This window comes from Heloderma suspectum, chromosome 2 (genome assembly GCF_057233095.1).
Source record: "Heloderma suspectum isolate Gila_16-S chromosome 2, 16-S_ref, whole genome shotgun sequence".
NCBI classification, from domain to species: Eukaryota; Metazoa; Chordata; class Lepidosauria; order Squamata; family Helodermatidae; genus Heloderma; species Heloderma suspectum.
In genome coordinates, this window is record NC_139459.1 from 362,576,246 (window position 1) to 362,693,341 (window position 117,096).

Here is a 117,096-nt window from a genome sequence, read left to right on the forward strand (position 1 = left end):
GCTTTCTGCCATTAGGGTGGTATCGTCTGCATATCGGAGGTTGTTGATAATTCTCCCGGCAATCTTAATTCTGACCTCTGATTCATCCAACCCAGCATTTCTCATGATGTACTCTGCATATAAGTTAAATAAGCAGGGTGACAATATGCAGCCCTGTTGTACTCCTTTCCCAATTTTGAACCACTCGGTTGTTCCATGTCTGGTTCTTACTGTTGCTTCTTGACCCTCGTACAGGTTTCTCAGGAGACAGGTAAGGTGGTCTGGTATTCCCATCACTTTAAGAATTTGCCACATTTTGTTGTGATCCACACAATCAAAGGCTTTAGCGTAGTCAATGAAGCAGAAATAGATGTTTTTCTGGAATTCTCTTGCTTTCTCCATGATCCAGCGAACGTTGGCGATTTGATCTCTAGTTCCTCTGCCTCTTCGAAACCCAGCTTGTACTTCCGGTAGTTCTCGGTTCACATACTGCTGATGCCTCGATTGTAGGATTTTGAGCATCACCTTGCTGGCATGTGAAATGAGCGCAATTGTGCGGTAGTTTGAACACTCTTTGGCGTTGCCCTTCTTTGGAATTGGAATGTAAACTGACCCTTTCCAGTCTTGCGGCCATTGTTGAGTGTTCCGAATTTGTTGGCATATTGAATGCAGCACTTTAACAGCATCATCTTTTAGGATTTTAAATAGCTCGGCTGGAATACTGTCATCTCCGCTAGCTTTGTTGTTACTAATGCTTCCTAAGGCCCACTTGACTTCACTCTCGAGGATGTCCGGCTCAAGTTCAGTGACCGCACTATCATGGCTATCAGGGACATTCAGATCTTTCCTGTATAGTTCTTCTATTCTTTCCACCTCTTCTTAATCTCATCTGCTTCTGTTAGGTCCCTGCCTTCTTTGTCCTTTATCATGCCCGTCTTTGCACAAAACGTTCCCTTGAGATCTCCAATTTTCTTGAAGAGATCTCTAGTCTTTCCCATTCTGTTGTTTTCCTCGATTTCTTTGCATTGTTCATTTAAGAAGGCCTTCTTGTCTCTCCTTGCTATTTTCTGGAACTCTGCATTCAGTTGCTCACATAGGGACTTGCTTAGGAGATTCCTAATCTTGAATCTGTAAAATGAGGAAATTGGGCCTCTTTGCATATAGATTTTGTTTAGAATGTCACAGCAGCCTCCCTGAGTAGCAAACAATGGAAGAGGATGTTTTTGGTACGTTTGTTCAGCCTTTTGGAATATTTACTGCTTGTGGAAGTCTGGGTGGGAAGACAGGCAAAGGAAACAGAAACCAGAATTGAGGGTGACAATGGTGGGAGCCATTATCCATGCGAGACCCTTTTGGAGTTCTCCCTCACTTTGCTTAGAACAGACAATATTATTAAGATGATTACTGGGTTACTTGCCTTTAATAAAGCTACAGAGGAAAGAGGAAACTTGGCAAGAGGGAGGGAAAAGGCCAGTTCCTTTATAATTAGTTCTGGTGAGTGACTTGAAGCCTGTGTAAGCTTTTACAGAGCTGTCAAAGGATAAATACCCTGTATTTTATTCCGTTAGTGATCATCCTGGTCTAGACAGTGAGAGCAGGAAGGTTTGCGAGGTAGATCTGAGTGAAGGATGGAGTTGTTGTTGTTCAGTCGTGTCCGACTCTTCGTGGCCCCATGGACCATAGCACACCAGACCTTCCTGTCCTGCGCTCTCTCCCGGAGCGTGCTCAAGTCCATATTCATTCCATCAGTGATGCTATCTAGCCATTTCATCCTCTGCCGTCCCCTTCTCCTTTTGCTTTCGGTCTTTCCCAGCATCAGGGTCTTTTCCAGAGAGTTTTCTCTTCACATTAGGTGGCCAAAATATTGGAGCTTCAGCTTCAGTATCTGTCCTTCCAATGAGCACTCAGGGTTGATTTCCTTTCGGATGGACTGATTGGACCTCCTTGCAGTCCAGGGGACTCGTAAGAGTCTTCTCCAGCACCACAGTTCGAAAGCATCAATTCTTCGGCGCTCAGCCTTCCTTATAGTCCAGCTCTCACAGCCATACGTTACTACTGGGAAAACCATAGCTTTGATTAGACGGACCTTTGTCGGCAAGGTGATGTCTCTGCTTCTTACTATGCTGTCTAGGTTTGCCATAGCTTTCCTCCCAAGGAGCAAGCGTCTTTTAATTTCATGGCTACAGTCAAGAGACTGATGCAAATAGAAACAGGGTGGTGATGGAGGTATTTGACTTAAGGGGTTGCGGAACCCTCCCCCATCCCCCATTCTTGTCTCTGGAGTGAAAGTGGATTGAAGCATGGGGGAGGGGCAACAGGAATGCTCCCCCCGCTCCCGTGCACACACACGCATTTGACATGATTATCTATTTAAATGTTTTATCAGGTGCTCTAATAATTGTTTTTAATAACTTTTTTGCCTTTTTAAAAGCACTTTCAAATTGACTCACAGGGCAGGAGGCCGACTCCTGACTGACACAAGGGACAGCCAATCTGTACTGATCAAATGTGGCCTCTCCTGAAATAGATTGGTGTGTGGGGGGGGGGGGTCCACCTGAGCTCAGTTCTGGGGAGGAGAATGAATGTGTGTCAGAACTGCAGAGGGTTTCTGTTCGTCTGTCCCCACACTTTGACAACCTTAAGAACAGAGTGACATGTGGGCTTTCCCCGACAGCCTAAAGAAGGGTAGAAGGGCCTCTCCAGAGAATGGTACTGCTGAGTAAGCGAATATCAGGGCCGCTGTATCAGCATCGTGAAAGGTCAGTCGCCCCCCATCATAGTTCAGACTCACTCGGACCCTCTTGGGCTCCTCACTCAGGAACGGAGGAGAGCCATCAGAGTAGTTCGAGGTCATGTACTCTCCACTCCATTTCCCCAGATCCCAGATCCCTGCCTGGGGACCACAGCTGATATCACCCTTCCTTCTCACAGACTTTCTGGTGACCCCCAGAGACCATTCTCCCCCACTCCCCACAACAATGTCCCAGAAATGTCTGCCTGCTGTGAATCCCTCACATCCCAGCACAAACTCCCACCTGTCAAATTTCTCAGGGTTGTTGGGCAGATCTTGACATTTCTCTCCAACACTTGCACTTTTATGATCCTCAGACAGGATGAGCTGGGGATTCGCTGTGTCTGGATCCAGAGATACGTTTGCTGTTGCAGGTGGGGCAGGGGAGAGAGATGAGGAAAGATGAATAGAATATTCCAGAATGTTACATCCTCAGCCTAGAGACACATGACAGGAATTACCTTTTCCCTTAAAAAAAAGAGGCAGGCTAATTACTTTCCAACCTTTTGTAGCTTTAAAGGGGAATTAAACACATTGATAGGACTAACAAGAGCTCCGATAGCCAAGTCTCTCTCTAGCTGGTAGGTCCAATATTCTTCTCAGCAGATTTGCAGGCAACCAAGTCCACGAATGTTACTATCCCAGAAATGCCCCATCAGCCAACAGGCGGCCATAACCTGACGATGATTTGATGAATGAGAGAGCAATCGCATGGGCCCTGGGCAAGCATCCCAGGGACCATAGGATGGCTCGGGAAATCCCTCCAAAGTCAGAGACAGAGCTCCAATCTTGGAAGCAGGAGTTGGAGATCTGACCCCAGACCCCTCGCCTTCACAGCCAGTACAGAAAGAACCACATAGGCTGCTTCTCCAAGGTTGGAGACCTCAGAGCTGGAGGAAAGGGGCATTCCAGTAGGCAGAGTTGGGAGGAGACCAGAGAGGCCAGGATACAACTTATCCTGAGCCTCCTCCAACCTCTTTCCCTCCCCCTCCAAAGCTAGATGGGCTGAAAAGCCCATCTAGCGAAAATACAGGAGACTGGAGGATGGGGAGGCAAAGATCACCTCTGCTGCTCCTCCTGCCCTGCTGGCTTCAGCCCAGCAGGACATCCAAATCTTGGACGCCCCTGAATGCTGGTGCTGTAGTATAGCAGAATTGTGCACACTAGGGGGCCATCTACACAACAACGGAAGGAGAAGTGCATCAGGGTATTCTCCGCATTTTCAGGAAATCGGCTTTAGTCTGTCAGGGACACACGAAGCCAGAAAACTGAAGTATACCATACCTAAAACTCTGCTTTTCATGGGTCACACAGCGCTTGGAATCAACATACTTCTGGGTTGGGTGGACGAAGTAGAACTGAACATCATCGACCTGGCAAGTGATGCTCAACCAATGAGAGAGGCTTGTGTCCTGTCCCTGTCCAGACTCCCCCAACTACTACGTTGTTATGAATGGGAAAGTAACTACTTCACAGTTATGAAGTGTTATGCACACTTTCCCATGAAGAAGCCAAAATCCCCAATTATCCCTGACGGCGTCTGAAGTTTCCCTATAAGAGCACCTCACCACCCCAATTTCGCCCCATTCCAGCAAGCTGTCATGGAGTTATGGCTTCCAACCCATTTTTACTGCAAGCATCAGAGAAGTGAAGTAACACAAACATGTGCATAATCATGACTGTCAATGGGGAAATGGAGGCTAGTTACCCCCACTGGAAGTGCAGTGCAATTCTGAAGGCTCGAAAGAGCACTCTAGCGCTTTGATAAGTTGGAAAGGCAGGCTAGTTACTCTAGTTACTCTCCCTGGGGACAGTAGTGCCAGTGGGGGCACTGAAGGGGGGGGAGGGCCAGCCCTACCCCTTGACGACATCACTGCCAGGCCACAGCCAGGTCACACAGGCATGCCCAGGAGTTAATGCAAAGGAATGCGGCATGCTGCACCAGAACCACCTGGGAGCCACTTTAACTGGGGGAAAACTCGGAGTAAAATGACTTTTCGATAATGCGGCTTTTCAAGACAGAAGCTGCTGGTTGCCAGCGCACTGGCCACAACGTCATGTGCTGCAAATGACCTCAAAATGCTCCCAATCTACAAGAAATCCCCCATGAAGACAGCCCCTAGGTTTCAGGCCACCGTTCTCCAATATACCTTGTGAGAAAAAAAAAATGCTAAAATGGTTGCAAACTATGGGAGAGGCCCTGGAGGATATCAACAGTGCCTGCAAACTACCATGAGTGAGGAATCACGAATGCACAATAATTCCTCATGTAGAAAGTCGCATAGCTCCAGTTCCCAGGGTAGAACTGGGGAAATGCAATGAAATACAAGCGGACAACTTTCTAACAAGGCCCAAATCCCTCCACCCCTGCCCTTCATTAATTCTGTTGCTCTGGCGTATCCCACATTTTACCTTTCTTCAGCTGAAGTCCAGATATCAAAGTGTCTGAGGAAGAAGGGAACAGAGACAAAACATCACACCATTCTGCTTATAATGAATCTTGGAACAACGCCCCCCCCCCCCCGCCCCAAATCATTCAATGTCATTATTTTCTCTTTTTTCCCCTTATTTCAAGTAAAGGTTTCAGTGAATTCTGATATGAATCTGAGAGAGGTGAGAGTGGGTGGAATCCTCCCTGCACAAATATTCATGTTTGTCTTGTCCTAAGGGGAATTTTCTCGACGTTCCCAATTAGGCATGTTAGTGGAGTTTGAATACATACAAATACATGTCCTAAGTTTGCAGGAGCAGTTTTAACCAGAGCCTTTTCTACAATGAACTCATTGAGCCTCTTTGCACATCATGACATCACACCATGGCTTAATTTACCTGTGGGGGCTGCTGCATTTTACTGGCACCAGTTTTGCATAGTACCCAGCTTGCTGTGGCTTGTTGTGTGAACCCAGGCAGCAGGGGTTAAACAACCCTCAAATATCTGTAAAACAAGTTATGGGTTATTTGAGAGTTGTCTAATCCTCAAACAACCCCTGCTGCCTGTGTTTGCACAATATGATAAGCCACGGCAAGCCGGGAACCTGTGGGCGCCATGGTGTTTGCAGGCAACTGGCATGATGTAACAGATCTCAGGGTAAATTAAGCCACAGTCAGCTGTTGTATTGTGCAAGCCAGGTCAATTTGTCTTCTCAGCTGGAACACTAAGTTCCCCATTTCCTAACCCTGCCAACATTACAAGTGACCTTTGCCACCAACGTCTGGACCAATTCAATACACAGCATGAAATCTTTTGCGGCCACTCTTTTGTACCTTTGAACTGCTTCAGGAAACCCTCCAGAAAGGGATTGATATCACAGAAGTCCCAGATCCTCCACTTAAGTGCAGGGGGGAAAGCCACAGATTTCTCAAACTTATTCTCCTCACACCTAGAGGAAATAAACAAATGTTGACCCAGCCTCTGTCAAATCTAGAATTCCCCCAATCCATCATTGTCGCTGGAGGCCCAAGTGGTCGTGGCAGCTCGGAGTGCCTTTTACCAGCTTCAGCTGGTTCACAAGCTATGGCCTCTCCTGGACAGGGATAGCCTGGCCACGGTGGTACAGGTGCTAGTAACCTCAAGACTGGATTACTGCAATGTCCTCTAGGTGGGGCTGCCCTTGAGGCTGCTCTGGAAGCTGGAGCTAGTGCAGAATGCAGCAGCTCCGCTGTTATCGGGACCTGCCCCTTCTCAGCATGTAACTCCATTGCTGAGGGAACTGCACTGGCTGCCTATTCACTCCCGGGCCAGGTTTAAGGTTTTGGTACTAATGTCCGAAGCCCTAAACAACTTGGGACCAGGATACCTGAGAGAGGGCCTTCTCCCTTACCAACCTGCCTAGGCACTGAGGTCATCGGAGGGCATGAGCCTGGTGGTTCTGCCTGGACCCATGGCCCAATTGGAGTCTACCAGAAGAGGCTTCAATGTGGTGCCCCCCTTTCTTTGGAATTCCCTGCCCCTGGAGGTCAGCAGGGAGCAAACACTGTGCTGCTTTCAGCACCTCCTGACCAGCCACAGTTTTTATGGGTATTCTGTTTTTAAAAGAACAATTTTAAAATGATTCTTTTTATCATTTTACCTTTTACATTCACTGCTCCGGAATCTGTTTTAAGTGTGGAGCGGTATACAAATGTAAGTAAGTAAATAAATAATTTTCAAGCACTTGTGATTGTCCCTTTGGGGATTCTTTTTCTAAACTGAATACTTAGTACAACAAACGGAGACGATTCCTTTGTGTAATGTAAAGATCCTTTGTGTGAGAACAGGGGTATTGTTAGTCCAAAAGGATATTGTTATTTTCATCCGTGGTATGTTGGACTACAACCCATGCTCCCCCCACCCCAAGCAGCCTGGAGGACAAAGCTCTCTTCATTCCATCCTGAGCCTTCTCAGTGTCATGAAATATGAAGGGAAATGAGTGGGATCCCCTTACCTCTGCAAGGTGCTTCTTATATCCTAGAGGGAAAGGAAAGAAAGAAAACGGGAACTCAGCACTTCCCACTCTGTGTAGGAAATCATTCACAAAATGAGTTCCACAGGCAAAGTGGGGTCATTTCAGTGCAATGCAAAGCAATCGATTTAAAACCCTTCGAAACTAAAGCAGATAAATATATATTGGACAAGAATTTTGAAAATGAGTAAATGAGTATCCATCTCATCCAGCAAGAGCTACAAGGATACTCTGAATTAAAGGCACAGGCTCTCTTCACACCTTGGTTTTTTAGCAGGATCGTTCTTCTTTAATCACCGGTTTTCATGGGAGCTTTAAACAACGCCGCTGCTCTCCTGCTGCTATCTAACAATTTCCCCTCCCTCTTCCCATGTTATCTGAGAACAGGGAAAACCTGGCATGTTCTGTGCTTGTGACTGAAATCGACATTTCCTCCCTGTGTATTCCGCCTTCAGCGCTTTGTCCCACTTTGTGTGGGTGTGTGCTAGGGGGAGTTGTTGGGCGGTGTTGACTAACATTGTCATGACAACAAATCGGTGGGAGGGTGGGGGCCGTGCCGTTTCTGCCTCTCTCCCATTCCACTACAGGCTCTTGAACTGTAAAGGGGTTAACCATCCCAAATGCTTCTCTGAGATCCCTCTGAACACAGCAGTGCTTACTCCTGAGTAAACTCATTGGCTGTAAGGCTTTCCTTTCCTGGGAGTAAGTGCCACTGAAATCTGTGAAATCTTCTGAGTAGGCATGCATAGGAGTGCATTGTAAGTCTTCTTAGAGTAGCAGTCTTAAGGTCTCCCATCCCCTTCAATGAATTTACTTGGAACCTCCCCCTCCCATTGACTTCACTGACTGCTTCATCTCGCTTTTGCTCATCAGTTTGATGGGCTTTTTTCCTCCCAGGGTGGATGTGGGAATCTCCCTTCTCAGCCACGCAGGAGAAAGGCTTGACAGTTCGGATTTCAATGGGTATTAAAAGTGCCTTTTCGCCTCCCCTGAATAAATTCATCATGCAGAGCTTGCAATGACTGTTTTTAATGGTGTGTGTGTGTGTGTGTGTGTGTAGTTTTTAGATAAGGCAGTAATGCTGAGGTGGTTTTCTCCATGTCTTGTGTAAGTGAAAAAAGCACACAAAACAGGTTCAGAACCAGCATTCCCGTGATGAGAGAAACCTTGGCTGTTTTCGCTATCTTACCTGCAGGGGTTCTCTCACTGACTGTTGATGCTTCTCATCCATTTCCTGCATCAACCTTTCCAGAGAAGAGAGATCCTCTGAGATTTTGGCCAGGTGCTCATCCCTTTTCCTTGCAATCTCCTTCTCCACCTCTTCCATCTGGGCCAGCAGAAGCTTCTCTTGTTCTTCCAGAAAGTGGTGCAGTTGTTGGAACTGAACCACTGTCTTTTCCTTCTCTGCTTCCATTTGCTCCTGTGACAAGCAGGTGAAAAGATGTCAGGAATATAATATGTTTCTGCAGTGTTAAAAGGTAGGTGAAGAGAACGACAAAAGAAGGACACTTGCAGACTTTTCAAAGAGAGTCTATCGATATTATTTATTTATTTGTCACTTTTATATACTGTCTTATCTGCTAAAAAGACATCAAGGCAGTGTACAACAATTTTAAACAATAAAAATTTGCAACACTAAAAACCAAAACAGTAAAAGCATTAGAAACTACACATTTTAAAAGGCTAAATTGAAAAGTGCACCTTTACACCATTTCCAGAGTCCAAAAGAGTGGGGTCCAATCATAGTATTTGAGGAAGCACAGTCAGCGCCCAGCCTCTGCAGGTTCTGGTGCTCTCAAAAAGGCTTTTTCTGCATTAGTCAGGGAAAGAGTTTTCAAAAGACTTACAAGGGCCCACCCTTAGCATGGCCTTTCATGAACAGTTTATGGGAATTTGGATCAGTTCATTCCAAATCATAAAGGTTCTGAACAGCAAGTCTGCCTTGGGGCTTCATACCCTTCTGTATATTTCATTTTCCCCAGAAATTCTTTCTTGTCCATGTTAACTTCCCAGCAATAATGGCACTCACAAGCAGGTTATGGCTTTCCATTTTTGTGTGTGCTTTGCGTGCCAGAATTTTCTCTCTCTCCTTCCTCAGAGTCTCCAGGCAGCTACAGATCCGATCCTGGAGAGAAGACAAAAGTGCCAGTTTGTTCCTCTGTAGAGATTTAGGGTGCAATCCTATTGAGATTCCTGTCAGCCTCCAAATTCAGAGGCTGACGGGAATCCTCCACAGAGGAGGAATGTCCAGGCGATCTTTGCCTCGGCACTCCTGCCTCTGTATTTTAGCTACGGCATTTTCACCCATCTAGCTGAAGTGGGGTGGGGTGGGGATGAGGGACGGAGGCTGGGGAAGGCTGGGGATAGCATGGGACCCTGCTTCCCAGGGTCCTCTTCCTCCCCCTTTCCCGCCCACGTTCCCTTTCCCTTCCCTCCGAGGTCGCCTTTCCCAGCACGGTTCTGTCTGTGCCAGCTGAGAGGGGGAGGGGGAGGGGTGGGGAGCTCAGACTCCTGGGTCCGAGGTCAGAGCGCTGGTTCTGACCTTGGATACTGGATTCTGACCTATCCTATGCCCCCCCCCCCTGTCTAGGGGCCCTAGGATTGTTCTCTCCATCAATATAAATATATTTAAAATGCTGCCAAGAAACAAAGGCAGGGAAGTTTTAAAATATTTTTCCGTCTGCCTTCCAGTGCTGGGTGTGTGTGCAGGGGTCTCCCAGCTGCCCCCGTCTTTATCCCAGTAAAGCATAATAGACTGAATAGGTTACTACATCCACTTGGGGTCTGGTTTTATCACACCCTGAGATGGAGAAGGGAGGCACATTGCAGTCCATGGAATTGGGAGTCCTATCCCCTGTAAAAATCATATGAAATCAACAGCATCTGTTGTTAATATTGTGGATCTGACATTTATCCAGTCCTGTCTCTTAGGTCTCCCCTTCGGGTGGGGCAGGGGGCTGTTCACCCACCCCCCACCCTCAGCGGTCACTCCTCTGCCCTTGTTGTTGTTGTTGTTGTTGTTGTTCAGTCGTTCAGTCGTGTCCGACTCTTCGTGACCCCATGGACCAGAGCACGCCAGGCCTTCCTGCCCTGCGCTCTCTCCCGAAGTGTGCTCAAGTTCATATTCATTGCATCGGTGATGCTATCTAGCCATCTCATCCTCTGCCGTCCCCTTCTCCTTTTGCCTTCAGTCTTTCCCAGCATCAGGGTCTTTTCCAGAGAGTTTTCTCCTCGAATTAGGTGGCCAAAATATTGGAGCTTCAGCTTCAGTATCTGTCCTTCCAATGAGCAGTCAGGGTTGATTTCCTTTAGGATGGACTGATTGGACCTCCTTGCAGTCCAGGGGACTCGTAAGAGTCTTCTCCAGCACCACAGTTCAAAAGCATCAATTCTTTGGCGCTCAGCCTTCCTTATAGTCCAGCTCTCACAGCCATACATTACTACTGGGAAAACCATAGCTTTGATTAGACGGACCTTTGTCGGCAAGGTGATGTCTCTGCTTCTTACTATGCTGTCTAGGTTTGCCATAGCTTTCCTCCCAAGGAGCAAGCGTCTTTGAATTTCATGGCTACAGTCACCGTCTGCAGTGATCTTGGAGCCCAAGAAAGTAAAATCTGTCACTGCTTCCATTTCTTCCCCTTCTATATGCCAGGAAGTGATGGGGCCAGATGCCATGATCTTCTTTTTTTTAATGTTGAGTTTCAAACCAGCTTTTGCACTCTCCTCTTTCACCCTCAACAAGAGGCTCTTGAGATCCTCTTCGCTTTCTGCCATTAGGGTGGTATCGTCTGCATATCAGAGGTTGTTGATAATTCTCCCGGCAATCTTAATTCCGACCTCTGATTCATCCAACCCAGTGTTTCTCATGATGTACTCTGCATATAAGTTAAATAAGCAGGGTGACAATATGCAGCCTTGTCGTACTCCTTTCCCAATTTGGAACCACTCGGTTGTTCCATGTCTGGTTCTTACTGTTGCTTCTTGACCCTCGTACAGGTTTCTCAGGAGACAGGTAAGGTGGTCTGGTACTCCCATCACTTTCAGAATTTGCCACAGTTTGTTGTGATCCACACAATCAAAGGCTTTAGCGTAGTCAATGAAGCAGAAATAGACGTTTTTCTGGAATTCTCTTGCTTTCTCCATGATCCAGCGAATGTTGGCGATTTGATCTCTAGTTCCTCTGCCTCTTCGAAACCCAGCTTGTACTTCCGATAGTTCTCGTTTCGCATACTGCTGAAGCCTAGCTTGTAGGATTTTGAGCATCACCTTGCTGGCATGTGAAATGAGCGCAATTGTGCGGTAGTTTGAGCACTCTTTGGCGTTGCCCTTCTTTGGAATTGGAATGTAAACTGACCTTTTCCAGTCTTGCGGCCATTGTTGAGTGTTCCAAATTTGTTGGCATATTGAATGCAGCACTTTAACAGCATCATCTTTTAGGATTTTAAATAGCTCGGCTGGAATACTGTCATCTCCGCTAGCTTTGTTGTTAGTAATGCTTCCTAAGGCCCACTTGACTTCACTTTGTAGGATGTCCGGCTCAAGTTCAGTGACTGCACTATCATGGCTATCAGGGACATTCAGATCTTTCCTGTATAGTTCTTCTGTGTATTCTTTCCACCTCATCTTAATCTCATCTGCTTCTGTTAGGTCCCTGCCTTCTTTGTCCTTTATCATGCCAGTCTTTGCACAAAACGTTCCATTGAGATCTCCGATTTTCTTGAAGAGATCTCTAGTCTTTCCCATTCTGTTGTTTTCCTCGATTTCTTTGCATTGTTCAGTTAAGAAGACCTTCTTGTCTCTCCTTGCTATTCTCTGGAACTCTGCATTCAATTGGATATATCTTCCCCTTTCTCCCTTGCTTTTCGCTTCCCTTCTTTCCTCAGCTACTTGTAAAGCTTCATCAGACAGCCACTTGGCTTTCTTGCATTTCTTTTTCTTTGGGATGGATTTCGTTGCTGCCTCCTGAACAATGTTACGGACCTCCGTCCATAGTTCCTCAGGCACTCTGTCTATCAGGTCTAATCCCTGAAATCTATTCCTCACCTCCACTCTGTATTCATAAGGGATATGATTGAGGTCATACCTGAGTGGTTTAGTGGTTTTCCCTACGTTCTTCAATTTAAGCCAAAATTTTGCAAGAAGCAGCTCATGATCTGAGCCACAGTCAGCTCCAGGTCTTGTTTTTACTGACTGTATAGAGCTTCTCCATCTTTGGCTGCAAAGGACATAATCAATCTGATTTCGATATTGACCATCTGGTGATGTCCATGTGTAGAGTCGTCTCCTGTGCTGTTGGAAAAGAGTGTTTGGTATGATCAGCGTGTTCTCTTGGCAAAACTCTATTAGCCTTTGTCCTGCTTCATTTTGTACACTAAGGCCATGCTTGCCTGTTATCCCGGTGATTTCTTGACTTCCTACTTTAGCATTCCAATCCCCTATGATGAAGAGGACATCTTTTTTTGGTGTTAGTTCTAGAAGGTGTTGTAGGTCTTCATAGAACCGATCAACCTCAGCTTCTTCGGCATCAGTGGTTGGGGCATAGACTTGAATTACTGTGATGTTGAATGGTTTGCCTTGGATTCGTACTGAGATCATTCTATCATTTTTAAGATTGTACCCCAGTACTGCTTTTCCCACCCTTTTGTTGACTATGAGTGCTACTCCATTTCTTCTCAGGGATTCTTGCCCACAGTAGTAGATATGATGGTCACCTGAATTACATTCGCCCATGCCTGTCCATTTTAGTTCGCTGATTCCCAAGATGTCGATGTTCAATCTTGCCATCTCATGTTTGACCACCTCCAACTTACCTTGATTCATTGATCTGACATTCCAGGTTCCTAAACAATATTGTTCTTTACAGCATCGGATTTTCTTTTCACCACCAGACACATCCACAGCTAAGTGTTCTTTCGGCTTTGTCCCTGCCGCTTCACTCTTTCTGGCGCTACTTGGAAATACCCTCTGCTCTTCCCCAGTAGCATATTGGACACCTTCCGACCTGAGGGGCTCATCTTCCGGCGTCATCTCTTTTAGCCTTGTGATACGTTCCATGGGGTTTTCTTGGCAAGAATACTGGAGTGGGTTGCCATTTCCTTCTCCAGTGGACCATATTTTGTCAGAACTCTCTGCCATGACCTGTCCGTCTTGGGTGGCCCTGCACGGCATAGCTTATGGCTTCACTGAGTTACGCAAGCCCCTTTGCCACAACAAGGCAGTGATCCATGAAGGGGTCTTCTGCCCTGGCACCTCTCAAAATATGCCTCAGCCCATAAAATCAGGAGCTGTCTTTACCTGGTACTCCTGGGTGGCCCCCTGCAAGGGAACCACCTTGTGAGCTTGGTGCCCCTTGGATCTTGTCGCACATCAGTCCCCACATCCCTACGCCGCCACCCCCCTCAGCAGTCGCTCCCCCCTCCCCTGGCACCTCTCAAAACATTCCCCCTTCCATGCGATGGGGAGAACCTCCTTACCTTGAACTCCTGGGCAACCTCCTGCACGGGAACCATGTGGTGGGCTCGGTGCTCCTTGGCCCTGTCGCACACCACGCAGATGGGGACTTCGTCGTCCTTGCCGAAGAGCTTCAGCGGCTCCTGGTGCCGCTCGCAGACTCTCCGTCCTGCTCCCTCCGGCTTCAGCAATTTGACAATCTCAACCACATTGGCCAGCTGCCGGTTGGGCTTCAGGCTCCGCTGCTCCGCTCTCTCTCGGCACTGAGGACAGGCCGCCTCTGTGGGCGAATTCCTCCAGCACTTCTCGGTGCAGGCCTGGCAAAAGTTGTGCCTGCAGTCTAACATCACCGGATCCGTGAAAAAGTCCAGACAAACAGAGCAAGTCGCTTCGTCTTCAAGCCTCTTCCTGGAGCTTTCAGCAGCCATGACTCCAAGCAAACACCAGGATGACGCAGTCAGCTTGAGTTTCATTTTTGCTGCCTCTCCTCCTCCCCACCCAGGCGGCACTTAGCTGCAGACAGGATGGGGCGTTCCTCCTTCTACAAATGGAGACGGAATTGGAGGAGGGACTATTGTCCTCTCCTCCAGGGGGTTCCCTTAAAATGTCTGGAGTTAGAAACATAGCAACAAAGGAAGCTGCCTTATACACACTCTGCCCATTGGTCCATTGGTCTTTTAGGGTGGCCATGTGACCTACGTTACAGAGGGAAGCCCTCTATTTGAAGGGCTGCCAAAAAGCCTTTATTTCATTGAAGGAGTCTCCCATTTGAAAGGCTCTTCGGGTCTATGTCTGGTTTAAAGAACTGTAAGAACGGAGAGCAGCAGGGGCCTTGAGGTCGCCCATGAGCAGTGAGCACCTGCTGGGCAGCTGAACTGCAAGCTGGGCAGATGCACAAGTCACTTGGTAACACCCATCCCCACTATGGTGACATGAATTGTATTGCTATCTAAATTTATGGTGATTATGTCTAAAGTTGCATCTCTGTCTATGAATTCGTACATGCAAAGCTACAAGGGCACCACAAGCAACAGAAGAAATAAAGTGCATGCAGAACTGATCGTGTCAGAGGAACAAAAAATGGGGGAAGCCACATCACAAGTCAAAGGGCTTAAGACAGATGTTTACAGTACTTTGATACTGATCAAGCAAGCATACCATTTCGAATCCAAAACACTGAAGTCTCTTATTTTGGTACCATGTGACAGATTCAAAAGACTGAGAGAAGCTACATGCCCAAGACCAAATAATGCTATAGGCAGAACACTCTTAATGTATACAAGCTTGAAATGAACAATGTACAAGAGAACAATCCCTTGTACTCCCGAGTTGAAGGTTTCTGTTCTGAAATGGAGTGTGGGGTTGGTCTGAATGACATTTCAGGAATCCCTTACAGCCCCAGTGCCTATGATTGCAAAGAGTTTCAGGATCCCTTCCGGTTTTGTAATCCTTGAATATAAGATTTCTGAAAGTAGTTTGATCAGTGTGGGTTCCTTGGGGCAATGCCCCTTAGACGTGGCAAAGGAGGGTGGATAGCCAATGACATCTTGGTGATGTGTTTCAGTGGAAGCTGGGATTGCCCAAGAAGGCATTAGTCAGATGGAGGCAACTTCTACGACTCCGAGACCCACATGTGGTGTGTGAGAGCCAGGCTCATGCACAGGAGTGCACGCATGCACAAAGCTGTCCCCAGCCTGGTATGCCCCAGATGTCTTGGACTCAGGCCTACAGTTCCCAGCACTCCTGATAATTGGCCATGCTGCCAGGAAGTGATGGGAATTGAAGTCCAAAACATCTGGGGGCCTCCAGGTTCAGCAAGGCTGCCTTAGACACTGAAAAAGATCTGGGGGCAGGGCTGCACATTAAACCCTTGTATGCCCCTCCGAATTCATCCAAAAAAGGATGGTGTGGCATGAAGGTATCTGAAGGACCATCTTCTCCCAAGTCAACCTGCCTTGCAATCACAATCGCTTTCTGAGTCCCCTCTCAAGATTACTTTAGCTTCAGAAGTCAGCTTGGTTCTTAAAATAAATCAATGAGATCAGTGTGCTTTTTAAGATATATCTTTAATACAAGAACACTGTAAGCTCGGCCAAAACATATTCATCAACATACATTCAGTTCAACAATTAAGCTCTGGTTCTGCAACAGAGTAAAATGGGAGCATCCCCCCACACCCTTTAGAACAACGTTCCCTTTGCCCATCCTACTCCCCCAAATCAGGATCTGTTCCTCACATTGGACTTGCATAGGATTCATTTGAATCTGTTAAACAAGTAAATTAGGCCTCTTTGCATATAGGTTTTGCCTAGAATGTCACAACAGTCTCCCTGAGTAATAACAATGAATGAGGGTATTTTTGGTGGGCTCATTTGGCTTTTTGGAATATTATGGCTTGTGGAGATCTGGGTGGGAAGATGGGCAAGGGAAACAGAAACCAGAATTGAGGGTGACAATGGTGGAAGCCATTGCCTGTGGGACACCTATTTGGAGTTCTCCCTTTGCTTAGAACAAACAAGGGTGTTAAGACAATTAGGGAACAATCCTATGGCTTCTAGACAGCATCTGGGCAGCCGTAGGAGATTTCGGAGCCCCAGATCTGAAGTCGAAAACAGCACTCCGACCTTGGAGCCAGGCAAACGCAGCCTGGCCCCCTCCCAACCAGCACAGAGAGAACCGCGCCGACTGCCTCTCCAAGGTCGCAAAAGTGATGTTGGAGAGGGGGTAAAGGGGGAATTTCTGTGGGTGGGGAGGGAACTGGGGAGGCCAGGTTACACAGTATCCCCAGCCCTCTGCAGCCTCCTTCCCTCCCACTCCAAGACTCCCTAATAATGCGATTACTTGAAGCCAACATGGATTTGTCAAGAACAAATCCTGCCAAATGAATCTGATCTCATTTTTTGATCAGATAACCTCCCTTGTGGACTGCGGGAATGTTGTGGACATAATATACCTCGAATTCAGCAAAGCTTTCGACAAAGTGCCCCATGATATCCTGATGAGCAAACTAGCTCAAAGTGGGCTAGATGAAACAACGATCCGATGGATCCACAGTTGGCTACAGAATCGGACTCAAAGAGTGCTTGTCAATGGGACTTTCTCAAACTGGGGAGAGATAACAAGTGGGGTAACGCAGGGCTCAGTCCTGGGCCCAGTGCTCTTCAACATTTTTATTAATGACTTGGAGGAGGAGGTGCAGGGAATGCTGATCAAATTTGCAGATGACACAAAATTGGGCGGGATAGCTAATACTTTGGAAGACAGAAACAAAATTCAAAGTGATCTGGATAGACTGGAGCGCTGGGCAGAAAACAGAATGACATTTAACAGGGATAAATGCCAAGTCCTGCACCTAGGGAAAAGAAACCAAATGCACATTTACAAGATGGGGGATACGTGGCCCAACAACACTACAAGCGAGAAAGATCTTGGAATTGTTGTCGATCACAAGCTGAATATGAGCCAACAATGTGATGTGGCTGCAAAAAAGGCAAATGCTATTTTGGGCTGCATTAATAGAAGCATAGCTTCCAAATCTCGGGAAGTACTTGTTCCCCTCTACTCAGCACTGGTTAGGCCTCATCTTGAGTACCGTGTCCAGTTCTGGGCACCACACTTGAAGAAGGATGCAGACAAACTAGAGAGGGTTCAGAGGCGGGCAACAAAGATGATCAGGGGACTGGAAACAAAGCCCTATGAGGAGAGACTGAAAGAACTGGCCATGTTTCGCCTTGAGAAGACTGAGGGGAGATATGATAGCGCTCTTCAAGTACTTGAAAGGTTGTCACAGAGAGGAAGGCCAGGATCTCTTCTCGATCATCCCAGAGTGCAGGACACGGAATAATGGGCTCAAGTGACAGGAAGCCAGATTCCGGCTGAACATCAGGAAAAACTTCCTGACTGTTAGAGCAATATGACAATGGAACTAATTCCCTAGGGAGGTGGTGGGCTCTCCCACACTGGAGGCCTTCAAGTCGAGGCTGGACAGCCACTTTTCAGGGTTGCTTTGACTTGGATTCCTGCATTGAGCAGGGGGTTGGACTCAATGGCCTTGTAGGCCCTTCCAACCCTACTATTCTATGATTCTATGAGCAAAAAAAGCCCACAGCGCCTCCCACTCAGAGTTCGGAAGCTTACAAGCATCAATTGCTCTGTTAATGGGTTACTGCCTCTTTAAGAAAACTACAGAGGAAGTAGGAACTTTGCAAGAGGAAGGGCCGGGTTCCTTTTAATTGGATCTGGTGAGTGACCTGAAGACTGTGTAAGCATTTGCAGAACTGTCAATTGGTCAATACACTGTATTTTATTTCATTATTAATTTTCCAGGCCTGGAGAGTGACAGCAGGAAGGTTCGCAAGGTATATCTGACTGCCTTAGTGAAGGATGCAGAGACTGATGCACATAGAAACAGGGGTGGCAATGGATGTTTTTGGCTTAAGGGGTTGAGCATGCCTTCCCATTGCCTTCCCCCCATTCTTGTCTCTCAAGTGAAAGGTTGAAGCATGGGGAAGGGGCAACAAAAAGCTTTCCATTTTGTTAGGTCCTCCCCCCCCCCCCCCGTGCACACACATGCATTTGACATGATTTACTACTTAATGTTTTATCCAGTTTTTATTTTTTAAATTGCCTTTTAAAATCCACTTTGAAATTGACTCATGGGCAGGAGGTGGACTCCTGACAGACACAAGGCCCAGGCAATCTCTCCTGATCAAAACTGGCCTCCTTAAATAGATTGCGAGGGATGGGGGATACCTGAGCTCTGTCCTGGGGAGGCTGAATGTGTGTGGTTTATGGACATCTGTCCCCACCCTTTGACCACCTTAAGGAGAGAGTGTCAGGTGGGCGTTTTCTGACACCCAAAAGAAGGGGAGCAGGGTCTCCCCAGAGAATGGGGCTGCTGGGTACGCAAAGATCAGGGCCGCTGTATCAGCATCGTGAAAGGCCACCCGTCCCCCATCATAGTTCAGACTCACTCGGATCCTCTTGAGTTCTCCCCTCACTGACAGAGGAGACTCACAAGAGGGCTCTGAGGCATGGTAAGTATTATCCCACTTCCCCAGATCCCAGATCCCTTCCTCAGGACCACCGGTGATGTCGCCCTTCCTTCTCACAGACTTTCTGGCAACCCCCAGAGACCATTCTCCCTCACTCCCCACAACAACTTCCCAGAAATGTCTGCCTGCTGTGAATCCCTCACATCCCAACACAAACTCCCATTTGTCAAATCTCTCAGGACCGTTGGGCAGGTCTTGACATTTCTCTCCATTTCTCACACTTTGATGATCCTCAGACAGGATGAGGCAGGGATGCGCTGTGTCTGGATCCAGAGATACGTTTGCTGTTGGAGGTGGGAGAGGGGAAGGAGACAAGGAAAGAAAAGATAAATAGAATTTAACAGACTGTTACGTGCTCAGACTGGAAATACATCCCAGGTATCACCTCCCCACCCCCCGACTGCCAAAAAAAGGGGGACGATGACTTCCCCACCTTTGGTGGCTTTAAAGGTTAGGTCTAACACGAGCTACAATAGTTATTCTCTCTCTCTAGCTAGAAGCTCCAGTATTCATCTCTGCAGATCTGCAGTCATCCAAGTCCTCACGTGTGCACACACAACCTGACAATGATTTCATGACTGAGAGAAAGGGAAGGAGATCCCCCTGTCTGGTCACCTGGAGGAGATCCCTCTCCACCTCAGACATCCAGTTGAGTGGCTACTGCCTTCATCTGTAGCCTGCAGCCTGGCCACTGCTGGGAACATAATGCTGTACTTGACAGAGTGTTTCCCCAAGTCGACAGTTCTTCTGTCAAATGACTAAGTACATGTGTCTGTGTGTGTGTGTGTAAGATATATGGAGATAGGCATAGAACTGCGCGATCGTCCTTTCCCTATTTATTTCATTTGTAGTTCAAATGAAGGGGAAAACTGAATGAAATACAAGCAGACAGCTTTCTAATGTGGCCCAAATTATTCCACCCCTGCCCTTCGTTTATTATTATTATTATTATTATTATTATTATTATTATTAATTTCATTTCTATACCGCCCAATAGCCGAAGCTCTCTGGGCGGGTCACAAAAATTAAAACCAAACAACACACAATAAAACAATTTAAAATATACAGAACATTAAAACCACAATATAATAATACAACCACAATAAAACCTAGCAGCAGTGCAGGAGTTTAAAATACAGATTTAAAACAGCAAAGATAAAAATTTAGAAAGCTAAAATGCTAAAATGCCTGGTTTATTCTGTTTATTCTGTTGCTCCATCATATCCCACAGTTTACCTTTCTTCAGCTGAATTCCAGATATCAGAGTGTCTGGGGAAAGGGAAGAGAGACAAAATATCACACAAGTCTGCTTACAGCAATCTCGGAACAAGGCCCCCCCCCATCATTTTATGTCATTATTTTGTCATTATTTTCCTTATTTCAAGTGAGCTTTAAGTGAATTCTGACATGAATCTTGGTGGAAGTGAGGGGAATCCCATCCCCACAAATAATTAAGTTTGTCTTCTCCTAATGGGAGAAGTTTGAATACGTCAGAATACATGTGCTAAGTTTGCGAGAGCCCTTTCTACAATGAACTCATTGGGCATCTTCGCATGTCACAACAGCCCACCATGGCTTAATTTACCTATGGGGGCTGTTTCATTGTGTCGGGGGCCTGCTGGCACCGGTTTTCACGGCACCTGGCTTGCGGTGGATTGTCATGTTGTGCAAACCCAGGCGGCACGGGTCGTTTCAGGGTCAGACAACCCTCAAATATCCCTACAACAAGCTTTGGGTTATTTGAGGGTTGTTTAACCCTCAAACAACCCCTGCCACCTGGGTTCACATGACATGATAAGCCATGGCAAGCTAGCTGCCCATGGGAGCCATGCGAAAATGGTGCTCACAGGCACCTGGCAAGAAGCAACAGCCCCACGGGTAAATAAAGCCACAGTTGGTTGCCATCTTGCGCAAAAGGTCATTTTGGCTTCTCAACTGGAACATTAAGTTCCCCATTTTTGCAACCCTGCCAACATTACAATGACCTTTGCCACCGACATCTGGACCAGTTCAATACACAGCATGAAATCCTTTGCAGCCGCTCTTTGGTACCTTTGAACTGCTTCATGAAACCCTCCAGAGAGAGATTTATATCACACAAGTCCCAGATCCTCCATTTCAGCTCTGGGGGAAAAACCACGGGATTCTCAAACTTATTCTCCTCACACCTGGAGGAGAGAAACAAATGTTGACCCAACCTCTGTCGAACCTAGAATTTTCCAAAGAAAGGAAGAGGGAAAGAATGGCAGAAAGCCAAGGGATGGAGGCAACTGCAGAAAGGCAAAGGCGATGGAGGTGCTTTGTGGAGGAGAATCTCCCTCACTATGGCTCCAAAACCCCAAAGCCCAACTAGACATCATGAGGAATGTGTGGCTGCTGCCAAGCAGTGGTGCAGCTAGGCTTGGACCTTGGGGAAGGTGCATAGTGCTGGGGGTCACCAAATGACCACCCAGAGAGCAGTAGATGATCAGGGCAGTGACAAACATGTCAACGCCTGAGTTGGCAAACCCAAGTTTGTTCGTGTAGTCATGATGGTGCTATGATTTAAGTGAGTTTAAATTGCGAAACTGCACATATTCAGAAAGATAGACAGACAGATGGACAGACAATTTGGACTGGCACATATCTCTGTAATTTAATGATCCTTTCTGTGAGAACAGGGGTATTATAAGTCCAAAAAGATGTTGTTATTTTCATCCGTGGTATGTTGGACTACAACCCATGCTCCCCCCACCCCAAGCAGCCTGGAGGACAAAGCTCTCTTCATTCCATCCTGAGCCTTCTCAGTGTCATGAAATATGAAGGGAAATGAGTGGGATCCCCTTACCTCTGCAAGGTGCTTCTTACATCCTAGAGGGAAAGGAAAGAAAGAAAACGGGAACTCAGCACTTCCCACTCTGTGTAGGAAATCATTCACAAAATGAGTTCCACAGGCAAAGTGGGGTCATTTCAGTGCAATGCAAAGCAATCGATTTAAAACCCTTCGAAATGAAAGCAGATAAATATATATTGGACAAGAATTTTGAAAATGAGTAAATGACTATCCATCTAGTCCAGCAAGAGCTACAAGGATACCCTTAATTAAAGGCACAGGCTCTCTTCACACCTTGGTTTTTTAGCAGGATCGTTCTTCTTTAATCACCGGTTTTCATGGGAGCTTTAAACAACGCCGCTGCTCTCCTGCTGCTATCTAACAATTTCCCCTCCCTCTTCCCATGTTATCTGAGAACAGGGAAAACCTGGCATGTTCTGTGCTTGTGACTGAAATCGACATTTCCTCCCTGTGTATTCCGCCTTCAGCGCTTTGTCCCACTTTGTGTGGGTGTGTGCTAGGGGGAGTTGTTGGGCGGTGTTGACTAACATTGTCATGACAACAAATCAGTGGGAGGGTGGGGGCCGTGCCATTTCTGCCTCTCTCCCATTCCACTACAGGCGCTTGAACTGTAAAGGGGTTAACCATCCCAAATGCTTCTCTGAGATCCCTCTGAACACAGCAATGCTTACTCCTGAGTAAACTCAATGGCTGTAAGGCTTTCCTTTCCTGGGAGTAAGTGCCATTGAAATCTGTGAAATCTTCTGAGTAGGCACGCATAGGACTGCATTGTAAGTCTACTTAGAGTAGCAGTCTTAAGGTCTCCCATCCCCTTCAATGCAATTACTTGGAACCTCCCCCTCCCATTGACTTGTGTGTGGAGTTTTTAGATAAGGCAGTAATGCTGAGGTGGTTTTCCATAGTACTCCCTCCCACCTGGCCAGGCACTATGTCTTCTCCTAGCCCATCTTGCAGGGGGGTTGGGAAGCCAGAATAAGGGGGAAGAGTAGCAACAGTGTGTGTGGGGGGGGGGGGAAGCAAGCTAGGACTAATGAAGAAGGTGTCCCCCGTGAAGCAGTCACCGGGGGGGGGGGGCTGCTAGGGGGGGCTTGATGCATTGACTGTATACAGGTCCGTTTGTGGATTTCTTACTTCTGTAGTTGGGAACCGAGAATCATAGAATCATAGAATAGTAGGGTTGGAAGGGGCCTACAAGGCCATCGAGTCCAACCCCCTGCTCAATGCAGGAATCCAAGTCAGAGCATCCCTGACACATGGCTGTCCAGCCTCGTCTTGAAGGCCTCCAGTGTGGGAGAGCCCACCACCTCCCCAGGTAATTGGTTCCATTGTCGTATTGCTCTTACAGTCAGGAAGTTTTTCCTGATGTTCAGCCAGAATCTGGCTTCCTGTCACTTGAGCCTATTATTCCGTGTCCTGTACTCTGGGATGATCAAGAAGAGATCCTGGCCTTCTTCTCTGTGACAACCTTTCAAGTACTTGAAGAGCGCTATCATATCTCCCCTCAGTCTTCTCTTCTCAAGGCTAAACATGCCCAGTTCTTTCAGTCTCTCTTCATAGGGCTTTGTTTCCAGTCCCCTGATCATCCTTGTTGCCCTCCTCTGAACCCCCTCCAGTTTGTCTGCATCCTTCTTCAAGTGTGGTGCCCAGAACTGGACACAGTACTCCAGATGAGGCCTAACCAGTGCTGAGTAGTAGAGGGGAACTAGTACTTCCCAGGATTTGGAAGCTATGCTTCTATTAATGCAGCCCAAAAGAGCATTTGCCTTTTTTGCAGCCACATCACATTGTTGGCTCATATTCAGCTTGTGATCGACAACAATTCCAAGATCCTTCTCGCTTGTAGTGTGGTTGAGCCACGTATCCCCCATCTTGTAACTGTGCATTTGGTTTCTTTTTCCTATGTGCAGAACTTGGCGTTTATCCCTATTAAATGTCATTCTGTTGTTTTCTGCCCAGCGCTCCAGTCTATCCAGATCACTTTGAATTTTGTTTCTGTCTTCCAAAGTATTAGCTATCCCGCCCAATTTTGTGTCATCTGCAAATTTGATCAGCATTCCCTGCACCTCCTCCTCCAAGTCATTCATAAAAATGTTGAAGAGCACTGGGCCCAGGACTGAGCCCTGCGGTACCCCACTCGTTACCTCTCCCCAGTTGGAGAAGATCCCATTGATAAGCACTCTTTGAGTCCGATTCTGTAGCCAACTGTGGATCCATCGGATCGTTGTTTCATCTAGCCCACTTTGAGCTAGTTTGCTCATCAGGATATCATGGGGCACTTTGTCGAAAGCTTTGCTGAAGTCAAGGTATATGATGTCTACAGCATTCCCACGGTCTACAAGGGAGGTTACTTGATCAAAAAATGAGATCAGATTTGTCTGGCAGGACTTGTTTTTGACAAATCCATGTTGGCTTCGAGTAATCACGGCATTGTTTTCAAGGTGCTTCCAGATGGATTGCTTTCTCACCTGCTCCAGAATTTTCCCAGGGACTGATGTCAGACTGACTGGTCTGTAGTTCCCAGGTTCCTCCTTTTTACCCTTTTTGAAGATAGGGACAACGTTAGCCCTCCTCCAGTCATCTGGCACTTCCACCGTCCTCCATGATTTCTCAAAGAGAATAGACAGTGGTTCTGAGAGTTCTTCTGCCAGTTCCTTTATGACTCTAGGATGCAGTTCATCTGGCCCTGGAGATTTGAACTCATTCAAAGTAATTAGGTGTTCCTTGACCATATGCCTATCGATCTCAAGCTGCAATCCTGCCCCTTCAGCCTGTACTTCGCCTTTGCCAGGGGGGGTCATAGACCCTCTTTTGGGAGAAGACTGAGCCAAAGTAGGAATTGGGCACCTCTGCCTTTTCCTTGTCATCTGTTATTGTTTTGCCATCCTTATTTAATAGCTGAACCACCATTTCTTTCCTCTGCCTTTTACTATACACATAGCTGAAGAAAGCCTTTTTGTTGTTTTTAGCATCCCTTGCTAACCTCAGCTCATTCTCAGCTTTAGCCTTCCTGATGCCATCCCTGCAATTCTGTGCCACCTGCCTGTACTCTTCCTTTGTTACTTGGCCTTCTTTCCACTTCCTATATGTGTCCTTTTTTGTTTTCAGATCATTCCTAAACTTTTTGTGAAGCCACATTGGCTTCTTCTGTTGTCTTCCACCTTTTCTTCTTGTTGGAATTGTTTGTGATTGGGCCTTGAGAATTTCCTTTTTTAAAAGCTCCCACCCATCTTGGACTCCTTTTCTCGTTAGCGTCGCTTGCCATGGCACCTTACTGATCATTGTTCTGAGTTTATTAAAATCAGCTTTCCTAAAATCCAGGGTACGCGTTTGACTACACTCAGCTTTTGCTTCCCTTAGAACCAAGAACTCAAGTACAACATGGTCGCTTTCCCCCAGAGTTCCTGTAACTGCTACTTGATCCACTAAATCATCTCTGTTGGTTAGGATCAAGTCAAGGATAGCCGATCCTCTAGTTCCTTCCTCTACTTTCTGTAGGAGGAAGTTATCCGCCACACAAGTCAGGAATTTCCTGGAGGGGCCATGTTTTGCAGAATTTGTCTCCCAACAAATATCGGGGAAATTGAAGTCCCCCATTACTACTACATCATGCTTCCTTGAAACATTGGCTATTTGCTTTTCAAAAGTTTCATCCTTGTCTTCTCCTTGATTGGGTGGCCAGTAGTAGACTCCGACCACTAGGTTCCTTTTATTCTTTGCTCCATTTATTTCAACCCAGATGCTCTCGATGGGGCTACCAAGCTCCTCCTCCTGTCTTTCTGTGCAGAGATATGTATTTTTCACATACAGTGCAACCCCACCTCCCTTTCTGTTCCTCCTGTTCTTTTTGAACAAGTTATATCCTTCAATTGCTGTATTCCAGTCATGAGAGTCATCCCACCAAGTCTCAGTTATACCTATCAGGTCATAATTTCCCTCCTGTATTAAGAGTTCAAGTTCGTTCTGTTTGTTTCCCATACTCTGGGCGTTAGTATATAGACATCGAAGACCATGTGCTTCATAGTCTGGCTTTCTTCCTACATGTGTCTGAAGACTATTATTGGGCGCTATCAGAGTTGTTCTCTCCGTTGCAGTGCATGCGCCTACGTCCATTGTTACCCCCAACATTACATCTCCCTTCCCCATAGCATTCAGTTTAAAGCCCTCCTGATGAAGTTCTTCATGCTGTGGCCAAACACATTCTTCCCATCCTTTGTGAGGTGCAACCCGTCCCTAGCCAACAGCCCATCTTCCAGGAAGTATAGCCCGTGGTCCCAGAATCCAAATCTCTCTCGTCGGCACCACCTTCGTAGCCAGTCATTCACCTGGAGTATTTTTCGTTCCCTTTCTATCCCTCTTCTAACTACTGGAAGGATGGATGAGAAAACTATCTGGGCCCCAAAGTTCTTGAGTTTCCTTCCCAAAGCTTCAAAGTCTGACATGATCTCTTCGTAGCTCCGCTTGGCGGTATCATTTGTTCCCACATGGATGAGAAGAAAGGGATACCTGTCAGTGGGCTTTATGAGTGCAGGCAACCTTTCAGTCACGTCTCTAATCTGTCCTCCCGGGAGACAACATACCTGGCGAGTCCACGGGTCTTCGCGACATACTTGGGCCTCGATCCCACGCAGCAAGGAGTCTCCCACTATTACCACTCTTCTCTTCTTCTTCTTGTAGGCCTGGGTTTCATCGCCTCTGTTTGACTGATCTTCAGCCTCTTGCTCACTCTCATGCAGATTCCCCTGTGATTCTTCCTCTGCAGGCTGTCCTCCAGTCTCATCCGCAAGTACCTGGAATCGGTTCCACAGCTCCACTGCTTCCACTGGTGCAGAAATTGGTATACTCCTCAAACTCAGTAGTGCAAGCAATGTACTGCATTTAATTCCATCACACACTGACATATTTAGCAGAGAAGGGCTAGCAGGGCCAGCAACCTCAGGGTAAGCCACCAAGAAGACTCCCTCTCCCTCTCCACAAAGTCGGAGGAAGGAGGGGGACAGGGGACCAGTTCCCATAGCCCGCTATCCAGGTCACTAGAAGGGAGGAGTGGAGGGATGGGTGGAGCCATCAATCATGTTACAGGAACCAATGATCAGGGGAGGAGAGTGGGCATAGGGCCAGCAGCCCCCTTCTGTCCTGATTGTTCCGTGCAACTCTGCCCAGCCATGAAAAGGTATGGAGCAGAGGGACGCACTATGAGAGATGCCTGTATACAGAGCCAGTGTAAATCCCAGAAAGGATCTGGAATCAAAAGGACCAGTTTGTAGTGAGATAAAATGCCAGGTGTGAAGAGAGCCACAGTGGCCCTGAAAAGTCTCAATACCACTTTGCCAATCCATACAGGGCAAGGTGCCGATACACTTGTGTTTTGAGTAAGAAGAATTTTCCACAAATCAGATCTACGTAGAAGGCAGGAGGTCAAGATAGAAAACACTGAACTGCAAGAGACTGAGGGCATCTCTACACCAGCCTAAAATCCTACATTTAAAACAGGGCTGTCTGCTGTCGTTTTAAATGCAGGATCACAGCTGACTCCCTTTACACGTGCTTCCTTTCCCACCTCCTTCTCCCGGTATCTGAGTCTTCCATTATCTTTCATTGATCTCGTTCCTCTTCTTGCAGCTTTAACTCTTTTCACAGAGGAAACTGGAGGGGAACACAACGGGGGCAATTTGATAGCTCATTATCTGCGATCTATTGAAAAACGGAACAAAGGGCATTTAGTGCAGGCAGGGTCACAGCGTCATGTAAAAAGCCCGCAAACTTCCGTGAAGGAGCAATCTCAATCGCAGGATAAAAGTTCTGTGTGATGAAGCCCTGAGAACAGTATTTTCCGGATTGTCCATAAATTCTTAGTGAATGAGGGATGGCAATTCCAAACTAAATGGCTAGTGTGGAAATAACCCTCTAGTTCAGAATAGCCCATGACAAGCTGAATACGCTATCCTGTTCCTCTTTTATATGGTCCTGGACGTAACAAACCCAATTACCTGTAACGTTAACTGGGCCTCTCCATGTCTTGTGTAAGTGAAAAAAACACACAAAAGGTTCAGAACCAGTATTCCCACAAAGAGAAACTTTGGCCGTCATTGCCATCTTACCTGCAGGAGTTCACTCACTGCCTGTTGACACTTGTCCTCCATTTCCTGCATCATCCTTTCCAGAGAAGAGAGATCCTCTGAGATTTTGGCCAGGTGCTCATCCCTTTTCCTTGAAATCTCCTTCTCCACCTCTTCCATCTGGGCCAGCAAAAGCTTCTCTTGTTCTTCCAGAAACTGGCGTAGTTGTTGGAACTGAACCACTGTCTTTTCCCTCTCTGCTTCCATTAGCTCCTGTAACAAGCAGGAGAAAAGATGTCAGGAATATAATATGTTTCTGCAGTGTTAAAAGGTAGGTGAAGAGAATCGTAGATTAAAGACACTTCCAGACATTTCAAAGAGGTTCTATGAACAATATTTATTTATTTGCAACATTTATATACTATCTTATCTGCTAAAAAGCCATCAAAGCAATGTACAACAATTTAAAACAATAAAATTTTGCAAGAATTAAAAAAAAAAACAGTAAAAAGTACACATTTTAACAGGCTAGATTGAAAAGGTGCATCTTTACACCCTTTCTAACAGCCAAGAGACTACAGCCAATTGTAGTTCTTGAGGGAGCACATTCCATAATTTGGGGGAGAAAACCCATTCAAGCATGCCTGACATGTGCATTATGGTGCTCTCAGAAGGGCATGCCCTGCATTATTTATGTATGTATGTATTTATTACATTTGTATCCCATCTTTTTTCCTCCTTAAGGAACCCAAGGCGGCATACATAATCCTCCTCCTCCTCCTTTTATCCTCACAACAACAAGCCTGTGAGGTGGGTTGGGCTGAGAGTCTGTGACTGGCCCAAAGTCACCCAGGGAGCTTCCTTGGCCAAGCAGGGACTAGGACCTGGACCTCCCAGTCCAACACTCTTGCCACTACACCACACTGGCTTAGTCAGGGAAAGAGTTTTCAGAAGACTTCCAAGGGCCCACCCTTCACATGGCCTTTCATGAACATTTTATGGGAGATCAGATCAGGTCATTCCAAAGAATAAAAGTTCTGAGGAGCAGAGCTACCTTGGGGCTTTATAGCCTTCTGCATATTTCATTTTTCTCAGGTATTTTTTTCTTGTACATGTTCATTTTCCAGCAACAGTGACACTCACAAGCAGGTGCTGGCTTTCCTTTTCTGTGCCTGCTTTACATGCCAGAAGAGTCTCTCTCTCCTTCCTCAGAGTCTCCAGGCAGCTACAGATCCGATCCTGGAGAGAAGACAGAAGTGCCCGTTTGCCTCCTCTGTAGAGATATAGTCAATATAAATATATTTAAAATGCTGCATAGAAACAAAGACAGGGAAGTTTAAAAATATTTTCCCCTCTGCCTTCTAGTGCTGGGTGTGTGTGCAGGGGTCTCCCAGATGCCTCTGTCTTTATCTTAGTAGAGCATAATAAATTGAATAGGTTAATACATCCAGTTGGAGTCTGGGTGTATCACTTCCTGAGATGGTGAAGGGAGGAACATTCCATTCATGGGCATCTACAGGATTTTTTCCAAGGGGGGCAAAACTTCATAATGGCATGTGACTAATGCACACGCATAGTATTTTATTTATTCATTTATGTATTTATTCATTTATTTATTTCATTTCTATACCACCCAGCTCTGCTGCTACAACACACCTGTGCCTTTGCCTTGTGTGTCTGCACACGCTTTGTTGCTGAGAGTCACCTTCCATGACACAAAGTAGCAGAAAACCCTAGGAATTTGACAGTATTCAAGAATAGTATAGACAAGCTCTACACAAGAGGCATCGTGAACTCCAACAAACCTTTATTTGGAGTGAGGGATATCCAAAAACTTAGAACAAGAGGGGAAATCATGATGCACAAACACAGAACAGCATCATGTCTTAAGAAGGTCATATTGGATATGTTTGGGCATCACTGCCCTTATCATGAGATTAACTGTCACTGACAGCTTTCCATGACCTGTCCTAGAATGATTTCCTTCATCTCTGAAACAGTGGTGAACACTCTAGACAATAGCAGTGGAATCTGTGAGGGAGGGAGGATAAATGGGTATGCTTGATCTGGGTTTAGGCTTCTAAAAGAGCCTGGACTACTCATTTTACTTTTCACATTGTTACTGGACACTTTTTACATCAACTAACAACTTTTGCATGCCTTGAATTCTGAACTGCAGAATTCTTTCGGGATTGCATATGTTTTCCTGGAACTGCACACTTTTGTATATAATTGCACTTTTTAAAAAACGGCCTTGTTTGGAATTGTATATTTTTGCTGGAATTACAGGAAAATATTGTGTGTATGATTGCACATAAAATAAAAAGCCCCGATAACATCAAAGGTCCACCATTTCTGGTAGATTTGGCGACTGAGCAGTGACGAGACCTGGGCATAGGCAGACCTGGCTTCTGAACAATTTGCATACCAGGTCTTCTCAGTAGGTAGACCTAGTGTTGGAAAATAGCTTTCCACCCACAGGTGAAACTCTCAATTCTTTCCCTGACTCCAGTCACCCCTGTAAGGGCCCTTTGGGTGAAGGAGCATTACAGGGGTGAAGGGCATGGCTAATATCGGGGGGGGGGGGGTAGAGCATAACCTGCTCTGCTTGTAGTCCAGTCCGGGCTCTGCTCTCCAAGCAACACACAGTATACTCAGGTACCTTCACAGCAGGGTTCTTTATTACTACAATACATGATAAAACATGAACTTCTCAGGAGCTGCAGGTCCTCAGCTCCACAGCCTGCACTAAGAGAGAAGGAGGAAGGGCCTCCACCCGGGCCTACTGCAAGAGCTCAAACTTGCAGACATACGTACACACCACAACAACTCCATCCATCCCTTCATTAAATTGTACTACAATCAACTTCACAGGCACCCCCCCCCCCACACACACACTTCTTTAAATAAAACCAACATACCAGGAGACTGGATAACACCACTGGACTACACTGCAGTTGTCATACACTATGCTATACTGCCCTCCCCACCCATAAAATGGGAATAACAATACTGGGCTACTTTGCAGGGCTGGTGTAACCCACACTGTCTCAGCCACAGCCCTGCCTCCTGCAGTGGATATGAAGAACTTTATCCATATGTATTGGCAGGGAAATTTTAAACATGTTTACAAACTAAGAAAAATATTTAAATTAATAAGATAATGAAGAAAGCTACAAAGGGTACAAAACTAAGAAATTGTTATCTCATATTTATCAGAAATTAATTGCAATAGATGATCATTGTACAGGAAGGCAGAGAAAAATGTGATTCAACTGAACCGCTTCTTGGTAGCTGCCGCCACCCTCCTCTAGCCCCCAAGTGAGGTGGAGGGAACTGTCAGGCGTACCTCCACACAAGGAAGCAAAGACCGAATTAGTTCTCCCAATTCCTTGCCAGGTGATGGTTTTCACACCAGCCCAGCTGCAAGCACTCTACTCCTCCCCACAGAGCCAAGCAGTTTATGGCCTTGAAGAAGATTACCCGGGAGACAACAAAGACATTCACTCTGAGATAAACCTGAGGTAAACCATCTTCCCCCCAGGTGTTACAAGGCCGATGTGCCAGGTTCCTCCCTTTGGGCCTCTCACAAGCCCTAACACAGAGAATATAAAACGAGTACTCAACATCAACAAACATGGAGTAACTTCTTTACACCTCCTGCCTTAAAATATGAAATTTAGGGGTGCATACCCCAAATTTCATCCACACTTTTCACCCTACTAAACCCTAATTGAGGTTAAAAATCCACATGGACAAACTGCCCTCTCAAGGGTGGCTAGATCTTTCACATTACTCAATCCCATGCGCACAGGAAAGCCCATTCATCAACACATTGGCCTAACCCTTAATGTGGACCACAGAAAAATCATAGCCCTGGAGGGCCAAACTCCCCCGTAGCAATTTCTCATTAGTACTTTTCATCTTGGACAACCAACACAGAGGGGAATGGTCAGTCTGCAGCTGGAATTGGTGCCCCCACATATATGACCTTAATTTTCCAAGGGCTAAACACTCCTTCTCCACTATGGCTAAACAGTTCTTCTCCACAGTACCCAAATTCCTTTCTTTGGGCAGCAGCTTCTTACTTAAATATGCTACCAGGTGCAAGCCCTGCTCTGGGCCAGCCAACATCATGGGCCCCAGGTTCTCCAGACCACACAGACTCACCTTCTCTGGTACTGGAGAAAGCGCGTAGCCATCAGGACTAGTAGCCATTGATAGCCTTCTCCTTCATGAGTAGCGGCTGCACATTTTGCCTCATATTGCTGGTCCCACATGGGCGAGAGACTTGCTTGCTTTTCTATTTTTTAATGAAAGCAGAGAATCTGGGGAATCTGTCCCTTTCCTGCCCTGCTGGGCACCCATGATTCCACCCACCAACCTGTCTCCAAACTCCTTCTGAAGAGTTGTGCGTTGGGGCAGACAAGCCCTGCCCAGAAGCCTTAATACACTTTCTTCAAGAAAGTCTCTCCGCTCTCCTGCTTTGGAGCTGGAGGCAGTTCAATCCCCCATCCTACGCCACCCTCAGCAGTCACCCGCCCCCCTCTCCTGCCCCAGCACCTCGCAAAATCTGCCTCAGTCCATGGAGTGGGGAGGCCTTTCCCCTATAAGAATCATATGACATCAACGGGGTACGTTTTTGATTTTGTGGATCCGACTTTTATCCAGACCCATCTCTCAGCAATCCCACTTTGGGGCTGGGGGCAATCCCCACCCCACCCTCAGCAGTCGCTCCCCCCTGCTCCCCGGCCCTGGCACCTCTCAAAACACTGCCCTTCCACGCGAGGGGGCCCTCCTGACCTTGTACTCCTGGGCAGCCTCCTGCACGGGAACCACGCGGTGGGCTCGGTGCTCCTTGGCCCTGTCGCACACCACGCAGATGGGGGCTTCGTCGTCCCTGCAGAAGAGCTTCAGCGGCTCCTGGTGCCGCTCGCAGACTCTCCACCCTCCTCCCTCCGGCTTCAGCAATTTGACAATCTCAGCCACGTTGGCCAGCTGCCGGTTGGGCTTCAGGCTCCGCTGCTCCGCTCTCTCTCGGCACTGAGGACAGGCCGCCTCTGTGGGCGAACTGCTCCAGCACTCCTCGATGCAGGCCTGGCAGAAGTTGTGCCCGCAGTCTAGCATCACTGGATCCCTGAAAAAATCCAGACAAACGGAGCACGTCACTTCGTCTTGAAGCCTCTTCCCGGGGCTTCCAGCAGCCATGGCTCCAGGCAAACTGCAGAATGATGCAAACTGGGTGAGTTTCGTTTTCCCTGCCTGCTCCTCCTTCCCCACCAGGGTGGCGCTTAGCTGCCTTCAGGATGGGGCGTTTCTCTTTCTAGAAGTACTGAAACTGGAAACAGAATCGGAGGAGGGACTTCATAGAGTCATAGAATAGTAGGGTTGGAAGGGGCCTACAAGGCCATCGAGTCCAACCCCCTGCTCAGTGCAGGAATCCAAGTCAGAGCATCCCTGGGGGCACTTGCCTTCTCCAGAGGATTCCCTCAAAGGTGCCTCCAGTTCAGAACATAGCAACAAAGGGGCGTTACAGTATCTGGAGCTGACAGGGATTGAGCCTGGGACCTTCTGCATGCAAAGCATCTGCTCCACCCCTGAACAACCAGCCCAAACACTGGCACGGGAGAGGACCATGGACTCCGAAAGGCCATGGAAGAGACTGAGCAGAACTCCATGTCTCTGCCTTATTCGAATCTTAAGTATGTATATTCTGGCAATGGATACTCCCCTGAAAAGAATATGAAAAATAAGGGCATTGTTGTATGCATGTAAGGGAAAGTGCCCTGTGGCCCACAGAGATTGGGTCCCAAACCAATCAGGCTACAAGTGCATCACAAGCAACAGAAGAAATAAAGTGTATGCAGAGCTGGTCATTTCAGAGGACCAAAAAATAGGACGAGCCGCACCATAAGGTAAAGAATGTAGGACACATGGTTGCGGTACATTGTTAATGATCAAGCATTATACCGTTTGGAACCTATGGAATGCATTTGTCCCATTTTAAAGATGGGGAGCACTGAGGAATGCAGATAAATTCCTCGTCCAAGGGAGATACAGAATCCACAACACTGACATCCCCATTGTTAGTCCCTCGGCACAGATTCAAAAGACTGAGCGAAGCTACATGTCCAAGGCCAAATGCTATAGGCAGACATTTCTTAATGCACACAGGCTTGGAATGAACGATGTACAAGAGAACAATCCCTCGTACTCCACAGTTGAAGAATCCGTTCTGAAACGGGGTGTGGGGTTGGTCTGAAAGACCTTTCAGGCGTCCCTCACAGCCCAGTGCTTATGATTGCAGAGTTTCAGGATCCCTTCCAGCTTTGTAATCCTTGAATATAAGATTGACAAAAGAGGGCGGATAGCCCATAATATTCTGGTGATGTGTTTCAGTGGAAGCTGGGATGGCCCAAGGTGACATTGGTCAAATGGGGGCAACTTGTATGGCTCTGAGAAGCACTTGTGGTGTTGGATGGGCAGCCAGGAATACACTCAAGAGTGTTTGTTGTTCAGTCGTGTCCGACTCTTCGTGACCCCATGGACCAGAGCACGCCAGGCCTTCCTGTCCTGCGCTCTCTCCCGGAGCGTGCTCAAGTCCATATTCATTGCATCGGTGATGCTATCTAGCCATCTCATCCTCTGCCATCCCCTTCTCCTTTTGCCTTCGATCTTTCCCAGCATCAGGGTCTTTTCCAGGGAGTTTTCTCTTCGCATTAGGTGGCCAAAATATTTGAGCTTCAGCTTCAGTATCTGTCCTTCCAATGAGCAGTCAGGGTTGATTTCCTTTAGGATGGACTGATTTGACCTCCTTGCAGTCCAGGGCGGATACACAAAGCTGTCCCCAGCCTGGTATCCTCCAGATGTCTTGGATGGAAGACCACTGCTCCCAGCACTCCTGGCCATTAGCCATGCTGGCTGGGGCTGATGGGAGCTGAAGTCTAAAACATCTGGGGGGAGGCCTCCAAGTTCAGGAAGGCTGCCTTAGACCCTGAAGGAGATTTTGGGACTGGGGCTGCACAGTGCAAAATTTAAATTAAAAATCTTCACCCTCAGGTGTTGGCTGTTTGAGTGCCAGGAACAAAAGCCACAATAAGTGGGGATTTTCCTTTAAGACAGGTGTTACGTGCTGTGCTCTAGCACACGTTCCAACAAGACTCACACACCCGGTAATAAGGAATCTTTAGACATTGGCAATAGAGTGTCTATAGCTAAGAAGGCGATTCCCACCCAAAGAGATTCCCACTCAAGACACTGTTGGAGAGGATAACGCCACAGGGGCACATTTATTGGGGTTTACAAAGATTCAAATGCACAAGGTAGTTTTGGGGGAATTAGCTGAACAAATGGATCTAATACTTAAGACCAGTTGGGGATGCTCCAGCCTTCACCAAGTTATGCTTTGGTGGAGAAATTAGCTGCATTCTTGGTGAAGCTGAGCTCCAGGCCTAAAAGCAGTTTTCAAGACTGTGGGAAGGAGTCTTCCCAAGGCTTGAAGCGCACATGCACAGAGAGAGAGAGAGAGAGAGAGAGAGAAGGGAAAGGGGGTGGAGGCTACAATTTCTACAAAGAACCTCTGAAAGCAATATCCCTTTCCTTGGGCTGAAGCCCTTTCCTGCAGACATGAACTAGTGCGCATTGCAACTCCTGGTCTCAGGTGAAGACGAAGGAAAGCAGAGAGCCTTAACTAGGGAAGGCAAAGCACCCACTGTTGGCACCTTGCTCTGGCAAGTGAGGAGCTTAGCAATTTCAGTGATTTCAGCATAGAGTTTTTCTTCTGGGAGGAGAGTCTCTGAGTGATTTCAGCAGCAGTGTGGCACCATACCTGTGGAGGGGGGAGGCACCTAGTGATTTCAGCAGCATGGCCCCCCACCTCTGGGAAGAGGGGGACCCGGACGGCCCCAACTTGAGGCTTCTACTGTCCAGAGAAAGGCAGTGACATCACAACTCTGATGAGCCAGACACTGCTCACGGGCACTGGAAATGGTGCTGCTTGCTATGGGAGGAAGACTGAGTTGGCCTCCCATCTTGTATAACAAAAGAGGGTGCAGTGGGGATGATGGCTGTACTTGCCAAAAACAAAAGTCTCACTTGCTATCTCTTAGTCACTTAACAAAAGATGACCTTGCATCTTACTGACTGTCTTAAAGACAGGTGTCAAGGCTGGAGTTCAACAATAGCATATAGCAGGTGGTTGACCTGCATTGGTAACTTACCCTGCAATGATAACTTACCAGTTATCATTCTTGCTATTCAGCACAGTCATGTTTTGCTGAATTGTGACCCTCAGCTTTGCCTTTGGGGGATGCATTTTAAGCAGTCCACTAGAAACTGAATTGCTTGATCTAGTCTTGCATGTTGCTCTCAGCCCCATTCCTGTTCCTTTCTCCCACCTTTGCTGAGGCTGGGGATGAAGATGCCTGACTTTTTGGCTGTCTCAAAATGGAGTCAGTACTGTTCACTCAAAAGAGAGCTACTTTGTAACACTCCCCTCCCATTGATGACAAGCCAATCCCATTGGTGATGTTACCACAACACGTATACAGGTTGGGAATAGGAGACTGTCACTGGACATCCAATCATGGCAACTATGCTTTCTAATAAGACTTTATATCCAGTTAGAATTGATCCTTAAAAGGGATGCAGCATTGCAAAAACATTTTAATGCTGAAAACAGAGTGATAGTCTGTTTTAAACAACAACAAAGTAATATAAAACTTTGGCACTTAAAAACAACACTTCTGTGGGGAAAAAACTCTATATGATTCACTTTTTCTGCCTAGTACCTTATGTGCCTGCACAGTGTGGGGAGTTGGCTGGTGGAGAGAATGGAGGGGAGGCTGAAAGAACCAAGATAGATGCAGAAATCTGCTTCTCAAGGGGGAGGGAATGGGTCAAACGCACTTACAATTATTAAGGCTCGAACCTTTGCGCACTCACATCTTATCAGTATTATAAACTTTTGACAAAACAATCATGTATTCGAAGAACTAATGCTCTTGAAGAGAGCACATGCAAAATTCTCATCTGTTTCTACACTGGAGCAAAACAATTCCACTCAAAGTTCATCTTTATTCAGTTGAGATCACATCTTGATGTGACTGAAATTACTGGAGCCTCTTCAAAATGCAGTCCTTCTGCTGGGCTCAGCTGTAACTACACAATCTGGAGCCCTGCTTATAGTCCATTATGGATGTTCTCACAGGCTTGCGCAAACCGTCCATGTGGGATACTTGGGCAGCTGCTTCCAACAGGAACTGCAGCTACTTGGGAATGGGAGCTGCTTGCCTCTGGGCTCCTGCAATCTTTAGATCCCGGAAGACTGCTGCAACTGATGTCATCTGGATTCTGGTCATCTGTACTGTACTTCATCTTGGCTCTATCTCTCACTCTGACTTTGTTGGGAGGACCTCTTGATCTTTGTAGCGTTCGGATGATGGCATCACAAACCTGCATTTTGGAAATTAACTAAAAAGAGGTGTGGGCTCCCCCCATCAGTGGATGAGAAAAGCAACAACAATACAAGAACTATATGCAAGAACTTGGACACATCCTTTCTTTTTCTAAAGACTTCAACTAAGGAATCAAGTTCTCACTCTGCACATGCTCTTGGCTTGGCTGCCAAGGGCCAATTAAAACTGAGTGAATGCTTTTAAATCGGGAGGCTCTGGGGGCAGCAGCATTTCCTGTTCCCCAAACACACCCACATTGCTGGCCAAAATAAAGAAAACTAAAGCAATTACTCTAAAAGGCACTGATGCCCTGCATGCAAAGCATGACTGAGTAATCACATTTGAAAAAGATCGATGGTCAGGGGGCTTCATTTTCCACTCTTTGGACAGCAAGACATAGACACTCTTGGCCTTAGTTAAGCAAGGGCCATGCTCTGTCTTTGTAATTTGAAGGGGCTCCCCCGCCCCACCGTGCCTTACCAGGGACTACCCAATGCCTGTAACCTTTGTAGGTGCTTGATTTACAATCACCTTTCCATTCTTGGGTCTTGAATCTGTTTATAAGACTATTGCCAGCTGCTGTTTGCAATTTGGCTTCTGGAACATCTTATTCTGATGCCCTTAAATTTGAACTGGGGATGCCTTTGGGTAAACCATTTGAGGGGAAAAAAGCTGTTAGTTGGAGTGACTGCCGCCTTTTCTTTTCATGGGCTTCCTTTATTGCATGCTCTAAACGAAGGAAGGTCATTAATGCACATAGACAGAACTCAAACAACCATCTTACTGCCTGCTTAGTAGTGGCAGGGAGTTCCATAGGTGAGCATTCCACTTGCAAACTGATTACTCTGGATTCCTTTTTACCTGTATTGTTGGGAGGCAAAAATATTAGTCTTTGTACACCAATGTCACGGGTGCACTTTGGTTTAGCACCTTGCTGTTTAGTGCTGGCATCTAAAAGGTAAAATTCTGAGTTAGCAATATTTGGGCTCACACAGACAGATTGCACAGGATTCTGGGATTCTAGATCCTTGTCCACTCTCTTGTGACTGTAATCTGAGACCCTTTTCTGGTTCAGGGAGAAAACAATGTTAATTTTTAAACTCAATTTAGGTTTCAGGTAGACACGTCCTGCAGCTGGAGGTTCTACCACAAAAGTTTTTCTATCAAAAGGCTGTTTATTAAGAAGGAAGAGCTGGTTAGCAAACACAAGGATTTCTTGATTAGTAGCACTGCTGTTTTTCTCTTCTTTAGCATCTTGGTGTTTGTTTACAGCCAAGGCTTCTGCTTGAAATGAGGCTTTCATTTGATCGCTAGAGGACTTTGCCACCATTTTGGGACACAAAGCAAGTTCTGCTTCACTCTCTTGAGAAATGGATGCACCCATGGCTTCACAGAACTCTTGCTCAGGTTTACTCACAAGTAATTCTGGGGTACTTAGGTTGAGGCTAGCTTCAGACTTTTCTTTGCTAGCATCTTCAGAAGAAGTTTCAGAACATTTTGGGAGGAAAACCAAGGAAGGGTTTTCATCTGTTTTTAAAGTTAGAGGAATTTCTTTCTACACAGCATTCCTCAACGGGCTTTATACTTGCAGTTCCTGCTTCTGAACATGCCATAGGATTTTCTTTACAACTTGGCATGGCAGAAATATTAGACTGGGTTTGCTCACCCTCTTGAACTTGAGACTGAACTGGAGGAGCTTTCAAAACTAGTTCTTTCATGGGCTCACTCAGCTTAGGGAGTGAAGCCTCAAATTCTTTAGGTGAGAGGAAATTGTCCTTGTGCATTTTTGCACCAGACCCAACAAGAGGTCCCCTTCATGGATCACTGCCTTGTTGTGGTGAAGGGGCTTGCGTAACTCAGTGAAGCCATAAGCTATGCCGTGCAGGGCCACCCAAGACGGACAGGTCATGGCAGAGAGTTCTGACAAAATGTGGTCCACTGGAGAAGGAAATGGCAACCCACTCCAGTATTCTTGCCAAGAAAACCCCATGGAACGTATCACAAGGCTAAAAGAGATGACGCCGGAAGATGAGCCCCTCAGGTCAGAAGGTGTCCAATATACTACTGGGGAAGAGCAGAGGGTATTTCCAAGTAGCGCCAGAAAGAGTGAAGCGGCTGGGCCAAAGCCGAAAGGACACTCAGCTGTGGATGTGTCTGGTGGTGAAAAGAAAATCCGATGCTGTAAAGAACAATATTGTCTAGGAACCTGGAATGTCAGATCAATGAATCAAGGTAAGCTGGAGGTGGTCAAACATGAGATGGCAAGATTGAACATCGACATCTTGGGAATCAGCGAACTAAAATGGACAGGCATGGGCGAATTTAATTCAGGTGACCATCATATCTACTACTGTGGGCAAGAATCCCTGAGAAGAAATGGAGTAGCACTCATAGTCAACAAAAGGGTGGGAAAAGCAGTACTGGGGTACAATCTTAAAAACGATAGAATGATCTCAGTACGAATCCAAGACAAACCATTCAACATCACAGTAATTCAAGTCTATGCCCCAACCACTGATGCCGAAGAAGCTGAGGTTGATCGGTTCTATGAAGACCTACAACACCTTCTAAAACTAACACCAAGAAAAGATGTCCTCTTCATCATAGGGGATTGGAATGCTAAAGTAGGAAGTCAAGAAATCACCGGGATAACAGGCAGGCATGGCCTTGGTGTACAAAATGAAGCAGGACAAAAGCTAATAGAGTTTTGCCAAGAGAACACGCTCATCATAGCAAACACTCTTTTCCAACAGCACAGGAGACGACTCTACACATGGACATCACCAGACGGACAATATCGAAATCAGATTGATTATGTCCTTTGCAGCCAAAGATGGAGAAGCTCTATACAGTCAGTAAAAACAAGACCTGGAGCTGACTGTGGCTCAGATCATGAGCTTCTTGTTGCAAAATTTCGGCTTAAATTGAAGAACGTAGGGAAAACCACTAAACCATTCAGGTATGACCTCAATCATATCCCTTATGAATATACAGTGGAGGTGAGGAATAGTTTTAAGGGATTAGACCTGATAGACAGAGTGCCTGAGGAACTATGGACGGAGGTCCGTAACATTATTCAGGAGACAGCAACTCAATCCATCCCAAAGAAAAAGAAGTGCAAGAAAGCCAAGTGGCTATCTGGTGAGGCTTTACAAGTAGCTGAGGAGAGAAGGGAAGCGAAAAGCAAGGGAGAAAGGGGAACATATATCCAACTGAATGCAGAGTTTCGGAGAATAGCAAGGAGAGACAAGAAGGCCTTCTTAAATGAACAATGCAAAGAAATCGAGGAAAACAACAGAATGGGAAAGACTAGAGATCTCTTCAAGAAAATCGGAGATCTCAAGGGAACGTTTTGTGCAAAGACGGGCATGATAAAGGACAAAGAAGGCAGGGACCTAACAGAAGCAGATGAGATTAAGAAGAGGTGGCAAGAATACACAGATGAACTATACAGGAAAGATCTGAATGTCCCTGATAGCCATGATAGTGCGGTCACTGAACTTGAGCCGGACATCCTCAAGAGTGAAGTCAAGTGGGCCTTAGGAAGCATTAGTAACAACAAAGCTAGCGGAGATGACAGTATTCCAGCCGAGCTATTTAAAATCCTAAAAGATGATGCTGTTAAATTGCTGCATTCAATATGCCAACAAATCTGGAACACTCAACAATGGCCGCAAGACTGGAAAAGGTCAGTTTACATTCCAATTCCAAAGAAGGGCAACGCCAAAGAGTGTTCAAACTACCGCACAATTGCGCTCATTTCACATGCCAGCAAGGTGATGCTCAAAATCCTACAAGCTAGGCTTCAGCAGTATGCGAACCGAGAACTACCGGAAGTACAAGCTGGGTTTCAAAGAGGCAGAGGAACTAGAGATCAAATCGCCAACATTCGCTGCATCATGGAGAAAGCAAGAGAATTCCAGAAAAACGTCTATTTCTGCTTCATTGACTACGCTAAAGCCTTTGATTGTGTGGATCACAACAAACTGTGGCAAATTCTGAAAGTGATGGGAGAACCAGATCACCTTATCTGTCTCCTGAGAAACCTATACGAGGGTCAAGAAGCAACAGTAAGAACCAGACATGGAACAACCGATTGGTTCAAAATTGGGAAAGGAGTACAACAAGTACTCCTTTCCCAATGTTGAGTTTCATTTAACATTTTTCATTTAACATTTTTAATGTTGAGTTTCAAACCAGCTTTTGCACTCTCCTCTTTCACCCTCAACAAGAGGCTCTTGAGATCCTCTTCGCTTTCTGCCATTAGGGTGGTATCGTCTGCATATCGGAGGTTGTTGATAATTCTCCCGGCAATCTTAATTCCAACCTCTGATTCATCCAACCCGGCATTTCTCATGATGTACTCTGCATATAAGTTAAATAAGCAGGGTGACAATATGCAGCCTTGTCGTACTCCTTTCCCAATTTTGAGCCAATCGGTTGTTCCATGTCTGGTTCTTACTGTTGCTTCTTGACCCTCGTACAGGTTTCTCAGGAGACAGGTAAAGTGGTCTGGTACTCCCATCACTTTAAGAATTTGCCACAGTTTGTTGTGATCCACACAATCAAGGGCTTTAGCGTAGTCAATGAAGCAGAAATAGACGTTTTTCTGGAATTCTCTTGCTTTCTCCATGATGCAGCGAATGTTGGCGATTTGATCTCTAGTTCCTCTGCCTCTTCGAAACCCAGCTTGTACTTCCGGTAGTTCTCGGTTCGCATACTGCTGAAGCCTAGGTTGTAGGATTTTGAGCATCACCTTGCTGGCATGTGAAATGAGCACAATTGTGCGGTAGTTTGAACACTCTTTGGCGTTGCCCTTCTTTGGAATTGGAATGTAAACTGACCTTTTCCAGTCTTGCGGCCATTGTTGAGTGTTCCAGATTTGTTGGCATATTGAATGCAGCAATTTAACAGCATCATCTTTTAGGATTTTAAATAGCTCGGCTGGAATACTGTCATCTCCGCTAGCTTTGTTGTTACTAATGCTTCCTAAGGCCCACTTGACTTCACTCTTGAGGATGTCCGGCTCAAGTTCAGTGACCGCACTATCATGGCTATCAGGGACATTCAGATCTTTCCTGTATAGTTCTTCTGTGTATTCTTGCCACCTCTTCTTAATCTCATCTGCTTCTGTTAGGTCCCTGCCTTCTTTGTCCTTTATCATGCCCATCTTTGCACAAAACGTTCCCTTGAGATCTCCAATTTTCTTGAAGAGATCTCTAGTCTTTCCCATTCTGTTGCTTTCCTCGATTTCTTTGCATTGTTCATTTAAGAAGGCCTTCTTGTCTCTCCTTGCTATTCTCTGGAACTCTGCATTCAGTTGGGTATATCTTCCCCTTTCTCCTTTGCTTTTCGCTTCCCTTCTTTCGTGAGCTAATTGTAAAGCCTCATCAGACAGCCACTTGGCTTTCTTGCATTTCTTTTTCTTTGGGACGGATTTCGTTGCTGCCTCCTGAACAATGTTACGGACCTCCGTCCATAGTTCCTCAGGCACTCTGTCTATCAGGTCTAATCCCTGAAATCTATTCCTCACCTCCACTGTATATTCATCAGGGATATGATTTAGGTCATACCTGAAAGGTTTAGTGGTTTTCCCGACGTTCTTCAATTTAAGCCGAAATTTTGCAAGAAGCAGCTCATGATCTGAGCCACAGTCAGCTCCAGGTCTTGTTTTTACTGACTATATGGAGCTTTTCCATCTTTGGCTGCAAAGGACATAATCAATCTGATTTCGATATTGACCATCTGGTGACGTCCATGTGTAGAGTCGCCTCTTGTGCTGTTGGAAAAGAGTGTTTGCTATGATCAGCATGTTCTCTTGGCAAAACTCTATTAGCTTTTGTCCTGCTTCATTTTGTACACCAAGGCCATGCCTGCCTGTTATCCCGGTGATTTCTTGACTTCCTACTTTAGCATTCCAATCCCCTATGATGAAGAGGACATCTTTTTTTGGTGTTAGTTCTAGAAGGTGTTGTAGGTCTTCATAGAACCGATCAACCTCAGCTTCTTCGGCCTCAGTGGTTGGGGCATAGACTTGAATTACTGTGATGTTGAATGGTTTGTCTTGGATTCGTACTGAGATCATTCTATCATTTTTAAGATTGTACCCCAGTACTGCTTTTCCCACCCTTTTGTTGACTATGAGTGCTACTCCATTTCTTCTCAGGGATTCTTGCCCACAATAGTAGATATGATGGTCACCTGAATTAAATTCGCCCATGCCTGTCCATTTGAGTTCGCTGATTCCCAAGATGTCGATGTTCAATCTTGCCATCTCATGTTTGACCACCTCCAGCTTACCTTGATTCATTGATCTGACATTCCAGGTTCCTAAACAAGATTGTTCTTTACAGCATCGGATTTTCTTTTCACCGCCAGACACATCCACAGCTGAGTGTCCTTTCGGCTTTGGCCCAGCTGCTTCACTCTTTCTGGCGCTACTTGGAAATACCCTCTGCTCTTCCCCAGTAGCATATTGGACACCTTCCGACCTGAGGGGCTCATCTTCCGGCGTCATCTCTTTTAGCCTTGTGATACGTTCCATGGGGTTTTCTTGGCAAGAATACTGGAGTGGGTTGCCATTTCCTTCTCCAGTGGACCACATTTTGTCAGAACTCTCTGCCATGACCTGTCCGTCTTGGGTGGCCCTGCACGGCATAGCTTATGGCTTCACTGAGTTACGCAAGCCCCTTCGCCACAACAAGGCAGTGATCCATGAAGGGGTGGATGTATGGTACCGACGTCATTTTTGTCTGCCCATTTAGTCCAGAATATAGGGGAGACTTGAACTGAGCTACATCATAGTTCCACGCTACATTTCCATTGACTTGAATAGTCTGCACTTTTTCAGAAAGGACAGCTAGCAATTCTAGGAGTTCTCCCTGAGCTTGCATCTCTTAAGTAGAAGGCTTGGTCTAGGTCCTGACAAGGAAGGAGGGTTTTAAGAACTACTCTCAGCCACTCTTGACAATGGGCATTTCTGAGGTTGTTCATGGTTGATGCTGTGTTCTAACACAGCAGCATCTTTGGGGGAGGCACTGATTCTTGCCAATTGGGTCAGGTCTACTGCAGCCATAGTGGGATGGCTTTGCCAGACATTGGCTAGCCATGCTACAACTGTGTCTCCATTGAGAGGGCCTAATTGGTCTGCAATGGCTTTTGCCTGACTAGGAGTTCATCGACTGGCCTCCATGATGGTTTCTCTAGAAGTCCTGCCATTGGTTTTCTCTACAACCTTGTTTGTGACTGGGGCCATGGGCTGAGGATCCTGCCATTCTGGGTTAACCAGACTTTCTGGCCAGGTCTCCTAGGGTGCTGTACTCTCTATCTGGGTTGGAAGAAAAAGGTCATAATCCTCCAGCTCTTCAGTTTGCACAGTGGCAATTATACCTTGGTGCACCTTCAGCTTTGCCTTTAATTCTTGGATCTGCTTTTCACTCCACTCATGACTAGCGCTTGCTTTGGCTTGCCAATTCTGATCCGCTAGGAAGTGGGCGGCAGCTCGCACTTGGTCAAGCTGGGCTTGAATCTTGCCAATCTCAAGTTCAGCTTGCTCTGCTGCTGCATGACATCGATCCGTATCTTCTTGGGCATCTTTGATCAGGGCAGCTACTTTAAAAATTTCTGCTACTGAATTACACTCTATTCTTTCTAATTTTTTTTGCTAAACGTTGATTTTCCTCCTCCAGTTTTGTACACTTTTGTGTGTACTCTTCTGCTTGCTGTTTCCAGTCTTTGACTGAGCTTTGCATATCTAGACATGCACACCACAATGTCCAAGCGGCAAAAGCTTCCCTTTGGCTGCCACAAGGTAGTTGCTTTGTATATACATCTGCATAGGCCTCACACATTGTTTGAACCGGATCTTCTGTTTTAAAGCATTTCTCTGAAAATGGGTTGTGTGGGACCAAGCTCTCTGATGGACCATGGGCTCCCACATCAACTATCCCTACAATTACAATCGCTTTCTGAGACCCTTCTCAAGATTCTTTCAGCTTCAGAAATCACCATGTTTCTTAAAATAAATTAATGAGACCAGTGTGCTTTTTAAAGTCTGAAGAGAAATCTTTAATGCAAGAATATTATAAGCTTCACCAAAACATATTCGTTTACACTATACAAAAAGAGTAAACACAGGTTCAGTTCAGCAATTAAGCCCTGGATCTCCTTAAGTCCAAAACGGTAGCATCCCCCCCACCCTTAGAACAACGTTCCCTTTGCCCAGCCTGCTCCCCCAAATCTGGATCCGTTGCTCACATTGGCACCTGCTTAGGAAGTTGCTCATCTTGCATACAGATTTTGTCTAGAATGTTGCAGCAGCCTCCCTGAGTGGAAACAATGAATGAGGATGTTTTTGTGAGTTTATTTGGCTTTTTAAAATATTTATGGCTTGTGGAAGTCTGACTAGATGGGGAAGGGAAACAGAAAACAGAACTGAGGGTGACACTGGTGGAAACTCCATTTGGAGTTCTCCATTGTCTTAGAACAGACAAGGGTATTAAGACAATTAATGGGTTACTGCCCCCAGTAAAGTTACAGAGGAAAGAGGGAGCTTTGCAAGAGGGGGCAAAAGACCGCTTCCCTTTTAGGTAGATGTGGTGAGTAACCTGAAGCTTGTGTAAGCTTTTGCAGAGCTATCAAATGGCCAATACACGGTATTTTATCTTGTTATTAATCATCCGGGTCTGAAGAATGAGAGCAGGAAGGTACATCTGGCTGCCTTAGTGAAGGATGGAGAGGCTGATGCACATAGAAACAGGGGTGGCGATGGAGGCTTTTGGCTTAAGGGGTTAAGCAAGCCTCCCCCCCCCCCATACTTGTCATAGGAGTAAAAGCAGATTGAAGCAGAGGAATGCTGCCCACTTCTTTAGGTTCCTGCCATACACACACTTGACATGATTATCTATTTAAATGTTTTATCAGGTTCTTTATTAATTTAAAAAAACATTTTTGCCTTTTAAAACGCACTTTGAAATTGGCTCATAGGAACATAGGAAGCTGCCTTATACTGAGTCAGATCGTTGGTTCATCTAGCCCAGTATTGTCCACACTGACTGGAGGTGGCCCTCAAGGGTTTCAAGCAGGATTCTTTTGTTACCTACCTGGAGAAGCCGGGGATCGAACCTGGGACCTTCCGCATGCCAAGCATGTGCCCTGTCACACTGAGCTATAGCTCATGGGCGGGAGGTGGACTCCTGACTGACACAAGGGCCAGGCAATCTCTCCTGATCAAAACTGGCCTCTCCTTAAATAGATTGGGTGGGGAGAAGGGGGTCTGCCTTAGCCCAGTCCTGGGAAGGAGGCCAAAAGTGTGTCAGAACTGCAGTGGGTTTATGTATGTCTGCCCCCAACTTTTGACCACCTTAAGGAGAGAGGGTCAGGTGTGCTTTTCCCCACACCCAAAAGAATAAAGGAAGGCTCTCCCCAGAGAATGGGCCTGCTGAGTATGTAAAGATTGGGACTGCTGTATCAGCATCATGAACGGCCACTCGGCTCCCCTCATAGTTCAGACTCACTCGGATCCTCTTGGGCTCCTCACTCAGGGACAGTTATCAGCGGAGTCTGTGGCCCTGTACTCACTACTCCCCCATATTCCAGATACCTTCCTCAGGACCAAAGTTTATCACGCCCTTCCTCCTCACAGACTTTCTGGCGACCCCGACAGCCCACCTTCTCTCACTTCCCACAACAACTTCCCAGAAATGTCTCCCTGCTTTGAATCCCTCACATCCCAACACACACTTCCATTTGTCAACTCTCTCAGGGTTATTGGGCAAATGTTTTTGAAGACTTGCGCGTTTATGATCCTCAGACAGGATGAGCTGGGGGCTCGCAGTGTCTGGATCCAGAGATATGTTTGCTGTTGGAGGAGGGGGAGTGAAGAAAGATGAGGAAAGAAAACATAATAAATAGATTTATCAGTATGTTAAGTCCTCAGCCTAGGGATTACATTTCCCCTAAATAAAAAATGGGGAGATGACTTCCCAACATTTTATGGCTTTAAAGAATCTTAGAATCTTAGAATAGTAGGGTTGGAAGGGGCCTACAAGGCCATCCAACCCCCTGCTCAATGCAGGAATCTAAGTCAAAGCATCCCTGACAGATGGCTGTCTTGAACGCCTCCAGTGTGGGAGAGCCCACCACCTCCCTAGGGAATGGGTTCCATTGTCATATTGCTCTAACAGTCAGGAAGTTTTTCCTGATGTTCAGCCGGAATCTGGCTTCCTGTCACTTGAGCCCATTATTCCGTGTCCTGCACTCTGGGATGATCGAGAAGAGATCCTGGCCTTCCTCTCTGTGACAACCTTTCAAGTACTTGAAGAGCGCTATCCTATCTCCCCTCAGTCTTCTCTTCCCAAGGCTAAACATGCCCAGTTCTTTCAGGCTCTTCTCATAGGGCTTTGTTTCCTGTCCCCTGATCATCTTTGTTGCCCTCCTCTGAACCCTCGAGAGGGTTCAGAGAACTAAGCTCTAAACTAAACAGGGTTCAGAAGAACTAAACAAGTTGAGAGGTTAAGTCTAACAAGAGCTAGGATAGCGAAGTCTCTCTCTGCCTGGAAGCTCCAATATTCATCTCAGCAGATTTGCAATCAACGAAGTCCACTAAAACAACTTTGCAAAAATGCACCTTTTTTAGATGGAAGCTGTGTCGTTGCTGCAGAGTGGCGACAACCTCATGTGTCGGTTGTGTCCATCAGTGGCTAGGGGCCAATCTACACGGGTGATTTAGTGCTGAGCCATCTCAACAGAAGGATAAAAGCCCTGTGTGAAGCCCTTAATATCCTATACCTATGAGCCCTGTGTATATCTTGCTTGGGTACGTTAATTGTGTTGTAATAAATGAGCATGTGGAATTGGTAGGCAATCTTTAACAGCTGCAAAATTAGTTGTAGTTGCTAAATGGAGATTAGCCAGCACTTCTTCTTTAAAGGAATGGATTAGTAAGATATGGTACATTCCTTCAGTGTTAATAGAATTTGTTTGCCTGGGTGAAGGCAGACAACAAAAACTAAAATTTGAACAACTTTGGATGCTGGTGTGGCATACTGGTTAGCGGGCTGGGCTGGAACCCGGGACATCCGGGTTCTAGTCTTCACTCGGCCATGAAGCTCACTGAGTGACTTTGGGCCAGTCACTGATTCTCGGCCTCACCTACCTCACAGCGTTGTTGTAACGATGAAAAATGGAGAAGAGGGGGACTCTGTCAGCCGCCTTGGGTTCTTCGCAAGAAGAAAAAAGATGGGATATAAATGTAATAAATACGTACGTACGTACATACATACGTATGTACATAAATAGTAGTGGCGGCACAGTTTGCCTCATATCGGTGGTCCTACAAGGGCTAGAGACTTGCTTGCTTTGCTTTTTAAAATGAAAGCAGAGAATATGGGGTATCTGCCCTGTTCCTGCCTCCCTGGACTCCCGTGATTCCACCCACCACCCTGACTCCAAACTCCGTCTGAAGAGTTGCTGCACATGAGAGCAGGCGAGCCCTTTCCCCGCCAAGGGGCTCAAGTCCAGAAGCTTTAACACAGCAACTTCCTTCAAGGAAGTCTCTCAGCTTTTCTGCTGCGGAGCAGGAGGCGGTTCAGTCCCCCGCCCTCAGCAGTCACTCCCCCCTCCTCTCCTGCCCTGGCACCTCTCAGAATCTGCCTCAGTCCATGCAATGGGGAGACTTTTCCCCTGTACAAAGCATATGAAATCAATGGGGTTTTCGATTTTGACGATTCAACTTTTATCCAGACCCGTCTCTCAGCTCTCCTGCCTTGGGGCCAGTTCAGTCCCCACATCCCTACCCTACCCCACCTATAGCAGTCACTCCCCCGCTCCCCTGCCCTGGCACCTCTCAGAATATGCCTCAGTCCACAAAATGGGGAGCCTTCTTTACCCTGTACTCCTGGGCAACCTCCAGCACGGGAACCACATTGGGAGCACGGTGCTCCTTGGATCTGTCGCACACCACGCAGATGGGGGCTTCGTCGTTCTTGCAAAAGAGGTTCAGGGGCTCCTGGTGCCGCTCGCAGACTCTCCACCCTCCTCCCTCTGGCTTCAGCTCTTTGACAATCTCAACCATATTGGCCAGCTGCCTGTTGGCTTCAGGCTCCGCTGCTGAACTCTCCCTCGGCACCGAGGACAGGCGGTATCTGTGGGTGCTCCAGCACTTCTCAATTCAGGCCTGGCAAAAGTTGTGCCCACAGTCCAGGGTCACTGGATCTGTGAAAAAATCCAGACAAATGGAGCAAATCGCTTCGTCTTCAAGCCTCTCCCTGGGGCTTTCGGCGGACGTAGCTCCCAGCAAACTCCAGAATGATATGAACAGGGTGACTTTTGTTTTTTCCTTCCTGCTCCTCCTCCCCACCCAGGTGGCGCTTGGCTGTAGGCTGGATCGGGGGATCGGGGGTTCCTTCTTTCTAGAAGTGCTGAAACTGGAGACAGGAGAGGAGGAGGGACTTGGGGGCACTTGTCTTCACCAGAGGCTTCCCTTTAAAATTGTCATGAGTTCAAAACACGGCAACAAAGGAAGCTGCCTTAGACAGAGTCTGGCTATTGGTCCATCCAGTTCTTAGGGTGGTGATGTGTCTAGCTTTATAAAGGAAAGTCCTTTATCTGAAGGGCTGCCAGAGAACCACTCTCTCTTTGAAGGAGTCCTCTATTTGAAAGGCTGTCCAGTCCATGTCTGGTTTAAAGATACAGAATCATAAGGAGGGAGAGCAGCAGGGGCCTTGAAGTTGCCCATCAGCAGCGAGTACCTGGACAGCAAACTGAGCAGGGGCACAGCTCACCTGGTCACAGCCTTCCCCACTATGATGACATGTATTTAATTGCTATTTAAAAGCATAGTTCTGATGTCTAAATTTGCATCTGTGCATATGGATCCATACATGCAAATATGAGTCTTCTTTTGTCCTCTTTTTTTGCAGATGTGTAATTAGCCATTGAAGGGCAGCAGCTCTGCAGAGTCTCAGAAAGGGGCATTCCCCAGTATCTGGAGAGGACAGGGACTGAGCCAGTTAAAAAAAATATGTACTCCACACATGCGTGAAAGCACTCTGTCCTTCTCCATCATTTCACAGATGAAAAATAAGGACTTTCTTGTGTGCCTGTAAGGGACAGTGCCCTGCACAGAGACTGGGGCCAACACAAATCAGGGTACAAATGCATCACAATCAACAGAAGAAATAAGGTGCATGCAGTGCTGGTTATTTCAGAGGACCAAAAAATAGGACAAGCCAGGCCATAAGGCAAAGAGCTGAAGACATCTTTGTGGTACTGTGCTATTTTTGAAGCATATGTACTGTTTAGAACCTGTGGGATGCATTTGTCCCATTTAAAGATGGGGAGCACTGAGAAATGCAGATAAATGACTTGTCGAAGAGTGATACAAAATCCATAACACTGATGTGTCTTATGTTAATCCCTTGGTACGCATTCAAAATACTGAGAGAAGCTATGTGCCCAAGTCCAAATAATGTTTTAGGCAGAAAATTCTTAAAGCATGTAGGGAATGAACGATGTAAAAGCAAACATACCCATGTACTCCAGAGCTGAAGGATCCATTCTGTAATGGGTTTGGGGTTGGTCTGAATGACCTTTCGGGGTCCCTTACAGCCCAGCGCCTATGACAACAAAGAGATTCAGGATCCCTTCCAGGTATGCAATCCTTGAATCTAGGATTTCTGCAAGTAGATGTATTAGGGTGAGTTCCCAGTACCCCTAAGAACTGACAGAGGATGGCTGATAGCCAATAACGTGCTGGTGATGTGTTTCAGTAGAAGCTGGAATGGGCCAAGGTGACATCGGTCAGAAGTGGGAAACCTGTACGGCTTTGAGAGCCCCTTGTAGTGCTGGGTGTCAGGATTGGGTCCAGGCTCCCTGGTTTGTTTTCTGACTCTGATTCAGATTTGGAGGTAGAGCTAGAAGAAACCCAGCCATGATGGAGCAGGGGAGGAAATTCCCCAAGACTCTCCAGGAGCCAGCGAAGAACCTTCCCAGGGGTTTATCGACCAGGAAGACTAGGCTCAGAGTCCATCTTCCCTGCTCTCCGTGGAAAGCACGGAAAGCTCCCTCTGTCGGAAGAAGAGGGAGCACCAGAATTGACAGATGCCAGAGCCCACTGCTGAGCTAAGCAGATGGAGCTGAGAGGAGGTGGGAAGCGTTCTGCCAGACTGGCTGCCCATCAGAAGTTCGGTCAGGAGGATTCTCCCTGAAGGGAGGAGCCCAAAAAAAGCCATCCAGCATGGCGGAAAACCCATCCATTAGTTGAGAAGCAACTGCTTTGTTTTTAGCAGCTCTCTTGACAAAAACTCTTTTTAGTCAGGGCCAGAAATATTGGAACAAGGATAACTGTTTTGGCAGTTGGCCTCTGTACACCACCACATTGAAGTTGAAAGGAAACACACCCAGATGGAAGCGAAGTCAGGACTTTCAGCTGTAATTCAAGGGGTTTGACAAAAATGGGGCACTAACCGTTCAGGAAGTACAGCCAGTGGCATGCACCCCCCCCCACTGTTGGTAGCTCATGAGTAATGGAAGGAATGGCTGACAAGCAGCTGCGTGGCCAGGTGTGGCCTGTTTCCTGGGTACCCCATGACCAAGCAAGCAGACAAAGGCCTGGAGGTGGTTCTGAGTGTTACATTTGCATTTGGTAGCTGTTCACTGGAACCCCCAACATGAGGTCCAAAGAGGTGTCCATGCAAGTGAAGGAGGCCATCATTAGGCTGAGGGAACAACATAAGCCCATCAGAGAGATAGCAAAAACAGTGGGAGTGGCCAATACAACAGTTTGGAACATCCTGAAAAAGAAGGAATTAACTGGCAAGCTCAGCAACAGCAAAAGGCCTGGAAGACCACGGAAGACAACTAAAGTGGATGACCACAGAATTCTGCTCATGGTGAAGAGGAACCCTTTCACAACATCTAGCCAGGTCAAGAACACTCTTGTGGAGGTAGGCATGTCATTGTCAACATCTGCAGTCAAGAGACGGCTTTATGAATGTAAATACAGAGGCTTCACAACAAGGTGCAAACCACTGGTGACGCTCAAGAACCGAAAGGCCAGATTAGCCTTTGCCAGCAAACACATAAAAAAGCCTGCCCAGTTCTGGAATAAGATTCTTTAGACTGATGAAACCAAGATTAACTTGTACCAGAATGATGGGAAGAGAAAAGTTTGGAGAAGGAAAGGAACAGCTCATGATCCAAAGCATACCACATCATCTGTCAAACCTGGTGGAGGCAGTGTTATGGCATGGGCATGTATGGCTGCCAATGAAGCCGGGACACTGGTGTTTACTGATGACCTGACTGCTGAGAAAAGCAGCAGGATGAATTCTGAAGCGTATAGGGCTACACTTTCTGCTGAATGCTGCCAAACTGATAGGATGCCACTTCATATGGCAGATGGATAATGACCCGAAACATACAGCAAAAGCTACCCAAGAGTTTCAGAAGGCAAAGAAGTGGGAAGTTCTTCAATGGCCAAGTCAGTCACCTGATCTCAACCCAATAGAGCATGGTTTTCGCTTACTGAAGACAAGACTGAAGGCAGAAAGACCCACAAACAAGCAGCAGCTGAAGGCAGCTGCAGTGAAGGCCTGGCAAAGCATCTCGAGGGAGGAAACTCAGCATTGGGGCGTGTCCATGGGTTCCAGACTTCAGGCAGTCATTGACTGCAAAGGATTTTCATCCAGGTATTAAAGGCTTGATAAGTTTGAAATGATGTTGGTTTGTTCCATTACTTATGAGCCACCACCGATGGGGTGTGTGTGTGTATGCCACTGGCTGTACTTCCTGAATGGTTAGTGCCGCACTTTTGTCAAACCCCTTGAATTACAGCTGAAAGTCCTGACTTCACTCCCATCTGGGTGTGTTTCCTTTCAACTTCAATGTGGTGGCGTACAGAGGCCAACTGCCAAAACTGTAGTTATCCTTGTTCCAATATTTCTGGCCCTGGCTGTAGCTAATTAGGCCTAGAGGACAGCTCCCAGCTTTGTGGATGGTACAGGTGTGAAGAAATGCTCTTAACTGAATAAAGAGTTTGTGGATTGCACAGCGATTCACTACTGTTGCTTTGCTACTCAGTGGGAAGGCTTGGAATACCTGACACTGGGTGGGCAGCCAGGGATACACACAAGAGTGTACAGATGTGCAAAGTTGTTCCCAACCTAGTACCCCCCAGATTTCTTGGACTCAAGGTCACACTTCCCAGCACTCCTGATAGTAGGCCATGCTGCATGGGGTTGATGGGAGGTGAAGTCAAAAACATCCGTTCAGGAACTCTGCCTTAGGAACTGAAAGAGATTTTGGGAGTGGTGCTGCACAATGCAAAATAAAACGTTAAAGATCTTCAGCTCTTCTTCAGATGATGGCCCTATAAGTGACAGGAAGTAAAGCCACAGTAACGGAGGATTTTCCTTAAGGCGGGTGGAGTGAAGAGAAGAAAAAGAGATTTGATGTAAGGAAGGATTTGGCTTGGTTCAGGGAAGAAGCTAGACAAGCAACTTTGAAATATTTATTTAGAAATATGCAAGTTGAGCATGTGCAAGCAAGCATCTACACCAGCAGTGTGGCTAGCATGTACAGTAGTTATAGACAGAGAAGGCGGAAGTCCTGCAGTCCTTTCCTTTCTGCTCCAGGAGAGGTCAATGCAATGGACATCTGGCAGAACCCATTCCACGCCTGTCCCTCCACATTAGAAATGACTGCAGAGCAGATGGTCCAACCCAGAGGAATGAAATATGGCTGTCTGGGCCCTAAAGATTAGAGTGTGTTTAGAGTGACCTCAAGGGACTTCCTACCAATACAGGAATTCTATGACAGCCAGTGGGGCTGCTAGTTGTGGACCTGGGGGCCACAGTCCAGGGCACTGCAGCCCAGGGGCCCCCAAATGACCCCCCAGGGAGTGGCAGAGGAAAAGCAGCAAACACCCATTGTATTTCTATAATTGTAATGGTGCTACGACTTCAGTGAGCTTGAAATGCAAACATGCTTGTAATTTTTTTCCTTGGCAGGAATGGTGAATGTTCTAACATATAAGGCCGGCTTCCTCAACCAGGTGTTCTCCAGACGTTTTGGATTTCAACTCCCGTCAGCCCCAGCCCATGGTCAGGAATGCTGGGAGTTGTGGTCCAAAATGTCCGGAGGGCACCAGGTTAGGGGAAGGCTGAGATAAGGAATGGAGAAGCTGTTGTAAAGCAGGGAATGGCTTCTGGGAGTGAGGGGGGAAGAGAAATGTGAGTGGTGTGTTTCACAACTAAGGTACTGCACAAGGCTGTGTAAACAGGGGTGGGTAGGTGCTAAGGCCATTAAGTCCAGGATCTAAAATTATCTAGCTGCAGGACTGACTCCAGTAACCCCAAGAGGTGGCTTTTCAGCCTTTGCTTAAAGCCCTCCACTGAATCAGAGTCCCCTCCTTTCCAAGGCTGACTCTACCACAGGCTTCATTTACACATCCATTGTTGGGAAAGCATTGCCTTATGGGAAGTACAAGGTCAGCAAAATGAAACTCTTGCCTGGGATATTATACCTATAATGGTCCATTCACACATGAGTATCACCTCTTCAGGTTCCAGTCATGCTATGATTGGGGGGTGGGGGGCAGTTGAGATGGGAGAGAAAAGGCTGAGCAATCCTATATTTACCTCACATTGGCCCAGAACTATGCCTCCAATACACCGGAGGAACATGTCCCAAATCCTGTGCCAACTCAGCTCAGCAGGAAGGGGGATTTAAAGAAAGAAAAAGTGGCAGGAAAGCAAGGGACAAGCCGGGCACAGCTAGAAACTCTGGCACAGCCCACCAAGCAGGGACATGTTAACAACATACACTCACCTGCCACGTGGACACGGAGGCAGTCAATGATGTTACACCTCCCTGGGCAGTCCTCCGACACAATCCCATATAACACCATACACATACACAATGCCATAAGGCCCCCACTCCAGCAACCACAGTGGCTCACTGCAGATAGATCGGAAGCGTAAGAAGGTAGTTCAAGCCCCACCAGAAAGAAGTGGGGAAATGCCCCCACTCACCTTTTGCATACCTGGCACAACCACACAAAAAGCCATATTGAGGGCAAAAGAGAGGGAGCTCCGGGGACTCAAACCTACAGCCACTCTCCCTTGCTCTCTGCCCAAAAGTGAAAGAAGATATGCAGAATAGTAGTCTTATGCCCACCAGCCTCTTGCTTTGGAGCCAGCAGCTTTCTTGCTACGCACCAGAGGAGAAGCCAACTGCAAGATGCTGAGCAAGGAGGGGAAGGCCATCTCTCCTCAGAAGACGCTCTTCTCTCCTCAGCGATGCTCATTTCCTCAGGTTTGGCATTCGAGCACATTGAGCATGGACTAGCCAGAGTGCCAGACAAGGCTGGTTTCAGAGCAGAGAAGTCCCTCTCCTTTCTGCCATTCTGGCCAGAGGTCCTGTTTGTCAAAGAAGAAAACAGAACCAGGAGGGTTGCATTCATGCCCTATTTTTAGGCTTCCCATGGGCATCTGGTTAGCAACTGTGTGAAAAGCTTGGAATAATGGAATAAGAGCCTTGTATGTCCCTCTGAATTTCTCCGAAAAAGGGTACCTGAAGGACCATCTTCTCTCAAGTCAACCTGCCCTGCAATAACAATCAATTTCTCAGACCTTTCTCAAGATTCCTTCAGCTTCAGAAGTAAGTTTGATTCTTAAAATGAGTCAATGAGACCAGCGTGCTTTTTAAAGTCTGAAGTGAAATCTTTAATACAAGAACATTATAAACTTTGCCAAAACATATTCATATGCATGATACAAAAAGAGTAAAAACAGGTTTGGTTCAAAAATAAAACCTTGGATCTGCCTATGTGTAAAATGGGAGCACCCCCCCCCCACGTGCTCACACTTGAGAACAGCATTTCCCAGCCTACTCCCCCACGTCAGGATCCGTTGCTCACATTCAGACTTGCCTAGGAGGTTCCTCATTTGAAATCTGTTGAACAAGTAAATTGGGCCTCTTTGCATATAGATTTTGTTTAGAATGTTGCAGCAGCCTCCCTGAGTAGCAACAACGAAGGATGTTTTTGGTGGGCTTATTTGGCTTTTGGGAATATTTACGGCTTCTGGAAGTCTGGGTGGGACAACGGGCAAAGGAAAAAAAAACCAGAATTCAGGGTGACATTGGTGGAACACCCATTTGAAGTTCTCCCTTGATTTAGAATAGACAATGGTATTAAGACGATTAATGGGTTATTACATCTAATAAAGCTACAGTGGGAAGAGGGAGGGGAAAAGCCGGTTCCCTTTTATTTAGTTTTGGTGAGTGACCTGAAGCCTGTGTAAGCTTTTGCAGAGCTGTCAAAGGTCCAGTACACTGTATTTAATGTTATTATTATCATTCTGGTCTAGAGAGTAAAAGCAGGAATGTTCGTCAGGTACATTTGAATGCCATAGTGAAAGATGGAGAGTACACGGAATTTTATTCTATTATTATTCCTGGTCTTGAGAGTAACAGCATGAAGGTTTGTGAGGTACATTGGACTGCCTTAGGTTTTTTTTTCACATGGAGCTTTTATCCTGCAATTGAGATTGCTCCTTCACAGAAGTTTGTGGGCTCTTTACATGACGCCGTGAACCTCCAAGGGGTCTCCTGCACTAAATGCCCTTTGTTCAGTTTCTAAATAGATCGCAGGTAATGAGCTCTCAAATTACCCCGTTGTCTCCCGCTTCAGTTTCCTCTGTGAAAAGACTGAAAGTGGCAAGAAGAGGAGCGAGATCAATCAAAGATAATGGAAGACTCAGATCCGGGGATAAGGAGGGGGGATGGGAAGCGGGAGAAAAAGGGAGTCGTCGTGATCCTGCATTTAAAACGGAAGTAGAAAGCCCCATTTTAAATGCAGAATTTTAGGCTGGTGTAGAGATGCCCTTAGTGAAGGATGGAGCGAGTGATGCACATAGAAACGGGTGGCGATGGAGGCTTTTTGCTGTAGGGGTTCAGTGAGCTTCCCCAACCCCATACTTGCCTCATGAGTGAAAGCTGCTTGAAGCATGCTGTCTACTGCGTTGGGCTCCCCCCCCCATTCACACACATGCATTTGACATGATTATCTACTTAAAACATTTTATCATGTGGTTTAATAATTTTTTTAAATATTAGTTTGCCTTTTTAAATGCACTTTGAAATTGACTCATAAGCAATAGGTAGGCTGACACAAGGGCCAGGCAATCTCTCCCGACCAAACCTGACCTCTCCTCAAATAGATTACAGGGGGTGGGGGACGCCTGGGCTCAGACCTGCAGGAGAGGCTGAATGTGTGTGGTTTATGTACATCTGTCCTCACCCTCTGACTGCATGAAGGAAAGCGTCAGGCGGGCTTTTCCCCACACCCAAAAGAAGGGGAGAAGGGTCTCCCCAGAGAATGGGGTTTTTGAGTAGATGAAGATCTGGGCCCCTGTAGAAGCATCATAAAAGGCCAGCCGTCCCCCCTCATAGTTCAGACTCACTCGGACCCTCTTGAGCTTCCCAGCGACTGACGGAGGACGGAGGTGGCTGGAAGGCCAGTACTCAACATTCCACTTCCCCATATCCCAGATCCCTTCCTCAGGAGCACAGGTGATGTCACCCTTCCTTCTCACAGACTTTCTGGCAACCCCCACAGACCATGCTCCTTCCCTCCCCACAGCGACTTCCCAGAAGTGTCTGCCTGCTGTGAATCCCTCACATCCCAACACAAAAGTATTCCTGTCGAATCTCTCAGGACTGTTGGGCAGGTCTTGACATTTCTCTCCCTTTCTCACACTTTTATGATCCTCTGACAGGATGAGATAGGGATTTGCTGTGTCCGGATCCAGAGATACATTTACTGTTGGTAGCAGTGGTGGTGGAAAGACCAGGAAAGAAAAGATAATAAATAAAATTTTCCAGAATGTTATGTCCTCAGCCTAGAGCCACATTTCAGGAATTACCTTTCCCCTAAAAAAAATGAGGGAACAGATGACTTCCCAACCTTGATGGCTGTAAAGGAGAACTAAACAAATTGAGAGGTTAGGTCCAACAAGGGCTTTCGTCACACTGAGCTTTTATCCTGCAATTCAGATTGCTCCTTGGACGATTGCGGGCTCTTTACATGACACCATGACCCTCCAGGGCGTCTCCTGCACTAAATGCCTTTTGTTCCATTTTTAAAGAGATAGCAGATAACGAGCTATCAAATTACCCTGTTGTGTTCAGCTTGAGTTCCCTCCGTGAAAAGAGGAAAAGCGGCAAGAAGAGGAGCGAGATCAGTGAAAGATAATGGAAGACTCAGATCCGGGGAGAAGGAGGTGGAAGGGGAGGTGGGAAAGGAAGTGGGTGAAAAAGGGAGTCGTCGTGATCCAGCATTTAAAACCTAAGCACAAAGCCCCGTTTTAAATGCAGGATTTTAGGCTGGTGTAGGGATGCCCAAGAGCTACGATAGCCAAGTCTCTCCTTACCTGGAAGCTCCAATATTCATCTCAGCATATTTGCAGGCAACTATGTCCACAAGTGTTACTAGCCCAGAAAGGTCCCATCAGCCAACAGACACCTTATTACAATGATTTAATGACTAAGAGAAAGGGAAGGAGATACCACTGTCTGGTCACCTGGAGGAGATCCTTATCCACCTCAGACAACCAGGTGAGTGGCTACAGCCTTTATGCCCAGTGTGTGGCCTGTCCACTAATGGAAAGTAATGTTCAACTTGACAGACCCTTTTCCTGATTCAGGCGGATAGTTCTTATGTCAAAGGAATAAGCATGTATTCCTGCACTGAGCAAGGGGTTGGACTCGATGGCCTTGTAGGCCCCTTCCAACCCTTCTATTCTATGATTCTATGTGTGTAAGATACACGGAGACAGGCATACAACTGCTCAATCCTTCTTTCCTACTGACGTCATTTATAGTTCCAGAGCCCCAAGGGCAGAATTGGGGAAATCCAATGAAAAAGAAGCAGACAACTTTCTGACAGGGTCGAAATCCCCACCCCCACCCCCGCTTCATTAATTCCTTGTGCTCTATTACATCCCACAGTTTACCTTTCTTCAGCTGAAGTCCAGATATCAGAGTGTCTGGGAAAGGAAGGGAATAGAGACAAAACATCACACCACTCTTACGAAAAATCTTGGAACAACAACCCGCCCCCCCCATTTGATATTATTTTGTCTATTTTTTCCTTATTTCAAGTAAAGCTTTCAGTGAATTCTGATACAAGTCTGAGAGAGGTGGAAGTAAAGAGAATCCTTGTCCCAACCCTACATCGTTTACAAATACTCAGACTTGTCTTCTCCTATTGGGAATTTTCTTAACATTCCCAATTAGGCATGTTAGTGCAGTTTAAGTACATAGGATACAGGTGTTAAGTCTGCAGGAGCAATTTTAGCCAGAGCAATTTCTACAATGAACTCACTGGGCCTCTTCCCACGTCACTACAGCCCACCATGGCCTAATTTACCAGTGGGGGCTGTTGCATTGTGGGCCCTGTGGGCAAAGCATGGCCCCTGGCTTGCCATAGTTTGTTGTGTGACCCCAGGCTGTAGAGGCTGAGTGTCAGACAACCCTCAAATTTCCCTAAAAAACCCTTATGGGTTATTTGAGGGTTGTCTCACAATGCAACACCCCCACGGGTAAATTAAGCCACAGTCGGCTATCGTATTGTGCAAACTAGATTTTGTCTTCTCAGCTGGAACACCAAATCCTCCATTTTCCAACTATGCCAACATTACAAGTGACTTTTCCACCGACATCTGTATTGGCCCCAGGCCTGTAACCAAGTCGCTTGTAGTGTTAGAGGGGCCTAGAAATCCATAATGCTTGGTTTAGGTTCATTTTAAGCCCAATTTCCTTGCTAGTCGGCCTCTGAGCATGTGAGATGAGTCAACGGTCGATACCGCGGCCTCGGCACATTCCATGCTAACAAAGGCTGGTATCTTATCAGGGCCTAAGATGTGCCTGAGAAGTGAGGCTATGTTTATGCCGAGCTGCAGGTGGCTGTGCTAGGAAAGTTAACAAGCACTGTTATTCTATGATGGGAAAGTTGTAGACGAATGCTAATTAACGCTTGCTGCTGTCATGCTGCCTCACTGCTGACATGTATGGTATGAAACCCATTTTACTCCTTGGTTCTGGGTTCAGAGAAGCTGTTGTCTGATCCAACCATTGGGCACGCCTGTGTGCTGATTGTACACAATAAAGTATCTCCTTGTAAGTAAACCTGGATCTGATTTATCACTGTCTTGGCACCTCTAAATTAATAGTTCAAAGCCTACTGCAGGGGCAATACAACATCTGGGCCATTTCAATACACAACATGAAATCCTTTGCAGCCGCTCTTTGGTACCTTTGGTCTGCTTCATGAATCCCTCCAAAAAGTAATTGATATCACAGACGTCCCAGATCCTCCATTTCAGTGCAGGGGGGAAAGCCATAGAATTCTCAAACGTCTCCTTCTCAAACCTGTAGGAGAGAAACAAATGTTGACCCAGCCTCTGTCGAAACTTGAATTCGACAAAGAAAGGAAGAGGGAAGGAAGGAAGGAAGTGGCAGAAAGCCAAAGGACTCAGGGAGCTGCAGAAAGGCAGAGGGGGATGGTGGTGCTTTACGGTGGAGACTCTGCTTCACTACGGCTCTGAAATCCCCAAAGCCAGGCCTCTGGAAGCCAACCACATGCCATGAGGAACATGTGGCTGCTGCCAAGCAGTGGGGCACCTAGGCTTCGACCTTGGGGTACATGCATAGGGCCCTGGGGGTCCCCAAATGACCATGCAGAGCAACAGGTGGTGGGGAAAGTGGGGAATATGTCAACACCTGGCAAACTCCATATTGTTCTTGTACCCGTGATGGTGCTATGATTTAAGTGAATTTAAAATGCAAAACTACACATGCTCAGAGTATTTTTATTTTTTTAATTAGTGTTGGCAAACATTTTCAATGGTCTAACATATCAAGCATATAGAAATGATTGTCAAGTACTGCGTGCTGCAGGGGCTAAGAGAAATGTTAACTGTGTGCTTCACAACTGAAGCAATGTGAATGGCTGTCTAAAGGGAACCCTGCAAGGCCATGAAGCCCAGGGTCCGAAATGTCCCAGCTGCTCCACTGCTGCCCAGAGCAGAGAGCAGCTGCTTGGCTCTTCCCCCCATCTCTCCAGGAACGTCTAGTGAGAGTCGCTGTGCTCGGGGCCTCCTCACCCTGCAGCACTTCCTGGCCTGTCGCTTGCGGGTGTCATGGAAATCAAATCACACAGCTTTTCTTTTTAGACATTACTGGGGAGATGTGGAGTCAAAACGTTGGGGTGCTGCTCTTGCCAAAAACCAGGCATTCCTCATGTCTACTCTCAGTCTAGTCTTTAGCCTCATGTACAGAAGCCCTCAGCCAGCATTCTATGTCCTGAACTCAATCATGTTTGGGCTATTCGGAGGATTTGTTTGCCCTTAAGCCCCCCTGCCCGCCAGATTTGTGTGTATTCCTGCAAACCTTGGGCTTCCGCCCAGCTGTTTTAGCTACGTAAGCAACAGCACTCATGCCTGAACATCAGAAATACAGAGAATGCTACTGCCGCTACTATGAGTGATGGGATTTCACATGGCTGTAAAATGCCTGTGTGTTTTTGTAGTTTGCTGAAGATGGACCAGGGGAAGCTGGAAATTTAAAGATATACTGAATTAATGATATTTTCAAGCACCTTTGGGGTTTCTTTTTCTAAAATGAATACAGAGTACAGCAAGCAGAGAAGAATCCTTTTTGTAATGTAATGATCCTTTGTGAAATAATAGTTATATTACAAGTCCAAAAGGATGCTATTTTCATCTGGGATATGTTGGATTCCAACCCGCCCCCCACCCCAAGAAACCTGGAGGGCCAAATTCCATTCATGCTAACCTGAGCCTTCTCAGTATCATGAAGTATGAAGCAAAATGAGTGGGATCCACTTACCTTTTTAAGGTGCTTCTTATATCCTAGAGAGAAAGGAGAAATAAAAGGGAACTCAGTGCTTACCACTTTGTCTGGAAATCATTCACAGCATTAATTCCTCAGGCAGCATGCAGTCATTTCAGTGCAAAACAAAACAATCTATTTAAAACTCTCAGGGAGCAATCATATGGCCAGAGAACTGACCTCCCCTAACTTCCGTGCTGCCTCAGAGGCAGCGCGAAACAGCCCTGTCCTCCGCGCTCGCAAGAGGAGTGCGGAGCGGCCCAAAAGGGGCGTGTCTGGGGGTGTTCCACGGTGGGGACAGCGGAAATGCCTGTACAACACATCCAATGTGTCGTACAGCAGCCTCCTCTCCTGCTCAGCCCTCCCACTGAGTGAGCCCCTCTGTGCTTCTCCTGCCCTCACACTGGATAGGCGGCCGCCTATCTGAATAGGATTGCGCCCTTAGAACCTGAGGCAGATTAATATATATTGGACAAGAATTCTGAAAATGAGTAAATGCCAAGCATCCATCTAGTCCAACAAGAGCTACAAGGAGGTTTTTATTTTATTGTCAACTGCTGAGGGAATTTATTATATTCAGTAGTATATAAGAATCACAAACAAATAAATAAAAGTAATAAAGACACAGTAGCCCTGAAAAACCTCAGTACCACTTTGCCAGTCCACACAGGGCAGGGTGCCCGATACAATTGTGTTTTGAGTATATCAGATGTAAGTAGAAGGCAGGAGGTCAAGACAGAAAACCCTGAAATGGAAGAGACTGACGTTTTCCGGATTGTCCATAAATTCTTAGTTAATGAAAGATGGCAAATTCAGACAAAATGGCTAGTGTGGAAACAACCCTCTAGGTCAGAATAGCCCATGCTAAGATGAATACTATCCTGTTCCTCTTTTATATGGTCCTTGACATAACAAGCCCAGTTACCTGTAACATAAATTGGGCCTCTACATGTCTTGTGTAAGTGAAGAAAGCACACAAAGGGTTCAGAACCAGTATTCCCACAAAAAGAAACTTTGGCTGTCTTTGCCGTCTTACCTGCAGGAGTTCACTCCCTGACTGTTGACACTTTGCCTCCATTTCCTGCATCATCCTTTCCAGGGAAGAGAGATCCGCTGAGATTTTGGCCAGGTGCTCATCCCTTTTCCTTGCAATCTCCTTCTCCACCTCTTCCATCTTAGCCAGCAAAAGCTTCTCTTGTTCTCCCAGAAACTGGCGTAGCTCTTGGAACTGAGCCACTATCTTTTCCCTCTCTGCTTTCATTTGCTCCTGTAACAAGCAGATGAAAAGAAGTCAAGCATGGAATGTGTTTCTGCAGCATTAAAAGGCAGGTGAAGAGAATTGCATCTGAAGGACACTTCCGAACTTTTCAAAGAGATTCAGTCTACATTATTTATTTATACGTAACATTTATATACCACCTTATCTGCTCAAAAGCCATCAAGGCAGTGCACAATTTAGAACAATAAAACCTTGCAACAATAAAAACAAAAACAGTTAAAACTACACACTTTGAAAGGCTAAATTGAAAAGGTGCATCTTTACACACTTTCTAAAGGCGAAGAGAATGGAAGCCAATCATGTTCTTGAGGGAGCAAAGTCCGTAATTTGGGTGCAATTTGGGGGAGAAAGCCCTTTCACGCATGGCTGACAAATGGGCCTCTGTGGGTTACGGTGCTGTCAAAAACACCTTTCCTGCATCTGTCAGGCAAAGAGTTTTCAAAAGATTTACAAGGGCCTACCCTTCGCATGGTCTTTCATGAACATTTTATGGGAGATCAGATCAGGTCATTCCAAATAATAAAGGTTTTGAGGAGCAGGGCTGCCTTGGGGCTTTACACTCTTTTGCACAGTTCAATATTCCCAGGTATTTTTTCTTCTACATGTTCACTTTCCAGCAAAAGTGACACTTACAAGCAGGTCTTGGCTTTCCATTTCTGTGCCTGCTTTGTGTGCCAGAATTTTCTCTCTGTCGTTCCTCAGAGTCTCCAGGCAGCTACAGATCTGATCCTGGAGAGAAGACAAAAGTGCCAGTTCAGTTCCCCTGTAGAGATTTAGAAATACAAATATATTTAAACTGTTACTGAGAAACAAAGACAGGCAAGTTTAAAAATATTGCTCCCTCTGCCTTCTGGTGCTCAGTGTTTGTGCAAGGGTCTCCCAGCTTCCTGCACCTTTATCCCAGAAAAGCATAATAGACTGAATAGGTTAATGCATCTTGTTGGAATCTGGTTTTCTCACTCCCTGAGATGGTGAAAGGAGGAACATGCAATCCATGGGAAGCTGCAGGATTTTTTCCAAGGGGGCAAGTGGCTGTGACTATAATGCACACGCATAGCGTGCGTGTCTTCAACACACCTGTGCCTGTTCCGTGTGTGTCTGCACATCCTTTGTTGCGGAGAGTAAAATTCCATGACACAGAGTGGCAGAAAATCCTGGGAATTTGACAGCACTAATGCAGAAGAGTGGTATAGACAGTCTCCACACAACAAGCATCATGAACTCCAACAGAACTTTATTTGCAGTGAGGGATTTCCAAAGAACAAGAGGGGAAATCATGATGCACAGAAACAGAACAGCGATCTTAAAATGTCATATTGGATATGTTAAGGCATCACTGTCCTTAGGGGCATCTCTACACCAGCCTAAAATCCTGCATTCAAAACGGGGCTTTCTGCTTCCGTTTTAAATGCAAGATCACGACGACTCCCTTTTTCACCCACTTTCTTTCCCCCCTCTCCTTTCCCCCTCCTTCTCCCCGGATCTGAGTCTTCCATATCTTTCATTGATCTCGCTCCTCTTCTTGCCGCTTTTTTTCACGGAGGGAACTCAGGCGGAACACAACGGGGTAATTTGAGAGCTCATTATCTGCGATCTATTTAAAAACGGAACGAAGGGCATTTAGTGCAGGAGACGCCCTGGAGGGACACGATGTCATGTAGAGAGCCCACAAACATCTTTGGTGAAGGAGCAATCTCAATTGCAGGATCAAAGCTCTGTGTGAAGAAAGCCCTTAACACTGACAACTTCAAATAATTGTCCTAGAATTATTTCCTTCATCTTCGAAACACTGCAGAACACTCTAGAGAATAGCAGCAGAGTCTGTGGCGAGTGTGTTTGGCAGGGGGAGGAAAGATTTCTATCCTTGGTCTGAGCTTAGGGTTCTAGAGGAACCCGGACTACACATTTTACTTTTCACATTGTTAATGGTCACTTTTTACATCAACTGATAACTTGCATGGCTTGAATTCTGAACTGCAGGAATTTTTCCTTGAGCTGCAAATTTTTGTATATTGCTGCACTTCTTTTTTTTAATGCCCTGACTTGGAATTGCAAATTTTGCTGGAATTACAGAAAACATATTTTGTGTATGGTAGCACATAAAACACAAAGCCCTGAGAATATCAAAGGTTCATGTCCAGTAGATGTGGTGACTGATTTCTGGTAGAATTGAACAGTGACAAGGCCTGGGCATAGGCAGACCTGGCTTCTGAGAAATCTGCATTTGTTGTTGTTCAGTCGTGTCCGACTCTTCGTGACCCCATGGACCAGAGCACGCCAGGCCTTCCTGTCCTGCGCTCTCTCCCGGAGCGTGCTCAAGTTCATATTCATTGCATCGGTGATGCTATCTAGCCATCTCATCCTCTGCCGTCCCCTTCTCCTTTTGCCTTCAGTCTTTCCCAGCATCAGGGTCTTTTCCAGGGAGTTTTCTCTTCGCATTAGGTGGCCAAAATATTGGAGCTTCAGCTTCAGTATCTGTCCTTCCAATGAGCACTCAGGGTTGATTTCCTTTAGGATGGACTGATTTGACCTCCTTGCAGTCCAGGGGACTCGTAAGAGTCTTCTCCAGCACCACAGTTCGAAAGCATCAATTCTTCGGTGCTCAGCCTTCCTTATAGTCCAGCTCTCACAGCCATACATTACTACTGGGAAAACCATAGCTTTGATTAGACGGGCCTTTGTCGGCAAGGTGATGTCTCTGCTTCTTACTATGCTGTCCAGGTTTGCCATAGCTCTCCTCCCAAGGAGCAAGCATCTTTTAATTTCATGGCTACAGTCACCGTCTGCAGTGATCTTGGAGCCCAAGAAAGTAAAATCTGTCACTGCTTCCATTTCTTCCCCTTCTATATGCCAGGAAGTGATGGGGCCAGATGCCATGATCTTCGTTTTTTTAATGTCGAGCTTCAAACCAGCTTTTGCACTCTCCTCTTTCACCCTCAACAAGAGGCTCTTGAGATCCTCTTCGCTTTCTGTCATTAGGGTGGTATCGTCTGCATATCGGAGGTTGTTGATATTTCTCCCGGCAATCTTAATTCCGATCTGTGATTCATCCAACCTGGCGTTTCTCATGATGTACTCTGCATATAAATTAAATAAGCAGGGCAACAATATACAGCCTTGTCATACTCCTTTCCCAATTTTGAACCACTCGTTTGTTCCATGTCTGGTTCTTACTGTTGCTTCTTGACCCTCGTACAGGTTTCTCAGGAGACAGGTAAGGTGGTCTGGTACTCCCATCACTTTAAGAATTTGCCACAGTTTGTTGTGATCCACACAATCAAAGGCTTTAGCGTAGTCAATGAAGCAGAAATAGACTTTTTCTGGAATTCTCTTGCTTTCTCCATGATCCAGCGAATGTTGGCGATTTGATCTCTAGTTCCTCTGCCTCTTCAAAATCCAGCTTGTACTTCCGGTAGTTCTCGGTTCGCATACTGCTAAAGCCTAGCTTGTAGGATTTTGAGCATCACCTTGCTGCCATGTTAAATGAGCGCAATTATGCAGTAGTTTGAACACTCTTTGGCGTTGCCCTTCTTTGGAATTGGAATGTAAACTGACCTTTTCCAGTCTTGTGGCCACTGTTGAGTGTTCCAAATTTGTTGGCATATTGGGTGCAGCACTTTAACAGCATCATCTTTTAGGATTTTAAATAGCTCGGCTGGAATACTGTCATCTCTGCTAGCTTTGTTGTTACTAATGCTTCCTAAGGCCCACTTGACTTCACTCTCGAGGCTCAAGTTCAGTGACCGCACTATCATGGCTATCAGGGACATTCAGATCTTTCCTGTATAGTTCTTCTGTGTATTCTTGCCACCTCTTCTTAATCTCATCTGCTTCTGTTAGGTCCCTGCCTTCTTTGTCCTTTATCATGCCCGTCTTTGCACAAAACGTTCCCTTGAGATCTCCAATTTTCTTGAAGAGATCTCTAGTCTTTCCCATTCTGTTGTTTTCCTCGATTTCTTTGCATTGTTCATTTAAGAAGGCCTTCTTGTCTCTCCCTGCTATTCTCTGGAACTCTGCATTCAGTTGGATATATCTTCTCCCTTTCTCCCTTGCTTTTCGCTTCCCTTCTTTCCTCAGCTACTTGTAAAGCCTCCTCAGACAGCCACTTTGCTTTCTTGCATTTCTTTTTCTTTGGGATGGATTTTGTTGCTGCCTCCTGAACAATGTTACGGACCTCCGTCCATAGTTCCTCAGGCACTCTGTCTATCAGGTCTAATCCCTGAAATCTATTCCTCACCTCCACTGTATATTCATCAGGAATATGCTTTAGGTCATACCTGAGTGGTTTAGTGGTTTTCCCTACGTTCTTCAATTTAAGCCGAAATTTTGCAACAAGCAGCTCATGATCTGAGCCACAGTCAGCTCCAGGTCTTGTTTTTACTGACTGTATAGAGCTTCTACATCTTTGGCTGCGAAGGACATAATCAATCTGATTTCGATATTGACCATCTGGTGATGTCCATGTGCAGAGTCACCTCTTGTGCTGCTGGAAAAGAGTGTTTGCTATGATCAGCGTGTTCTCTTGGCAAAACTCTATTAGCTTTTGTCCTGCTTCATTTTGTACACCAAGGCCATGCCTGCCTGTTATCCCGGTGATTTCTTGACTTCCTACTTTAGCATTCCAATCCCCTATGATGAAGAGGACATTTTTTTTTTTTGGTGTTAGTTCTAGAAGGTGTTGTAGGTCTTCATAGAACCGATCAACCTCAGCTTCTTCGGCCTCAGTGGTTGGGGCATAGACTTGAATTACTGTGATGTTGAATGGTTTGCCTTGGATTTGTACTGAAATCATTCTGTCGTTTTTAAGATTGTACCCCAGTACTGCTTTTCCCACCCTTTTGTTGACTATGAGTGCTACTCCATTTCTTCTCAGGGATTCTTGTCCACAGTAGTAAATATGATGGTCACCTGAATTACATTCGCCCATGCCTGTCCATTTTAGTTCGCTGATTCCCAAGATGTCGATGTTCAATCTTGCCATCTCATGTCTGACCACCTCCAGCTTAACTTGATTCATTGATCTGACATTCCAGGTTCCTAAACAATATTGTTGTTTACAGCATCGGATTTCCTTTTCTCCACCAGACACATCCACAGCTGAGTGTCCTTTCGGCTTTGGCCCAGCCACTTCACTCTTTCTGGCGCTACTTGGAAATACCCTCTGCTCTTCCCCAGTAGTATATTGGACACCTTCCGACCTGAGGGGCTCATCTTCCGGCGTCATCTCTTTTAGCCTTGTGATACGTTCCATGGGGTTTTCTTGGCAAGAATACTGGAGTGGGTTGCCATTTCCTTCTCCAGTGGACCACATTTTGTCAGAACTCTCTGCCATGATCTGTCCGTCTTGGGTGGCCCTGCATGGCATAGCTTATGGCTTCACTGAGTTATGCAAGCCCCTTCGCCACAACAAGGCAGTGATCCATGAAGGGGGAGAAATCTGCATACCAGGAGCCTGTTCACACGTCACATTAACCCATGGTGGCTCATAAGCTACGCACAGAAGCTTATTTTGCAAATAACATACTGTGCCCCAATGGATAATCAGATAAATAAGCTACACAGCATAGGGTTTTTCCCCCCTCACCCCTCCTCTCCCTGTAGTCCTTCCGCCCACCCAGGCAGCTTCCTTCGTAGATTTTCAAGCTTTTGCCAGGTCCCCTTTCTCCGCCTATGTGCAACTAAAAAAAGGGGGGGGGGTCTAACTCCTTTAGAGTTTGCAGAAATGGAACAAAAATTAATATACAGGTTTCCCTTATGGTGAGCCACCAACACGCACTACCGGATAAATATGGGACTTTGCATTTTCATGGAAAAATGAGGATTTATCCACATGTGAAACCATTTGGGAACCATGTTGGGGGGGTATTTGAAGTTGGAGACACAGCTGAATGTGGCAGGAAAACAAGTTTGCTCAGAGATCGTTCAAGAGGAGCAGAGTGATGGCAGTGTTTTTGGCCGTGCTTGCCAAGTGGCTCTGTAGGCAATCTCCGTAACCCACGCTGGCACAACAAAAGATACACTAACCCACCATAGCTAAAATAACCCTTACCACAGACCTTGGGTTCCCAGGATGACTTATTTGGGGGAAAATAACCCACTGTGGGTGGGAAAAAAGCTCACAGATGACACACTAAGCCAACATGGGTTAAATAAACCATCATGGTTTATTTAACCCATCGTGGTTTAATATGTCATCTGAACTGAGTCCAGGTCTTCTCAGTAGGCAGACCTGCTGACTGGATGTCTTTCCATCCACAGCTGAAACTCTCAGTTCTTTTCCTGACGCCCTTCACCCCTGTAAGGGTCCTTGGGCCGAGGGCCATTACAGGCGTGAAGGGCATGGTTAATATATGGGGGGAGGAGTGTGTGACCTGCTGGGCTTGTAGTCCACTCCTGGCTCTGCTCTCCAAGCAACACACAATAGACTCTAGTATCTTCATGACAGGATTCTCCATTACTACAATACATGAGAAAACACGAACTACTGAGGAGCTGCAGGGCCTCAGCTCCAAGGCCTGTTAAGAGAGGAGGAGGAAGTGGCCCCACATAGGCCTACTGCAAGAACTAAAACTTGAGGACATATACACACACACTCGCCACAACGACCCCATCCATCCCTTAATAAATTGCACTGCTGCTAAAATCAATTTCGCAAACACCACCACCCCCATTTCTCTAAATAAAACTAACACACCAGGAGACTGGATAATACTACTGGACTACACTGCAGTGTTGTCATACACCATGCTAAACTGCCCCCCCGCCCCACCATTTAAATAGGAATAACACTGAGTGGTAGGCAGCAATATTGCAATCGAAACTCTCCCCATGACCTGAGTTCGATCCCAGTGGAAGCTGGGTCTCAGGTAGCCGGCTCAGGTCGACTCAGCCTTCCATCCTTCCGAGGTGGGTAAAATGAGTACCCAGCTTGCTGGGGGAAAGGCAGTCACGACTGGGGAAGGCAATGGCAAACCACTATAGTCTGCCATGAAAACGCCAGCGTAAGCGGCATCCCTCTAGGAGTCAGTAATGACCCGGTGCTTGCACAGGAGGAACGTTTCCTTTTCTACTCACCCACACTCTCTCTCACACAGCCCTGACTCCTGCAATGTAGATATAATGATGAACTTTCTCCATGTGCATTGTAAGGGAAATTTTAAAACGTTTACAAACTCATGATTGGATATCCCATACCTATGAACGCTGTGTTTATCTTCCTTGGATACGTTAATTGTGCCGTAATAGATGAGGATGTGGAATTCGTAGAAAATCTTTTAATAGCTGCAAAATTATTCATAGCTGCTAAATGGAGATTAGCCAGCACTTCTTCTTTCTTTCTTACATGTATATCCCACCTTTTTTCCTCCTTAAGGAATCCAAGGTGGCATAAATAATTCTCCTCCTCCAGTTTATCCTCACAACAACTCTGTGAGGTGGCTTGGGCTGAGAGTCTGTGACTGGCCCAAAGTCACCCAGTGAGCTTCCATGGCTGAGTGGGGACTAGAACCCGGATCTCCCAACTCCCAGTCCAACACTCCAGCCACTACACCACACTGGCTTTAAAGGAATGGATTCTTAAGATATGGTACGTTGCTTCAATGGTTGAATTAACAGAATTTGTTTGCGTGGGTGAAGGTAGAAAACAAAAAATTGAACAACTTTGGATGCCGATGTAGCATATTGGTTAGAATGCTGGACTGGAACTCAGGAGATCCGGGTTCTAGTCCCCACTCGGTCCTGAAGCTCACTGGGAGCCTTTGGACTAGTCACTGACTCTCAGTCTAACCTACCTCACAGGGTTCTTGTAAGGATAAAATAGAGAGGCAGAGGAGGATCATGTAAGCTTGGGTTCTTTGCAGGAAAAAGGTGGAATATGAATATAATAAATAAAGTTTATTTTTTACGTGAAACGACGATTTAATTTGGACATTAATAAATATAGAGCTTTTGCATTAGAAGTGTATTTTGTATGTGGACACTGAATCATTACATACTCCCTTTGCTGCAGTGCTACTTTTTAATCAGAAACACTGCTGCGCAATCTCAGCTACACTAAAATCCTGGATTTTGAAATGGTTTTTTAGGCCAATCGCTTCCCACCAAGGAAGATCCGCCAAAGAAGCGTAAAAACGAAGTTCCTTCTGCAGACACTGGGTGTATTAACCATTGCTATGACTTCATTCATTGGGTAAAAACACTGCAAGGTGGGAGTGTTATAGAAATTTCAGCTTTAATATGTCTGGCTTGGCGCTACCCCACCCCACCCCACCCTCAGCAGTCGCTCCCCCCCTCCTCTCCTCCTCTGGCACCCCTCTCAAGTTTCCGCAGTCCCTGAAATGCGGAGCCCTCCTGACCTTGTACTCCTGGGCAGCCTCCTGCACGGGAACCACGCGGTGGGCTCGGTGCTCCTTGGCCCTGTCGCACACCACGCAGATGGGGGCTTCGTCGTCCCTGCAGAAGAGCTTCAGCGGCTCCTGGTGCCGCTCGCAGACTCTCCGCCCCGCTCCCTCCGGCTTCGGCTGCAAGCTCAGCTCCTTGGCGATCTCCACGAAGTTGGCCAGCTGCCGGTTGGGCTTCAGGCTCCTCTTCTGAACTCTCGCCCGGCACTGGGGACAGGCGGCGTTTCTGGGCAAATTGCCCAAGTACTCCTCAATGCAGGCCTGGCAGAAGTTGTGCCCGCAGTCCAGAGTCACCGGATCCGCGAAGAAGTCCAGGCAAACAGAGCAAATAGCTTCATCTTGAAGCTTCTTCCTGGGGCTTCCAGCAGCCAAGGCTGGAAGCGAAAACCAGATAAGGACGCGACTGAACGACTGAACAACTGGGCGAGTTTCGTTTTCCTGTCTGCCCCTCCTCCTCATGGGGGGGGGTGCGCGGGCGTCTGTGTGTGGATGGGGTGTTCTTTCTAGAAGTGCTGATACTGGAGACAGAAGAGGAGGAGAAATTTGGAGGCTACTGCTTTCTCTAGGCTTCCCTTATTTATTTATTTATTTATTTATTTATTTCTATACCGCCCAATAGCCGAAGCTCTCTGGGCGGTTCACAAAAATTAAAGCCAAACAACACACAATAAAACAATTTTAAATATATAGAACACTAAAACCACAGTATAACAATACAACCACAATAAAACCTAGCAGCAGTGCAGGAGTTTAAAATACAGATTTAAAACAGCAAAGCTAAAAGTCTAGAAAGCTAAAATGCTAAAATGCCTGGGAAAATAAAAAGGTCTTCACCTGGCGCCGAAAGGAATACAATGTAGGCGCCAGGCAAACCTCACTAGGGAGCTCATTCCAGAGCTGGGGTGCCACAGCAGAAAAAGCCCTCCTCCTAGTAGCCACCCGCCTCACTTCCTTTGGCAGGGGCTCACGGAGAAGGGCCGCTGAGGATGATCTTAAGGTCCGGGCAGGCACATATGGGAGGAGGCGATGCTTCAGGTAACCTGGCCCCAAGCCGTTAAGGGCTTTGAATGTTAACACCAGCACTTTGAATTGGGCCCGGGAATGGACTGGCAGCCAGTGCAGCTGGAAAAGTACTGGTGTAATATGAGCTTGCGGGGGCCGCGGTGGCTTAGTGGTTAAGACGCTGAACTGCAGACTGGAAGGTCGGCAGGTCAGCAGTTCGAGACCCGAGTGCCGCGTGACGGAGTGAGCTCCCGTCTTCAGTCCCAGCTTCTGCCAACCTAGCAGTTCGAAAGCAAGAAATTGCAAGTAGATAAATAGGTGCTGCTTCGGCTGGAAAGGTAACAGCGTTCCGTGCACCTCGGTGTTCAGTCATGCCGGCCACATGACCACAGAAGCGTCTTCAGACAGTGCTGGCTCTTCAGACAGCGCTGGCTCTTCGGCTTAGAAATGGGGATGAGCACCGTACCCTAGAGTTGGACACGACTGGTTGGGGACACCTTTACCTTTTTTTTAATATGAGCTCGCAGGCCAGTCCCTTAAAATGTCTCGAGCTCAAAACACAGCAACAAAGCCAGATGCCGTATACAGAGTCTTGGCCATTGGTCCATCCAGCTCTTAGGGTGGTGATGTGTCTAAGTCCTCTGTCTGAAGGGCTGCCAGAGAACCATTCTGTATTTGAAGGAGTCCTCTGTTTGAAAGGCTGTCCGGTCCCTGTCTGGTTGAAAGATAAAGAGCCGTAAGGAGGGAGAGCAGCAGGGGCCTTGAAGTCTCTCGTCAACAGTTTGCATCTGAACAACAAACTGAGCAGGCACACAGGTCACCCGGTAACCTTCCCCACTCTGGGGACATGTATTGTACTGCTTCATCTTGAAGCCTCCAAGTCACTTTATCTTGAAGCCTCTTCCTGCGACTTTCAGCAGCCCTGGCTCAAATCAGACGCAATCAAGTTAAGTTTCGTTTTTGCTGCCTGCTCCTCCACCCCACCCAGATGAGACTTAGCTGTGTTCCTCTTCTTAGAAGTGCTGAAACTGGAGACAGAATAGGAGGAGGGATTTGGGGGCTACTGCCTTCTCCAGAGGGTTTCCTTAAAAATGTCTCGAGTTCAAAACACAGCAGCAAAGGAAGATGCTTTATACAGAGTCTGACGAGTGGGGCCAGGTGTCCTGCGTTACAGAGGAAAGTCCTCTATCTGAAGGGCTGCCAGAGAACCATTCTGTATTTGAAGGAGTCCTCTATTTGAAAGGCTGTCCAGTCCGTGTCTAGTTGAAAGATAAAGAGCCGTAAGGAGGGAGAGCAGCAGGGGCCTTGAAGTCTCCCGTCAACAGTTTGCATCTGAACAACAAACTGAGCAGGCACACAGGTCACCCGGTAACAACCTTCCCCACTCTGGGGACATGAATTGTATTGCTATTTAAAGGTATTTGTTGTTCAGTCGTTAAGTGGTGTCCAACTCTTCATGACCCCATGGACCAGGGGGCTTGCTTCTCAGGAGTCACACAGAGAATTAGGCTACAAAGGACTTGGCATGGGAGTGGAGGGGCAGAGGCTGGGCACAGAATAAAAATAAATAAACTGCAGCCCTTCCCCCATTTGTGTGCATGTATGTGAGAGAGAGAGAATGCCCTGCAAACAGAAAAGAAACTGGAAGAGGGTTCACCAAAGCCCTGAGGGTGAAGGATTTTCCAAGGCCAAGGAGATCCATCCCACCATTTGAGAGTGGGGAATTAAAAGTTCCTCTAAAGTAGAGAGTCAGCATAAGGCCTTTAAACAGTTGCTCCCCTCACTCTTCTAAGCAAAAAAAACCCCCAACAAGAACACCCAATTTACACTCCGGAACAGGCTTACGTACCCAAGGCGACTGGATCCTCTGCCTGCCCTTCTGCCCCTTACCGCTCAATTACTGCTTAGGCTTTCTTGACACAGAGCTTTTCTCCTGCGATTAAGGATGGGTGGATTCCCTACCTGCTGCTCCAGGGGGAGGGATCCACCCGTGGGGGGAGGCGATCAGTCCCTCCCCCCAGAATCCTCTTGGGCCAGCTCAGCTCCGCGGCGATTCCATAAATGGCTGCAATTAGGTTAAACTAAGGGCTTTACAGCCACAAATGGCATCCACTACGCCATTTGTGTCCGGAGATCCCTCAGCCAGCATGGCAGCCATATCGCCAACAATACGGAGCTGGCCGAAGAGGATTCCGGCAGGAGGCGGAGGTAAGAGATCCTTTCAGCCACAGACTCCAGAGGCCAGATTCAATAGAATTCATTGGGGTCCATGTTGGAATTCTCTGCCATTCCTACCTGTGATTGAGATTGCTCCTTCACGGAAGTTTGCAGGCTCTTTACATGACACTGTATCCCTCCTAGCGTCTCCTGCACTAACTGCCCTTTTTCAGTTTTTAAATAGATCTCAGATAATGAGCTGCAGCAAGAGGAGGAGCAAGATCAATGAAATATATGGAAGACTCAGATCCAGGGAGAAGGAGGGGGAAAGGAGAGAGGGGAAAGGAAGCGGGTGAAAAAGGGAGTTGTTGTGATCCCGCATTTAAAACAGGAGAAAGCCCTGTTTTAAATGCAGGATTTTAGGCTGGTATAGAGATGCCCTTAAAATGCGGATGTGTGACCGAAGACCTCTTTTAAGGGCGGGGCTGAACACTCTGAGAAGTGAGCAGGCATGGAGAGAAAAGGGCGTGGGAAGTAATGGGAGTATATTGCATGGTGCTTTCCCTCGTGAAGCAAGAGGGAGACTTTTTAAGGAAAAAGGGGTTTGCTTCTTTGTCTCCTGCCCATGCAGGCAGCTCCTAGCTGCAGGCAGGACTGGGCGTTCCTCTTCCTCAAAGTGGTGGTTTTTAGTACTGGAGACAAAATAGGAGGAGGAAGCTTACTGTCTTCCCAAGAGGTGCCCTTCAGAAATGGCTTGGGGTCCAGACCACCTGCATGGGGAGAGTGAATTTGGACCCTGAAGGAGCAATGGTGGACTCTGAGTGTGGGGAAAAGCCTCTTTTGTGGGCAGTGAGGAGGAGAGCCATTACAGCCTGGGCCTTTTTACCCAGCAGCCCTGTTCTCATCCTTAATCGGTGCATTCTTGGTGGACACTGTTTATCTAGAATGGGGTGTTGAACCTCAGCCGCAGGAGCCAAATCTGGCCCTCCTGGTTTCCCAGATGGCCACACCCTCTTTCCCATGGGCAGATGGTTCCCCCTTCCTCCCTTCCCCAATGATTTGATAATTTCCTGGCTTTTGCGTATTTTCCCCCATTCTAAAAGGTTGAAATTACCCTCCTAAGGACCACTTCTTGGTAACTTTATAAAGTAAAACATGCTGGTATTTTGCCCTGGATTCCTTCCCCGCCCCCAACCACTGGAATGCTTCTCCAAAATTGAATCTGGCTCTTTGGCTGAAAGTGGTTCTGCACCCCTGATCTAGACCAATTTCAATCTGGGATCAAGCCTGGCTTTGAGAAAGAATAATCGTTGGTCGCCCTGGCTTACCTTTATTAGGAAAGGGATAGGGGGAGTATGACCTTGTTGCTTCTCCTCGATGTCCTTTTGATACCATCAACCGTGGCACTCGCCTGGACCATCTCTGTGGGTTGGATGACAGCGAACTTGTTCTTCACTGGTTCCACTCCTACTTATGGGACCACATCCACAGAGTAGCATTGGGTGACTGTCAGCCTTTGGCAGTTGTAGTATGGGGTGCCACAGGGTACAATTCTGTCCCTAATGCTATTCAACATCTGTATGAACCCATTGGGAGTGGCCATTAGATTTGGAGAATGGTGTCATCAGTAGGTTGATGATTCTCAGCTCTATTTCTCTGTAGTATCTGGATCGGGGTGTGTGTGTGTGTGAGTGAGTGAGAGAGAGAGAGAGCACTGAGCCAGTCCATGGGTGCAATCATGGGATGGGATGAGGGCCAGTAAACTGGAACTGAATCCCAGTAAGCTGGAGGCCCTGTGGGGTGAGTGGTTCCTGGGTCCAGGAAATAGGTGAATTGCCTGTTCTGGATGGAGCTGCATTCCCTCTAAAAGGGCAGGTATGTAGTGTGGGAGTACTCCTCGTTCCATCATTGTCACTTGAAGCTCAAGTGGTCACGACAGCTAGGAGTGCCTTTTACCAGCTTTGGCTGGTATGCCAGCTACCGCCATTCCGGTTCAGGAATAGCTTGACTGCAGTTGTACAGGACCTAGTAACGTCAAGGTTGGATTACCGCAATGTGATCTTTGTAGGGCTACCCTTAAGGCTGGTACGGAAGCTGCAGCTAGTGCAGAATCCAGCAACTAGGCTACTCACTGGAGCATCCTACCATAAGCATTTTATACTCGTATTGAAGGAATTGTACCAGCTGCCAACATGCTACCAAACCAGATGCAGGTGTTATTATCAATGTATAAACTCCTAAACAAGTTGGGACCAGCTTACCTGACAAAGTGCTTTCCCCCATATGTCCTGCCCACTTATGCTTGCTCAGTAGTAAAAAATTAACTTTGATAGGCAAGTTGATGAACCAAGCCTGACTCATGTATTGATAGATAGGTTAGGGGCTGGATCCAGATTTAGTCATACTTAAGAACAGACCCATTGAAATCAAGGGGACTTAAGTCCTGACTTATGTTCTAGCCTTCGCTCATATTGGGTTCTGTGTTCATCCAGGCAGTTAAACTCACATCCATTCCACTCCTTCAAATAAATCAGTCTTCAGCTTTATCAATATCAGAACTTGAACAGCAAACAGTAATAAATGCAGGCTTTGGCAGAAGAGTAAAAGCTGCTCCTGAACAATAAGCGTGTGAGTGTGCATTTATGATTCATCCCAATCTACAACAGGGATGAGGAACATGTGGTCTTCCAGATGCTGGTGGACTGCAACTCCCATCAGCCCTCAGCCAGCATAGCCAATGGTGAGGGATGATGGAAGTTGCAGTCCAACGACATCCGGAGGGCCACACATTCCCCATACCTAATCTAGAGAGTAACTTTAGCAAGGCGTGTTGGGTAGCTTTGACGTGCTTCAGGGAGAAAGTCTGAGGTGGCCTTTCTCACGCACAGAAAAAAAGGGTTGAAGGGTCTCTCTGGAGAATGCGGTTGTTGAGAATGTGAAGCGCAGGGCTGCTGTATCAGCATCAAAAAAAGACAACTGCCCCCCTTCACAGTTTAAATTCACCCGGATCTTCTTGAACTGTCCTCTCAAAGACAGATGAGGATAATGGGATTTGTTAGCAGCCTCGTACACATCTTTCCACTTCCCCACAGCCCAGAATCTTTCCTTAGGACTAAAGTAAACATTGCCCTTTCTCCTTACAGACTTTGCAACAACCCCCACGGCCCATTGTTCCTCATGCCCCACAATGATTTCCCAGAAATGTCGGCCTGAAGAAAATTTCTCACATCCGAGCACAACAGAAGACTGGTCAAATCTCCCAGGATTGTTGCACAAATCTTGAGGTATGAATCCCACTTTCATACTTTTACAATCTTCAGACAGGATGAGTTGGGGATAAACTGTGTCTGGATCCAGTGTTATATTGGCTGTTTGGATCCGAGTAAATGAGGAAAGACAAGATCAGCAACTTCATTTGGGAAAGTAACATATCTTGAGCTGGGAGACATCACAGAAATTACAATCCCCCTCTGTGTAATAGGAGTTTCATGTGCTAATTTCTAGGATTAGGATGCTCCTCTCCTTCTTCTAGACTTCCCACATTTCAGCAGGGAGCATGTCTGTAACCTTAGTGAGTGCTGAAATCAGGATAGTCAAGGATGGAAAAAATGGCCTCTTTGTAACCACGACCCAGGTTTTAGTTAGTAGTTCTCTATTAAATACCTACTGAGCCAGGTTGTGTTGACATATAGAGTCCTAAACTTAGGACCAGGTTACCTGAAAGATGTTGTGAACAGCTTTGGGATTTTAAAATTGGGAAGCAGTATATAAATGTTCTAAAATAAATAATAACATTCAATTAATAGAAAACCTGCTGGTTTAAGGTTAGTTGGTGTTAAGGCTATCTCATGTTGGCTCAAGTTCCACAAAGCCAGGAAATTGGAAGCTGATGCCTTAACTGACATGACCCCGATCAGTGATGATGTTGGTGCAATGTCACTAGGGATGTTGGAGAATTCTGCCGCGGACTCAAATGAGGCCAGATTCTTTGGAATCCAGCCTCCAGAATCCACGGTGGAACAGCTCCACTTACCTCCGCATCCGGAAGATTCCCCGCAGAACGGCGCTCCGGCTCCGCGGCGCTGGCAATACAATAATGGCGGCCCAAATCCTATATTCCTTGGAGAAATACAGCCACAAATGACGTAGTGCACATTACGGCCATAAAGCCCTGAGTTTACCCTAATTGCAGCCGTTTACGGCTCCATTTAGGTAAAAACCAGCACTTTACAGCTGCAAGTGGTGTCCACTACGCCATTTGCGGCTGTATTTCTCCAAGGAATACGGTAATGGCGGCCACCATTACCATATCGCCAGTGCCACAGAGCTGGAGTGTGGCTCTATGAAATCCTCCGGACACAGAGCTGCTCCAGAGGATTCCGGAGGGGAGGAAAGGATCACCTCCCCCCCCCCCCTGCGGACACCTTCGCGGAACGGATGGTGAGTAATCTGCCCATCCCTAAATGTCATAAATTGTGCTTGTTTACAACTTACCGCCCCCCCCATGCACCCACACTTTTCCTTGGTCAGCAAAGATGCCCCATGTTGTCCTGCTCCTGTATTTCTTTAGGAAGCATCTAGCGTCACTGCTAGAAGAGGGCTCCCTCTCATTGCTTAACCCATCCTGCCAGCTACCGATATAAGCAACAAACAGGCATGGTCAACTCACAGGAGGTTTTCTCTAGGAAAACAGTAAGGCTCAGATGCTTGGACTTGCTGGACTGCAAGGAGGTCAAATCAGTCCATCCTAAAGGAAATCAACCCTGAGTGCTCGTTGGAAGGGCAGATACTGAAGCTGAAGCTCAAATATTTTGGCCACCTAATGCAAAGAGAAAACTCTCTGGAAAAGACCCTGATGCTGGGAAAGGCTGAAGGCAAAAGGAGAAGGCTAGATAGCATCACCGATGCAATGAATATGAACTTGAGCACGCTCCGGGAGAGAGCGGAGGACAGGAAGGCCTGGCGTGCTCTGGTCCATGGGGTCACGAAGAGTCGGACACGACTGAACGACTGAACAACAACAACAGATGCTTGAAAAGGCAATAAAGGACCAGGACAACATGAAGCATCTTTGCTGGCCCCAGATACCCCATCCTCCCCATCTGGATTTGGGCCTGAAAGACTAAAGAAAAGCCAGGCAGTCCTGAGTGGACTGTGAAGAAGGCTGGAGCAACTACCAGAGGGCAGACTGCAAACTAAGCCCACAGGACCAGCCTGTGAATTAAGTGGGGTGGAGCTTATTAGAGAAATTGGCTTAAAGCTGGATAGGGGGTGGAAGTACAGCTATCACATAGCCAGCAACAGCAACATCTTTGTTGTTGTTGTTTATGAGTGAAAAAGAAAAACATATTTTGCTATATTTATATTTGTAAATAACAGTTAAAATATCTTTGTTTTATGTATATGAACCTCTGGTCTGTTTTGTCCCATGCCTATACCCAGCTACTTAGTAGGGAGAAAGGTTAACATGTAAGTCAGACAGCTCATATTGATATCCAGCGTGGTGTAATGGCCAGAGTGTTGGACTGGGACTCAGAAGAACTGGGTTCTAGTCCCCACTCAGCCATGAAGCTCACTGGGTGACTTTGGGCCAGTCACTGTTGTTGTTGTTGTTCAGTCGTTCAGTCGTGTCCGACTCTTCGTGACCCCCTGGACCATAGCACGCCAGGCCTTCCTGTCCTGCGCACTCTCCCGGAGTGTGCTCAAGTTCATCTTCATTGCATCAGTGATGCTATCTAGCCACCTCATCCTCTGCCGTCCCCTTCTCCTTTTGCCTTCAGTCTTTCCCAGCATCAGGGCCTTTTACAGAGAGTTTTCTCTTCGCATTAGGTGGCCAAAATATTTGAGCTTCAGCTTCAGGATCTATCCTTCCAATGAGCAGTCAGGGTTGATTTCCTTTAGGATTAACTGATTTGACCTCCTTGCAGTCCAGGGGACTCGTAAGAGTCTTCTCCAGCACCACAGTTCGAAAGCATCAATTCTTCGGCGCTCAGCCTTCCTTATAGTCCGGCTCTCGCAGCCATACGTTGCTACTGGGAAAACCATAGCTTTGATTATACGAATCTTTGTCGGCAAGGTGATGTCTCTGCTTCTTACTATGCTGTCTAGGTTTGCCATAGCTTTCCTCCCAAGGAGCAAGCGTAACCTACCTCACAGGGTTGTTGTTGTGAGAATAAAATGGAGAGGAGGAAGATTATGTACATCGCCTTGGGTTCCATAAGGAGGAAAAAAGGCAGGATATAAATGTAATAAATAAATAATATTTTATGGTGGCAGTGGAGCTCGATATGGGATAATGAACAGATGGAGTGAGCCGCCACATAGTTATAGCTACTAGTCCTCAATGAGGTGCCTAGAGGTGGGATAACCCACACCATCATTGTCCTCTCCACATTTGGTGGCAGTGGTGGGATAACCTGAGGTGTTTCCTTCACACCTTGTGTGTCTTATCCCCTTTAGGGCAGCGCAGTTCAGAAAAAACAAACAAAGAGACCTGAAACAGTTTCTCTTCACTACCGCATGAGAAAGCTGGGGAAGGGTGGAAGTCAGGGGAGAACAGGAAATTACATTCCTCTCATATTCCATGTGTTAATTGGTCATAATTACTATTTTTGTAGGAAAAATTAATTGTTGGAAATTAAGGGGAGGCTACACCACTGCCCATTAGAACCTCTTCTAAACTAGAAGTATCACGTGAGGAGCTATCATAAATCAATAATAATCTACCAAATATAGACAACTTGATCCCTCACTATTCTGCTGTTTTTGGATTGGGAAGTCTCAAAGAGTGCATGAGCAGGGTTTCAGGGGGACCATAGCCACACCCCCACCATCTGTGCTTTTAGCGTACCTGAGAAGAGCTTCACACTCATACCAGTGTACACACATGGAGCTCCTCCACACAAGAAGGGATCCTGGCCCAATCAGCTAGTTGGCCACAGTAGGTAACATAATGCTGGAGTAGATGGATCCAGCAGAGCTCTGCCAATGTTTTTAAATAAAAGGACTGTGTTTAAAACCACAGAAAGGAAATACAGATCAGCATGGAACTGCTACCTCATTCTCCTTTTAGTCATTTTGTAATTTACGGTCCCAGAGTCCCCAGAACTGTTGAATTCCAGTGAAACACAACCCAAGCAGCATTCTGGCATCCCTCCCACCCCACCCCACACACATCTCTCCTGTATATTTGGTCCTCTATCGATCCCCAAAATTTACCTTTGTGCAGCTGAAGTCCAGATAACAGGGTCCCTGAGGAAAGAAAGGAACAGAGATTAAATACTCTGTGCTATCATAAATCTTGTAAAAACAACAACAACAAAGAAGTTGGTGTCATTATAGATTCTGTTGTTTCCTTTATTTCAAGTGAAGAATAAATTCTTCACACAATGCAAATACCTGTACACACTGCACTTAGTTCAGTTATGGAATTCACTACCACAAGATGTAGCGATGGCCACCAATTTGGATGGCTTTAAAATGGGGTTAGACAAATTCATGGAGGAGAAGGGTATCAGTGGCTACTAGTCCTGATGGCTATATGTTACGTCCATTATGAGAAGCAATATGCTTATGCACACCAGTTTCTTAAATAAAACACTCATGTCCTGTTGGTGTCCCCCCGTCCCCCGGCACCTGGTTGGACACTGGACTAGGCAGAATGCTAGACTAGGTAGGCCTTTGGCCTGATCCAGCATGGCTATTCTTAAGTAGAAGCTGAAACAAATCTAGGAGAGGTGAAGATCCTCCCCATCCCACCACCCACTCCAAATGTGCTTGCAAATATTCAAAGTTGTTTTAATGTAAATATTTCAACATTCTTCATTATGGCTGCTGTGGGAATTAGAAAACAAAGAATAAAATTATGAAATTTGGCAGGCTGACACTTAACATTTTTGCCTTAATAGTTATTAAAGACAGATCCTAAACCTGGTTATTTGGGGGTGGGGAAATCCCCTCGGGTTTCATGGTTCTTATATGTCACAGGAAGTATGCCAAGAATGGCAGCCTAAGATCTCAATTCAGTTAAAATTAGTTGGGACTACATCCCCTTGAATCCATTACCTAAACTATCAATTTAGTCACAACAAACTTGTTCCTTTGGTTTTGACGGGACTTTTAAAATAAACTTATCTATGTTGGGGGCTAGGTCACCACAAGTATCCTTCAAAAGTAAAATTCAAAACCAGAATTAGAAATTAAGCAAACATTTGTTCAGTACTATTTCATGTCAGGACTGTGTTATTAAGTCTGGTGTACAATCCCAAGTCATTAAAGTCAATGGGAACTTTGCCACTGACTTCATGGGATGTGGATTGCACCATTAATTTACAATGTATTCCCCTCTGTCTCTTCCAGGGCCTCAACCAGGCTTGCTTGCCTCCTTGTTGGCATTAGCCACATTCCAATGTCAAAGATGGTTCTAAAACTCAAACCAAACACTTCTGCAGTGTCCTGAACTTCCCTTCCTCTCATACCTTTAAAAGTCAAATTCTGCCTTGGGCCTAGTTCTACAAATTCCAGGTTTGTGGGTCACTTAGTCATTTCTATCCTTACATATTTCTACTCCACTTGCTGCCGCCACCTACATTCATGGTTCCCACCCACCCCAGGCCAGAGGCAGCTTTTGAAAGGGGTTAGGATGCTTTGGAGGAGAGGTCCTCATGTGAGACAATAGGATCCTCCCATTATCTGCTGGCCAAGACACTGTTCCCTATCGCCCTCCTTGAAACCTAACAACGTGGGAATAGTCAAGCATGTGGGGGAGTTTCTAGGTTGCCAATTCAGGTAGAGCAAGAGTTTCTAATGAATTAATTCATTCTAGTTTACAAAGACAAGTAGGAAAGCCTTCAAAGAAAGAGTTTAAGGCCGTGGTGGGCAACTTTGGGCCTCCAGATGTTTTGGCCTACAACTCCCATCAGCCTTAGCTAGCACAGTCAATGATGAGGGATGATGAGAGCTGTAGGTAAAAACCTCTGGAGGGCCACAATTTGCCCACCCCTGGTTTAAGAGGAAATCATAAGTCTCATGTTATCTCATGTATACATTTTTAAATCTATGTGAGTTTTTAGCTTAGATACCCACATAAATGAGAGGTGGTGTTTCCTCCAGGTATAAACATCTGACAAGCACACATGGGAAAGAGCCATTTTTTAGGGGGCAAAGGGGATAAAAGAGGAGCTTATCCAATCATCTCCTAGAAGGTGGGGGTGGACTGTGAAATCTAAGTTAGAAGGTCCCAATGGGACCTTTGCTCCTAGAGAAGCAATAGTGACCGACTTTGAAATGGTCCTTATGTAAGCTGGAGAAATTTACTAGCATCCAATCTAGTGCTGGCAAAATGTCACTGTTTTGGAGTGAAACAAAGGGGTGGGGACAGAACCAGTTTATGGGGGAGAGAGAGACTTACTTTGGCGGTTGTGGCGGCAATCGCCCCACCCCTTTTAAATACCGCTACCTGTGAGGGGCTTCCTCTCCCTACCCCATTTAAAATCCTCTCCAGGATTTTAAATAAAAGCCAGAGTGGTTGGAGCTCTTGCTCTGCCTACCACCATGTTTCCCCTCTCCCAGCATGATATAGTTGCTAACCTCCAGAAGGGGGGTAAAAGGAGAGGTAGTAGCATTTAAAAGGTGGGGAAAGAGCTGTCACCACTGCAAAGGAAACTGGCTCTCCAGCCACCCATACTGGCAAACTGATTTCGCCCCCCAACCCCTGGCAAATTGGGGAGAGGGGTGCAGTTCAGTGCACCCTTAGCCCAGTCTTGTAGTCAGCGATGTACATTAAGGCAGACAGAATGCAGCCTTCTTAAAACCATACTTTTAAAAGGATAGCGATAAGCTGGAATGAGTTCAAAGGAGGGCAATGAAGATAATCAGGAGTATGGAAAACAAGCCCTATGAGTAAAGTGTGAAGGAACCAGGCACTCCGCAAATACCTGAAGGGCTAATATAGAAGAGGGCAAAGACTTGTTCTCTGCTGCCACAGAGGGCAGGAGCAGATTTAATTTAGCTGAACATTAGGAGAACATAAGAAGAGCCCTGCTGGATCAAACCAAGGGTCCATCTAGCCCAGCATTCTGTTCATGCAGTGGCCAACCAGCTTCCCATGGGAAACCCACAAGCAGGACATGAGGGCAACAGCACCCTCCCGCCCATGTTCCCCAGCAGCTGGTGTACATAGGCATGCTGCCTCTGATACTGGAGATAACATATAGCCATCAGGACTGATAGCCATTGATGGCCATCTCCTCCATGAATTTGTCCAATCCCCTGTTAAAGCCATCCAAATTGGTGGCCATCACTAAAGAGAAGCATCTTAATCAAGGGTCCCCAACCTTTTTGGGTCAGTGGGCACATTTGGAATTCTGAGAGAGTGTCATGGATTCATTTTGGTCTTACAAAATAGCTGCCATGGGAAGGGCTTGCCCATTCTTTAAATGGCTGCCATGGCGGGTATGACTGGACACAAAACACTAATTTCCCAGGAGGCCAATAAATGGGTGAGACTAAAAGAAAAGTAATTTGTCAAAGAACCTAAGTACAAGGCAGAGGTGGGATGTGAGCTCCAAAACAAAAACACTCTTTTAAACCCAAATAAAGATGATCCTGGAGGGCAGTGCTACACTTTGCAGCATACCAGCCTCTCATTAAAAAAAAAGTATTAATAAAAAATCTTAGGAAATTAAATAAAAATCGGGAGGGGCAGGGAGCCTGTTGGATGCCAAGAGAAGTGGCTGCAGGCACACTACTGCCCACAAACACCATGCCGGAGACCCCAGGTCTTAATGGGAATAGCAGTTTGTAATGGAACCAATGACCCAGAGGAGTCGTAATTCAAGGGGAGGCTGGACAGCTGCCTGTTGGGGATGCTCTCGCTCTGGTTTCCTGCATTGTGCAGGGCATTGGACTAGATGGCCTACACGGCCCCCTCTCCTACGTGAAGCGGGTAGCAACCCGAGACAGCTGGCTCTTTCAGCTGGGGCACCCCAGTTATGGAATGCCGTCACTGGTGCCAACGACTTCTTTTAGGCCCCAGGTAAATTCCTTTTTATTTGTTCAGGCTTTGAAAGTACTTCTGTGTACTTGTCAGTATTGTGGACTGCTCTTTTAACTGTTGGTCTCATCTTTTGTTTTTTAAATCTTACAAACTGCCCTGGATTCATTTTTTATGAAGGGTGCTATAAAAATGTTTTCAATAAATAAATAAAATAATGTCTGCAACAACTATGCTTGCTAATTAAAATTGTCAGCCCTCTTTAAAATCAGTTTCTATACCAAGAATACTATCTTCCAAGGATAGATTGAAATTCTCTCCCAGTTCTCACCTTTTACTTCTGCCCTCCTGGGTTGAAAAGTGGCAATTCTGCCATGACCCAAGTGTCAAAACTCTGCCCCCACAGGTGTGCCCAGGCCCTCATGGCTATACCTGACTGAAGGATCCACTTCCCTCAGCATCCCCCCCCCCAAAAAAAACAGTTCAATAGGGTTGACCCTCATATGCCTGATAGGATTGCGCCCTCTGTAGATTACTGTTGGGATAGGCAGCCTCTCCTTCCCCTTATACCTGAAGAAAAACAAATGTTAAGTTTCATTCCAGAATTCTCAAGTAAAACAAAAACAGGAGAAAGAAGGGGGAAAAACATCAGAAATCCTAGAGGCACAGACAAGTCCAGAGAAATAAAGAAGGTTGGAGGAGCTTTGTGGAGACTTTCCCTTACGATGACCCAGTTTGCATGTCATCAACAACCCACAGTTAGTGAACCAAGGGTTGTTGAAAATGAGGCAGGAATGAGTGGGCTGGTTCCTGTGTGCCCGCCCGCTTCTGCTGCAATAAACAACAGAGGGATGCTCTATTCAATCCGAAACTCTGGGTTGTTGGAGGACAAACAACCCAGAGTTTGAACCCATAAGTTCAAAATCTTGGGGATTGTAGGAAATTAAATGGCAGCTCCTAGAACCCCAATGGGTGCTGCCATTTTAATTTGCCACAGCCCCCCAGAGTTGACAATATATCAGGAGAGGAAATAAAAATGGTGACCCAGCACCAGAAAAAAAAAAAAAAACATGGTGTCAGAGGGGACACAGAGTTGACATCAGAGGGGTGTCTGCAGCTGTCTGAGGATGTCAGGTCTTGACATCCAGCCTGGTGCATGTAAATGAGTGTTGGGTTAGTTTGGGGGTGATGCTGCGTGCAACACTAACCAGATGATTTTCCTTTGCTACGGCATCCAAAAGCACTGTGTGGGGATAGCTCTTAAAGGAAAGCCAAACAGAACCAGCAGCTACAAATTTTAAAAGTACCAAATTTGCATTTCCTTTGTTTGCAGATGGAACTTCCTGGATTCCTTTGACGCCTTATGTTTTTCTCCTTGGAGGGGTAAAAGAACATCATGGCAAAGGGGAGACCCACTTGGCCCCATGCATCCGCCAGAGAGACAGCAGCTGCAGAGAGTCTGTTTCACCCCTCCAGGGCCAGCTTTAGGGTGGGTGAGCTGGGAGGGCACCGAACTGAGGGGGGTGCAAAGCTGAGGTGAAGGGGGCTCTAAGCTGACCTGAGGGGGAGCGCCCAAGCTGATCACAGGGGAGGGCACCAAAGGCACTCCTCGCCCAGGGCGCAATTAATCCTAAGGCCAGCCCTGCACCCCTCCTACCAGTTGACTGTCCCCTGGATCTGCGGACTGGCCTCATCCATCAGCCAGAGAACCAAGGACCACTGGGAAGCTGCACTCCCTACCTCCCAGGATAAACATCACAGCAAGGGAGAAACCAACCGAGCCCCCATACATTGGCCAAAGAAGAAACAGCAGCAGGGAACTTGTTTTGCTCTTCCTTTCCCTACTAGAACAAACATCTGTAAGAACTTTGAAACTAAGAACTGCTGCCAGTTTCTCTGTTCCTCCACCCTCCCAGTCCCTTTTTTCCTTTTGTGTCTTTGTGTCATGTCTTTTAGATTATAAACCTGAGGGCAGGGACAGTCTTCTTATTAATCTGTGTAAGCCACTCCGAGAACCTTTCTTGGCTAATGAGCGGGGTAAGAATGCTGAACATAAATAATAAATACATACAAGTGAAATATTGTATCCCTGATTTGACAGAAGTTGTTTTCCCTTCCTCCCCCAGGGGCAAAAATAAAGACAGGAGTTCATATTTCTTTTTCCTTGGGTTTTATTTTATGTGAGAAATGGGATATTTGAGAGTTTTTTGACACTTTAAAATGGTGCTACAAGTGCAAATATTGTCCATAGTGGGTCCCAGAGGAGGAAAATTGGCTCCCAGATGCACAGAAGTTGCCCGCTCTTATCCTACACAAAGGGTTCATTCCAGCCAATCAGATAGGCATGACTTCCTCCAGCATACTTCATTCCACTCTCGCTTTTTCTTATTACTCAACAGACACCAAACATCCCATGGCTACTAAGCGTGCTCGGTCTTCATTGCACTGGTTTGTGGTGTTGGGGCAGGGGTATTGGCCCTTTAATCTACTTTTTAGAGATTTTTCCAGCTTCCTTGAGATTTTCCCAAGCAGGCTGATACCTCCCCCTTGCTTCTCAGTGGCCAATTTTGGCTCCATACTCATCGGCACACACCAGCTGAGTTCATAATTAGCGGGAGTAATCATTGCTTCCGGGAGTGCTTCCAGACTACTGCAAGGGCCAGCCAACCAATCAGCACTGTGCAGAATCTTGATCTGAGAAGGGGGGAAGGGGGGGGGAGTTGTTTCATGATGGACAGATGAGCCAGCCAACCAAGAAGGGCCAGCTGTCCAAATCTGGCTTCTCCAAAATAAAAATGTCTCCCTGAGCCTGGCCCTGGGGAGAATGCTGTATGTGTGTGTCACAACTGTAGCGAGTGCACTTTTGCACTCCTTAGGGAGCGAGCTTGAAGTGGGCTTTTTTGCTGACATAAAAATGGGGGAAAGGGCCTCTAAGCAAAGGAGACTCCTGAGAATGTGAAGATTACAGTTGCTCTATCAGCATCATAAAAGGCCAAGCGCCTCCTGGCATAGTTCAGGGCTGCTCCAATCCTACTTGGGGAAAGGTGAAGGAAATGAGGATGGTTGGAGGCCCACAGGGCTATAGGCAATATAACCCTTTCACTTCACAGACCCTCTCATAACTCCCAGGGCCCAGTTCTTCTCCCACAATGACCTCCCAGAAATGTCTGCCTGCCCTGAATCCCTTTTGCACACTTTAGGGAGCGAGCCTGAGGTGGGCTTTTCTGTCCACATAAAAAACAGGGAGAAGCGTCTCTCCAGCAAAGGAGGCTCCTGAGAATGTGAAGATCAGGGCTGCTGTATCGGCATCATAAAAGGCCAAACGCCTCCCGGCACAGTTCAGGGCCACTCGGATCCTCTGGGGATTCGTATTCAGGGAAAGGCGAAGGAAATGAGGATGGTTGGAGGCCGTGTAAAACTTTCCAAAATGGCCCACGGCCCAGATGCCTTCCTCGGGGCTATAGGCAATAGTGGCCTTTCTCTTCACAGACTGCCTCGTGACTCCCACAGCCCAGTTCTTCTCACTGGCCACCAGGACTTCCCAGAAGTGTCTGCCTGCAGTGAATCCCTCGCATTCCACCACACAATGATTTTGCTTAAATCTCTCAGGGCTGTAAGGCAGAGTTTGATATTTTTCTCCATGTCTCACATCTTTACAATCCTCAGACAGGATGAGTTCAGGATGCGCTGTGTCTGGATCCAGAATTACATTTGCTGTTTGCAGGGATGGAGGGGCGGGGTGGGGGGAGGAGGAAAAGGAGGAAAAAGATAACAGAATCAGCTGAGGCTGACCATCTGAGCCTAAAAACATCCCAGGAATACCATTCCCTCCCAAAATCAATTGGGCCTTGGCATCCTGCATTCAGGATTGAGAGATGCTCCTCTCCTGCTTTCAGACCTCCCCCAGATTTCAACCCAGACCCATCCCTAGCCCTGTTCCCCAGGAATAGTAAAAACTCATGTAGGGGAAAGCAGCAGCATGGCCCTAGTCTACATGCATTCAGTTGAATGTCTCCATCAGCCTTCCCCTGGCCATGCTGGCTAGGGATGGTGGGAGTTGTAGTCCAACACATCTGGAGGTCACCAAGTTGGGAATGGCTGGTCTATGTTAAAAACATAGCACGCAGCTGGTCCGCACAGTTTTTCTTACCTCAATATAAGTGCACAAAGGCCCAATCCAGATCAGAACCACTGTGCACGAGTAGGAGAGGTTTGACCCTTCCTATCCTGCTGCTTCCCTCCCTACCCCGCCCCCCCAGGGTGGGCTAAAAAAGAGAGAGAAAACCTCTATAGGTGTGCCAATGGAGGTTTTATTTTTTTAAAGCCTTCACCCAGCACAGTTCTCATGTCAAGGACGAAGCTGTGTGTATGTTTTAAAATATATGGGAATTGGCACAGAACTACTCCCTCCTTCTTTCATATTACTCATAGACCTGGTTCGCACTACACGCTGGGCTCACCATGGGTTATTTAACACACAATGAGCCGTGGTGCATGTTGGGTGCATGCAGCCGCCATTATTTATTTATATTTCATTTCTATACCACCGAATAGCCGAAGCTCTCTGGGCAGTTCACAAAAATTAAAACCAAAAAGCACACAGTAAATTATGAATATGCATCCCCGCTCAGGGGTTGTGTTTTGTGCGAACCCAGCCATCATAGGTTATTTGGGAGTTAAACAAGCCTTGCATAACCCTCTGTTTGTAGTAGGGATGTGCAAGGGTTGTTTAACCCCCAAATAACCCACAATGCCAGGTTGGCATGACATGCTGCAACCCCCCAGGGGTTGCACATTCAGAATGCCGTCCGCTCACATCAAGCGTACGTCACGGCTCATTGTGGGTTAAATAACCCACGGTGAGCACAGTGTGTTGTGCAAACCGACCCAACGTGGCCTTATTTCCAGTTCAGGAGCCCCCATGTCAGAAATGGTGGACTCCAATGAAATACAAGCAGATACATTTCTGACAAGGCCCAAATCCCTGAAATCTGGTGCTCTGTCAGACCCCACAGTTTACCTTTCTGCAGCTGAAGTCCAGAGATCAGTGTGTCTGGGGAAGGAAAGGAAACAGGGACTAAGGATCACATCCAGTGGTGCAGCTAGATAACTTTAGACCCTGGACTTCATGATCTTATTGGGGGGCCCTTTAGACGGTCATCAGTATTACTTCAGTTGTGAAGCCCAACAGCTAACATTTCTCTTTGCCTCCCACCCCACCCACCATTCCATGCTTCTACATTCCTGTTATGTTAGAGCTTGACAACCCTGATTTTTTAAAATTTATATTTATATTTGTGTGTGTGTGTGTGTACACACACACACACACACACACTGAGCCTCTGCAGTTTTGCATTTAAAACTCACTCAAATCATAGCACCATTGTGACTACCAGTACGAAAAGGGATTTGCTTCTGATTCCCTCATCACCTGTCACTCTCTGGGTGGTCATTTGAGGGACCCCTGAGCAGCAGGGCTGTGGACTTTGACCCCAAGGCCCAGCCCTAGATGCACCACTGATCACATCATCATGCTTATAACAACTCTTGGAACTAACTTTGCCATATTTCAAGTAAAGGATTAAGTAAATTCTAATTTACTATTCCGAGAGAGGTTTCTCTCGCCAGGCCTAGACAGGCTTAGCTTCAGAGATGAAAGCCACCAGTCACCTGGAGACCATTCTCCAGGTAAGCCCAACTACAACACATTGAAGCAGGAAGAGTTATTCACAGGGGCCAGTTTTGATAGCTACGTTTTGGTCACAGTCACATAGAGAGGGCAGCACTGAGAAAGATGCCTCAAAACAGGCTGTGAAGTTACATGCACTAAGGGAGGATTCCCTGAAAAATCAAATTACAGCCTCCAACAACTTCTTTTGGATGCTTTTTCAGTTTCTTCCTCCCAGTTAAAAAATGGGGGACCTGAAACACCAACAGATACAAACAACTGGAGCTTTGCAACAAAATACTGCAGTATGGAGTGCTTGTGGTCCAAGGTTCCAGACACTCCATTCTGTTCTTCATCCCACAGACTATGCTGTCAGTTTTTCCCATTCCGGCTGTCAAAATTTCATGTCACTGCACTGTTATGGGGCTGTTTTTCAGGTCCCCCCCTTAAAGTTTATTTTCTAAAGATGTTTGGGGTTTCAGGAAGTCTTCTGATACCTCAACCACTCCATTATGTTCACTGTCCCCCACTGTCAATCAGCATCACACACCCACTAAACATTCAGTCCTGATAGGCCTGTTTCCAGACTTTTTCTTTATTTGTTTTTTTTGGGGGGGCGGACACAGTCATGCTCAATCGCAATTACATTTAAATCTTTGATTTCTATGAGCAGTACTCAGTTCCATCCCTGAGGACATTTTAAAATGGCTTCACAATGTGAAACAGGAAATGACCTATCCAGACAAAGAGAGGGTTACATCCGCACTTTTTATCTCTATGTATCTCTATATGCCACACCATTCCATTAACTCTCCCAGCCAGTTGTCAGGTTTGTTTTGTTTTTCCTCACTGGGCTTTTGTACATGAGTCAGTTAATCTGCTGCATCTACTTCTAGTTTCGTCACTGAATTGAGAACCAAGCACTACTCAAGGAGCGTTTCCTTTCCTGCTTTTCTGCTACATAACCTCTAGGAGGCACTGTGGTATAGCTAGATAGTGCAAATACACAAGAGGAAATTGTGCTTTCTTTTCCCACCAGAAATAATACTCTGCTTTCCCTGCCCTAAAAAAAACTCACAGAAAGCACTGTTTACAGACAGAAGCAAAGCTGGAGGGTCACAACGTCATTTAAAGAACCTGTAAACAACCAAAAGTAGGTAATGACAAGTGCACAACAAATGCCTTATGGAGAAAAGCTCCCAGCCTGTCAATATTCCATGCTATCAAGTTATCACTGGGGTTGAGGGGATTGCCCTACCTTTTAGGGTTGTGCTGTTGTTTTTGAAAATATTTTTTGCAGCCTTGCAAACCTCAGGATTAACCTGACGTCTACTGATATATCCCTCTCGTGCATGATTGGTACGATGTTGGCCATATTCACGCAAGCACAGGAAAACTTGAAAAGGTATTAGAAGGAATGGTGATGGGTGAGTAGAGATAAAAGGGAAGAATAATATTTTTTAAAACCCTAGAAGATTCTGTGCTACATTTGCAGGAGCAATTTTAAACAGAGCCCTTTCTACAATGAACTCATTTTATCCTCTCAGCTGGAACACTAATACCAGGTTCAGACAATCAGGGAGGAAAACAATACTTTGCAGTATGGATTGTAGAGTGGGTGAAAATGAACTACACTGGTGCTGTGTACCAGGTTTGAACAACATGGCAGCCCGTGACGCAGCGCGGATAATTAGAGTAATCCCAGTCGTGTGACCGGTGGGGGGAACAACCAATAGTGTGTTGTTTCCCCCGCTGATTGTCCAAACTTGCCCTAAGTTTCCTATTTTTCCAACGCTGCCAACATTATAAGGGATCTTTACCACCCACATCTGGACCAATCCAATACAACCATTCTTCTTTGCAAGCATGCTTTATTACCTCTGAACTGCTTCATAACACCCTCCAGGAAGGGATTTATATCAGGGAAGTCCCAGATCCTCCACAACAGCTCTGGAGGGAAAGCCACTGGATCCTCAAATGTCTCATTCTCCTCGCACCTGGAGAAAAGAAACAAACGTTGACCCAATTGGGATGTGAGCAGAGCAGGAGGGAGGTGCCCAATTCTGCTGGGACTTGCAGGACCCAGTCCTGCAAACCCTGGCTGAGTCCCTTCCCACGTTGTTCATGCCCCAATTGGGATGCAAGCAGCATGGGAAGGAGGCACCTAACTCACTTGAGGCTTGCAGGGCCTGATTCAGACACGAGTGGGGCAGAAAGACTCCATCAGGACTTGCAGGAGCTGGACAAGTCGCTTTCTCCATGCCTCTTTCTGCACAGAGAAAGGCATGGGTGGTGCATGATGATATCACGGGAGGGAGAAGGGCTTTGGGGAGGGCCCCCACTCCTGTGACATCATCCAGACTGCCAGCTTGGTCCCAGGAAGCAATCCGGCCCCTGGACCAAAATAGGTTGTCCTTGCCTGGTATATAGCAAGCAGAGAAGAATCTTCAGCAGCACAGGAGGGAGTGATGATCCTTGGTGTGAGAATAGGGGTGTTATAAGTTCAAAACTGTATCACACTTTTCCTCTATGAAACATCAGAGTCCACATCCTCCAGCATTCAGGAAAGCATGAAAGGAGTTTGCCCCCCGCCCCAGGAGCCTGTAGGGCCAAACTCCTTTCATGCTATCCTGACCCTTCCCAGCATCATGAAGTAAGAAGGGAAGCAAGAGGGATCCACTTACCTCCTCAAGGTGCTTCTAATATCCTACAGGGAAAGGAGAGAAAGAAAAGGGAACTGAGCGCCAGCCACAATGTAGAGAAAATGACAAAATGATTTCAGCAGGCAAACTGGAGCCATTTCAGCCCAATGCAGAGCAGTCTACTTTAAAGACTTTAAAACTGTAGCAGATAAATGGGTATTGGTCAAGGACAAGCAGCAAAACATTCTACCTGCAAGATGTGCACAGGAACATTTTCCATGCACACCGAGTCTCCAGCTGTCCTGAAAAGCTGCACATGGGCCTGTTTTTTCTTACATGGAGCCATAAAATGTTATCTCCTAGTCCACACACACACTCACACTTCAGAGATTCAAGCCCCACCCCAACATCCACCATCTTGTCCTGCAGTGCATTCTGCAGCAGGTGTCAGGTTGGCAGTTCCCTCTGCCCAGAACCTGGTGGACCAGGTGCCGAAAGAAATAAGGGATCTGAACTCTCCTGCCACCTATTTAAGGCTCCCTTTAAGTAGCTGAGGTGCATAAGGAAAAAATCTATTGCTGTTCACACTGGGAAAGGGAAGGGGTTAAATAGGTCTTAATGGCCTGGTTCACACATAATGCTAACCCATGGTTTATTTAACCCATGGTTTGTTGCCCTACTAAAGGGTTTGTTTGGCAAACTGTCGAACAAACCGTGGTTTCTTTTCTCAATCCCTCCACCTTCACCTGCTCCTTCCCTGTATCCCAACTGCCTTTATGGCACTGTAGTACCAGCATGTAGATCGGTTGATTTTTTTTTACTGCTCTTGCCCGCCGCCTCTGTAGTCTAGTCAAACAACCCATGAACAATCCACGGTTCTGGGTTCAGACGTACTGACAACTAATGGTTTAAACAACCTAAGTTGACAATTTAAAAGCAAACAATGGGTTCTCTTTCTGACTTGTTCACAGTTAACCAACCATGGTTTGTTAGCATGGCTGCGTTCACACAGCATGACAATGCAGAAAATGACCTATACCATGTGTTAGCATTATGTGCAAACTAGGTCTATGTCTCCAGGTTTTTACAAGAGAAAGCAGTCGAAGTGCATAATCTTGGAAGCCAGATGAACTGAGCCCTTTGGTGTCAGTTTCCTATTTCTGTCTTAGACTAACCGAACATTCTATACATTTCTCTTTTTAACATTTCCTTCTGAGCAATTAGATAAATGTGACATTCTCTTTTATATCAAGGAAATATTTTCACAAACTAGAATACAATAAGAGGAATGCCAGCCATGGCAAAAGATCTCAGCTATGAAACTCTACATAAGAGCAGTCCAGCTGGATAAGATCATTTTGAGAGCAATCCTATAGCCACTAGACATTGTCTAGATGGCCATAGGAATTTCCCTCCAAGCTTGGTTGCCAGAAACTGTGCTCCCCACCCCCACCCCTGCATAGCTCATGCAGAGAGAACCGCACCGCTGCCTCCAACATGGAACATGCAGGGGCGAAAACGGGGCGTTCCTGGGGGCGGGAATGGGAGGAGACCTCAGAAGCTGTTTTAGACAGCTTCCTATATGGTCTCCAGCCACGTTCCCACCCCCTCCCCCTCCCCGAAGCCGCACGTATAAAGCAAACTGCAGGGTGGCTGTAGCACAGAGGGAATCCTCTCCTCTGTGCTGCTTCCGCCCTGCATTGGATAGGCAGTTGCCTCTGACTTCAGGGGAGGTCGGAGGCGCCCATCTATCTCTATAGGATTGTGTCCTTATTCTTTTAACTTGTGAGTGTCCCTGGAAAGTATGTTGAAGGGTGGCATGTAAATTCTTAAAATAAAGAAATAACTGGTAAATATCCATCTGGTCCAGAATCCAGTTTCCAACTATTATGATGGCAAAATCACAACAAGGAAGCTTTTAGTTAATGGCATGTCGCCTTGAAAAAACCCCTCAACACCACTTTGCCAGTTCACACAGGACAGAGTGGTGTTACATTTGTGTTTTGAGAGAATTCTCCACAAATCAGGACTATGAAGAAGGCAAAAGGACACGATATAAAACAGTGAGATGCAACAGATTGACAACAACATTGTCTGGATTCTCCCTAAAAACCGAGTGGATGAAAGATGACAATTCCAGACTAAACAGCTGGTGTGGAAGCAATCCCCCAATTCAGAATAGACCACACTAAGGTGAACACACTATGTTGTTGTTCTTAGATGCTCCTTGACATAACAAACCCAGTTACCAGCACTATGAATTGGGCCTCTCCACGTCTTGTGTAAGTAAAGAAAGCATACAAAAGGTTCAGAAGCAGTATTCCCACGATGAGAGAAACCTTGGCTGTTTTTGCCATCTTACCTGCAGGAGTTCACTCACTGACTGTTGACACTTCTCCTCCATTTCCTGCATTATTCTTTCCAGAGAAGAGAGATCCTCCAAGATTTTGGCGTGGTGCTCATCCCTTTGCCTTCTAATCTCCTTCTCCACCTCTTCCATCTGGGCCAGCAAAAGCTTCTCTTGTTCTTCCAGAAACTGGTGTAGTTCTAGGAAGTGAATCACTGTCTTTTCTCTCTCTGCTTCCACTTGTTCCTGCAACAAGCAGAGGGAAAGAAGTCAGGAACATAATGAGTTTCTGAAGGGTTTAAAGATAGGTGATGAGAATCGCATATGAAGGACACTTCTGCCCTTTTCAAAGAGATTCTATCAACATCAGTCAGGGAAAGAGTTTTCAAAAGACTTGCAAGGGTTAGTATGCCCTTTCACGAGCATTTTATGGGAAGATCGGGTCTTTCCAAATCAAAGAAGTTCTGAGGAACAAGGGTGCCTTGTGATTGGACTCTTCTGCATGTAACATTCATTTCTTTCCAGATATTTCTTCTTGTAGTCATTCAGTTTCAAGCAGTAATGACTCTTACAAGCAGGTCTTGGCTTTCTTTTTCTGTGTCTGCTTTGTGTGCCAGAATTTTCTCTCTCTTTTTCCTCAGTGTCTCCAGGCAGTTACAGATCTGATCCTAAAGAGAGAAAACAACTCCTGTTTGATTCCATTCTAGAGGTTTATTAAGGGTGCAATGCTATGCAGAAAACATGGTTGCTCAGGAAATGCTGAGAGTTGTAGGACTTTTTTCTGTCTAAACATGCATTGCACCCTAAATATATTTAAAATGTCAATGAGAAAGAATCAGAGACAGATAAGATTAAAAAATACCCTTGTTCTCTGCATTCCAGTGGTTGGGGGGGGGGGCAGTGGGGAAAATACCTTTGAGTCTTTATCCCATAAAGTATATAAATAGATTTAAGGTGAAATCCTGCACATGTTTAGATAGAAAAAGGCCCTATAACTGCACGCTTGGCTGGCTGGAGGATGCTGGGAATTGTAGGACTTTTTTCTGTCTAAAAATGCTTAGGAGTACAGCCTGAATAGGCTAACACTCCAAGATGAAGAGAGGAACATTCTCAGACCACTTTCCATTGTCCAAACCCTTCTGTAGTTTAACAGTTCACCTTAACTGGGGTCAAAACATCAGAGCAGGTGAGCCCTTTCCCAGCCACGGGGCTCAAGACTGGAAGCTTTAACCCAGCAACTTCCTTCAAGGAAGTCTCTCAGCTCTCCTGCTGCGGAGCTGAAGTCGGTTCAGTCCCCCGCCCTCAGCAGTTGCTCTCCCCTCCTTTCCTGCCCCGACACCTCACAAAATCTGCCTCAGTCCATGACATGGGGAGCCTTTTCCCCTGTAAAAAGCATATGAAATCAAGGGGGTTTCCAATTCTGACGATTCAACTTTTATCCAGACCCGTCTCTCAGCTCTCCTGCTTTGGGGCTGGAGCCAGTTCAGTCCCCATATCCCCACCCCACCCCACCCTCAGCAGTCACTCCTCCCCCTCCCCTGGGTGATTTGCCATCTGGATTTGTCAGTAGGATGCTTTGAGGGCAAGAACTTTTTGACTTAGAGGTTAGAAAAATTCACAAAAAGAGTGAATCATTCACAGCACATGTCTTCTATACATGCTCCACTGAGCTCAATGAGGCTTCTAAGTAAGCATAGGATCACAGCCTTTCCTGGGAGTAATCTCCATTGAACACAGTGGGACTAACTTGTGAGCAAACATGCATAGGTTTTCTATGGTGCTGAAGGCAAGGGAAATGTTGTAACTAGCATTACAAAAGAAGCAATGGAAATTTTATTTTCATTTGCTACAGAATAGTGAAACGTTCTTTTACAGTGTAATCTTACATATGTCTATTCATAAGTAAGCCCCACTGAGTTCAATGGGACTTATTCCCTGGTAAGTGAATATAGGATCGAAGCCTCAGTAATCCTTTACTATTATTTATATGTGCAGAATGGAGGGAAACTTTAAGACCCAGAATGTTGCCCTGCCAATGTATGTCATTTCTGTTTATGATCTCTGCTGTTCTTGCTAAAGTAGATGAACACAGTTTTTCTGGGATACCATATAGTCATCCAATTAAAGTTAGTAAAACTCCTTCTCTCCTGCAAGAGGTAAATAGCAGTTGAAGAATCTTGGAATACTCATAGAAACAGATTCAGGTTCATTAGAGTTATATCATAAACATCTCTTAAAATGTTACTGGTGTGTGGGGGGGGGCATGCAGACACAGTACTGCAGAAATAAGCATGCAGATATAAAAAAAAGAAAAATCTATGCAAATGACACAGTAAACTTCCTCACCACAGAAAAGATCAACAATGCAATCATATACAGATGCCAATTCATGTGGATCCGACTTTTATCCAGACCCATCCCCCAGCTCCCCTTCATGGATCACTGCCTTGTTGTGGCGAAGGAGCTTGCGTAACTCAGTGAAGCCATAAGCTATGCCGTGCAGGGCCACCCAAGATGGACAGGTCATGGTGGAGAGTTCTGACAAAATGTGGTCCACTGCAGAAGGAAATGGCAACCCACTCCAGTATTCTTGCCAAGAAAACCCCATGGAACTTATCACAAGGCTAAAAGAGATGACGCCGGAAGATGAGCCCCTCAGGTCGGAAGGTGTCCAATATACTACTGGGGAAGAGCAGAGGGAATTTCCAAGTAGCACCAGAAAGAGTGAAGCGGCTGGGCCAAAGCCGAAAGGACACTCAGCTGTGGATGTGTCTGGTGGTGAAAAGAAAGTCCGATGCTGTAAAGAACAATCTTGTTTAGGAACTTGGAATGTCAGATCAATGAATCAAGGTAAGCTGGAGGTGGTCAAACATGAGATGGCAAGATTGAACATCGACATCTTGGGGATCAGCGAATTAAAATGGACAAGCATGGGTGAATTTAATTCAGGTGACCATCATATCTACTACAGTGGACAAGAATCCCTTAGAAGAAATGGAGTAGCACTCATAGTCAGCAAAAGGGTGGGAAAAGCAGTACTGGGGTACAATCTCAAAAATGATAGAATGATCTCAGTACGAATCCAAGGCAAACCATTCAACATCACAGTAATTCAAGCCTATGCCCCAACCACTGAGGCCGAAGAAGCTGAGGTTGATGGGTTCTGTGAAGACCTACAACACCTTCTAGAACTAACACCAAAAAAAGATGTCCTCTTCATCATAGGGGATTGGAATGCTAAGTAGGAAGTCAAGAAATCACCGGGATAACAGGCAAGCATGGCCTTGGTGTGCAAAATGAAGCAGGACAAAGGCTATTAGAGTTTTGCCAAGAGAACACGCTGATCATAGCAAACACTCTTTTCCAACAGCACAAGAGGCGACTCTACACGTGGACATCACCAGATGGTCAATATCGAAATCAGACTGATTATGTCCTTCGCAGCCAAAGATGGAGAAGCTCTATACAGTCAGTAAAAACAAGACCTGGAGCTGACTGTGGCTCAGATCATGAGCTGCTTCTTGCAAAATTTCGGCTTAAACTGAAGAACGTAGGGAAAACCACTAAACCATTCAGGTATGACCTAAATCATATTCCTTATGAATATACAGTGGAGGTGAGGAATAGATTTCAGGGATTAGACCTGATAGACAGAGTGCCTGAAGAACTATGGACGGAGGTCCGTAACATTGTTCAGGAGGCAGCAACTCAATCCATCCCAAAGAAAAAGAAATGCAAGAAAGCCAAGTGGCTGTCTGATGAGGCTTTACAAGTAGCTGCAGAAAGAAGGGAAGTGAAAAGCAAGGGAGAAAGGGGAAGATATACCCAACTGAATGAAGAGTTCCAGAGAATAGCAAGGAGAGACAAGAAGGCCTTCTTAAATGAACAATGCAAAGAAATCGAGGAAAACAACAGAATGGGAAAGACTAGAGATCTCTTCAAGAAAATTACTTGAATTACATTACTAACAACAAAATTACATTACTAACAACAAAGCTAGCGGAGATGACAGTATTCCAGCTGAGCTATTTAAGATCCTAAAAGAGGATTCTATTAAAGTGCTGCACTCAATATGCCAACAATATGCAGTGGTTGAAGAGACAAAGGAGACAAAGGAGACAGAGGCTAAGAGGTAAGTGGGTTGCAGGAAGCCCTGGGCGCTGCCCTTTATCCTTCTGACTGGCTGTGAGCTCACCAGGAGCTTCTGAGAGCTCCAACTGAATTGGAGGGGTGTGGCCTGAGTACTCCCAGCAGCTGACTGGGCGGGAAGCTTCAGTCCGTTTCCCGCCTCCCAGCTGAGCAGAGCAGAGCAGAGCAAGCTGCTCCAGCTGGTCCAGGGACTACAGAAGCAGGCAAGGTCCCAGAGAGTGAGAGAACAGAGCGAGCGAACAGGGGGAGCAAACAGGAGTTGGCCAGGGGAGTTCGGCAGGGGAGGTCAAGGGGGAGGCCCCTAACTTTTTTTTTTATTTTTTTTTACTAACTTTTTTTCATTTATTTGTCTTGTAACACACACTTCCACACCAGTGGGACTCTGCTTTTAACCTCTACTGAGTAGAGGAGCAGGCACAGGCTAGTCTAGAACACTCACAAAGCTAGACACAAAAAGGGAAAAGAGGCAATGGAAGGACAAGACTCTCCAGTGGTGGTGACCTGCAAGGTGTGTGCAATGTTTGTTTTCTTGCCTGAGAACAACATGGCCTACACCTGCAACAACTGCAAGATGATCACGCTGCTGGAGGAAAAAGTAAGTGGACTGGAGCGGCGACTGTCAACCCTCCGGGGAATAAGAGAACACGAAGAGTTCTTGGACAGAATGGGGGAACTACAGCAGCAAAGGGCAGACCAGAAGCTTGAAGAGCAACAGCAAGATGAGGCAGTGGGAAATGCTGAGGTGAAAAAAAATGGAGTAGAGGATACTCCTTGGAAAACGGTGACAGTTAGGAGAAGAAGAACTAGACGCCACTCTGCACCAGTGGAAGCGGTGGAGCTGTGGAACCGATTCCAGGTACTTGCAGATGAGACTGGAGGACAGCCTGCAGAGGAAGAATCACAGGGGAACCTGCATGAGAGTGAGCAAGAGGCTAAAGGTCAGTCAAACAGAGGCGATGAAACCCAGGCCTACAAGAAGAAGAAGAGAAGAGTGGTAGTAGTGGGAGACTCCTTGCTGCGTGGGATCGAGACCCAAGTATGTCGCGAAGACCCGTGGACTCACCAGGTATGTTGTCTCCCGGGAGGACAGATTAGAGACGTGACTGAAAGGTTGCCTACACTCATAAAGCCCACTGACAGGTATCCCTTTCTTCTCATCCATGTGGGAACAAATGATACCGCCAAGGGGAGCTACGAAGAGATCACGTCAGACTTTGAAGCTTTGGGAAGGAAACTCAAGAACTTTGGGGCCCAGATAGTTTTCTCATCCATCCTTCCAGTAGTTAGAAGAGGGATAGAAAGGGAACGAAAAATACTCCGGGTGAATGACTGGCTACGAAGGTGGTGCCGACGAGAGAGATTTGGATTCTGGGACCACGGGCTATACTTCCTGGAAGATGGGCCGTTGGCTAGGGATGGGTTGCACCTCACAAAGGCTGGGAAGAATGTGTTTGGCCACAGCATGAAGAACTTCATCAGGAGGGCTTTAAACTGAATCCTACGGGGAAGGGAGATGTAATGTTGGGGGTAACAATGGACGTAGGCGCATGCACTGCAATGGAGAGAACAGCTCTGATAGCGCCCAATAATAGTCTTCAGACACAGGTAGGAAGAAAGCCAGACTATGAAGCACATGGTCTTCGATGTCTATATACTAATGCCCAGAGTATGGGAAACAAACAGAACGAACTTGAACTCTTAATACAGGAGGGAAATTATGACTTGATAGGTATAACTGAGACTTGGTGGGATGACTCTCATGACTGGAATACAGCAGTTGAAGGATATAACTTGTTCAAAAAGAACAGGAGGAACAGAAAGGGAGGCGGGGTTGCACTGTATGTGAAAAATACATATCTCTGCACAGAAATACAGGAGGAGGAGCTTGGTAGCCCCATCGAGAGCATCTGGGTTGAAATAAATGGAGCAAAGAATAAAAGGAACCTGGTGGTCGGAGTCTACTACCGGCCACCCAATCAAGGAGAAGACAAGGATGAAACTTTTGAAAAGCAAATAGCCAATGTTTTAAGGAAGCATGATGTAGTAGTAATGGGGGACTTCAATTTCCCCGATATTTGTTGGGAGACAAATTCTGCAAAACATGGCCCCTCCAGGAAATTCCTGACTTGTGTGGCGGATAACTTCCTCCTACAGAAAGTAGAGGAAGGAACTAGAGGATCGGCTATCCTTGACTTGATCCTAACCAACAGAGATGACTTAGTGGATAAAGTAGCAGTTACAGGAACTCTGGGGGAAAGCGACCATGTTGTACTTGAGTTCTTGGTTCTAAGGGAAGCAAAAGCCGAGTGTACTCAAACGCGTACCCTGGATTTTAGGAAAGCTGATTTTAATAAACTCAGAACAATGATCAGTAAGGTCCCATGGCAAGCAATGCTAGCGAGAAAAGGAGTCCAAGAAAATTCTCAAGGCACAATCACAAACAATTCCAACAAGAAGAAAAGGTGGAAGACAACAGAAGAAGCCAATGTGGCTTCACAAAAAGCTTAGGGATGACCTGAAAACAAAAAAGGACACATATAGGAAGTGGAAAGAAGGCCAAGTAACAAAGGAAGAGTACAGGCAGGTAGCACAGAATTGCAGGGATGGCGTCAGGAAGGCTAAAGCGGAGAACGAGGTGAGGTTAGCGAGGGATGCTAAAAACAACAAAAAGGCTTTCTTCAGCTACGTGCATAGTAAAAGGCAGAGGAAAGAAATGGTTGTTCAGCTATTAAATAAGGATGGCAAAATGATAACAGAGGACAAAGAAAAGGCAGAGGTGCTCAATTCCTACTTTGGCTCAGTCTTCTCCCAAAAGAGGGTCTATGACCCCCCTGGCAAAGGCGAAGTACAGGCTGAAGGGGCAGGATTGCAGCTTGAGATCGACAGGCATATGGTCAAGGAACACCTCATTACTTTGAATGAGTTCAAATCTCCAGGGCCAGATGAACTGCATCCTAGAGTCATAAAGGAACTGGCAGAAGAACTCTCAGAACCGCTGTCTATTCTCTTTGAGAAATCATGGAGGACCGGGGAAGTGCCAGATGACTGGAGGAGGGCTAACGTTGTCCCTATCTTCAAAAAGGGTAAAAAGGAGGAACCTGGGAACTACAGACCAGTCAGTCTGACATCAATCCCTGGGAAAATTCTGGAGCAGATCATAAAGCAATCCATCTGGAAGCACCTTGACAACAATGCCGTGATTACTCGAAGCCAACATGGATTTGTCAAAAACAAGTCCTGCCAGACAAATCTGATCTCATTTTTTGATCAAGTCACCTCCCTTGTAGACCGTGGGAATGCTGTAGACATCATATACCTCGACTTCAGCAAAGCTTTCGACAAAGTGCCCCATGATATCCTGATGAGCAAACTAGCTCGAAGTGGGCTAGATGAAACAACGATCCGATGGATCCACAGTTGGCTACAGAATCGGACTCAAAGAGTGCTTATCAATGGGACCTTCTCAAGCCGGGGAGAGGTAACGAGTGGGGTACCGCAGGGCTCAGTCCTGGGCCCAGTGCTCTTCAATATTTTTATTAATGACTTGGAGGAGGAGGTGCAGGGAATGCTGATCACATTTGCAGATGACACAAAATTGGGAGGGATAGCTAATACTTTGGAAGACAGAAACAAAATTCAAAGTGATCTGGATAGACTGGAGTGCTGGGCAGAAAACAACAGAATGGCATTTAATAGGGACAAATGCCAAGTTCTGCACCTAGGAAAAAGAAACCAAATGCACAGTTACAAGATGGGGGATACGTGGCTCAACCACACTACGAGCGAGAAGGATCTTGGAATTGTCGTCGATCACAAGCTGAATATGAGCCAACAATGTGATGTGGCTGCAAAAAAGGCAAATGCTATTTTGGGCTGCATTCATAGAAGCATCGCTTCCAAATCCCGGGAAGTACTAGTTCCCCTCTACTCAGCACTGGTTAGGCCTCATCTGGAGTACTGTGTCCAGTTCTGGGCACCACACTTTAAGAAGGATGCAGACAAGCTGGAGAGGGTTCAAAGGAGGGCAACAAAGATGATCAGGGGACTGGAAACAAAGCCCTATGAAGAGAGACTGAAAGAACTGGGCATGTTTAGCCTTGAGAAGAGAAGACTGAGGGGAGATATGATAGCACTCTTCAAGTACTTGAAAGGTTGTCACAGAGAAGAAGGCCAGGATCTCTTCTTGATCATCCCAGAGTGCAGGACACGGAATAATGGGCTCAAGTGACAGGAAGCCAGATTCCGACTGAACATCAGGAAAAACTTCCTGAGTGTCAGAGCAATACGGCAATGGAACCAATTACCTGGGGAGGTGGTGGGCTCTCCCACACTGGAGGCCTTCAAGACGAGGCTGGACAGCCATTTGTCAGGGATGCTCTGACTTGGATTCCTGCATTGAGCAGGGGGTTGGACTCGATGGCCTTGTAGGCCCCTTCCAACCCTACTATTCTATGATTCTATTCTATGAAATTTGGAACACTCAACAATGGCCACAAGACTGGAAAAGGTCAGTTTACATTCCAATTCCAAAGAAGGGCAATACCAAAGAGTGCTCAAACTACAGTACAATTGCGCTCATTTCACATGCCAGCAGGGTGATGCTCAAAATCCTACAAGCTAGGCTTCAGCAGTATGTGAACCGAGAACTACCGGAAGTACAAGCTGGGTTTCGAAGAAGCAGAGGAACTAGAGATCAAATCGCCAACATTTGCTGGATCATGGAGAAAGCAAGAGAATTCCAGAAAAAGTCTATTTCTGTTTCATTGACTACGCTAAAGCCTTTGATTGTGTGGATCACAACAAACTGTGGCAAATTGTTAAAGAGATGGGAGTACCAGACCACCTTACCTGTCTCCTGAGAAACCTGTACGAGGGTCAAGAAGCAACAGTTAAGAACTGAACATGGAACAACGAATTGGTTCAAAATTGGGAAAGGAGTACAACAAGGCTGTAAATTGTCGCCCTGCTTATTTAATTCATATTCAGAGTACATCATGAGAAACGCCGGGTTGGATGAATCACAGGTTGGAATTAAGATTGCTGGGAGAATTATCAACAGCCTCAGATACACAGACGATACCACCCTAATGGCAGAAAGCAAAGAGGATCTAAAGAGCCTCTTGTTGAGGGTGAAAGTGGAGAGTGACTGGTTTGAAACTCAACATTAAAAAAAACGAAGATCACGGCATCTGGCCCCATCACTTCCTGGCATATGGAAGGGGAAGAAATGGAAGCAGGGTCAGATTTTATTTTCTTGCGCTCCAAGATCACCGCAGATGGTGACTGTAGCCATGAAATTAAAAGGCGCTTGCTCCTTGGGAGGAAAGCTATGGCACACCTAGACAGCATAGTAAGAAGCAGAGACATCACCTTGCCGACAATCCGTCTAATCAGAGCTATGGTTTTCCCAGTAGTAATGTATGGCTGTGAGAGCTGGACTATAAGGAAGGCTGAGCGCAGAAGAATCGATGCCTTCGAACTGTGGTGCTGGAGAAGACTCTTACGAGTCCCCTGGACTGCAAGGAGGTCAAATCAGTCAGTCCTAAAGGAAATCAACCCTGAGTGCTCATTGGAAGGACAGATACTGAAGCTGAAGCTCCAATATTTTGGCCACCTAATGCGAAGAGAAAACTCCCTGGAAAAGACCCTGATGCTGGGAAAGATTGAAGGCAAAAGGAGAAGGGGACGGCAGAGGATGAGACGGCTGGATAGCATCACCGATGCAATGAATATGGACTTGAGCACGCTCCGGGAGAGAGCGCAGGACAGGAAGGCCTGGCATGCTATGGGCCATGGGGTCACGAAGAGTCGGACACGACTGAACAACAACAACAACCTCTCAGCTCTCCCACTTTGGGGCTGGGCGCAATCCCCACATCCCCACCCCACCCTCAGCAGTCGCTCCCCCCTGCTCCCCGGCCCTGGCACCTCTCAAAACACTGCCCTTCCACGCGAGGGGGCCCTCCTGACCTTGTACTCCTGGGCAGCCTCCTGCACGGGAACCACGCGGTGGGCTCGGTGCTCCTTGGCCCTGTCGCACACCACGCAGATGGGGGCTTCGTCGTCCCTGCAGAAGAGCTTCAGCGGCTCCTGGTGCCGCTCGCAGACTCTCCGCCCCGCTCCCTCCGGCTTCGGCTGCTCGCTCAGCTCCTTGGCGATCTCAGCCACGTTGGCCAGCTGCCGGTTGGGCTTCAGGCTCCGCAGCTGAACTCTCTCTCGGCACTGAGGACAGGCGGGATCTGAGGGCGAACTGCTCCAGTACTTCTCGATGCAGGCCTGGCAGAAGTTGTGCCCGCAGTCCAGAGTCACCGGATCCCTGAAAAAATCCAGGCAAACAGAGCAAGTCGCTTCGTCTTCAAGCCTCTTCCTGGGGCTTCCGGCAGCCATGGCTCCAGGCAAACTTCAGAATGACGCCAGCAGGGTGAGTTTCGTTTTTGCTGCCTGCTCCTCCTTCTCTCTCTCTCTCCCCCCCCCCCCCGGGCTGCAGGCAGGATGGGGCGTTCCTCTTTCTGGAAGTGCTGAAACTGGAGACAGGAGGAGGGACTTGGGGGCTCGTGCCTTCTACAGAGGCTCCCCTTAAAAAGGTCTCCAGTTCAAGACACAGCCACAAAGGGAGCTGCATTATGCGGAGTCTGAGCATTGGTCCATCCAGCTCTTAGGGTGGCCACTTCACAGAGGTTCCTCAGTTTGAAGGGCTGCCAAAGAACCATTCTCTTTTTGGAGTCCTGTATTTGAAGGGCTGTCCCACCCATGTCTGGTTTAAAGATAAAGAACCTTAAGAAGGGAGAGCAGCTTGGGCCTTGAAGTCGCCCATCAGCAGCCAGCACCTGGGCATCAAACTGAGCAGGCACACAGCTCACCTGGTCTCAGCCTTCCCCACTATGGTGACATGTAGTCTATTCCTATTTAAAGGTATAGTTGTCATATCTAAATTTGCATCTGTACATATGAATTTGTACATGCAAATATGTGTCTATTGTCCTCCTTATCGTTGAGACATTTTCTCTTTTTTGGTGTTTATGTAGCCAGCAAAGGGCAGCAGGTCTGGAGCATCTCCGAAAGGGGCGTTTCCCAGGATCTGGAGAGATCAGGGATTGAGCCTGGACATTCTGCATGCAAAGCATCTGCTCCACCCCTGAGTGACTGCCCCAACCACTGGCACGGGAAGGGAACATGGACTCTGAAGGGCCATGGAAGAGACTGGAAGGATAAGTTGCTTCTCTGAGCAGTGAATGCCAGCAAAGACCAGAATTCCATGTCTCTGCCTTCTCCTAATCTTACGTTTGTGTATTCTGTATATTTAATAAACTGAGAATCCAGACAAGACAGAGGTACTATTAGTGGGTGGTTCGTCTTCCCAGCTAGGTGATGTTCAACCTGTTCTGGAGGGGGTTGCACTCCCCCAAAGGATCAGGTTCGTAGTTTGGGGGTGCTCTTGCACCCAGAACTGTCACTTGAGGCACAGGTAGATCCGTGGCATGGAGCATCTTTTATCAGCTTAGGCTGATATACCAACTGCATCGTTATCTGGAGAGATAGCCTAGCTACAGTTATTCATGCTCTGATAACCTCTCGCCTGGATTACTGCAATGCATTATACGTGGGGCTGCCTCTGAAAATGGTCCAGAAACAGCTCGTCCAAAACAGGGCAGTGAGATTGTTAACAGGAACTGGCCAACAAGATCATATACCAGTACTGGTTGGCAGTCCATTTCTGGGCCCGATTCAAAGTGCTGGTATTAACATTCAAAGCCCTAAACAGCTTGGGGCCAGGTTATCTGAAAGGTCGCCTCCTCCCATATGTGGTTGCCCAGACTCTAACATCATCTTCAGGGATCCTTTTCTGCGAGCCCCTGCCAAAGGAAATGAGGCAGGTGGGTACCAGGAAGAGGGCCTTTTCTGCTGTGGCACCCGGGGTTGTGGAATAAGCTTCCTAGCCAGGTTCGCCTGGCACCTACATTCTACTCCTTTCGGCACCACGTGAACACCTTTTTATTTTCTCAGAATTTTAGCATTCTAGTCTTTTAGCTCTGTTGTTTGAAATCTGTATTTTAAAACTCTGCATTGCAGCTAGGTTTTATTCTGGCTGTACTTTAATACTGTAGTTTTCAGCTTTTATATTTTACATTGTTTTATGTTGCACTTTGTGGTTTTAATTTTTGTGAACTGCCCAGAGAGTTTCAGCTATTGGGTGGTATAGAAATGTAATAAATAAATAAATAAAATATTCTGGCATTGGATACTCCAGTGAAAAAAGATGTACTCTGCACATGCCTAAAAGCACTCTGTTCTTATCATCTCCACCATTTCTCAAATGAAAGACAAGGACTTTTTTGTGTGCATGTAGGAGACAGTGCCCTGTGCCCCACAAAGATTGGGGTCAACACCAGTCAGGCTACAAGTGCATCACAAGCAAGAGAAGAAATAAAGTGCATGCAGAGTTGGTCATTTCAGAGGTCAAAAAAACAGGGCGAGCAAGGGAAAGAGCTTAAGACACATATTTGCCACTCATTGTTCTTGATGTATAGCATTTAGAATCCACAACACTGAAGTCTCTTACATTAATCCCTTGGTACAGATTCAAAAGACTGAGAGAAGCTACATCTGAATGGCTTCTAACATTCTAACATATAAGGCAGCCTTCCCCAACTGGGTGCTTTTCAGACGTTTTGGATTTCAACTCCCATCAGCCCCTGCCAGCATGGCCAATGGCTAAGAATGCTTGGAGTTGTAGTCCAAAACGTCTGGAGGGCCCCAAGTTGGGGGAGGCTGAGATAAGGAATGCAGAAGCCGGAGTAAAGGAGGGAAGGGCTCCTGGGAGTGAGGGGGGAAGAAAAACCTGAGTGCTGCATGACTGACTACAGCGTCCCTGAGAGGTGGCAAACCAGCATTTCCGTAAAACCCTCCACTGAATCAGCCTCCTCCTTTCCAAGGCTGACTCTTGTCACAGCTCACAGGCTTCATTCGCACATTCACATCCATCTCCCACTTCCTCTACAGCTGATACACAGCATGAGAAAGCATTGCCTTATGGGAAATACAAGCTCAGGCAAAATGAATCATAGAATAGTAGGGTTGGAAGGGGCCTACAAGGCCATCGAGTCCAACCCCCTGCTCAGTGCAGGAATCCAAGTCAGAGCATCCCTGACAAATGGCTGTCCAGCCTCGTCTTGAAGGCCTCCAGTGTGGGAGAGCCCACCACCTCCCCAGGTAATTGGTTCCATTGTCGTATTGCTCTTACAGTCAGGAAGTTTTTCCTGATGTTCAGCCGGAATCTGGCTTCCTGTCACTTGAGCCCATTATTCCGTGTCCTGCACTCTGGGATGATCAAGAAGAGATCCTGGCCTTCTTCTCTGTGACAACCTTTCAAGTACTTGAAGAGTGCTATCATATCTCCCCTCAGTCTTCTCTTCTCAAGGCTAAACATGCCCAGTTCTTTCAGTCTCTCTTCATAGGGCTTTGTTTCCAGTCCCCTGATCATCTTTGTTGCCCTCCTCTGAACCCTTTCCAGTTTGTCTGCATCCTTCTTCAAGTGTGGTGCCCAGAACTGGACACAGTACTCCAGATGAGGCCTAACCAGTGCTGAGTAGAGGGGAACTAGTACTTCCTGGGATTTGGAAGCGATGCTTCTATGAATGCAGCCCAAAATAGCATTTGCCTTTTTTGCAGCCACATCACATTGTTGGCTGCAACAATGCTGAATCACAACATTCAGCTTGTGATCGACAACAATTCCAAGATCCTTCTCGCTTGTAGTGTGGTTGAGCCACGTATCCCCCATCTTGTAACTGTGCATTTGGTTTCTTTTTCCTAGGTGCAGAACTTGGCATTTGTCCCTACTAAATGTCATTCTGTTGTTTTCTGCCCAGCGCTCCAGTCTATCCAGATCACTTTGAATTTTGTTTCTGTCTTCCAAAGTATTAGCTATCCCTCCCAATTTTGTGTCATCTGCAAATGTGATCAGCATTCCCTGCACCTCCTCCTCCAAGTCATTAATAAAAATGTTGAAGAGCACTGGGCCCAGGACTGAGCCCTGCGGTACCCCACTCGTTACCTCTCCCCAGTTTGAGAAGGTCCCATTGATAAGCACTCTTTGAGTCAGGTTCTGTAGCCAACTGTGGATCCACCGGATCATTGTTTCATCTAGCCCAATTTGAGCTAGTTTGCTCATCAGGATATCATGGGGCACTTTGTCGAAAGCTTTGCTGAAGTCGAGGTATATGATGCATTCCCACGGTCTACAAGGGAGGTGACTTGATCAAAAAATGAGATCAGATTTGTCTGGCAGGACTTGTTTTTGACAAATCCATGTTGGCTTCGAGTAATCATGGCATTGTTGTCAAGGTGCTTCCAGATGGATTGCTTTATGGTCTGCTCCAGAATTTTCCCAGGGATTGATGTCAGACTGACTGGTCTGTAGTTCCCAGGTTCCTCCTTTTTACCCTTTTTGAAGATAGGGACAACGTTAGCCCTCCTCCAGTCATCTGGCACTTCCCCCGTCCTCCATGATTTCTCAAAGAGAATAGACAGCGGTTCTGAGAGTTCTTCTGCCAGCTCCTTTATGACTCTAGGATAAAGTTCATCTGGCCCTGGAGATTTGAACTCATTCAAAGTAATGAGGTGTTCCTTGACCATATGCCTGTCGATCTCAAGCTGCAATCCTGCCCCTTCAGCCTGTACTTCGCCTTTGCCAAGGGGGTCATAGACCCTCTTTTGGGAGAAGACTGAGCCAAAGTAGGAATTGAGCACCTCTGCCTTTTCTTTGTCATCTGTTATCGTTTTGGCATCCTTACTTAATAGCTGAACCACCATTTCTTTCCTCTGCCTTTTACTATGCACGTAGCTGAAGAAAGCCTTTTTGTTGTTTTTAACATCCCTTGCTAACCTCCGCTCGTTCTCAGCTTTAGCCTTCCTGACGCCATCCCTGCAATTCTGTGCTATCTGCCTATACTCTTCCTTTGTTACTTGGCCTTCTTTCCACTTCCTATATGTGTCCTTTTTTGTTTTCAGGTCATCCCTAAGCTTTTTGTGAAGCCACATTGGCTTCTTCTGTTGTCTTCCACCTTTTCTTCTTGTTGGAATGGTTTGTGATTGTGCCTTGAGAATTTCCTTTTTTAAAAGCTCCCACCCATCTTGGACTCCTTTTCTCGCTAGCATCGCTTGCCATGGGACCTTACTGATCATTGTTCTGAGTTTATTAAAATCAGCTTTCCTAAAATCCAGGGTACGCATTTGACTACACCCGGCTTTTGCTTCCCTTAGAACCAAGAACTCAAGTACAACATGGTCGCTTTCCCCCAGAGTTCCTGTAACTGCTACTTTATCCACTAAGTCATCTCTGTTGGTTAGGATCAAGTCAAGGATAGCCGATCCTCTAGTTCCTTCCTCTACTTTCTGTAGGAGGAAGTTATCCGCCACACAAGTCAGGAATTTCCTGGAGGGGCCATGTTTTGCAGAATTTGTCTCCCAACAAATATCGGGGAAATTGAAGTCCCCCATTACTACTACATCATGCTTCCTTAAAACATTGGCTATTTGCTTTTCAAAAGTTTCATCCTTGTCTTCTCCTTGATTGGGTGGCCGGTAGTAGACTCCGACCACCAGGTTCCTTTTATTCTTTGCTCCATTTATTTCAACCCAGATGCTCTCGATGGGGCTACCAAGCTCCTCCTCCTGTATTGAAATTCCTATCTGGGATATTATACCTACAATGGTCCATTCACACATGCATATCACCTCTTCAGATTCCAGTCATGCTATCATGGGGAAGGGGAGTGTTGCTGAGAGCCAGTGTGGTGTATGTATAATTCAGTGCCAGCCTTGGATTGGTGAGGCCTGGGTTCAAATTTCTGTTCAGCCATGGACCTTGCTCGGTGGCCTTGGGCTCTTGGCCCATTTACCTCACAGGGCTGTTGAGAAGATATAATGGAAGAGCACTCTTGTTGTGGCCTTCTGAGTTCTATGGAGAAACACTGCTTTCTCCATCCTATTTGAACTTGCCTGGCACTTGAGATAACCTTCTAAGGCCCTTCTCTGAATTCTCCACCTTCAGCAGTAAGGTGGGTTTCTGCTCAAAAAAGGGCCTTGTCTTTGGAGGCACCCCGTCTCTGGTACTTCATAGTTAGCACCCAAGCTTTTCATAAGCCTCTTGTTTGTATTCATTTTATGTTGCTGTTTTTATCTTAAATTGTTGTTTTTATTGGTGCTGATGTTTTATCTCCGTCTGGTTTGTGGTATTTATTAATTATTTTTAATGAATACCACGATTTTTGGTATTTATTAAAATAAATAGCATACATAAATAATAAATTATTTATTATTTTTAATAAATACCACATGAATTATTTATTAATTCATTTTTATAAGCTCTCTGGGCGGTCCACAACAGTTAAAACCATAAAATACAACAACCTGACAAAACACAGTATAAACGTTTAAAACTACAGTATAAAACCAAAGTAAAAAAAAAACTTTTCTTACAATTGATTATTGTGATCATTCAGATATAAGCCACCTTGGGAACTTCTATTGTGGGGGGAAAAATATAGAATTTTCTGTCTTTCTTTATTGTATTTCTATACTGCCTTTCTGAATCTAGCCAAGGTGGTTTACAACAATTTAGAAAATAAAAAAATAAAAATGAATTCATTAAAAAATAAACAAACCAATATATGTTTAAGTCTGAAGACACAAAAATAGGAAGCAAAACCTTTAATGTAAGTTTAGTATAAGTCTCAATACATTAAATACGTGTGTATTCATGTACATTGCATGAAAGGGGAATCACAAGTCCTCTTAAAAATAACAGCTTATTTAAGATTATTATTTAATAATTATTTGTTTAATAATATTATTTTATTTGTTGTTGTTTATTCGGTCAGTCGGTTCCGACTCTTCGTGACTTCATGGACCAGCCCACGCCAGAGCTTCCTGTCAGCCGTCGCCACCCCCAGCTCCCCCAAGGTCGAGCCCGTTACCTCCAGAATATCATCCATCCACCTTGCCCTTGGTCGGCTCCACTTCCTTTTGCCTTCCACTTTCCATCAGCATCTTCTCCAGGGTGTCCTGTCTTCTCATGATGTGGCCAAAGTACTTCAGTTTTGCCTTTAATATCATTCCCTCAAGTGAGCAGTCTGGCTTTATTTCCTGGAGTATGGACTGGTTTGATCTTCTTGCAGTCCAAGGCACTCTCAGAATTTTCCTCCAGCACCACAGTTCAAAAGCATCTATCTTCCTTCACTCAGCCTTCCTTATGGTCCAGCTCTCGCAGCCATAGGTTACTACGGGGAATACCATTGCTTTAACTATGTGGGCCTTTGTTGTCAGTGTGATGTCTCTGCTCTTAACTATTTTATCAAGATTTGTCATTGCTGTCCTCCCTAGAAGTAAACATCTTCTGATTTCCTGGCTGCAGTCAGCATCTGCAGTAATCTTTGCGCCTAGAAAGACAAAGTCTGTCACTGCCTCCACGTTTTCTCCCTCTATTTGCCAGTTATCAATCAAGTTGGTTGCCATCATCTTGTTGTTTTTTTAGGTTTAACTGCAACCCAGCTTTTGCACTTCCTTCTTTCACCTTCGTCATGAGGTTCCTCAGCTCCTCCTCGCTTTCAGCCATCAAAGTGGTATCATCTGCATATTGGAGATTGTTAGTGTTTCTTCCAGCGATTTTAACTCCAGCCTTGGCTTCATCAAGCCCAGCACATCGCATGATGTGTTCTGCGTACAGGTTGAATAGGTAGGGTGAGAGTATACAGCCCTGCCATACTCCTTTCCCAATCTTAAACCAGTCCATTGTTCCGTGGTCTGTTCTTACCGTTGCTACTTGGTCGTTATACAGATTCCTCAGGAGGCAGACAAGATGACTTGGTATCCCCATACCACCACAAAGTTGCCACAATTTGTTATGATCCACACAGTCAAAGGCTTTAGAATAGTCAATAAAACAGAAATAGATGTTTTTCTGAAACTCCCTGGCTTTCTCCATTATCCAGCGGATATTGGCAATTTGGTCTCTAGTTCCTCTGCCTTTTCTAAACCCAGCTTGTACATCTGGCAATTCTTGTTCCATGAATTGCTGGAGTCTACCTTGCAAGATCTTGAGCATTACCTTACTGGCATGTGAAATAAGTGCCACTGTTCAATAGTTTGAACATTCTTTGGTGCTTCCCTTTTTTGGTATGGGGATATAGGTTGATTTTTTCCAATCTGGTGGCCATTCTTGTGTTTTCCAAATTTGCTGGCATATAGCATGCAGCACCTTGACAGCATCATCTTGCAAGATTTTAAACAGTTCAGCTGGGATACCGTCATCATCTCCTGCTGCCTTGTTATTAGCAATGCTTCTTAAGGCCCATTCCACCTCACTCTTCAGGATGTCTGGCTCTAGCTCACTGACCACACCGTCAAATTTATCCCCGATATTATTATCCTTCCTATACAGATCTTCCATATATTCTTGCCACCTTTTCTTGATCTCTTCTGCTTCTGTTAGGTCCTTGCCATCTTTGTTTTTGATCATACCCATTTTTGCCTGGAATTTACCTCCGATGTTTCTAATTTTCTGGAAGAGGTCTCTTGTCCTTCCTCTTCTATTATCTTCTTCCACTTCCCTGCATTGCTTGTTTAAAAATAATTGCTTATCTCTTCTGGCTAACCTCTGGAATTTTGCATTTAATTGCATATCTCCCCCTGTCACTGTTGCCTTTTGCGTTCCTTCTTTCTTGGGCTGCTTCCAGTGTCTCAGCAGACAGCCATCTTGCCTTCTTGGTTTTCTTTTTCTTGGGGACGTTTTTTGTTGCCGCCTCCTGAACAATGTTGCGAACTTCTGTCTATAGTTCTTCCGGGACCCTATCTACTAAATCTAGTCCCTTAAATCTATTCTTCACCTCCACTGCATATTCATGAGGAATATTCGTGAGCTCATATCTAACTGATCTGTGGGTCTTCCCTATTCTCTTGAGTCTGATTCTAAATTGTGCAATAAGAAGTTCGTGATCTGAACTACAATCAGCTCCAAGTCTTGTTTTTACCGACTGCATAGATGTCCGCCACCTTTGGCTACAAAGGATGTAGTCAATCTGATTTCGGTGTCGACCGTCCAGTGAAGTCCATGTATGAAGTCGTCTCTTAGGTTGTTGGAAGAGAGTGTTTGTTATGCACAGAGAGTTGTCTTGGCAAAATTCTATCAGCCTATGTCCTGCTTCATTTTGTTCTCCCAGACCATGCTTGCCTGTAATTCCATGTGTCGTTTGACTACCCACCTTAGCATTCCAGTCTCCTGTAATGAAAATAACATCTTTTTTTGACATACTATCCAGTAGGTGCTGCAGATCCTCATAGAACTGATCTACTTCTGATTCTTCAACATCTGTGTTTGGGGCATATATTTGGATCACTGTGATGTTAAATGGCTTACTCTGAATTTGAATTGAGATCATTCTGTCATTTTTTGGATCGTATCCAAGCACTGCTTTAGCCACTTTATTATTAATTATGAAGGCTACTCCATTTCTTCTGTGGTCCTCTTGTCCACAGTAGTAGATCTGGTGGTCATTTGATGTGAAGTGGCCCATTCCAGTCCATTTCAGTTCACTGACACCCAAAATGTCTATATTTAATCTTGACATCTCCCCAATAACCACATCCAATTTGCCTTGGCTCATAGATCTTACATTCCAGGTTCCTATGGTGTGTTGATCTTTAGAACATCAGATTCGTCGTTCACCACCAGCACCATCGGCTGCTAGCCGTCCTTTCGGCTTTGAGCTGAGTATGTCCAATATTCATTGGGCTCCTTAGGGTGCAATCCTATGCCTGTTTAGACAGAAAAAAAGTCCTACAACTCCCAGCATTCCCAACACGGATAGGGTGGTTTTTTTAACCTCTTTTTGTATTTGTGCAAATCTTGGGATTCCCTCAAGCCTGTTGGTACCTCCCTCTTGTGTGTTGATGGTGTTGCTTTTGACTACACACAAAAATGCACACACTCCTCTGACAAATTACAATGTATAATGTCATATATAATAGACAAAATAAATTTACATGCACAAAAACATGTACCAGCTTGATAACCTCAATTTTTTTAAAAATAAACTTATGACATCACTCAAATACACAACATAGAAGTAATCATATTAAAACACAAACACGTTTCAATCAGGTCTTCTTCAGTAGTCTAATGCAGTCCCAATTATTAATTCTCATATACGTTTGTGTTTTGTATATACATTTATATAATGCAATCCTAGTTATTATTTCTCGTCTATCTATCTAGGGGCTGCATTAGACTACTGAAGACCTCCTGGTCGAAGCATGGTTGTATTTTAACATTACTTTTGTTACGTATTTCAACATTACTTTTGTTACGTATTTCAGTGATGTAAAAAGCTGGGTGTTGTTGTTTTTTTTAAGGTTATAAAGTCAGTATTAGTTTTTGTATATGCAAATTTATTTTGTCTATTTCATATGACATTATACATCCCAGTT

General features: G+C 46.2%; 5 protein-coding genes and 1 long non-coding RNA gene across 16 annotated transcripts; 1 reads left to right on the forward strand and 5 right to left on the reverse strand.

The window, feature by feature from the left end:
* Window positions 1-2,042: 2,042 nt before the first annotated feature.
* On the reverse strand, window positions 2,043-15,619 carry LOC146355683 (zinc finger protein RFP-like). The gene is made up of 7 exons (XM_084830981.1): window positions 13,686-15,619; window positions 9,242-9,337; window positions 8,402-8,632; window positions 7,195-7,217; window positions 6,035-6,150; window positions 5,183-5,215; window positions 2,043-3,135 (listed from the first exon to the last, which is right to left on the reverse strand). Exons 1-7 carry the CDS (start codon window positions 14,133-14,135, stop codon window positions 2,618-2,620), a joined length of 1,467 nt encoding a protein of 488 aa, XP_084687107.1. The 5' UTR covers window positions 14,136-15,619; the 3' UTR covers window positions 2,043-2,617.
* Window positions 15,620-15,709: 90 nt separating this feature from the next.
* Window positions 15,710-36,969, reverse strand: LOC146355684 (zinc finger protein RFP-like). Of its 5 annotated transcripts, XM_084831016.1 has the most exons (8): window positions 36,897-36,969; window positions 32,409-32,742; window positions 28,749-28,844; window positions 27,648-27,878; window positions 21,544-21,566; window positions 20,769-20,884; window positions 19,953-19,985; window positions 15,710-19,000 (listed from the first exon to the last, which is right to left on the reverse strand). In XM_084831016.1, exons 1-8 carry the CDS (start codon window positions 36,962-36,964, stop codon window positions 18,483-18,485), a joined length of 1,419 nt encoding a protein of 472 aa, XP_084687142.1. In that variant the 5' UTR covers window positions 36,965-36,969; the 3' UTR covers window positions 15,710-18,482. The 5 variants fall into 5 exon arrangements, with proteins under 5 accessions (XP_084687142.1, XP_084687141.1, XP_084687145.1 ...); XM_084831015.1 differs by lacking the exon at window positions 36,897-36,969 and having other exon boundaries at window positions 32,409-32,813; XM_084831019.1 differs by lacking the exons at window positions 21,544-21,566; window positions 36,897-36,969 and having other exon boundaries at window positions 20,769-20,916; window positions 32,409-32,813.
* A 697-nt stretch (window positions 36,970-37,666) lies between these two features.
* Window positions 37,667-73,558, reverse strand: LOC146355685 (E3 ubiquitin-protein ligase TRIM7-like). Of its 5 annotated transcripts, XM_084830956.1 has the most exons (8): window positions 73,159-73,558; window positions 71,609-72,171; window positions 63,888-63,983; window positions 63,012-63,242; window positions 61,973-61,995; window positions 60,378-60,493; window positions 59,077-59,109; window positions 56,558-57,884 (listed from the first exon to the last, which is right to left on the reverse strand). In XM_084830956.1, exons 2-8 carry the CDS (start codon window positions 72,110-72,112, stop codon window positions 57,343-57,345), a joined length of 1,545 nt encoding a protein of 514 aa, XP_084687082.1. In that variant the 5' UTR covers window positions 72,113-72,171; window positions 73,159-73,558; the 3' UTR covers window positions 56,558-57,342. The 5 variants fall into 5 exon arrangements, with proteins under 5 accessions (XP_084687084.1, XP_084687083.1, XP_084687085.1 ...); XM_084830958.1 differs by lacking the exons at window positions 56,558-57,884; window positions 73,159-73,558 and adding an exon at window positions 37,667-37,921 and having other exon boundaries at window positions 71,609-72,313; XM_084830957.1 differs by lacking the exons at window positions 56,558-57,884; window positions 73,159-73,558 and adding an exon at window positions 43,741-46,919 and having other exon boundaries at window positions 71,609-72,312.
* On the reverse strand, window positions 46,928-50,014 carry LOC146355686 (zinc finger protein RFP-like). Its single transcript, XM_084831142.1, has 2 exons — window positions 48,948-50,014; window positions 46,928-48,279 (listed from the first exon to the last, which is right to left on the reverse strand). Exons 1-2 carry the CDS (start codon window positions 49,131-49,133, stop codon window positions 48,217-48,219), a joined length of 249 nt encoding a protein of 82 aa, XP_084687268.1. The 5' UTR covers window positions 49,134-50,014; the 3' UTR covers window positions 46,928-48,216.
* A 43-nt stretch (window positions 73,559-73,601) lies between the features above and the next one.
* LOC146355687 (uncharacterized) lies at window positions 73,602-88,886 on the forward strand. Its single transcript, XR_014787242.1, has 3 exons — window positions 73,602-74,863; window positions 77,956-78,096; window positions 87,139-88,886. It is a non-coding gene; the product is annotated as an uncharacterized LOC146355687 (long non-coding RNA).
* On the reverse strand, window positions 77,663-107,085 carry LOC146355688 (zinc finger protein RFP-like). 3 transcript variants are annotated; one of them, XM_084830994.1, is made up of 7 exons: window positions 106,582-107,082; window positions 97,035-97,130; window positions 96,478-96,708; window positions 94,158-94,180; window positions 93,352-93,470; window positions 90,826-90,858; window positions 77,663-78,180 (listed from the first exon to the last, which is right to left on the reverse strand). In XM_084830994.1, exons 1-7 carry the CDS (start codon window positions 106,996-106,998, stop codon window positions 77,663-77,665), a joined length of 1,437 nt encoding a protein of 478 aa, XP_084687120.1. In that variant the 5' UTR covers window positions 106,999-107,082. The 3 variants fall into 3 exon arrangements, with proteins under 3 accessions (XP_084687120.1, XP_084687118.1, XP_084687119.1); XM_084830992.1 differs by lacking the exon at window positions 77,663-78,180 and adding an exon at window positions 87,959-89,519 and having other exon boundaries at window positions 106,582-107,085; XM_084830993.1 differs by lacking the exons at window positions 77,663-78,180; window positions 94,158-94,180; window positions 96,478-96,708; window positions 97,035-97,130; window positions 106,582-107,082 and adding exons at window positions 87,959-89,519; window positions 93,893-93,987.
* Window positions 107,086-117,096: the final 10,011 nt, after the last annotated feature.

What these genes read in the sequence shown, in the direction of transcription:
- LOC146355688 (XM_084830994.1), bottom strand. Translation starts at nt 106,998, where the DNA reads ATGGCTGCCGGAAGCCCCAGGAAGAGGCTTGAAGACGAAGCGACTTGC. An exon ending in AGGCTGCCCAGGAGTACAAG is followed by an intron (nt 97,131 to 106,581) that starts GTCAGGAGGGCC and finishes TTCTCTCTTTAG; the next exon opens with GATCAGATCTGTAACTGCCT. An exon ending in TGGACTTCAGCTGCAGAAAG is followed by an intron (nt 78,181 to 90,825) that starts GTAAACTGTGGG and finishes GGATCCAAACAG; the next exon opens with CCAATATAACACTGGATCCA.
- LOC146355683 (XM_084830981.1), bottom strand. Translation starts at nt 14,135, where the DNA reads ATGAAACTCAAGCTGACTGCGTCATCCTGGTGTTTGCTTGGAGTCATG. An exon ending in ATAAGAAGCACCTTGCAGAG is followed by an intron (nt 6,151 to 7,194) that starts GTAAGGGGATCC and finishes TATTTCCTCTAG; the next exon opens with GTGTGAGGAGAATAAGTTTG. An exon ending in TGGACTTCAGCTGAAGAAAG is followed by an intron (nt 3,136 to 5,182) that starts GTAAAATGTGGG and finishes CACCTGCAACAG; the next exon opens with CAAACGTATCTCTGGATCCA.
- LOC146355684 (XM_084831019.1), bottom strand. Translation starts at nt 32,813, where the DNA reads ATGGCTGCTGGAAGCCCCGGGAAGAGGCTTCAAGACGAAGTGACGTGC. An exon ending in CAGTGAGTGAACTCCTGCAG is followed by an intron (nt 20,917 to 27,647) that starts GTAAGATGGCAA and finishes TAGGTTCGACAG; the next exon opens with AGGTTGGGTCAACATTTGTT. An exon ending in TGGAATTCAGCTGAAGAAAG is followed by an intron (nt 19,001 to 19,952) that starts GTAAACTGTGGG and finishes CACCTCCAACAG; the next exon opens with CAAACGTATCTCTGGATCCA.
- LOC146355686 (XM_084831142.1), bottom strand. Translation starts at nt 49,133, where the DNA reads ATGGTTGAGATTGTCAAAGAGCTGAAGCCAGAGGGAGGAGGGTGGAGA. An exon ending in AGGTTGCCCAGGAGTACAGG is followed by an intron (nt 48,280 to 48,947) that starts GTAAAGAAGGCT and finishes CTTCTTGCGAAG; the next exon opens with AACCCAAGGCGGCTGACAGA.
- LOC146355685 (XM_084830956.1), bottom strand. Translation starts at nt 72,112, where the DNA reads ATGAGGAGGAGGGGCAGACAGGAAAACGAAACTCGCCCAGTTGTTCAG. An exon ending in TGGAAAGCCAAGACCTGCTT is followed by an intron (nt 63,243 to 63,887) that starts GTAAGTGTCACT and finishes TGCTTGTTACAG; the next exon opens with GAGCAAATGAAAGCAGAGAG. An exon ending in ATAAGAAGCACCTTAAAAAG is followed by an intron (nt 60,494 to 61,972) that starts GTAAGTGGATCC and finishes TCTCTCCTACAG; the next exon opens with GTTTGAGAAGGAGACGTTTG.